Source organism: Citrus sinensis, chromosome 5 (assembly GCF_022201045.2).
Source record: "Citrus sinensis cultivar Valencia sweet orange chromosome 5, DVS_A1.0, whole genome shotgun sequence".
In the NCBI taxonomy this organism is placed as follows: Eukaryota; Viridiplantae; Streptophyta; class Magnoliopsida; order Sapindales; family Rutaceae; genus Citrus; species Citrus sinensis.
In genome coordinates, this window is record NC_068560.1 from 30,328,047 (window position 1) to 30,464,953 (window position 136,907).

The window sequence follows — 136,907 nt, forward strand, 5'->3', positions numbered from 1 at the left end:
CGGAATATTATGAAAGCTGTTTTTAGTCTTCTCGGTAAAAAAAAAAAAAAAGCCAAGAAATTCAAAAAACAAAAGAAAAGACGAAATCTGATACATGGATAAAATTTGTTTTCTGATTTTAGTCTTATGCTCATTATGTAGTTAAAAGGATGACGGGGATTAACAATGAAACATGTCTGTTTTGTTGAAAGGAAGACAGACCATGAAAATTTAATTAAGGGGTTTATTTTTTATTATATGTAAAATATTGTCAACTACCAAGAGTCAAAAGATGTGATACAAGTGAAAAATACGTTGAAAATTTACACTGAAAGTGAAAGGACACGAGTAGTGGCAGCCCCATTCTAGTAGAAAGATCAAAGCTGAAGATAACTACTGTTACCATACCAATTTCTACTGTTTCCTTTCTCTTTCTCACGCTCACACAGCCACACAAAGCCAACTGGCAATTTTGGTTGATCCACTGAGTTAAAAAATAAGATGGAGCAAAGGAAAAAACTAGTCTAGGATTTGAGTGTGATGTCATTTGGTTTATTTTTATTTTCTCTTGCTCTTCTACTTAAATAGACAAAGAACTTGAATGAGAGCGTGGGTGTTTGCACTTTCATTTTCTTTAAAAAGGCATTGGTTGAAGAGAGTGTCTTAAGTGTATTAGTAATAATGAATCTATCCGCTTCACAATGTAAATGTAGTAGCAGTGGCAGTGGGTGTGAGTCTGGGTGGACTTCGTACTTGGATCAAGCATCTCTTTCAAGAAACAGATACCAATGCTATAGTCTTGGTGATGGACATAATGAAGAAGAAGAAGAAGATGACTTGTCCATGGTGTCTGATGCATCTTCAGGGCCTCCTCATTATTGCGAACACGATGAAGATTGCTTTGATGAAAAGGGTTCTTTTTATTCTCCTCATTTGCCTTCCGAATTGGCCCCGGCAAAGAGCAAAAACAAAAAAAAGATCAAACAACAACAGCATAATTCATATCTCGATGACACTGCTAGCTCCCCTGTCAAGGCAAGTTTCAATGACATTGCTAATTGTTCATAAATTTGTAGTCTTGGGAAACAAATTTTAGCTAATGGGTTCCTGAAACTTCCTTATTTGTACAGAAAAATATCAGTTTCTCCAAGAATGAAGCTTCAGTGGAGCAGGTTTTGGGGTATTCACAAGGCTTCTCTACAACACATTTAAGGGTACTGTGGTCGCTATTCTCTCTACCACTAGTATATAAAATGTCCGTCTTCTTATATCCTGCCAATTCTCTTGCAGGGAAAATCAACTTTCAAAAAGCATTTTGATTTCTTGCCATCCTCTCTGGCTGGAAAAAAATGTTAGCTTGCTCATTCTTACTTGTTCAAGACCTGAATTTAAAATTAAATGATTCCTTTTATTCCCAGAACTAATTTGTTGTGTATCGTCTCTGGGCTGCAGGTGGTTTCAAGGAGGAAAGTGGGAATGACAAATGGCGATTGTAATATGTTTTTCTCCACAGCAAAGTTGCTCAGGATAGAGAATTGGGATTTGGGAGGCATGTAAAAAACATAAAATCATGCATTTAGATCTCCCTAGGGGTCTTGTTAATTTGTTTTCACTTTTGTTTTATTTTGTTTTTTTTTCCCCTCCCCTATTCTACTCCTTTTAATATGTTCCTGTCAAAGCTGCGGGAAACAAGCTGAGACCAATAAAAGTTAACTGTCTTTCCTGTCTACATATTTACTTTTGCCACCAATGCTAGTAACCGATTAGTTATATATCTTCTGTGCATACAAAATAAACCTATAACAAAGCAAAGCCAATATTTTATTACATGAATCACAAAACCAACCACAGTGCTCCTTCTGATGTCATGGAAGAAAGATTAAGAAGAGCGGATTGAATATCTGAAGAAAAAAAGCTGGAAACTGAAGGGTGGAAAAAAACAAGAAAAATTTTTAATGCTATGATAAGAGTTGTGGTCCATTGAAGAACAGGGTGTCTTAGCATATTTCATTGATAAGAGAGAAGGCAAGTAGGCAACCGCACAGGACACATAGGATATGAGAGAAATCAAATGAACATCCAAAATCCAGAGGCCAATAGATGATATGAGATGACCCACCAGTTTCCACATCAGTAATTTAATTTGCCAGCCTAGCTTCCTTCACACTAACTAGGTAGGGTTGGTGAATTTGATAATCCACGGCCGGCCTAATAGCACTCGGAACAAGACAATTTTCCACATGGATGTAACCAAAAGTTAAGCTTCATTTTCAACCAAAAGCGGCACCCCCCCCACCTCTTTCTGATAGCTACCCACTAAAAATGTGATCCATACACACAATACTGCTACATAATTATTAAATTTGTTTTGGCCTTTTTGCCTTCCTTTCATAATCTTTATTTGATGATTTGATCCTCAAAATTAGTACCCATATCCTGGAAAAAGACTTTAGATTTTACGAACGGGACAAGATCACTACCTCTTGTCTTCCTCCAATCAAACGTTCTTCCTTTCTTCTCCCTCTCAGAAGGCAAACTTAGCTACTCATGGCAACTAAGCAAGTAGCGGGTGAAGAAAGCACCCATCATCCAACCAACCAATCTTTGTAGTTGAATGATTTTGCATTACTTGGCAAATATTCCCATGCCTGTACCAATTCTGGCTTCAAAGCGCAGTAAGGATTAAGGATTCGTCCCGGTCCAAGAATCTCCTCCATTACATTGTGACAAAACAATACAGAATGCGCGACTATGAGAAAACTGAAAACTGGCTGGGCTTTATTAACGGATAACTCTTTAAATTAATTTATTAACCATTAAACGTAAGCTAAAAATTTGGTTAAAAAAAAGTATTTGTCAATAAATCAATGCACATACCCATCGAACATACAAATTTATGGCGTAAAAGAATCATGGAAGACAAAATTGACTAACTTAACATGTTAACAAAATTTTTCAGAGGAATACAATACACAACATGCAGCATAGCTGCAGAAACCCCTGCCTGGCCTCCCAATCTTTGTCATCTCTTTCCAAGCATTTTGTCCCCCCTCCTCCCACTTCACAGGTTTCTGATGAGGAGAAATGGGTGCTTTTATAACAGAAGCAATCTGTTGCCACATTTGAACTCTCCCCAGCTGTGTATATTAATTATGTTCCATAAATATGTCTGTGAACAGGGGCATCGAAAGTTTTAACCACTTCCAACCATGGTTTGTCAATGATCAACATGGAACTTTTGGAAAGGTGTCCAATAAATAAAACAGGATCTCTGAAAGCAAAAAATTCAAAATTTTTTCTACCATGCAGTTTATTAGACTCTGTTTGGCAGTCTCTCAACTTCCGCTTCAGCCTACCATTGATGGGTGTACTAGCTATCTTCCTCAAAGCAGACCCCTGACCACTTACCATGTCAGTCTCATCATCTGGATCCACTGGTCTCCCAAAGTCAATCACACACATTGCCCTACACCACAAACAATGTTTTAAATATTAGAATGCCACCAAAATAGATTATAGAACCCCAATAGATTATCACAATACTCTGCAGGTCTCAACATATTCTACAATTTGAAGGAACGAAGATTACTTAGTTCAAACCCAAGAGAGAAAGGTAGGGTCTGGGAGAGGCCCAGCCAATGAGACAGCATGAAAGGGACAAGTTGAATGCCAATGGGAATAAGTGAACAATATGCAGAATGCAAATATATTGCAGAGCATGCCATTTAAATTATAATGTGAAGCACAAAAGAACTGCTTTGCAAAAATGACCAAGTAAATCAATTAAAAAAAGTCTGTACAAATTTATCCAACTTCTAGTTTTCCTCTACAGAAACAAGTGCTGCAAACTGACTAATGAAATAAAGGAAGACAGAGAGGGTATACCAAACATACTTGCATTTTCTTTTTCTTAACCAAAAAACAGATTGATACCATAGTAAACTATAGACTCAAAATAAGCACCAAAATTCTAAATCAGCATGCATATGCCAAAATACAGATTGAACTATCTGCATCACCAGAGTGTTTATTTGCTTCCACTTATACTTCTAAAGTTTTATTTATACTTTGATTTAGTTAAGTGCAATCTTCAAATTGAAAGCTGCTGACAGAACACAATTCGAGTAGGAAAGAGAGAGGGGAAAAAAAAGAACAGAGAGAGAGAGAGAGAGAGAGAGAGAGAGAGAGAGAGAGAGGGAGAGAGTCGCACCTGGCACTATAAATGATAACAGATGATGAGCTAGGGGAAGGTGAGAAAGAGAGCCCAATCACCTCCCCAGGAAATTCTTGATATCTCCTCGGCAGAACAAATGTATGCTGCATTGACCATTCTCCTAGCTGTTTAGCCTCCACATCAAATACATAGACCTGGTTTGAAGAGGTGGTAATTATAAGAACATTGTTATTCTGAGGAGGAAAACCAGCAGCTGTGACAGAAGCACCTTCCAATCTTGATATGAACCAGTGTTGCCTGTTCCAACAAACCGAAATAATTATATCCAATGAGGAGCTTTGAACAGAGAATAAACAACAATAGAATTTTGCAACATCCCTCCACAGTACCCTATCATGCATATCCAATAATTTGTTCTAGAAAGTTAGGAATAGGTTTCAGATAAACTAATAAAAAAAATATGAACAAGCTGTTTCAGAAATTAATATTTCAAAAGAATAACCAAAAAATTGTAAAATGTTCACACCGAGCTATAATACGTGTTTAAAATTGTTGCAAGCCAGCTATCGGCTGTGAACCATTACACTGGAGTGACTAAAACAATAATCCACATAATAAGTATTATAAATAGGTATCTACAATCACTACGGAGTCCATCATATAACAGTTGACGTTTTAACACATTATCAGGCAACTATAGTTAATCCCTCAAATAAGCATAAATAACTTCAGTTACAGGTTAAACGCGTAATTAGGTTACACATAGACACGCATTCCTCGTAACAGAAGATTATTTTATCAATAGATCTATATATAAAACAGACACTAGTATAATTACTAAAAAGAGAGGGGCAAATATAAATACATCCACACACACCTTTGAATCTCCAGGTTGAATATATACACATCCCCAAAACAGTTCACGGCAGCCAGCCACTGCCCATCAGAACTTGTAAACATTTTTGTTATAGGAGGCTCACTAGGTTGTATTTCCCTATCATGCTCCTCACGACAAGGTGTGAAAGTATGTAGTAGCTCAGAGCTGCTGACATCCACAACCTGTAGCAGGAAAAACAACAATAAATAATAGTATCTAACTATTTTCTAGGATTTGGTATAAAGTCTTTCTTGTAGCATCATCTTATTCTCAAGGAAAATGCATTATGACAAGGCATTTCATTCAAACTTATAAGTTTATGAAGAAGACATGGTCTCAAACATTTGGAATGCAGAAATTGACAAAGCAAAATAATACAAAACGATTTTTTCATAAAATAAGTACATTAAACAAATATAAAGGAGCACATCAAAGCACACAATTCTTCTGCCAAAAAGAGAGGGAAAAAGGAAAAAACAAAAAACTCATGAGGCAACTTCATTCCCTAAAACTCAGAAACTGAGAGAAAATTAAGAGTTATAGACAACAATTGATCTATCAATTTTGATTCCAGAAGTTGACTAGAAAGACATAAAAGTACCCCACCAATCAAGCCCAAAGAAGATTTCATCTCACTTAAGCTTCTCGAATCCTCCTTGAACAGACAGGTAAATGCTACAAAGCTCTACCAATCAGAGGATATTATGGCTGCCTATTAGACACTAAAACCATTGACCCATTCCTCTATTTGGGCTAAGGATTATATATTATCCAGAGGACCAGGTGCTCCAACCATCAATACAATTTATTGTTTCCATGTAATTGTCTTACGTCCAGGTGACTTGATCCTGCTATATAGCAGACATATTAACTCATTTATATGGTAGAAGATTTGTAAATCCTCACCAATTCAGGTACATTTTCAATCATGTTTCAACTGTTAACATCAGAAAAGGATGCCTTAAGTGGATTTTACATGCTTTAAAAGTGTGTTTGACTCAAGAAATAATTTACTTTCTTAGTCAGAAATGATAATGCCCTTTCCCATGCTTGTTCACTCTTCAATAAGGGTAGGTTGCCTGTAATGTGAGACAGTATCCTGTAATACTTGGGAAGCAGTTCCTATTATAATCCCATAAGAAAATTGGACCACTTCTTTTTCCCAAATAACACCAACATCATGTAGCAAGCATTAACTCACAAAAGCAGAAAAACAAACCCCAAGTACTAAGCTCCAAATATGAATTAACTTCTAATAATTATATTTAAAACACAAATAAGTTTCCACATTAAGAATTCAAACTCATGTAAATCACTAATAAATTACGTGTCAAGCAGTTCCCTGCTATAATCCCATGAGAAAATTGGACCGCTTCCCAAATAACACCAACATCATGAAGCAAGCATAACTCACAAAAGCAGAAAAACAAACCCAAAGTGCTAAGCTCCAAATATGAATTAACTTCCAATAATTATATCTAAAACACAAAATAAGTTTCCACATTGTGAATTCAAACTCAAGTAGATCACTAATAAATTATGTGTCCACATTATGCCCACCATAAGTATTTTATCACTAAACATCATGCTTAAAACCCACAAAACAAGAATAATAGTTGAAAGTCAAAAACATATAACATTAATGATCATTTATAACCTTGTCAACCACTGGGCCAGTACAAAGTAAATAATTTAGAATGTGCAAACCCATTTTACATTGCATTTCCAGGTGAAAACTCAAGTTCTTACTGAGTAACATGGAAAGCAACAAGAAACAAGGGAGATACCAGCCACTAAAGCTAGGAAGTTTACCCAAGTCTCTTCCAAAAGCATGAACCTCATTAAATATGTAAAACAAAGAAAAAAAAATCCCAAATACATTAGGAATCAGAAAAAGAAATGAAATTCTATCAAAGAGAACATACTTACATATATCCTTCTATCATGCCCTGCTATAATCAATTGTGAAGAATCATAACTAAAAATCATGGAATGCGCAAACTGTAGTTTCCGCGGAAGTTGTCTTTTATTGATAATCCATTCACCCTGGCCAACTTTACCCTTCTTCAATTCAAAAAGGCTGGGTTTAACATGGTCTGAATATGCAAAAAGCATCCCAGAGTTAGAAATGGTGCTGCAGATAATTTTCCGGGATGCCTTACTCTTTACTTGGACCAACAAACTTGTACTTGCATGGCCCCCAGAAGAGGAGCGAGATTCTACATTATTCTCTAGACGAACAGAGAGGATATCTAACCGACAAGAATACTGAACTAAAAGTAAAGATGTATGACTGAATATCGTATTATGCACCAGGTGGATGGGTACTCTCTGGGGTGCAGGGCAGATTTCATGTGGAGAGAACTTGGTGAACTCGTTAGCACAGTAGGCAAAGAGCTTAGTGTCATCACCGGCAGAGATAAGCATGGGAACATCTAAGTGAGCCCACTTATGGTAGCTAAAATCAATGGGCTTCTCCCTACCACGACTTCTTTTTACCTTATCTTCTGGCAAAGGATCTACAAGTGAAAAAACACAGTTCAGTAACTGGAAAACAGCTAAAGACCTAAATAAATATCTTGTACACGGATGAAATCATGATTTATGTAAAGAATAATGCATAAATTAAAGTGATTTGAAATTTGAAAGAAACAAACAAAACATCAAACATCAAACAAAAACAAAATCTGACACACCTTCACGACTGATCGGCACAGCCACCGTCAAAGCCCTGACATCATGTGTATGAGCTCTTACAGAGCCAACATATATCCATTTCTTAATTACTTCAGAGGAAGACAGGCCATCATTTGGCCCAATTGACTCACATGAAGCCTTATATAGAATAACCTGCAAAGTGAAGCAACTTAATTGACATAAGATAGCTCAGGCCCAATCAAATAAAACAAGAAGCAGAATGCGACTTAACATTACAATAAATGATTTTTCCCTCGTAACAACAATACGTTGGCTAGGAGAAATAAAGAATAACTACTCTTCCTAATGTAAACACACATTTGAGGAATAAAACAATTTTTCTCAGATATCTTGATGGTAACTCTTACAAACAGCAGAAAGTATTTACTATAAATAGAAGAATAATGCAGGGACGTGACTGTCCGTCCATACCTGACCATCAGAGCCAGTAGAGAACACCCTGTTATGACTAGGAGCTGCAGCCAGAGCATTCACATCTCCTTTGTGAAAAGAATGAGCCTGCAAAAGTGTTCCATGCCGGCTGTCCCAAAACTGAACGCTGCCAGTACTGTCTGCACTAACAAGGGTCCCACACCTAAATTTGATCATGACACAATCAGCAAGGGTAAATGTCTCTACATAAACTTACATCCTACCAAAGCACTAACAATACAACAATTAATTCACAAATACACATAGAAGAACATTTATTACCTCAGGGAAAGTAATGACCATATGCAAAGTTCAGGTCCACTGCCCAAGCCTCCCAGCCCGACCGTAATCCTATATATTTCATAACCCAATTTAGCATCCCAACTTCTAATATACCTGCAAAATTTCCATTGTCGATATATTAAGCACAGTTCTAGATTGAAGGAAAAATGAAAAAGAGAATACTGTACATCTCATAAATGCATTCACATCCAATTAAGCTGTGAGCTGGTAATCATACCAAACCAAAGCTTGCACCAGAAGACAAACAATCATGTAAACTGAAGAACATTGCATGTCAGTCTTTATAACAAACTTACCCATCACTGCTCCCTGAATATAACATATTACCATCAGCACTCCAGGTCACACTTAAAACACGCCCTGCAAATAAAATATGACCACGAAACTTAAAATAAAAATAGCAACAATGACACAACAAGAATAGTCACTTGGGTGCAGATGTCTCACCACTGACCCTAGGCAATGATCTATGGTAAATCAACTCATCTGAATCAGTGATCCTGTATATCCTCACACAACCATCATCACAAGCAAGGGCTACACGTCTGTCCTCAACAACAGATTGCTCATGTAGCTCATCTGAGTCAGAATCATTTTCACTCTCACTGGTTTCGTGATCATCACTATCATTAGATTTATCATTTAAATATCCATTTCCAATATGGTCTGAGTTAGTCACTGCATGCATTAGCGAACTATTAGAGGGTGCAACAGCCATCTGCCAGATTGAGAAATCAATTGACTGCAGTACAATCTGCAGATGCACATTGAGGAAGACATGTTATACAAATTCAGAGAATAAAAAACATAATAACTAGTCTTAATCACGTAAAAGTTGCAATAAATGAGTAGATCATTTAATGAGCCCAAAACAGGAAAATTCAATAAATATATAAACCAACCATAACAAAATGTGCTACAGGCAAGGTTATTTGTTTCACTTCCTTCATTGCTTATTAGAGTAAATATTACCAATACCACACCTTCCTTGATAGTGCAGCCTAAACTCCATCTAGACTTGTATGATTGGTAAATTGATTTGTGATTCCAAAATCATTTCCAGGTTAAACCCGGCATCCATCAAACAAAGGGAAGTTCAAAATAATAAGAATACCTACAAATGAGTTAGTCCATGTGACCAAAAAAAGAAAAGGTCATCATCAAGAATACATTTTACTAGTAACACAACTAGGATTCATTGCAAGTCCGGTGGGCACAGTTTCACTCGTCTAAAGCTCAAGCACGCAACACAATACTCTGTAATTAATAATGCAAGAGCAAAGAAAAGCATTCACCTTCTGTTTCAAATCATAAAGATCCCACTCTGAAACCGACCCATCAATACTAGAAGAGAACAACCGTCCACCAGGCAACCCCATTTTACCAGCATGACACCAAACAAGCGATGAAATTCTTGACTTAGGATCTCCATGAACGGTCTAAACAAACATGAAAACACAAAATTAAACAAATAAATGAAGCACAGGTCAAGCTTGAACCAATAATTAACCGAAGTGAATAAAATAAATCAGTGTTAATAATATTACTATTACCAGCTGACAGTGCCAGCCGGAGGTGCCTGGAGATACTAGCCAAATCTCAAGTGAGCCGTCTTCGCGAGCCGCGGCTACCTGTGAATCGTCGGCGCTGGTGGCTAGGGCTACTACCGGAGACGGCTTCCAGTCGATTGAGCTGTTCCGGTAAATGGGCATTTCAACAACTAAGCGTGAAGTGCGATTAGAATCGGGAGGTTACAAGTAATGTTTTGTGATAGCCTGTGAGAGGATTTAGGGGTAGATTGAGAGAGCATGTGAGAAAGAAAGAAAGAAAGAAAGAAGGCGACTCCTAGGTTTTTGAGGGTTTAAGCGCGGCTAATGATACTCGAGTGTGCCTTTATATCTGAACCGGAACGGTGTGGGTTCGATTGGTACGGTTTGCGAACCGTTTGATGGACCGCGAGCGACAAGGGAATGCAAGTTGTTGTTGAACCTTGCGGTGTTTGATATTGGAAGGATTTGGAGGCCGTGAGGTTTATTTGTGAATCATTTGGGTGGACAAAAACAACCACAATCCATACCTGAACCCAAGACATTCAACCCAAATCAAATTTCAAAATCTGGGTTGGATTTCTATTTACCCATTTAAAAATTTGGGTTGTGTTGGGTTAAGCCTACAAAACCGAATTCAACTCATATAAATATATACAACCTGTATATATACGCTGGAAAGTATTCAAATACTATTTTGTTTACTCTATGAAATAGTAAAAAATAGTATAAAAAAAAATGCTTGAAATTAAACACCGCAACCTGCCGCTTCTAAGCCATATGATAAAAGGGATATTTTTGTCAACCGCTTACATTTTAATTCAACTTTAAATTTTCCGTTCTATATATTTTAACATTAAGCAACGTTAAAAATGTAAATAGCTTGCAAAACTTGAAGAAAACTACAATAATTTTACTGTGACGTAAATAAGAAATTTTAAAATTTAAAGATGCAAACAGTTCATAAAAAAATTTACTTTGTCATCATCGATGACGGACTGCATTGGTCAAGTGGGTGTGTTTTCCTCTATTGTTCTTAACTTCTTATATTCGTTAAAATAAATTAAAAATATTATGTTGCCATGATAATGAAAATATTATTAATTTAATTTAATATATGATTGAAAATTTTACAGGCCCAGTCCAAAATATTGTCTTCTAGTCAATCAAATTTTCCAGTAAACCCCAAAGTACAGGCCAGTCCACGAGTCACTTTTACACTGTCTCCCGTGCAAAGTGTGCCGTCAAGGCAATTGAGCGTTTAAGAGTTATGAACTGAACTGCAGCCTAAGCCCCCAACTTAACTTTCTTTAGTGCATGTTTCATACGATTTTTTTTAATTATTATAAGTATTTATTTAATTTTATAAATTTTTATCAAAATTTATTTTATTTAATTATTTTTTAATAAAAATTTTAAAATTTAAATAAATTATTGTATCTCTATTAATAAAAATTAAAATTTTAAAAATAAAGTTTTTTTTTAAAAAAAATATTAAAATATTTTTTATATATTTAATAATTTTATTTATTTATAATATAATTTTAAAAAATTTACATATTAAAATAATTTTATAATTTTTAATAAATTTTTTTATTAATAATTATATAACTAAATTTTTTTAATAAAAACTTTATTGATAAAAAAATTTATTAATAAAAATTCTGCTTAAATAAACGCAACTTTTTTAAAAACTATACAAACGCAGCCAACATACAAGGTAGATCTCAAGAGTTCGCGAAGGAAGGAAAAAAAGATGAAAAATAGACACAACTGATCAGTGTTACATGATAATCGAATAGGATGTTAAACTAACTAGTCTCTTGGTAGCTTCTTGTTCTCCGATTCAAAGATTTTCATTTCTCAATGGAAGACGCGTACGCCAGATCTGTTGTTGAGGTAATTCACTTCTCTCCACAAATTTGCACTTAAAAAGTCGATCAAAATTTAATTTAACGATACACTTGAAGCAAGCTAATTGATCGTTTCGTTTCATCAGGTATTGGATTTTTTCGGAGTGGACCCTACCAAAGGTCTCACTGATTCACAGGTATTCATTCTTATTATCATAATTATTTGTTTTGAGCTCTGAAGTTGAATTGGCTGCATGTTATTGATTTTTATTGAAACTTATTGTGGAATAATTCACTTCGGTATATGTTGTTTGCAGGTGGCGCGGCACGTTAGAATTTACGGTAAAAACGGTATGTTTTCCCATGGGATTCTGTCTTTGGCAGAATTTTTCGTGAATGCAAGATAATATTACTTGGTTGTAAGCATTGTTACACTGGCAGGGAGTGTCTGTAATAGTTCTAATTTCTTTGCTCGACCCGACTCTAAATGTTACTATTGAGAAAGTTAACTGAACCAATACAGAATCAAGCACTGCATTATATGCTGCTACTCTCAATTGTCAGTGATTCGATTAAGTACCAAAATTTTATCCCACCAGATGGTGTATGTGTATCTTAAGTTACATTTTCTTGTTTTCTCATACACATTTGTGTTTTTCTTTCTGGGTCCGTAGAAAATTTAATATAAGTGTATATTTTAATCCATCTGCTTCTGTTTGTGCGATGCCAAAAATACATGATGTATCCTTCATCCTATCATGAGTCAGTTTTCTTGCAATTGCTTAATTGGAAAACAGTATGGTGTATGACAAACATTTAGTTTTCCTTCCAATTTATTTTTCTTCTAATTTGCTTTTCTTCTTGTCTTGCATGCATCTTTTCCGGTCCACAGTTCTGCCTCAAGAAAAGAGTAAGCATATGGCACATACTTTGCTAATCTCTTTCTGAATATTTTCTTCATTGCTTTGACAATAATATTCATTCATAAGAACTCTTGATTTCCTTTCAATGTAATTAAAAACTTACATGCATATATTTTTCAAAATATTCTGTCCTGTTAAATACACTTTATGGTGCTAAATCTTATGTATTTTTCTTATTTAACTGAATTCAGGAACTGCATTCTGGAAGTTGGTTTTAAAGCAATTTGATGATTTGCTTGTGAAGATTTTAATTGCTGCTGCTGTCATTTCTTTCTTTTTGGCTCTGATTAATGGAGAGACTGGCTTAACAGCGTTTCTTGAGCCTTCTGTAAGATATTTGGCTGCTTGCTTGTGCTTTTTTCCTTATAGTCTACAGTAATAAGTATTTTTTTAATAAGAAATTAACTAACATAAAAATGAATGTTTTATACTTCAGATGTATTTGTTTACAAGTGTTTTAACATGCAAGTTTTGATATTTGCTCTTGGCTTTTCATGCTGTTCCTTTTTGCTGCTTACTTGGGTTACACTTACACCTTCTATCTTTATGATTGTGTTTAACTTGGAGATTAGGGTTTAATTTTCAAAAAGCATCTCAGCGCTGAAATTGGCAAAATTTTGATTATTGTCTCTTGCTTTATTGGTGCCTAATTGCTTTTTTTTTTCCATAGTTAATTTCTGTTATGTGATGAATTTGATATATTTATCCTGTTCGGGAAGGTGGAAAAGGGTGCATGATACTTTAATTTCTCAGATGAAGACTCTGACGAAAAACAAGTAGGCCAGGCTTGAAATTGCTACTTATTATTGAATTATTTTCATCTGATGCATGATCTTTTCTTCCTTCATGATACACAAAAAACAAGCTGATATGATTGGATATGTGCTGGTGTTTGTAGGGACTTTTGGCATGCCTGTTCTGCATGTGCCTGACCGGCATAGATGTGACTTATATATGAATTTAACTGTTACCTAAGTTCATGTCTACATGCTGGTCTCCACTCTATGTTCTATATTTTTCCTTACTGATTTTGTCATTATTTCTACAGGTTATCCTCCTCATATTGGCTGCCAATGCAGCAGTTGGGGTAATTACAGAAACAAATGCCGAAAAGGCCCTTGAGGTTAGTTCTGAAGTAGAAAGTTCCAAACTAACAATGAATTACTATTTTCTTTTTAAATGTACCATTGAACATAAAGATAGATTACCATAGCAGCTTTCTTTTTTAACTTAACTTAGATTTTAGTTCTGTTACTTTTATTATTTGTATTGGAAATTTCTATGTTCCCAATTTTAATCTTCTTTAGTTTGGTGTGGAAATTGTATCCTCCTTCTCATTTTGTAGGAACTGCGTGCTTATCAAGCTGATATTGCAACTGTCCTGCGAAATGGTAAACCCATATTTATAGAAATAAGTCAATGATTCTTCAAGCACTATGATGATGTTGTTACTTAATGCTTTGAATTGTTGTTATTGCTGTTCTTCAACACCCTCTCCCCCCCCACCCCGGTAAACAAAAAGTTTAGTTGAATGGTGATTAGGAACTCTTCATCTGGTGTTGTCTGCTTCCTTCAGTCTGCTTGAATCTGTTGCTGTTGCATGCTTCTGATCTAGTTTAAACTTTAAGTTGGTTTTGTGCAAACTGTTTCGCGGTCAACTCACCCTTTTTAGTTAGTTCTCTCTTTTGCCTTATAATCAATGGAAAGGTGCCTCGCAGTTATGATATCTTTGGAAGTGCTTTCATATATGTCTTATTTTATATGTTTAAATTTTGAGGTAAAATCACAAGTTGTACACTATCTTGCATGCATTCTAAAGAGCATTCCTCAACTCTGTCATTTTTTATCTTTCACAAACATATCCAACATTGGTTTCATGGATTTATCAGTTTCTTTAGTTTGTTGTCATATTATTTGTGATCTTTATCATGTTTCCTTACATTTATATGTACTTTTTTGGTTTTTCTCTCTAGGTTTTGGACGATATGTGACACCTATTTCTTCATCATTTAATACACTTTTTGGATCTTTTTTTTTTTAAAAAAAAAGAAAGGGAAAAAAACAACCCACACTTCTGTCATTTTTCTGTCAATCACAGTCTAAATTGCAAACTATTGTTGCAGGTTGTTTTTCCATTCTTCCAGCAGCAGAGCTGGTACCAGGGGATATCGTAGAAGTTAATGGTAAGTAGATCATGTGCAATTAATTTGACTTATATTTGTAAGAAGTTCAGAAGATGGTAACAGGACCTTTATGGCTATTTTTTATTCTCTCGAATCAAATAGTGGGATGCAAGATTCCAGCTGATATGAGAATGATTGAGATGCTGAGTAATCAGTTGCGGGTTGATCAAGCAATTCTTACGGGTATGTCTTTTGTATATTTAATCTTGTAATTGAACTCGATTGCCAATGCTGCCTAATACTATGACACTAATCATCCTAAAAGAAGGTGATTGATCCAATATTCATACTTTGACATTTTTGATTAATTTTAGGTGAAAAATGTTTTGTGCATAATTATTACTTGCAAGCATGATAACCTCTTTACTGTTTCACTTTTATTTTTAAGTACTTCTTTTATTCTGAAATTAAAGTGAGTGCAAAATAATTGGCACATGAAAATTCTTGTTCATCTCATGATCATGGTTCAATAATGGTAGGTGAGAGCTGTTCTGTGGAAAAAGAACTTGATTCCATCATAGCGACAAATGCTGTATACCAGGACAAGACAAATATTCTTTTCTCGGTAAAAGTTTTGTTATCCCGTTGCTGTGAATATTCAGATACAGTTGCTATGCTTATGTTCCTAGGAGTTAACAGGATATTTGTTTCAACCAACGGATATGATTCACTGTTTTTGGACAGAAGGGATGCTAAGAATCCCTTTAGAAATGGGTTTAATTGGGGATATTTGTTTCACTGTTTAGAAATGGGAATTTTCAGAAATGAGTCTAAAATATTTTGACTGCCAGGGTACGGTAGTGGTTGCGGGCAGGGCAAGAGCCGTTGTAGTTGGAGTTGGGGCAAACACTGCCATGGGCAGCATACGTGATTCAATGTTGCAGACAGAAGATGTAAGCAATGTGGATTTCACTCTTTGTTAGTATTTCATTTGCAGGAAGTATCCTTTTAAAATTTCCTTCGCATTTGGTTGTTCCTTTATGTTAATATTCTGTACTATTTGATTGCAACTCCGAAACTTGCTTCAAAGGTTTTGTATTTGTTCTCATATCAAGGGATCTTTGAAATTTATATGGTAACTGGTATGGATGTTGTAGAAATCTATTTGTGTCAGATAGATAGGCTTTTCTGATGGGATATGTCTTGGCTGTATACAGTGTTGACTTAGGCATTGGTGTGTGAATCATTTATTGTCTGTTCGGGAGAGGCCTGAATTGTATGTCATGATAGCATAAGATACAATGGCTAGGACAACCATCTTTTCCTCTTCATGGGGTCTTTCATGATTTTCTAGAATTCCATCAGAAAGGGGAAGTGTAATAAAAAAATTGTTTTTTATATATCTATTCTAATAATTAATATCTACTGTTGTTGCAGGAAGTGACACCCTTAAAAAAGAAACTGGATGAATTTGGCACTTTTTTGGCTAAGGTGATTGCAGAATATCTGCCCTAGTGCTTGTTTTCTAATTATAAATGATAGGGAGATTATGGCTGTTGTAAATTAGACCAGCATACTCAGGGATTGCTTTCTATTCCATTGGATTTGAACTGTTGTGAATTTGATTGCCAGCAACAGATAAAAGATCTGTTGCATTTAGTACTTATTCATGCCTTCAGCCTGGATAAGTTGACTTGTACACTATGAGTTTGAAGGAAACTCCATTTTTTGCTACGCCCTTCTTTAACAGCTTTAGTTTGGGGTTACTCAACACTGTAATAGAGTCAGTTTGACCTAGAGATCTTGTCTTTACATCCTCGGTTCTGCTAATAAAATGTGTGTTCGGATCCACACGTGTGTTTGGATCCACATGACAAGTCCATGTTAATCTAATTCAGTCATGCAGTCATTTTCTATTAGCTTAAGCTTTTGTATCAATGCTAATTCAACAATATTGGACTTCAATATAACTATACCGCTCTTTGCTCTTTGCTCTGTCTGTTGCTAGTTTGTTTTTAAACTTCTTTGACCTATTTGGCATTTCCTGAGTATTCTTGCCTATTACAATATTCTGTAATAAGAAATTGGAAGACTTTTCTTTGTCATTTCTATCACTCATTTATCCTTCCTTTTCTTTTTCCTCTTTTTTTTATTTATTTTTTTATTTTTGGGGTTTAATCCATTAGTACAATATTCAGATTGCTAAACTTAAGCATGTGACAGATTTTCTTCCTTCACTGACTTCTCAGCGTGTTCAGAATGTTCGAGGTTTACTTTATATAGGCAAATGCTTATATTTTCTATTACTTCTGTGTTATGCATTTATGAACATTTGCTGTGTTTCTAGGTCATTGCAGGGATTTGTGTATTGGTATGGATTGTAAACATTGGTCACTTCCGCGATCCTTCTCATGGTGGGTTCTTGCGTGGTGCAATTCATTACTTCAAGGTAGTTCTCAGTGGATGAGGTCTTATTATTTTCTTCTCCATCACATAATAATAACAGTCTACTATTCCCAAATCCTCTTTATCCACTGTAATGTTTTCTGGATAGATATTTGTTTGCATCTTACTGAATGTTTCAATATTGTTGCGTTTGTCTAATATATTTGCTGGTATGTCCATGATTTTTGACGATTTCAAGTGCAATAGGTAGGTGTTTACATTGTTTTGATACCTGGATGGTTGGTTTAAAGATGTTTGGCACAAAGTTATGTTCAAAGTTTGAAGTTGTCTAATATTCGATGATTACTGCATGGGCCTTTGTCTTCAATTGGATGATTAACATTTTCTTTTTCTTATTGTGCTGAAATGTCTACTTTTGAGGGTAGTTTTTGGAACTTGGTCAAACTTGAAGAGCCATATGTTGATTCTCTAGCAGGCCTAGGTTTTGAACTTTGTTTTTGATGAGCAAAGTTGATGATTTGAATGTGCCAGAGGCCTTAATTGTGCATCACTCACTGGATGCACAGATAAAATAAAATTATACAAGGCCAAGTCTATTCTTAACATCCCAGGAAAGTCCTGTCTATTCTGAGTGGACATCATGTTAAAGAATGCATTTACAATTACCTATGAATATTCCCAAGAATCATTTCGTTGAGGCTGCCTTTAGCGCTGAAGTGTTTGTTCTTATCATTGGGAAATTAAATTATCAATATTCTCAATGGGAATTGCATTGGCTCAAATTTTTGTCCCTGAGATATAAGCAGAATGTAAATCAATCATGCCGTATTTCATATTCTTGGCAATAATTTCAAATTTGCATCTGATCTTGTTATGTTATATAGTTTTTGTATTAAATCTTCTTCATCTAGTTTTTTATATCATAACTTGACAAATTGTGCTTTATCTTCCTTAGATTGCAGTTGCTCTTGCAGTTGCAGCAATCCCTGAAGGGCTTCCAGCTGTTGTTACAACGTTAGTGCTCTAAGTTTTATACGATAAATTATGTAACAAAAACAATTAACTTAAATATATGTAGCAAAATAGACATAATTGCTGGTGGCATAAGTGCAGGTGTTTGGCCCTTGGAACAAAGCGAATGGCTCGGTTGAATGCTATTGTCCGGTCCTTGCCATCAGTAGAGACACTAGGCTGCACTACAGTAATTTGCAGTGATAAGACTGGAACTCTGACAACTAATATGATGTCTGTTGCAAAGGTGATAACCTTAAAATATTTATGAACTATATGCCACTGGGTTATGTCTTCTTTCTTCAGATCTGCTATTCAAATTGTGATTTTAGCTGGTAGTTGCCATGCATTGTGGAATATCCTCATGGACACTTGTTTTCTTTAATTCTTGTTTCTTAGTGCTTGAATAATTTAGAAATGTGTTGTTGAAGTTTTTCTTCTATTAACTTTTTCCAAAACTCAAAAGATTAATGGTATTTACTAATTGCAATTAACCGTATGATTTTGTTTAACATTTCTGCTACTTTGGCTTCCCAGATATGTGTGGTTCATTCTGTACAGCAAGGTCCTATTATTGCTGAATATGGTGTGACTGGAACAACGTATGCACCAGAGGGCGTTGTTTTCGACAGCAGTGGAATCCAGGTATTTATTTTTTGATGATCTGTTATTTCCATATGCTGCTTGCAGCCTTGCCTCTCGAGTAAATTGGCTTAGTTGAAGAAAGTTGGAAAAGAGTCGTATCCATCCTTCTGTCTCTCACTGTTCCTTCATCAGTGTGACATTGATCGTTTTGCAGCTTGAATTTCCTGCTCAGTTGCCTTGTCTTCTTCACATAGCTAGGTGTTCAGCTCTTTGCAATGAGTCTGTGCTACAATATAATCCAGACAAGGGGAACTATGAAAAAATTGGGGAGGCTACTGAGGTGGCTCTCCGCGTTCTGGCAGAAAAGGTAGGTCTTCTACTGTCGATTGTGAAAAACTGCAAATCTTACCACTGTTATTTATTCTTTCTCTTCATTTCATCTTCCTCCTATCCTTATTTTCCCTTTTTCCTGGACACTTGTTTTTCCCCTCTTCCCCCCCCCCCCCCCCACCAACCCCCACCCTTCTATTACCTTTTTTGGTATCGCAATTGCTCATTTTAGGGTGCAGTCATATTGGTGTTACTGTGTTTACAGGTTGGCCTTCCTGGTTTTGATTCCATGCCTTCTGCTTTGAACATGCTTAGCAAGCATGAGCGTGCATCATACTGTAATCATCATTGGGAGATTGAATTTAAAAAGGTTTGCTTTTGTAAATTAATTGATGCTTGTTTTATTTTTATCATTACATTTGTTGTGTTCAATGGATCCCGATATATTTTGTGTTCAATAGAGAATGGTTAAAAGGGTTTCTGGATTTGTGTTTCCAGACCTTTTGTCGCTAAGGGATCTGATGAAATCCCTTTTGAATTCATGACTGAACCAGAGCTTTTCATAGCAAATGGTATCTTCTGTTTCGGCAGTTTTTTTTTTTAAATTTTATTGGCACTAATCCTCTTAACCCAAGGAGTGGGTTAATTAGTGTCATATTTGGCTTTTAACCATGAGTCTTAGGTTCAAAGCACGTAGGACCAAGTACATGCTTGAGTTTCATTTGAAAGAAATTGGTTGAACATGAAAAGTGATCATAGATTGAACCTTCTAAATATGGTGTCATAGATTGAACTTTGAAACTAAATCAGCATGGCTATCATTATATTCTTTTTCACTAGATTAGCTTGCTAGTCATACAAGTTCTAGAAATTTGATGATTTTCATGCTTCTCTTTTGGAATTCTCTTGTAATTGCTAAATTAATTTTGATGGCTTGCAGGTCTCTATTTTGGAATTCTCTCGCGACCGCAAAATGATGAGTGTCCTTTGCAGTCATAAGCAGATGTGTGTTATGTTTTCAAAAGGTGCTCCAGAGAGTGTCTTATCTCGTTGTACAAATATCCTCTGCAATGACAATGGCTTCATTGTACCAATGACTGCTAATATTCGAGCAGAGCTGGAATCAAGATTGAACAGGTTAGATAATTCCATATTGTATTCTTAAGCATCTCGTGTCACTTCTCTTTGTTTTTCCTTTCATTTAAAAGCATGCATGAGATGCCTGGTGGCAGTATAACTGCCTTTATAAACCTTTCTTCATTCCTAACAGGGTTGAATGGCAGGTGGGGGCTCTTGCTCTGCACGGCTTGGAAACTATTAAAAATATATGTTTTTGATTATTTCCTCTCTATATATATAGATTGTTGAGAGAACAAAAAACAATACTTTTTCCTTTATTCATTCCTGCCCCTAAATCTTTATGTTCAACTGCATCTGTGCATAATTTCATGCCAACTTAATGAGTTCTAAAGTTTGGTGGTTTAAGGTACAGTTATTTGATTTTTATTTTTTGTCATGTGAACACATGTTTGTGCATCAGTCTTGCAGGAAAAGAAGCATTGAGATGCCTGGCTTTAGCCTTGAAACAGATGCCCATAAATCGACAAACTCTCTCTTATGATGATGAAAAAGACCTTACATTTATTGGGTTGGTATGCTTTCTTTTCAAAATGGAACACTTAATTTATGAAGTTTTATCAAATGCTTGTCATCGCACATAATGCAACAAAATTTTATGTACATGCTTCCTTATTTGTGGGCCTGGCAAAAGTTCGTACAACAAGAAACTATATGATTAAAAATGTTGTTGGGTTCCTTTGGTGGGGGAAAAAAATAAATAAAAAAGGGTTGTTGTGTCTAACCTTTTCGAGACTGGGCGATCTGTTAAAACCCATTTGGTAATTGATCATATTCAGGTTTGGTCTTTGAAAGTGTTTCACTGTTAACATTAATGCATTTTAATAATTTAATTGTTGGAAGATTTTTTTTTTTAAAAGGAAAAAAAAGCAACTTTAAATTGGCTACTCATGTTCTGTGTTTATATTTACTGAAAAAGTCCTGAAGTATTTATGCTAAGACTTGTGTCATTGTAGTGTTTTTATTTAAATGATTATATCCGTAAACTAATGGATTGGGTAAGGGTGAGCATAATTTAACACAATACAATATAATACAAAATAACAACTAGATGCTAAGTAAACAATGTTGTTGAGAGTATCGTGAGTTTCAAAAGCTAAAATGTATATGTTTGGCAAATTTATTATTATAGTGTTGTGACATTTTATATTAACTATAATATACATGAACTTAAATTGTCCACACACATTTTGTTTTGTTTTATTTTTAATAACACTCAAATTTACACCAAGTGAGTATTTTGTATTCATCCTTGTTTTTGTGGATTTGTAGTCCAATCAAACCTTGTACATCTCTCATAGTGTAATATATAATATTTTGCTTCTTAGCCCCCAAAAAAAAATTCGGATAAAGTCCGTAATCCATATAAAATATGATAATGGTTATATATTTGGGTTATGATTGATATGTTGCTTTTGGCTTTCGACCTGCTTTTAAAAACTGTCTCCGCAATGGAGAAAATGTGAAACAAGCAATATAAAAAACTTTTACCGAGAACCTTTTTTTTGAAAGAAATTAGTTAATTTGTAACTTTTCAACAGCAATCTCATAAGGCCTTAATACTTAAAAGGAATATATGGTTCTTTAGTTATTTCTATTATTCCAAGTTATTCCTCAGTCTTTTTTTCCCCCCTTCTCTTTTTCTTTTCATTGACAAAGGTGGGAATGCTTGATCCACCAAGAGAGGAAGTTAAAAATGCTATGCTTTCATGCATGACTGCTGGCATACGTGTTATAGTTGTCACTGGGGATAACAAGGTAATCCATCATCACTGATGTAATTTCTGGCTCTTTTGAGCCCCATTTTTTCCCTTTACTCTTGCGTTTCTAATATGAGACATGACTTCAGTCCACAGCTGAATCGATTTGTCACAAGATAGGCGCCTTTGATCACTTGGTAGATTTCGTTGGTCGCTCTTATACAGCTTCTGAGTTTGAAGAACTTCCAGCAATGCAGCAAACTGTGGCATTGCAGCATATGGCACTTTTCACCAGGTATGTTGAATGATAAGGAATCTTGAGTTCTTTTATTTCATTGCTTCTCTTTGTTGAAATTTTCCATTTTTGATACTTATATGAGTTAAATTTGACGTGTTCTTTTCCTTTCAATGATTTTCTAGGGTTGAACCTTCTCATAAAAGAATGCTTGTTGAGGCCTTACAAAACCAGAACGAAGTGGTACTGTTGTACTTATAATTCGTAATGTTTGCATCATTTCACATTTTTAATGTAACCCCCTTTTTAAGTTGATCAAATTTAATAACCATGAATGATTATTTGAATTTTAACAACCCATAAATACCTCTTTACAGATGTGTCTATAAATACAGAAATTTATTCTGGAAAATAGCAACTATGTGTTTTTGAGATGCATTTATGTTATTTTGCACTGGTACTAGTTTTTATTTTTGTATATCATATTATAAATGTTATTGTAAATTTTATACCAACAATTTAAAATATTAGACGAGTACACCTTGTCAGTCATCACATTTTTTATTCTGTTACTGTCTTCAAAAATGTAAATATTATTTATAATATATAGAAGAAGCTATCTCTAGAATGTAAAATCTGACTGGTCAAACAGGATTGCATACATCTGAGCCCGAATTATTTGGATGGAGTTGTTTAAATTTGAGTTTTTATGCTCTATAGTTCTTTGAAATTATATTTTATGCACGAAGGATTTTGTCTTGTGATTGTCATTTCCATTGTTCTAAACTTTCTCACTGTGCTTTATTTGTCCCCAACATTGTTAAACACACAAAATAAATTTTATAGGTTGCAATGACTGGTGATGGTGTCAATGACGCACCTGCACTAAAGAAAGCAGATATAGGAATTGCCATGGGATCTGGAACAGCAGTTGCAAAGGTAAGATGACTGGTTCCAGGAAGCACTTTAATTTCGTTTTTATTCACAGCAGAGCATCATGGACAGTAATCTGTTTTCATTTGACAGGCATCATATTATATAAACAAAATACAGAACTTAAGTGAATATCTCTTATTTCCCTGAATGGACGCATTTGTGGTGTTGGTTTATTATGGAATTTGTGCGGTCAATCGAATGTTGTGTTCCTCTTATTGTCATTCTCTTTCTCTACCGTTAGTTGTGTTGGTTTCTTAAATATTCCTGGCAAATTAATGTAATGTTTGGCTTTGGTGCTATAATTACTAAACTCTTTTCCCATGCTTTATTTCTGTGTGGTATCAGTTTACTTTAATTTCTAAATACTTTCAGTTAAAGGTCACTGAAGATCAATTGTGCATTTTTTAGACTTCAACTTACAAGCAGCATAACAAGATTTCGATGCCATGCGGCAAAGTTCTGTAGTTGACTTAGCTTTTGCCTAGTACATATAAATTTATTGTTGTCGTATCATTTTTCATATTATCTTTATTGTCGGAGTTGCAGAGTGCTTCAGATATGGTTTTAGCTGACGACAATTTTGCTACAATTGTTGCGGTACGCCATTTTGCCCATATCCTTATCAAAGGAGCTTCATTTGCTCTCTTTTGTTGAAGTTTTGGTGTGCGCGCACACAACACACACACACACACACACACACAGAGTGCAGGACGTTCCCTTCCTCTCAATATACATGGCATTCAACTTCAACTGCTTGAACCCTTTGATCCTGTGCAGGCTGTTGCAGAAGGAAGGGCTATATACAATAACACAAAGCAGTTTATCAGATACATGATTTCTTCAAATATTGGTGAAGTAGTTTGTATTTTTGTGGCAGCTGTGCTTGGAATACCTGATACTCTTGCCCCTGTGAGTTTAATTAGTGTGAATATTTGAGTTTCTTTTTACTCCATTTTATCACAAAAATTGAAGGAACATTAACATTCTGTCAATATGTCATTAAAATATATACCATTTTTAGTATGCATATTTGCATATGCCTAAAAGGTGAATACAATTCAACTCAAGTTTAAATGCTTTGCATAAGTAACATCATCGATGCTGTACAGTCATTGGTGATAAGGCAAGAATTTGATCTGTTATGTTGTACACAAAAAAGTAATAGTTTATCCTTCTGGGGTAATTGTTAATATTTGTCCAATTTTCTACATCTTTATTGAGGTCCCAATTTGCAGGAGTAAAGATATTTCTGGTCTGATGATCTGCCAACAACCCCCCCCCCCCCCCAAAAAAAAACTTTCTTTATTTATCACCAAAAAAATGATCTTTGTGATTTTAGGTCCAGCTGCTGTGGGTCAACTTGGTAACGGATGGATTGCCTGCCACGGCCATTGGTTTTAATAAGCAAGACTCTGATGTCATGAAGGCCAAACCCCGTAAGGTATTACTTGATACATAGGCTAGTGGTAAGCTTGGAAAAGTTTTGATTATTTTATTTGTTTCATACCCTCTTTCTTCAACTATGTTTAACCCTCCATCTGGTTGCTGAGATGAAAGGAGGAAAGCAATTTTGAATTTCATGTAACTGAGCCTGAAATGCATTCTTTTCTATGGTTTGTCTATGGGTACGTAATAAAGCTTAAACTTGATACTTTTTGCTTCATCATACATTGGTTTCTGACGCAAGTGTTCTCTCGGTTTTTCCTCATGGTGGGCTGAGTTCTTGTCATACAGATCCTTCTGGCATTAAAAGCCTACATATTTTTCAAATTCTTACAGCTCGATCTGAAATTTATTTACCATCTACATAATCAAATTTTAATTTTTAATTAGATTTTTTTCTTGGATGAGCAAAATGAAAGTTTATAGTTTCTCATGTTATGCACTTCTTCACACCTTGAAAATGCAGGTTAGCGAAGCAGTAGTCACTGGATGGTTGTTCTTTCGTTATTTGGTAATTGGAGGTAGCTACAATACCATCAGAGCGTTCGATACTTTATCTTTGTGAATTATCTGGATTTTTTTTTCCCCTCTTTCAACTGATTAGAGGTTTTCTGATGACTTTCTTAAGTTGAAATATTATTGTTTATCGCATGATGATTTTTATCTTCTGGAGACCTCATAATGGATTAAGGCAGATTTTTTTTTATTTTAGATTTATCCTTTGCGTTATTGACTTGTGTTAGCTGCGCTGGTCTACCTTTATGCTGACTCCTTATTAATATTGTGTTCTGCTTAATGTCAATGAAAGTGGACTTTTTATCCCGGTAAATTGCTCACTGTTCACAGTTTTCATCTTTGGATTTTAGAAAGTTGAGAAATTGTGTAAAAGTGTCTTTCCTTTTTTTTTTTTTAACTTTTTGAATTTTTCTGTCATCCCATTAAATGTGCTTTTCATTGGGTATTGACTTAACATGTTTGCATAATCAGACAATTGTGACAAGCATGCGGCATTGTTCTATTTATATTGTTTAGTTATCAGTTTTTCCGAGTAAAATATTCTACTTTAAATCTAGGTTAATGACCTTATTTTTTATTTTTTATTTTTTATTTTTTAATGCAGCTTATGTAGGAGTCGCCACTGTTGCAGGATTCATATGGTGGTATGTTTATTCCAATGAAGGTCCCAAGCTACCATATTCTGAACTGGTGAGTTTTTTCACTTTTTCTTTGAATAACTATTTTAATATTAAAGTTGTGCTCGGTACAGAACTAGACTGCTGAGTTTCTCAGATCAAACTCTTAATGTGTCTGTGGATATTGCTTTCAGAATTCTGATTACCACATATACTGCAGATGAATTTCGACTCCTGCTCAACAAGGGAAACAACTCACCCATGTAGTATATTTGAGGATCGGCATCCCTCAACAGTGTCAATGACTGTCCTTGTTGTTGTTGAGATGTTTAACGCTCTGAATAACCTGAGTGAAAATCAATCGCTGTTGTAAGTATGCAGCACTTTCTCTTTTCGTGATAAAGAAAGTGTATTGACACTGACCTTTCTTATCTTTCAGGGTTATCCCTCCTTGGAGTAATTTATGGCTTGTTGCATCAATTATCCTGACAATGTTCCTTCACATACTAATATTATATGTGCCTCCATTATCCGTTCTTTTCTCAGTAAGAGTTTCCTTTTTGCCTTCAGTTTGATCAAATTCAAAACTATTTTTCTCTGTTTCCATTAGGAGTTGATTGGTGTGCTATTTGCACTGCAGGTAACACCTTTATCTTGGGCTGATTGGACTGCTGTCTTCTATCTTTCATTTCCTGTATGTATTATCGCAAGCATATTTACTACACAAGAAAATTTGGTGTTGACTCTGGCAACTTTCCATACGCGGATCTCTTTTGATATCTGCTTTTATAATGAGCTTAAAATAAAATTAACATACAGTCTACATTCAGATCTTAGAATATAGTCACAACACTAAGCTAAGAATGTCTTGTCATATATGTGGGTTGGATGCCTATGCATTTAAAAAACAGTGGGAACCTGAGATAAAACCTGAGATGCGTGTGCTAGTTGATTCAATTAATAAGGTCACCTCAGGTGGTATAAGAAGTCGGAGTTCAAAATTGGATCGCACAAGGTTAGGAAAAGAGATGAATTCATTGGTTATAACTTAGTTCAACCCCGTTTTTTTCTGTTTATGTTGAGTGAAACTGGTAGTATACTAACCCTACTGATTTTTCTTGAATTACTTGTGAATTCATTAAAAGGGAGGAAAGTAACTCAATTCCTTGATCTGCCTGATGGCCTGGAATTGAATTTAACTGAAGATGGCTTAAACCATCTTCTACTAATGTTCTCTTGATAACTGTCGTAGGGGGAATTTGTATATTTATCATGAGATTCCATTGTAAACGAGTCTCACAAACGTTTTATTAATCATCTTCCTGGTGCTATAAATTAGGAATTTATTTATAGTCAGATCTTTATCCTTTTTATGTGTTTTGGTGTGAATTCTAAATTTGAACTGACTACCTGACGCAGGTTATAATCATTGACGAGGTGCTGAAGTTCTTCTCGAGAAAGTCCAGTGGTACTTTTCATTATTTTTGCTTGTACCATAAGTTTCCTTGTATTTGGCTTTTATAGATAGTTTACCAATTGTTGGCACCACATAAAATCAATCATCCATTTGCATTGAAACAAAATGCGTCAACAGAATTTTCTTCCTAAAGTGCCTCAATCAACGTTTATTTAGGCTAATATCAAGGTCAAGCAATATGGATATCATTCAAGTGAATGGAAGGACCTTTCCTTTCTGTGTATTTTGGAAAGAATGAAGTGGTTCAAACTTCAATGTTGGTAGTTCAAATAGTTCATATATGTTCTTTTTGTTGCAGGCATGAGATTCAAGTTCTGGTTTAGGAGGCATGACATACTTCCCAAAAAGGAATTTCATGAGAAGTAAAAAAAGAAAAGGAACTTATGCCATCTAGTACCTTATCCACAAACTGAGTTACACAAGATGGTGGTTTCTCTAACACTTAGTGTCATACTTGAACAGATACCAAGGATCCTCCACAATTTTGTTCTCTTCTGTTTGTCTCCATTGCAGTGATGTAGATATACAGGAGGCGCCCTACAGAATTTCCTAGTATACTAACTTTGGCCTTGCTTTCATTTGTAAGTGTTCTTGTCTGATATGAGGGTTGTACTGAAGAGCAAGATTTGGGGCTCATTGATTAGGCGGATTTGCCAAGTGAGCTTCCTTAGTGTTTTAAAAATCTGCATTATTCTGGCGTTGTAAACTTATTGTTGCTTTGTATCCACGATGCTTTTCACTACCAAGCAATTAAATTAATTAAAAATGAATAAAGAACTGTAATTGTTATAGAATGGTTCCGCCCCACAGCTTCTTGTGAGAACCAAAATTTGAAGTTTGTGCATGGTTATGCTCACCATTTCAGCTCACTTGAGAATACATCGCATGCATCTTTATTGAGCATCTTCATAATAGTTAATGGCATAGTAGTAGTATGTAGGTGCTCGAATGACTATTTCTATGTTTTCAGAACAGAAATTGACTATTCGGTTTCGTTTTTTTCCCCTTTGTTAAAGGCTTGTTATTATGAATGTGTCATTTATGGAAGTTCTGTTTATTATGAACATTGATACAGAGATTGTAGGTGACTACAATGGATCGTGATTTATCCATCTTTGAAACATAGCATAACATTCTGCAGGCCTGTACTCGGGAGCGATGTGTCCTCCTCCCTACAAAATAATCCAAACAATAGATCACTAGAAAATTAGATTTCGTTTAGTTAATATTATAACTTCATTATTGTTAAAAATAAAAAATCTTAAGAGGCAGCAAGAGTTGCATATACTTCTTGCCTTTACACTGGCATATGTCATCCGATTGGAGTAAGTCCGTGTAAATCTGTGCAGGCAGTTATCAAAATATACTCAGTCGAGCTTCTTTAATAGGCTTAATATCAAGAATACGACTATAAATTTCATAAGCAAAATGAACACCCGGAAATAAATCAGGGTTTACCCTGCAACTTGGCTGTGGAGAATCCATGGCCTCCAGTCATCAATAATGGAGTAATTCAGAGTTTTTATCCAAGCTTCTGTTCCCAAGAATGGTACGACCATGTCATGATCCCCGCTGTTACACAGTAAACCAGAGGGGAAAAAAATGAATTTTAGTATACATCAAGTATTTGAAGCTGATGATAGTTGGTGCAAACCGGTCAGTTCATCTGGTAAATACTCTACGGTCCGAGGTGTATATTTTGACAGCGGTAGGGTTAATATTGGTAAAAAAACAAGAAACCTTAAAGCATAAATGTAAGTGATCTTACCTATAAATTAAAGAGCGATAGCCTTTAGTACTGAGGCTTACATGATATGAAAAGCTGCTGCCAATTTCTTCTGTATAAGGTAAATCATAATTGCACCGCTGCCATTTCCCTTTGCTTCCCTGTGCTAAGTAAGAGTCATGCATGATTTCATGTATTGATACCAAATGTATGTATTTAGATTCCGTAGACTTTATATTGTAATAAATGTAAATTGTAACCAATTTTTTTGGTGGGGGGAGTATTGATCTCATACCTGCCTTATCTGTAGTGCTTTACGGACATTATAGTCATTCTCCCAATTTTGAGAGAGCATATATCCGAAAGACTGCAGAGAAAAAAGGCTTACGTAACACAAAGTTTCAATTGGATCTAATCAATTTTTTATGTATTATGTATTCAAGACCATTTAGAGTGTATTTGTGTGTGCTTTTAATTATGTTAAAAGTTGAGATTATTCAAACACCAAGAAAGATACAGTATGGTTCTGCTTTGTAGCCTCGGTAATTTCGATAGTAAAAGCTGTTTGTTTTTTTTTTAATGAAAATTAATGGAGCACTTTAAAGGGAAAAAAAGAAAAAGAAAAAAAAAAGGCACTTGGTAAATGCGTTTTAGAAGATGCTTTTACTCAAATCCTTTTTTTCATCTTTAACAAAAGTATTTCTGAGCACACCCCCTGCTAAAGGACATCTCATCAATCATATACGATAATATTTCTCCATGTCATGTATCAAGAGTTGCTTTATAATGCCTACTCTAAAGAAAAATGAAGTTCAGTGATTTTAACCATAGGCACTCTTAAAAAAGGCAGTTGAAGAGGCAAATCAACATATGATTCTTTGAAGAGGCTCATGCTAATAGTTGCTATGAATTAAAAAATCATATTGTCTCTTTGCAAAACATTCATAAATCTAATCTCATCAAAAGTATGTACCAAGCCTATTTGAAACTTAGAAGGAAGAGAATAAGGAGTTACTCGACAGCCAATTGAAGGAAGTGCCGGTTCAGGATCAAGGAACTCTTGAGATTTCTCATTGTCATTAAGAGATCTCCTTTTACCATTTGAATCTCGTGGCTTTGGAGAGAAAAAAGGACAACGGGGTTCCAATATATGATTTTGATCTAGTCCTGAAATCAACTGAACAAGCCAATTGTCAAGCACATATCAGCATAGATGAAGAATAGGCCAATGAGACACTGAAGATCAACAGTAACAATAGATGAGGATGAAAAACTGAAAGGTTCCATAAATATATTATGTTGGTAGCTTACCTCAGAGAAAGCCTGATTATCATTCAAACAATCTACATTGCTGGGATCTATATTTGCATAGTCCCCTCCACAAGTTATCTTCAGTGACTGCAAAAAAGTTATTTGGAATAATGACACTCCAAACTTCTGGTTATTTCATATTTTCCCTTTCTCTCTTCTCATTTGTGACTTTCAATAGGGTAGTCGATGAGGAAAATTGAGTTACCTCGTAGAGTTCATTTGAAATAAGCCCCATTCCATGAGCAAACGGGATTTGTGAGTTCTTATCCACAATCTTGTCTGTTTTGGGGTTCCCTAGTATGTATCCCTGAAACAATATCAGAACAACTATTTGATTAGCAACAAATTGAAAGAGTGAAAAATAGTTCTTCAGTAAGTGTGCTCTGGATTGTTTTTTTCATTTTTTATTATGCACATTCTAGGATCTTTTTCTGTTTCAGATGTCTATTCAGCTCCTTAATTTATCCTGATTCACACCCTTAGCAGTATGCATGAGTTATGTTTTTAATAAAAGGAGACCAATCACAAACCTGTAGATTTATCAGCGGTTTGATACCTTCTTCATTTTCTGCATGACCATAACCAAATGACTATGAAGTAAGGAAATAAAAAGGGACAGTAATATGAATTAAACTTTATATGCCACTATTGAGGCACTAAATGTTTCAAATTTCAGCAGCCTCCTTCATGGTTTTAATCTCTTGGAGTTGCAAATAGGTTTGTGCTGCAAAGTGAGGCTCACAATTCTACACAGAGAAGGATTAATATGTGAAGTGCATAAAACTTAGAAAGTTAGAGGAGTCCTTCAACCTTGACTAATGATCTGCGATTGTGAAAGGGTCAAGAAATTTAATATCCATGAAATAACAAAGAGCAGATTCCTATTTTTATCATGTACGCATTGTCATTTTAGGTAACATATTAATCAACCATTGTTGCCATACCATTTGAGATCTGTTGAACAAGTGGGGGGACTGTGATGCCAGAGTATGAATCCCCTCCAACGTAGAATGGATTTGAGAGGAACTCAGGGTGATCCATCAGCCACTATAAGATCCAACATGGAATCAGAAACAGTAAATGGTCCTTAAAAAAAGTGTATTAGTTGAGAAGTATACCTTTCTAAGAAATTGGTCAACCTGGTGAACCTGTTTAAAGTCACCAGTTTGAGAGGCAAGTGGGGTTCTTACGTAGGAAAATCCAGTGCCGACAGGCGAATCCACAAACAAGATGCTGGCTTCCTGAAAATTAATCAAAAACATCCAAATTACAGAAATAGATCGTCTAATATACTACCAAAACCTGATACAAAACACAGTTGTCACCTTTGTCCAGGAGTAGGGATTTAAGTGCAGAGTAGGCAAGCTCCCATTGTACTCCAGTATATTGAAATTTATTGGACCTAGCAACCAACCGGCCAATCACGACAAATGCTCCAAAACTTTTTTAAGCAAACAACTGAAAGAATGTATGATGGCATCTGAGTATTTACCAATTTCATAAACAAGAGCTGAGAAGGCAGAGCAGCCTGGGCCACCAGTAAGCCAAAGCAAGAGAGGGTCCTCTTTTGGATTTTTTTCCGACTTAACAAAGTAATAGAAGAGCTGTGCATCCTCTGACTCGCCTACACCTACATACCTGATCAAATAAATACGTATAAATTCAGAATAAATGTTAACTGATCACTGGTGCTATTTGCTATCACGCATATTACGAACGAACCCAGTTTCAAGTTCAAAGGGGAGGGGCCCCTGGAATCCTGGAAGAAACTTGGCTGTTGAGCGAGAATCTATAAGCTGCATGCAAAGCTGTAACTGCAAAAGAAGAAGAAGAGAAAAACAGAGCTTGGCCATTTGAATTTGTCCTTTCCTAGCTTCTAACTGACAGTTTTTTTTTTCAGAAACAAAACTAGTCAAACAATCTCCAATTTCATTAGATGGCGCTGCAAAGGATTAGATAACAATCAGTCTCTAAGTGGTTGGTTGATGGTGAGAATGGACGAATTACAGACATTACCAAATAGACTTGTTTAGCTGTATCACCACTAATTTTACCAAATTAATTTTTTAATCATTTTCGTATTAAGTCAAAAAGTGAGAAATTTCTTCAAAAATAATAATATATTTTATTGATTGCTTCATCATTTTGGCTTCTGTGAGATGTCTGCAGCGATATCTCTGAGATGCCTGCAGCGTCATCATGCATATTTGTTGCGGCAGGTCTATATATCTATCTATCAATTTCATCGCCTGACGTGTTCGGCCCCACTCAACTTTCGTTCTCATGGCAAAGAAAGAAAGTTTCCATTGTTAGATTGTTCAGCGTTTGATGTCACCTTTCAAACTGGTAAGAGGTTACTGTGAGTCGAGCCGTTAACACCAGAAATCTTTATAACACTTCTTCGAGATTTTATTTTTTATTTTTTTAATTTACATTCATATATTAAAATTAATTATTTTCTCATAAAAAATTATTCTTAAAAAATAATATTTTTTAATTTTTATTTATAAAAGATATAGAACCTAAAATTTTAAATTATTTTATACGAATAATTTATAACTCCACAACCCTAAACTCGTATAATCTTTTCAAGAATATCTTTAATTAAAATTCAAAATAAAATATAAATATGAAATGGGGTGAATATAAAAAGTTTATTAAAAAATATTTTATTTAAATATTTGATGCAATTGTCATCCAAAACAAGAAATGAATCAATTTATCTATCATTATTGCAATAATTTCAATTAAAAATGAATTTTGTAAGGGATTTTGAGGGGTGTCAAACCTACTCAAACTGTATTTAAATAATTTCAATTACAAATTTGAATTTCAGCAGTTTTGTAGAGAGTGATGAGATTTAATAAGATTTTGTTGACACAAATATTTGGAAGGTTAATTAAGCAATTAAATAAATGTTATTTTTTCGAATGCACATATGTTACCATGAAAGTTCTATTGTTATCTGTAATAAAAAATATATATATATTGGGACTACTCTTATGTGTTATGTATAGTTTGAATATTTTTTCTCATCTATTATTAGTGTGATATTTATTTCACCCATATTAATCGGGGAGAAATTTATTCTTACCCAATTAAATAGAGGTCATTTTAAAAAATGGGTTTCACAAGCACGTTTGATGGGTGCCAATATCCAACTCGAACTGAAACTTTAAGACTAAATTTTCCCAGTAATATATCCACGACCATTTGGCATACAATCATTATCTACTATCTACCCAGCCAAAAGGCTGGAAAGACGATGCAGAGAGGAAAATAATTTGATGATGGCAACTTCACATCACGCTCTCCAACATTTGAAACCAGGGATTTGTACATGGAATACATGTGAATTTTGGATCAAAAAACATTGTTAAATGATTCTACAGAAATTTTTGCGAGGCACCAACGGCCCCAGCACTTTTCTTAGTGTATTTATTCATTGGCCTTCTTGGTTTTATCAGGGATCATTTACCTACGCATTTCCTCAACATATACTTCAGAGGAATCAATAACCGCTCCATGGTCAGGAGAGGAGCTGAATATTATCAAGATCTAGATATCAAAAGGAAAGAAGAGAAGAAAAGCAAGACATACTTTAGAACCATGCAATGCAAGATTAGATAAGTGACACCTACAGTGTATCATACGTGAAAGGATCCTCCCATCATTTTGTTCTCTTTTTTATGTCTTCATTGCAGCGTTAATGGAGAGTTACAGGAGGCACCCTACAAAACTTCCAAGTACGCTAACCTTAGCATTGCTTTCCTTTGCTCTGAAGAGCAAGATTTCATTATGGTTGATTAGGCAGCGTTGCCAAATCAGCTCAATTTGTGTTTTACAAATCCGCATTCTTCTGGCTTTGTAAACAAACTGTTGTTTTGTCTCCTAAATACTTTTGTGCCAAGTAATTAAATTAACTAGACCAGAAGGGGGGGCTGTTATAGAATGGTTTCCACCCCAAGGATTCTTGTCAGGACCAAACTTACGGTGTTTGTGTACATGCAAGCCATTTCAGCTTGATTGTCCAGCATGCAGATGCTTGAATGATAAGACTATTTCTAATGTTTCAGAACATAAATTGACTACTTTCATTTGGTGAAATAGCTTTGAAATAGTATGAACATTATTTTTTCTAGTTTGGAATTTCTGTTTATTATCAAAATTGATACCTGACATGAAGAAGCATAACATACTTACTGATACAGAGTACTTACTGATACAGAGTACTTTAGACCAGATAATAGCTAGAAATTGTAGGCAACTACAACGGATCATGATTTATCCATCTTTGAAACATAGCATAACATTCTGCAGGCCTGTACTCGGGAGCAGTGTGCCCTCCTCCCTGCAAAATAATCCAAACAATAACACTTGAGAAAATTAGTTTTTCTCTAGTTAATATGATTATGTCGTTGCTGTAAAAATCATAAGAGGCAGCAAAGGTTACGGAAATTTCTTGCCTTTACGGTGGCATATGTCATTCGGTTGGAGTAAGTCCTCGTATATCTATACAGCCAAATACCAAATATCTTCAGTCTAGCTTCTTTAATATGCTCAATCTTAAGAATAAAACCATACATTTTATAAGAAAAAATGAACACCCCAAAATATTTTCAGGGCTTACCCTGCTACTTGGCTGTGGAGGATCCATGGCCTCCAGTCATCAGCAATGGAGTAATTGAGGGATTTTATCCAAGCTTCTGTTCCTAGGAATGGTACCATCATGTCATGATCGCCGCTGTTACACAGTAAAAAAGAAAGGAGAAAAAACTAATCGAATTTTAGTAACATTAAGATAAACAAAACTTCAAGCACCCATGGTTGGTGCTAGTTTGTTCAACTGGTAAATCCTCTTAGATATTTTCTGCTAGGGAAGGGTTTAAAATATAAAAAAACCTCAATGCATGAATGGGACTGATCTTACCTATAAATCAAAGAGCGGTAGCCTTTAGTACTGAGGCTTACATGATATGAAAAACTGCTGTGAATTTCACGTGCATAAGGCAAACCAAAATTGCACCGCTGCCATTCCCCTTTGCTTCCCTGTGCACAGTGCAAGTCATGCTTGATTTTCTCACGGTTACTGGTTTAATCTTTTATTTCAGGTATTGATCTCATACCAGTCTTATACGAAGTGCTTTACGAACATTATAGTCATTATTCCAATAGTAAGAGAGCAAATATCCGTAAGTCTGCAGGAGAAAAAATAGTTTCCATAACACAGTTTCAGTAGAATCTAATCCATTTGTTGTGCTATTCAAGAGCATTTACAGTATATAGAGTGCTTTTGATTCTGTAAAATATGAGATCACTCACATCCCAAAATGCCACATCTGTGGTTCTACTTTGAAACCATTGTATTTTAGATAATAAAAGCAATTGTTTTGGATCAGAAAAATCACTGGAGCACTTTCTTAAAGAACACTTATCAGTGAATTTCAGAATTCTTGTACTCAAACTTGATTGTCACAAAAACGTTTCCAAAAGCACCCTCTAACGCCTAGTTAACGAAAGAATGAAGTTCAATTATTTTCAAAAAAAGGTAGTTAATGGAGTAAATCAATGTCAAAGTCTTTGAATCGGCCGAGGTTAATAGTTGTTATTAAGCCAAAATCCACATATTCTCTCTGCAACAAGTTTATATTTATGTAAACGTTCCAAGCCTATTAGCAGGAAGAGAATTAGGGGATACTCGACAGCCTATTGTAGGTAGTGGCGGTTCAGGAACAAGGAACTCTTGAGATTGCTCATTGACGTTGAGAGATCTTCTTTTACGAGATGACTCTCTTGGTTTTGGAGAGGAAAATGGACAACGGGGTTCCAAAATATGCGCACCTTCAATTTCCGAAGTCAGCTGAATATGCCAATAGTTAAGCACATAACAAATTAGATGAAATGCATAGCCCAACAATATCAAATAATAATAACTATAAATGATGACAAAAAGCTGAAAGGTTCAATAAATATACACAGTGGCACTCTTTTTGTACATTATCATTTTAACTGCAGGAACTAACAAGCACATAGCTTACCTTAGAGAAAGCCTGAATATCATTCAAACAAACTTCATTTTTGGGATCTACATTTACATACTCCCCTCCACAACCCATCTTCAATGACTGCAAAAGAGATATTTGGACTAATTACACTCCCATATTCTGGTTATTTCATACTTTGCCTCCTCTCTTTTCTCACTTATGACATTTAATTGGGGAACTGATATGGAAGATTGAGTTACCTCATAGAGTTCATTTGAAATAAGCCCCATTCCATGAGCAAAAGGGATTTTTGAGTTCTCTTCTACAGTCGGCTCTGTTGCGGCATTCCCTAGTATATATCCCTGAAACAATATCAGAATCATTACCCGATTAGCAGCAAATTGAAAGAATGACAATAGTTCTTCATTATTTGTCCTCTGGTTCTTTTATTATGCACATGATTGAACCATTTTCAGATGTCTATTAAGCTCCATAAATTTTCCCTGATTTTAATCCAACCCAAACAGTAAGTGTTGGTTATGTTCCTAAAAGAAGGAAGCAGATTACATACCTGGAGATTTATTAGTGGTTTGATATCCTCTTCATTTTCTGCATGACCATAATCAAATGACTATGAAGAAAGGAAATGAATAAAGAAGTAATGCGCCTTAAAACTTTTTATGCCACTACAGATGCAGTAAAATGTTTCACATTTTTGCAGTCATTTGTGAAGTACATAAAAAATTAGTGGAGCTCTTCAGCCCTGCCTTACAAGGTACAATTGTGGAAGGGTCAAGAAATCTAATACCCACGAAGCCAGAGTATCGATAACAAAGAGTCCTAATATTGATATCGCATTTAAAGATTTGCATTTGAAGTAAACTATATTAAACAACCACTATTGCCGTACCATTTGAGATCTGTTGCACAAGTGCTGGGACAACGAGGCCAGAGTATGAATCCCCTCCAATGTAGACTGGATTTGAGAGGAGCTCAGGGTGATCCAATAGCCACTATAAGATTCAACATTGAATCAGAAACAATATATGCTCCTCAAATAAGACTTTTTAACTTGATATTGCACAAAAATGTATTAGTTGAGAAGTATACCTTTCGAAGAAATTGGTCAACCTGCTGAACTTGTTTGAAGTCACCGGCTTGAGAGGCAAGTGGGGTTTTTGCGTAGGAATATCCAGTGCCAACAGGCGAATCCACAAATAATATGCTGGCTTCCTGAAAATTAATCACCAAGGTTAAAATTACAGAAATCACTACCTCATCTTGATATTATCAATCTGGTACAAATCATAGTCATCACCTTTGTCCATGAGTAGGGATTCAAGTGCAAAGTAGGCAAGCTCCCGTTGTACTCCACTACGTTGAAATTTATTGGACCTACAAAACAAGCCGCAGTCATGAGATATTCTGCTCTCTTTTTAAGCAAACAACTGAAATATGTGAGATGGTATTCAATCACTTACCAATTTCATAAGCAAGACCTGAGAAGGCAGAGCAGCCAGGGCCACCAGTAAGCCAAAGCAAGAGAGGGTCCTCTCTTGGATTTTTCTCCGACTTCACAAAGTAATAGAAGAGCTGTGCGTCCCCCGACTCACCTACTCCTACATACCTGTTGAAAATAATATCATATGTATAAATTCAGAATAAACACTAATTGATCATTAAAGCTACCAGCTATCATATTATGAACTAACCCAGTTTCAAGTTCAAAGGGGAGGGGGCCCTGGAATCCCGGAAGAAATTTAACAGTTGAGTAAGAAGCTGCAAGCTGCATGCAAAGCTGTACAAGAAGAAGAAGAAGAAGAAGAGGAAAACAAAGCTTGTCCATTGGCGTTTGTTTTCGGCTTTTCCAGCCTCTTAAGTCTTAACCAACCAGTTTCTTTGAGAAACAACTAGCGAACAATCTTCAGTTTTACTGGATTGGATAACAACAATTAGAAACTAAACGGTGGGTTGACTTTTTTCGTATTAAGTTAGGAAGTGAGAAATTTCTTCTTTTGCACAGGGTAATTTATGGTCTTCCGTAGCGTACATCCCGTATAAAAAGGGTGACTGGTCCACGTGGGCCCACCTCCAGTTACCCTTTTTTGGTTGGATCTATGAGATGTCTTGAAGCGATAATCATGGATGTACTGTAGTCCAAAAAGTCTATCTATCGTTATCGCATGACGCATTTGACCTACTCAGCTTTCAGTGAGACAAAACCCAATTTGTTTTCACCGCAAAGATTGAAAGGTGCCCTTTTTGATTGTTAAACGTTGGATGTCTCCGTTCAAAATGACGTAAAAGAAGATACACGAAGTAGAATGATTGCATGATGGCAATTTCACACGTGCCGACATTTCTTACCATGGATTTGTACATGGAATCCATATATGCTTTATGCGTGTGTTGGGGAAAGAACTTACTAAAATGATTCTGTAATACTTTTAGTGAGGCAACAACGGCCACGGCTGTCTTGTTGATGCATCGATTGACTCGTCGCCTCTTCTCGCTTTTACGGGCGGACCTCACAGTAAATCTTTAAGGCGAAATTGCTCTAACAGAGTATGATGAGATTGTGTCATTGTGTGGATGCTGTATTGAGAAGCTAACATGATAGATAAAAAAATTTGAGATAAAGGGTCCATTTAAAATTGAGGTTAAAATTTAATAATTTGTATATTTTATAATTTGTAATAAAAATAGTGTTTGATAAATTTTATAAAAATTATTTATTTTATAATTTTATCTATTTGGATAGTAGTTTTTAAACTTGTTAAAGAATTACTTTTCATAAGTAGTTTATTAAATAAATTACTATACCTTTTTAAAGTTACTATTGTTGGGTCCATCTCATTTAAGGGCCTAAAAGCCCATAGTCCAAAATTCTTGCTTGATGTATAATTATTATTAGACTTTGGATTTGAATGAAATTAACTAAAAGAATATATTATAAAAGCAAGTGAAAACGACAGCCTAGACAACATAATCACAAAAAGACTAGTGAAGAAAAGACGAGAGAGAACAGTAGCGTGATATTAAATTTAGTGGCTAGTATTTTAATATTTAATTGGACGATCGAAAGATGATTTTAATTTTATTTTCTCTCAAATTTAAAAGATAAATTTCTCGCGTTGTTGTCTATAATTTTATTAGTTTTGATTTTTATTTTACACTCTCGTTAGTTATTATTTAAGATATCTATTTGTTTGAGAGAGACAAATATTCTTAAGTTTTTCATGTAAAAATTTATGTCTCTTTTGGTTGGTTTTTATTATTTTGGATTGTGTTAGATTATTTTCTGCCTATTTATGTGTGGTACACATTTTATTTTAATCACACAAAAAGAGAAAGTGTTTTATTTCTATTTAATTTATAGTTGTTTATGTGAATCCATTTCCCAACAAAGTGGTATTAAAGCGTCAGGTTTTGTGTTTTATTTTTATTTGTGTAGTTGAGATAGAGGAGTTTTCAGCATGCAGATTAAATTAAAGTCGTGAAATTATGGCATTTGGAAGTCTAAAACGTAAGATTTGTTGTGCATGAAAGACTTATATGAACCCATTAAGGGCAAAGAAGTTAGACCCACCGATTTAGATAATAAAAAAACAAGCTCAATTAAACCAGAAGGTCGTTGGTACTATTAGATCATAGACTTGAAATACAAGGAGGGGCGCAATATAATTAAACACATTAGTGAGTTTTAGGTCTTAGTTGATTAGTTGACTACTATGAAAACTATTTTAGATGATGAGTTACAAGCATTGTTGTTACTTAATTCTTTTCGTAATAGTTAGAAGACATTAGTGGTTTCAGTGAATAATTCAGCACCAAACATGAAATTAACCTTGGATATGGTTACAGATATACTACAGAATGAAGAATCTAAAAGAAATACTATTGAAGCAGTTTTCTCTAAGTTAGTTGCACTTGTTTCAGAAAAGAAAGAAATGTGGGGGAGAAGGCGAAGCACAAATTTCCGCCAACAGAACAATCATAACCCCATAGAAAGATCTAAGTCCTAAAGGAGAAACATGAAGTGCTTTCATTTTCAGAAAATGAGTCACGTTAAAAGGGAGTATAGATTGTGGAAAAGAGAACATGCAAAAGAAAAAAGTGATGCTCAGAAAAATGATGAAGATAACATTGTAGCCATAGTTGATGGTGATATGAGTATTGTTTATTATGAGAGTTATGTAAATCTCACTTACCATACTAGTGATTAGATTATTGGTACAAGTGCTTTGTTTCATGTTACTGCACATTACAATTACTTTACATCATATGTTAATGGTGATTATGGCTATGTTCGGATGGGAACTGAGGGGGCATCCAAGATTGTAGGCATATAGAATATTTACTTCGAAACCAACATTGGTTGTAAGTTATTACTTAAATATGTCAGACATGTACTAGATATTCGTCTTAATTTGATTTGTACAGGCAAGTTTGATGATGATGGTTATACTAACCAATTTGATGAAGGAAAATGAAAGCTCGTCAAAAGTTCCCTAATGTTAGATAAGTAAACACTCTTTATATGATAAAAGTCAAGATCAAGAAAGAAGACATGAATGTAGCTGTAAAAGATTCTGACATTGAAATATAACATAAAAAGCTTGGTCACATTGGTGAGAAATGGTTAGAAACTTTTGCTAGAAAATGATTTTTACCTAGTTTCACAAGTATGTCCATCAAGACTTATATTTATTGCTTAGTTGGAAAGACACACAGAGTAACTTTTAAAAGCTTTCTTTATCTACAAATTCACAAATTCTTGATTTGATTCACATTGATATTTGCATGATACAAAATAGATCAATAGGAGGTGCACTTTATTTGTGACTTTTATTGATGACTGTTCTAGAAAAATGTGGACTTTTGTTATAAAATTTAAAGACCATATGCTTAATACGTTTAAGTTCTTCCATGTTTATATTGAGAGAAAGACATGAAGAAAACTAAAATGTGTTAGGGCAGACAATGGTAGTGAGCACAAAGGGTCATTTTAGTAGTATTGCAGACTCCATGGAATCAGACTTGCGAAGACTATACCAAAAATCATACATCAAAATGGTGTTACAAAAAGGATGAACAGAACAATTGAAGAAAGGATCAGACGTATATTTTCTGATGCCAAGCTTCCTAAATATTTTTGGGCAAAGGTTATGCGTATTATAATTGATTTGATTAACCTTTCCTTTTCAGCTCTATTAGATGGCGTTGTACCTAAGAGAGTTTGGACAAGAAATTTTTTTTTTTTTATAAATATTTGAGAGTGTTTGGTTGCAGAGCATATGTTCAAATCCTTAAAGATGAAAGATCGAAGCTTGATGATAAAGCCAAGAAATGCATTTCTTAAGCTATGGATATGAAGAATTTGGGTACAGGTTATGTGATCCAGTGGTAATAAAATTTATCAGAAGTATAGATATTGTGTTTCTTGAAAATCAGATAATTGGTGATATAGAAAAGAGTGGTGAGCCTTGGTCATTTTTAAAGATTCTTATTATCCTAACTTCAGTTTCTCCAATTGGAGTTCATGATGACTGTAAGGGAGCTGGAGAAGATAATGATAATGGTCCAATAGAACCAATTGAGCAAGCACCTCTAGAATTACTTGCACCACCAGTTAAGCCAAAATTGAGAATATCTATTAGAGAATGACAACCTTTCATTAGATATCATCTATATGAGTATGTGATGCTTACAGATGAAAGAGAGCTAGAATGTTTGAAGATGTTATGTCTCACAAGCATAAAAATGAGTAGGTTAAAGCCATGCAAGGGGAGATGAAATCCTTAAATGAAAACTACACTTATAACTTAGTAAAGCTTCCTAAAGAAAACATAATACTAAAGAACAAATTTGTTTACAAGTTGAAGACTGAAAATAACTCACAATAGCAGTGCAAAATTAGATTTGTTATTAAGGGTTTCAGTCAGAAGAAATGTGTTGATTTAAAAAAAATATTTTCTCATATGGTTAAGATGTATGTTATTTAAGTTGTTTCGGGATTAACAGTTAGCTTAAATTTGGAGATTAAACAACTTAATGTAACGACAACTTTCTTTCCAGGTGACTTAAAAGAAGAAATATATATGAAACAATATAGTTCAGTGTCAAAGGCAAAGAAGAACTTGTATGTAAGTTAAAGAAAAATATATATGAGCTAAAACAGGCACCAAGATAGTGGTACAAGAAGTTTAATTATTGTATAAAGAATCATGGTTTCAACAAGAATATGTATGACCATTGTATTTTGTGAAGAGGTTTGGTGATGATGATTTTATTATGTTTTTGCTTTAGGTCGATGACATGTCGATTGTTGGCCAGGATACTAGTAAGATTGATAGTCTGAAGAAAGAACTTAGCAAGTCTTTTGTAATGAAAGACTTGGGACTAACAAAACAAATTCTTGGGATGAAGATTTTCAGTGATAGAAAATTTGTAAAATTATGGTTATTTGAAGAAGCATATATTGAAAGGATTCTTGAAAAATTCAACACAAGCAAGGCAAAATTTATTTGTTCTCCACTTGCAGGCCATTTTAAGCTTAGCTCCGAACATTATCCTACAAGTGAGAAAGAAAAGTAAGAGATGAGAGGAGTTCCTTGTACTTTAGCAGTTGAGAGTTTGATGTATGTCATGGTTTGTACAAGACAAAAAATTGCTCATGCAGTTAGTATAGTCAATCGGTTTCTCTCCAATCCGGGCAAAGAACACTAGAAAATAGTGAAGTAGATTCTTAGATATCTCAAAAACACTTCTAGGGCATGTTTATATTTTGATGGTAACAAACTTATGTTACAAGTGTACACGGATGTGTCTATGGCAGGAAATATTGATTCTAGAAAATCTTTATTAGGATATTTGCTCACATTTGTCAGGAGAGTAGTCTCACGTTAGTCCAGACTTTAACAATGTGTTGCTTTGTCCACTACTGAAGCAAAGTATATTACAATTACTGAAGGTTGCAAAGAAGCCTTGTGGATAAGAAATTTCCTACAAGAGATAGGTGTGAAATAAGATATCTATATTGTGTACTGCAATAATTAGAGTGTCATTCACTTTACAAAGAATTCGACATACCATTCAAATTCCAGACATATTGATGTGAGGTATTAGGGGTGGGCAAAATCGGGTTCGGGTCGGGTTCGGGTCAACCCGATTGGGTTTCGAGTTGTTCGGGTTAGACAAGGAACAATCCGAACATAACCCGAATTAATGACCCGACCCGAACCGACCCGAACTATATTCGGGTCGGTTGGGGTCGGGTCATTAATTCGGGTTATGTTCGGGTTGGATCGGGTTGGATTTAAAATGGGTAGAATTGAGTTCGGGTCAATTTGGGTTAGTTCGGGTCAATTCGGGTTAATACGGGTCAGTTCGGGTTGGTTGAAATCAGGTCAATTCGGGTCAATACGTTTTTTTTTTTTTAAGAACCCGATCGGGTATTCGGATCGGGTCGGGTTTGACCCGAACCGATCACAACCCGATCGGGTTTGTAAATTTCAAACCGATCGGGTTTCGATCCCGACCCGATCCGACCCGAACCTGAAATTTATCGAGTCGGGTCGGGTCGGATCGGGTCGGGTTGGGTAAAATGCCCACCCTTATGAGGTATCATTAGATACGAGATATATTTGTTACAGCTTAAAAAGATTTACACAACATAAAATTGGTCAAATATAATGACAAAGTCGTTGCTCAATGTGAAGTTGAAAAGTTGTGTGCAAAAAGCAGGCTTGGTGGTGCCCCCCATATGATTTGGAGGGAGAAATTTGTTGGGTCCATTTCATTTTGGGGCCCAAAAGCCCATAGTCCAAAACTCTTGCTTGATGTTTAATTATTATTAGACTTTGGACTTGAATTAAATTAACCAAAAGAATATATTATAAAAGCAAGTGAAAGCTGCAGCCGTAGACAACATAATTACAAAAGACAAGTGAAGAAAAGATGAGACAGAACAGTGACGTGATATTAAATTTGCGGGTTAGGATTTCAATTTTTAATTAGACTATTAGAAGCGATTTTAACTTTGTTTTCTCTCAAATTTTAAGGGTAAGTTTTTAAGATCACCTTATATAATTATACTAGTCTTGATTTTTATTTTATTCTCTCATTGGCTGTTATTTGAAATGTTCATTTGTTTGAGAGAGACATATATTAAATTGTTATTATAAGTTAAGATTATTGAGACTCTTAATGTTATTCGCCTCTGGTATTATTTAAAGAATAATTTGTCCTGTAATCTCATTAATATAGTAGAAGATTATATCGAATTACAGTCTCATGATTTTTCCTATTTTGGGTTTTCCACGTGAAAATTTGTCTCTTGTGGTTGGTTTGTTGTTTTGGATTGTGTTATATTATTTTCTGCTTATTTATTTGTGGTACACATTCTGTTTTAAACACACAAAGAGGAAAAAAATTTTATTTCCATTTAATTTGCAACTACTTGCGTGAATCCCTTTCCCAATAACTATTATAACTTTAATATATATATAATTATCATGTTTTATTTTTCCATAAACTCTAATATATAAGTCATTAGATATCATATTACCATTACAATCAAATTACAACCACAACTACTGTACCATCTCTCCAATATCAAAGTTTTGATCTAGTAAATTAATATTTTTTGTATTTTACATTTATGTTCTATTATAAGATTCAATAAAGCTCGTGTATGATTACGTCAATTTTTTTAAACTATGAATAATTTCACATGAAAGTTAACCATAACTTTTAAAATCATTTTCATAACTACGACTTTTAACATTCAATCTATTTATATATATATTATAGTCATCATGCTTATTACAACAAGTTTAATGTGAATGTAGCACATATTACGTTTTTATTTTATTTAAATTATGTATTAATATAAATTTTTATCATATTTTACGTAACGAATTATAAAGTTCATTAGATTTTATTTAATTGAGTTTTTTTACTTTATGTAATTTTATGTGTTTTGAAAAGAAAATGCATGTCTAAACATTATTAAACATACTCCAAAAAATAAAAAGTGGTTTAATTTTATGTCTATTTTAGTCATTATATAATAAAACAACACATTTGTAATAAAATTTACTAAACGCATGTACACTGTTTTTCAAATTCATGACAACGGTAACAACACAGTTTACCAAATATCAAGCTACTTTTTCAATCAGTAGCTCATTGCATCCACACATGAAAAACAATTTATTTAATAAGCAACCACAATCCCAAACTGACCTTAAATTATATAGTGAAGACTACTGTAAGTATTAATAAACAAAAAATAACAAATAAAAAAATACAAACATCAAGACTCATGTTGTATTAACATCTGATTTTTAAAATATTGGGAATTGGTTGTTCACTTTTTATTTCATTATTATTATTTTTCTATTGCTATTTATTGACATTTTAACTTTATTTCAAATTAACGGTAGTGAAAAATATAAAAATCACATTTTTCTCTTATGTATAAAGATTATATATCAAGATTGCGGGGGTTGGATTAGTATTTTTAACTTAATTTTCTATATTTTGAGAAACTCCAAAACATTTTCAGGCGCCATAGCCCTCTAGCCTTGGCGGGCTTTGGGGGAGGAAAAAAAAAGAAATAATAACAGAAAGGCAGGACCGAGAAAAAAAATATTATAAAATTCAAGACACACTTTGGAACCCTGCAATGCTAGAGGAGATAAATGGCACCTATAATTTGTCATTCTTGAAAGGATCCTCCGTCAATTTGTTCTCTTACTTTTGTCTTCATTGCAGCAATAGAGCCTTGCTTTCATTTGTAAGCAATCTTGTCCAGCGAGGGAGCTGTACTGAAGAGCAAGATTTAATTAATAATCGTTAATTAGGCAGCTTTGCCAAATCTGCATTCCTCTGGCAATAAAAAGGACCTGTTATTTTGTATCCTCAATGCTTTTTGCTGACAAGTGACATAAATTACTTAGACAAAAAGGAGAAAACAAAAGAACCGTCATTTCTTCAAACAAAAACAAATTGGGTGTTTCCGCGTGTGCAAGCCATTTCAGCTTAATTGTCAAGAATGGATAGAATATTTCTAATGTTTCAGAGCAGAAATTGACTACTTTCATTTGGTAAAATTAGCTTCCATTTATTATGAATGTGTGCTTTTCATGAATGTCTGTTTATTGTCAACACTGATACCTAACATGAGGAAACATGATCATACATGATCAATTATTGATATAGATTACTTTGGACCAAATACTAGCTAGAAATTGCAGGCAACTACAATGGATCATGATTTATCCATCTTTGAAACATAGCATAACATTCCGCAGGCCTGTACTCAGGAGCAGTGTGCCCTCCTCCCTGCAAAATAATACAAACAATAACACTCAAGAAACTAGTTTTTCTCTAGTTAATATGATTATGTCGTTACTGAAAAAATCATAAGAGGCAGCAAAGGTTACAGGAATTTCTTGCCTTTACAGTGGCATACGTCATCTGATTGGAGTAAGTCCTCGTATACCTATCCGGCCAAATAAGTGAATAACAAATATCTTCAGTCTAGCTACTTTATTATGCTCGATCTCAAGAATAAGACTATTTAATTCATAAACAAAATGAACACCCAAAAGTAATTCACGGCTTACCCTGCAACTTGGCTGTGGAGAATCCACGGCCTCCAGTCATCAACAATGGAGTAATTGAGAGATTTTATCCACGCCTCTGTTCCCAGGAATGGTATGATCATGTCATGGTCCCCACTGTTACACAGTAAAACCGGGGGGGGGGGGTGGGGAATTAATATACATCAAATATCTATAGCTGATAATAGTTGGTGCAATGCAGTTAGTTCAACTGGTAATCCTCTAGGGTCTAAGGTGTCTATTTTGATAGTGGTAGGGTTAATATTGATAGAAACTAGAAACCTCAATGCATAAATGTAACTGATCTTACCTATATATTAAAGAGCGGTAGCCTTTTGTACTGAGGCTTACATGATAGGAAAAACTATTGCCAATTTCATGCGTATAAGGTAAATCATAATTGCAGCGTATCCATTCACCTTTGCTTCCCTGTGCTAAGCAAGAGTCATGCTTGATTTTCTCGCAGTTCGATTGCACTTTTAGTAGTTTAATGAATCTGCTATTTCAAGTATTGATCTCATACCTGTCTTATATGAAGTGCCTTACGGACATTATGGTCATTATCCCAATAGCGAGCGAGCAAATATCCATAAGACTGCAAGAGAAAAAAGGGTTTTATATAAGAAAAAGTTCATAGATTCTAATCAATTTGTTGTGTATCCAAGAACATTTAGAATGTATCTGAGATCATCAAAATTATTGGAGCACTTTCGGAAAAAACACTTGATAAGTACATTCCAGAAAATGCTTTAATGCAAACACACCCTCTGAAAAAATACATCTCATTGATCATGGATGATCACATTTCTCCACGTCAGGTAACAAACTTAGCATTCTGATGCCTAGTCAAAGGAAGAATGAAGTTCAAGACTCTTTTAAGGCAGTAAATGGGGCACACCGACGTATGATTCTTCAAATTGGCTGAGGATGATAGTTGGTATATAAGCCAAAATCATTCTCTATGCAACAATTTGATATTTATGTACCTTATGTCATAGAAAATGTATGAAGCATATTAGAGGAAACAGAAAAAAGGAGTTACTCGACAGCCAATCGGAGGAAATGTTGGTTCAGGATTAAGGAATTCTTGAGATTGCTCATTGACATTGAGAGATCTTCTGTTATGAGATGACGCTCGTGGCTTCGGAGAGAAAAATTGACAATGAGGTTCCAATATATGCGACTTTTCAACTCCAGAAGTCAACTGAAAATGCCGATCGTTAAGCATGTACCAACTTAGATGAAAAAATAGTCCAAGATACTACAAAAATAATAACACAAAAAGATGATGATGGAAAACTGAAAGTTTCAACAAATATATTGCTTCGTACATAGCTTACCTTAGAGAAAGTCTGAATATCATTCAAACAATCTTTGTTGTTGGGATCTACGTTTACATACTCTCCTCCACAAGTTATCTTCAGTGACTGCAAAAGTGTTTCTGGACTAATTACACTCCAAACTTCTGGTTATTTCGCATTTTTCCTTCTCTTTTTTTTCTCAATTATGACATGAATTGGGGAACTTATGTGGAAAATTGAGTTACCTCATAGAGTTCATTCGAAATAAGCCCCATTCCATGAGCAAATGGGATCTGTGAGTTTTGTTCAACAACCATGTCTGTTCTGGGGTTCCCTAGTATGTATCCCTGAAACAGTAGCAGAATTGAGAGAGTGATAAATAGTCCTTCAGTACTTCTGCTCTGGTTTGTCTATTATGCACAATCTTGGACCTTTTTTCAGATGTCTGTTTAGCTCCTTAATTTATCCTAATTCACACTCCGAGCAGTATGCATGAGTTGTGTTTCTAATAAAAGGAAACAGATTACAAACCTGGAGATTTATCAGCGGTTTGATATCTTCTTCATTTTCTGCATGACCATAACCAAATGACTATGAACAAAGGAAATACAATAAAATAGTAATATGCCTTAAACTTTTATGCCACTACTGAGGCACTAAAATGTTTCAAATTTCTGCAGCCAGCTTCATGGTTTTAATCTCTTGGAGATGCAAGTAGTTTTGTGCTGCAAAGTGAGGTTTCACAATAGTACATAGAGAAGGATTAATATGTGAAGTACAAAATAAGTAAAAAGATAGTGTAGGCTTTCAGCCCTGGCTGATGAGCTACAATTACGAAAGGGTTAAGAAATTTAATATCATGAAGTTGAGTATTGACGACAAAGAGCAGATTCCTAGTTTATCCTGTACACATTGTCATTTTAGGTAACATATTAATCAACCGTTATAGGCATACCATTTGAGATCCGTTGAACAAGTGCCGGGACCGTAATGCCAGAGTACGAATCCCCTCCAACATAAAATGGATTTGAGATGAACTCAGGGTGATCCATCAGCCACTATAAGATCCAACATGGAATCAGAAACAGTAAATGGTCCTTAAAAATTGTGTTAGTTGAGAAGTATACCTTTCTAAGAAATTGGTCAAGGTGGTGAACTTGTTTAAAGTCACCAGTTTGAGAGGCATGTGGGGTTCTTGCGTAGGAAAATCCAGTGCCGACAGGCGAATCCACAAACAAGATGCTGGCTTCCTGATAATTAACCTCCAAAGTTAAAATTACAGAAATCACCATATCATCTAATCTAATATCAATCTGAAACAAAACACAGTTGTCACCTTTGTCCACGAGTAGGGATTTAAGCGCAAAGTGGGCAAGCTCCCATTGTACTCCACTGTGTTGAAATTTACTGGACCTGGCAACCAACTGGCAATCACGAGAAATTCTCCTAAACTTTTTTAAGCGACCAACTGAAAAATGTATGATTGCATTTGATCACTTACCAATTTCGTAAGCAAGACCTGAGAAGGCAGAGCAGCCAGGGCCACCAGTAAGCCAAAGCAAGAGAGGGTCCTCTTTTGGATTTTTGTCCGACTTAACAAAGTAATAGAAGAGCTGTGCTTCCTCTGACTCACCTACACCTACATACCTGATCAAACAAATATGTATAAATTCAGAATAAGTACTAATTGATCATTAGAGCTATTTGCTGTCATATTATGAACTAACCCAGTTTCAAGTTCAAAGGGGAGAGGCCCCTGGAATCCTGGAAGAAACTTGACTGTTGAGTGAGAAGCTGCAGGCTGCATGCAAAGCTGTAAAAGCAGAAGAAGAGAAAAACAGAGCTTTGCCATTTGCATTGTTCTTTGCCTTTTTCCTGTCTCTAGATGATAGTTTCTTTGCAGAAACAAGAGCTAGTGAACAATCTTCAGGTTCGTTGGATAAGAACCTAATTATCTAAAACGCTTGGTTGACAGTGTTATTGTCACAACGTAACTTTTTTTTTTTAGACTGATTAATCATCAGATTACTATATTACACAGATATTTATAACAATTGCTTATTATAACAGAGGTATTACACTGATATTTATAATTAGATATACATAATTGGGACTTACATTATTACAATGAATTCTATGAAATACATGCCCAATACAAATAACCCCTCACAACGTCACAACGTAACTAAGACAAAGAGACTGGAGTTATTAGCATAGTGAATTTTGATACGACACGGGTCAAATTAACAGTTTTGTTAGGCTTGGGGAGGCATTCGACAGGCGGCACGCAATAGAAGAAAATAGAGAAAAATTTGTTGAAAAATGTTTTTCATTTTTTTGTTTTCCTTTTTTAAGCAATGCATTGTCGTTTTGGCTTCTATTGAGACGTCTGCACTCTGCGGCGATGTCATAAACGTGACTACGTGAGTCCACGTTGCTGTGCCCTACACAACCGTTGCAAATCAATCAATCATTATCAAGTTACGTATTGAACCACTCAACTTTGAACTTTAGTTCTGCTTTTTGTGGCAATGATACAATTTGCGATTAACGGTTAAACATATTTCGTTGAATGTCAAATTGCGTATGCCACAGATTTCCTTGGAAAATACGCTGGCCGGTGGTTTCTGTATTTGAGTTGCCTACGTTGCGTGTCAATTTATTTTTCACCATAAAACTCCAATACTTCATCCGAACAAAAACTTAAGACTAAGGTAATGTTTGAAATTAAGATGATAAACTTCTAGATTACAACTGTTCTAAAAAAAAATTATAAAATATAAGTTAACAACATATAATAAATATGGGTTTTAGATTATAATTTTGACAAAAATAATAAATTATTATAATATTTTTTATCATACACGTAACAAATCAAATTAATTAAACTTTTAAATCACAACTAAAGATTATTAAACACTTGGAGTGAAAATACTGAATAGCAAAAATCTTTAAGATGGAAGTATAGATTGAAAGTAGATGTTTATTTAGACTAGAATAAGAGTGTAAACTATCAATCATAATCTCAATTATATATTTACTTTATTTTGAATTGAGAATTAATTATTATAAATTATAATTTTACCTTTCTATAAAGAGTATGTAACTTTTAGTTAGAAAATGGATAACAAAATATGTTTATACAAAACCTATTTATTTTATTATTAATTTTTATTATGCAAACTAATAATATTTATTAATATTTTTCGTGATGTAAATTAAAAATATTTATAAATTTTACTTTAATTATTTAAAACTAAAAATTATTGATAATATTCACCTGTAAACTTTTTTATTAGCTTTGAGCATTTTTAGAGATCAAAGGAGTGAAAGTAGGATTCCCACCTCTCCATAAAAGTGGAAATCACAATCCTCACTTCAAAAGTAAATCCAACAAAATAAAATTTTTATACTTATCCTTAAATAAATATGTAAATACTGGAGTAAAAAGACTTTACACTCTCCATTCTTACTCTTGTATGTAAACACATAAGTTACTTAAAGGGTGAGGCTATTTGAACCCATATTTATACTCTTTACACCTATTTTATAATAAAATTTTATATCACAAAGATATCCTCATATATAATTACGAAACCATCCTCTTTTAATTTCATATCTCTCTTGCATCCGCCTTTGTGTATATTTTCTCATTAAATTGATTTTGGTTAAGGTTGAAAAATGTTATTCCATGAAATTATATAATTTATTAATAGCTAATTCAATTATAGATGCCATCGAAATTAAAAATAATCTCTTGGTTACCATAAGAAAATTGATTTTTTCCATAAAGCAATTATGAACTACCGTTCCTTTTCGGTCCAAAATATTTGCAGGTGAACCAATATTTTTCAAGGCACCAGTTTCATATTTTTAAAACGTTTGCAATTGATCAATTCATTAACTTTCCTGTTGGGGTGAAAAAAAAAATGTATCAAAATAGTTACCATTATAACTTCTATCCATTCTTGTATTAGGGAAGATATTTGCTATATTCATTATTTTTTGGGTTAGATTGGGGAGATAATTTTTTGATATATGTATCAACGCTCCCTCTCCCTGTGCAGTCTCCCACATTTTGTTTCATGTGCAGTCTCCCACCAATTGCTGGTTGCTGCAATTTCAGATTTCGTTTATACTCGTGTGGAAGCATTTTTTGGAAGCAAATGTATAAGAGAAGAAGATGAATGAAGAAGGATTAGTTTTGGAACATGAGAGGGTTTGTTGAGTAAAAATAGATGTTTTCAATTGTAGTGATGTGTGTATAAAGAAGAATAGTTTAAAGAGTAAAAAATTGGGTTCAAATAGCCTCACCCTTACTTAAATTATAATTGTTCGATCTCTATATCAATCAAGACCTAAATTAATGACTTAATTACGTCAAAACCAAAAATTTACTGACGCATGTCTTACCGTGAATTTTATACATGGAATCCATGATTATGATCAATAATGCATATAGAACTTTGTAAAATAATTCTGTATATGATACATTTAGGGAGGCAGTATCGGCCCCCGAGGCCGGAACTTTTCTCGGTGGATTGATTCGTTGCTCCTCTTGGTTTTATCAGGGATCATCAACTATACATATTTTCTAAACATATATTTAGCATGAATCAACAACCACTCCGTCTTTAGGAGGAGCTGAGCTATCAACTTCCTTTTCTGTTTCCATCGCCACGGCCACTTCCCGCCTCTTCTCCTCCTCTGATTTCTCTACCTTCAGCTTCTGCAATAACACTCAAGAATTTGGAGATGAAAGTTCAGATAGATAATCTTGATTGTGGGGATCAATTAGTTGTTGATAGCCACCACATTTTCACAAAATTCCTTTAGATATCACCGTGGGAATATAATAAAGATCAAGATCCAGAAAACCAGGAGGAAAGAAGAAGACAAAATCAAGATGCTCTTCAGAATCATGCATTGCAAGATGACGTAAATGTAAAATAACCCACCTTGGTAGCCACAGATGAGTCCTTAGTCACATGCGCAAACATGTTCGCATAGAACTTTGCATCTCTCTTGTTGCTCTCAGCTTGAAGTTGTTTCAATGATTTCTGCAGCAACGTCACCTCCCTGGATAGAGAAGCATGTCATCTCAAGTGGCAAAAGAAGTTTGGTCTGAATAAAAATCGCCATTACCTGTTCTGGGGGTCAGCCTCAATAGCTTTCTTGATGTCCAATTCAGCCAAGATCAGATCTGCAATCTCCATATAGGCTTGTGCTCTCCTGTAAAGAGCTTTTACATTGTGACAATCACAATCTAATACCTGTAAGAGAAAAAGAAAAATTAGAAAAAAAGATGCATTGTGACTCATATTACACCCCTCTGGCTGCTTCTCTTTCAACAATCACCTTCGAACACAACTCAATTGCACCTTGGTAGTCCTTCAGTTTGAGACAACAAGCTGCACTGTTCAACCAGCATGAAACTCTTAATGACTTAACTAACTTCTGCTCATCATCAACAAAGGACCCATCTTCACTCACACAGTCTGCAGCCTGATAATACAGGAGAAGTAAATGTATATAGTCAAAAATCTATAAACTTGAAACCTAGGAATTTGAGTTTGTCTAAACCAGCGCATTGAGCCACCTTATTATATTTTTTGCCAGCTCGTTCATACTTCCCATTTTTGAATAGCAAATTGCCTTCTTCTTTCTTTCTCCCAGCAGCCTCAATTTTCTCCTGATTATTCATTTCCCATGGCACTTTCTCCTTTTAACAAAAGAAGCAGTGGGCAAACAATTCCCCAATTAGAAAATCCAGGAATATTGGAGCCCAAATACTTCTAGTGAAAAAAAAAAAAAAAATTAAGCAAAAGCAATTTTGTAATGATGGTAGGGTAAAATCTAAATCAATCTCAATAATTGTGTATATTGGGGTAAATAACTAAGTTTATACCAATACCATTTCTTCTTCGGGTAATAAGTATCAAAAATCACACATTCTTCTTAAAACTGCTTCAAGAATATTCTAACTATTACTAACAAAAATTTGAGAAAACCAGATCAATGCATAAGAAACATATCCTAAACTTTCTTGTTTTAATCAGAGATGCGATTTGTAATCTTCGCATTTGAGGAGAAAAACTAGCAGTATTTAGTTTGCTCATGACTGATTCACCGGTCCCTAAATTATATATAGAGATTTGAAAGACAAATTGAACAAAAATGCAAATATCAATGATTATTCCTTTGCCTATGGAAAAGAAAATGTAAGGAAAGGAAGAGAAATAAAAGGTATTCAAAGAGTTATCATACTCTATATATTCATAAGCACAGAGCTACAATGTCTCATCTTCAATATTACCAAATAATTACCAGTCACAAGTCATTACCTTGATAAAATCCATCATTTCAACTTCATAATATAACTTCGCACATGAAGGGACTGTTGCAAGATCCCGCTTTGCTTCAACATTTCCAAAGCCATATTCATGATTTATTGTTACTATTGCCCATTCCTCCTTCTTCATCGTTGCCGCCACTCGGTCTAAACCAGCAATTCCTTGTTCTGCATACAGCAACTTGCAGCCATAGTTAAAAGTCTGGAACTTTATCATTTGAAAAATCCGTACCATTGTCGAATAGCTCCAACAAAGAGTGACAGACCTTTAAGTAGATTCAAATAGATTTTTTTAATAAATTCTAGAGGAATATGATGTACACATGACAGAAAAGCTAGTGAACTAAAATGACAATACAGAAGCAGCAATGAATTACCTTCATCTGTGATAAATTCCAAAGGCTGCTCCCCATCATATCCCTTTTTCTCAAATACAGTGCCATCTTCTAGCCTAGCAATGTAGCTGACTGCAAAGAATCGAAGAATATAAGACAGTATGATCTAATTTGATTAAAGGAATCACGACATGTCAAGGTTCATACAGCATATTGCAACGTAATTTCATAAAATACACTTCTTCTGTATTGATAATTTTGCTTTACAAGAGACATGGTGCAGAGATAGTATAGTTGTGTACTTTACTGCTTCTGAAAGTAGACATACACATAGTATTTCAACACCTGAAAGCTTGAAAGAAAGAAAGTCTCCCCATGATGATATATGAATCATATGAGAATATCTAATCTCCATCAGAGTTTTTAATTATCATTTCATATGCATTCAGTCAAAATTGGCTTGATTTTATATCCAGCCTAGATCCCAAACTTTTAAACTTCAATTCACCATTATATTGAATTCTCAAACCTAGTACATACATTAGGTCACTTATTGGTTACAGTAGCACCATGATGATTCAATAAAACCAATTAAGTCCAAAGATTCCATGAGTAAGAACTCTTGGATCATCATTTATTCAAGTTTGTGCTTTGAGTAAAATAAAAGCAGAAATGGGGCATTACAAAGAAGAAAATCACTTACTTGTTACAGTAGCACCTTCATCCGCAGAAGTGCCTTCCCCCTCTTTTAAGATCTTCTTGACTACTTTGGAGTCTCCAGTAACATCAACAACATGCTTGAAAGATAGCAACTCTAGATTGAAATCCAATGCGGAATTTCGGGGGATTGTACCGAATCCATCACAAGCATCCCTTCTCTGCTCTCCAAAAGCATCTGCAAACTTTTGTGTTAGATAGTAAAGAACAATAACCAAATCACAGTGAGATTACAGCATCATTTTCAGCAAAAGAATCATGCTATCACCACCTTGAGTCAAAAATCAAAATCAGTAGTATATAAGCTCCAGATTTATAAGATACTGCTTAAGAACCATTGAACTTAGCCATTCTACAAATGCCTGTGTGTATGTAGCTAGCACTTCTTCACTAGTAAACAGCGAGGTGCGAGATCAAGGAACTGTGATTTAGTAAAATGTATAGTTATCTTCAAACAGCAAGTGTATCCTTCATCTGGAAATTAACCAATACCGGAAGAACTTGAGACAATAAAATAGAAAAATGGCAATCCTGTCATAGTAAGATGTGAGAAGACTTACATTGTGGCTGAATGACTAATTTGACCTTCTCTCCCTTTTTCATGGTTAAAATTGCTTTAGACAACACAGGGCAAAAATGCCCTGAAGAGATCAAAACAGTCAATAATAAAAATCCAGCTTAGTAAGAAATAATTATGTACATTCATAAGTACTATAGAGCCCTATCTCTCAACTCTAAATTACCATCTTTCAAATAAAATTCAACTCCTTCTTCCGGAGTTTTTGCCACCATGGTACCATCACCAAGCATCACTTGATACTTCACTGCAGTAACAGATAACACCTTGTTAGCAATGACCATACCAGCATAGTCATATCCATTAACAATCTACTTGCAATAATGAACATAAAAATGGAAACAAAAATTTCAGTAATAAGCCGCATTAAAAGTACCAAGAACTTCATCCAAGTCACCGGGGGACGCATCCCTCTCCCCCTTCTCCAAAATCTTCTTAACAATCCCACCATCTTTACTCAAGTCCACCACTGTGATCCATGAGACTAGTTCAACTTCAAACTGAACAACTGAATTTGGTGGCAGACTATCACGACCTTCAACTCCAAATCTTAGCTCAGAAGGCAACGTGAATGTGAACACTGCACATTCCCTCTTTTTCATAGTAATTATCCCATTATCCAAACCTGTTGCCACTTGACCTGGCAATAACCATGTTAACAGGTAACCAAAGTTTTACTCTAAACCAAAAATGAGGGGGAAAAAAAAGGTCAAATAAAAAATAAAGAACTCACTCACCGGTACCAAGCTTAAAGGTCAAAGGATCATATCTATCTCTTGTAGAATCAAACTTGGTTCCGTCAAGCAAAGTACCCACATAGTGAACTGCACTCAATTAAAGATAACAAAAATAAATAAATAAATAAACTGTTGTAATATAGTGACTTCAAATTTAACCTGCATACAAACTTCATTGATGATAACTTATCAAACTTAAAAATTCCAATACTATTAAGAAAGTCTTAACTTGGGTCCCAATTTCAAGTGAAAAACAATAATAATAGTAATAATGAAATATAAAAGACAAAGTGAGAACTAACTTGTGACTTCGTCACCGAATTCAGGGGTGTCCCAGTCGACGCCGTTTTTGAGAAGCTTCTTTTTGATACCAGAATTACCAAGCCCTCTTTCCTCACCCACCTTAAGAGGTGCTGCTGATTCGATCACCTCCCCCGGTTCCTCCTCTTCGCCATCGATATCTGATAAGTTTGCACCTTTCTCTAACGTCATCACGGATTCGCAGGCCATAGTAAATTTGAATCTCTAATTTTATTTCGAATTGTTAAATTTAAAAATGTACAGTGTTTGGTCACATGAAGATGCTCGGAGAGTGAGACTGTGATAGGGTTATGTAACTATGCTAACGAATGTGTAACTCAGTGGCAGTTTTTTGGTATTTTATTTCCCCTTCTGGATTGTTCATATCAAAAGTTTTACGAGACTTTTCTAAATCTACGATAACAACAGCTCAAAATGAGGAACCGCCTCAAGTAAGCTTGCGATTGTGACGGACACAATCAAAGTGATAGGTTGGGTGAATAATATTTTTTTTTTATAAAATTTAAATGAATTAATTATATTATTTCATTAGGTGATTGATTAATGATATATTGTTTAAATAGATTTTTAAGATAAAAACTTGGTATGCGTAGAATTATTAGTATATATAGACATAACTCACAACTTTTAATTATAAAATGAATAAGGAAATGGAATAATATAAAATGTGTACTTACAAAGAAAAAATTATTTCAACAAAAATCATTGATTTTTATCCAATCCAATATTAATTGATCCACAGTTCCACAAAATTATAGATCAATAATGGCTGCTTAAACTTACATAATATTTGCGATTTACTTTTCACAAGCTCGCATAGGAAATGAAGCTTTTATCTTCTAAAGTTTCACTGTGTTTAATTTTACAGTGATAGAGATTAATAGTAAATATTTTTTTCTTCAAAAAAAAAATAATAAGAGACTATTGATTTTTTAAGCATTTTGCAAATTTTTCTACTTTTCTATGCAACAAGCTTTTGTTATACTGTGAAACCGTAGAGAAGATGACAAAGAGAGATTAAAGAAAATGAATTAAGGAATGAGTAAATTGGAGAGAAAATCCATGGCTAAAAATCTACATTATTAATTATTTATAAATACGGTCAATATAATTAATTACATCTTATCCTAACCATTGATTAATCGTTTATCCAAGGGTAAAAAAAATTGTGTAAAAATAAGTGTAATTTTAAAGAGCCATTGATCCTTCCCCTAAGAAAATATATTTATACAATAACTTATTTATTTTATTTTTAATTTAAGTATATAAAACAATTATTCTTATTAATATTTTCAACGATATAAATTAAAATCTTTGATTAATTTTATTTTAATTTTTTAAACTATAATTTTTTTACCTATTTTATTTATGGTAAAATTATAATTTTTAAAAATTTTTAAGGATATTTTCGAAACTAAAACGAGTGGGAGTGCATCTCTCAAGTCCCACCTTCCCCTTCATGGGAAAGTGGCAGAGCTAGGCACTTATATTAGGGGAACCTTAGTTTAAAAATTTTTAATTTAATTAAGGGTATTTTTTTTAATGTTCGCAATGGGATTCAACATTTAAAATAAATAATTTATTACTATTTTTTTTTTCGAAGAGAAAACAATGCAATTTGAATTTTTGAGAACCAAATATTTAAAGAAATAAAATTATATGGCTATTGAGATTTGAACCCAAGTCTCTAAAGCCACTAAAAAAAAACTCTTGTCACAAGTTGCAAATATTTTATTATAAAAAAAAGAGCTCAAACTCTCTTTATTTTACTTTTTTAAAAGAGACTCAAAATACATTTAAAAGAAAAAATAATGGCCTAGAAGGGGCTGGCCCTCCTCCTAGGCCTTAACTAACTCCGTTCAGTAAAAATCTCCCTCTCAACTTAAAAAATAAATAAGGCTCACATAGTCACATAGTGAAACTCCCATTCTGCCTACTACGAAGCGAAATAAATAATTGATTTTGAAAACTTCGCACTTTAAAATCTGAATCTAAAATGTAAACACAACAATAATTCCTTAGTGTGCTTTTTTAACTTCTTCAACTGAATTAAACGTTCCATTAAGGCAAGTAACGGCAGCCTCAAATCTTAATATGTAAGATCGTAGATGTAGGGTATGTGGAAGTTAACATTGCCGAAGTTTGAGACAAAGATGGCAAAGGAGGCATGTCTGTGTCCTTTAATTATGAAAACCTTATTCTAATAAGGGATTAATTAATCAATCACTTATTAGTTTAGTGGTTGACATTTTATCAGCTCATCTCTAAGCGACATAGTGAAAATTTGTTGTCAAATACTTTGCAAAATGTTTCCGTACTATATTAGACCTTTACCTTTTGAATACACATGGTAGATGCTCAAGCCAATTCAACTTTAAGGTTTTGGAAGTGCCTTGCCTTCGTATTTGATTATTGGCGGTGGTCACAAGTCAAGTTTTCTAATGGTTAATGGCTCCTATATAATTAGTCAAAGATAAACTACGGCCCACGCCCATTGAATTGTCTTAGAGCCTTGAAGGGTTCCATTTTAGCCATTGATAATTTGATATAATGCAAAACACGTGTCTGCTCTTGCTTTCCGAATTACTCGCTTTAGTATTGTGTTAATGACAAAAGTCCTCCTTTTCTATTTATTGTCATTGGAAAGTTTGGAGATAATTTAATGAGCGGAGAAATTTGGACCAGGTTGAAATTTTCCATTTAAATTGACTTTTTCTAACAAACTGTGTATTTAATTTCTAAACCTCACCTACGACTACATTTTTTATTATTACTCCTGACAAGATTATTTGAGGTCATTTCCGAAGAAAGTGGAAGAAAAGGCTGAAATAATGTTTTACATTTTTTCGAATTTATTACCGTACATATGCAGTATCACCTCTACAAAATATTATTGTTAGGACTAAGAAAAAATATTATTTTTAACAAAGTTATTTATTTATGAATAAATGAACAATCGATTAATTTTTTTAATAATTAATATTTATTAATTTAGAAAGAGTCTCTTCTTTTTTTTCTTTTTTTTTTTTGTTATAAGAAGCATTTTGTTGGTACATGTACCTATTTACCTATAAAATAGCACAAATGGTGATTCCTCAAGTCAACAATATCTCCTCCAACCACTACTATCCATAATAGTATAACAAACTTGTAATTATACAATATCTATCTTTCTTTATTTTCCGTATATGTACTTATATATTATTATTGTATAAGCCTTTGATATTAAGGACATAGGTGAGCTCAGTCTATAAACAAATAACTTTATATGCATATATTGCAAAATGTGAATTTAGATAATTGAAGTTATGAAGGGAAAAAAAAAAACTCCTTAATATTATGAATTTTATATTTTATTTATTATTAATTTCGTGTTTGATTAATTATTAATGTATGTTTACATTGGGCCTAAAGGATTCAATAAAAAAAAATTATTTTCTTGAACATTACCGAAATATTAATTTACTACCCTATCCCAAGTTGGGACTAGAAAATTTTATTATTTAAGTAAAATTATTAATTTATTGAAAATTTATTTATCGAGATTTTACTGTATTACTATTTGAGATTTAGTCAGGGAATGAATTCTAAGTTATTTTAAATATAAATCAAAAAGTCAGAATTCTTCTCAATTTTTTAACAGTAACAATCCATTTTTTTTAGTTGTTTTTTAAGCCTATAAGACCATCCCAACACTTAATTCAGAATTATGTTTTAACGAGTAATCGAAATGGTCTTGAGTAACCCACCTTGAATTATTCAATGCTCGTAAAGATTTCGTATCTTTGAACTAGATTTATGAAAAGTTACTACACTTGCATGTTTAGATGCTGTTTCAGAATTCTGTTTTGACAGGATTTGAGTCGTTTATACTTTATATGCCACATGCTCGGTCGTAATTTCAGGATTATATCAAGTTTCGAATGACAGAATTAAGTGATTTTAAGTCGACTGCAGGCCCAATGGTTGGAAAATTGATATATATTTTGGATTTTCAGAGCCACTTTGGGTACATCTTGCTGAGCCTTCATTAATTTTGTTGCTGATGACCAATTCCAGCAAGTTTTTAGCATGCATATTCTTAAAACCCATTTAATTTGTTCATGACTATGTTAAAAATATGGGACGTTATCGGCTAGCGGTACGATTAGATAATTGTACAATTATTTTTCGCTTAGGAAGTATTGTCAACGAAAAAGGAATTGGTCGTACATTTGACTTGATGCCCATTTTAAAACTGAAAAGCAGGATTGTTCGCGATCCGTTATGGAACAGTGATTGTGCGTTGGCTTTGTCTAGCCTGTGCTGCTTGGTGTATTGACCCTATCTGTTAATGGAAAGTTAGATTGTTTTTTTTTTTAATATTGGTTACGCACTAAATTACTGTATTGCATAAATATTTATAATTGTTATAATAGTAGACATTACACTGATATTTACAATCAAATATACATTATTGAGATTTATATTATTGTATTAAATTTTATGAAGTACATGCCCAGACGAAATAACTCTCACAAAGGAGAGATGTTCCTACTCCCCTTGCATTTTGCAAGGGAGAAGAGTTTATAAACGTTGAAGTGATTTGACATTGAATGATGATCGCAGGTTGTTAATTGATATAATTGTTGTTGAGCTTCATACATGTACTTTTTATTGTTTATGTGTTTGGAAGTTTTTTTTTCTTTTTTAATATCTTGAACTGAATATCTGCTATTGTATTAATGTTATTAAAACCTTAATAGCTCGTATCTGGCCGTTGGGCATTAGTTCACTCCTATTTTTTAGGTCTTGAGGATGTTAACAGCATGGAGTGAAAGTGAGTTGGTTTTTTTTTTTTTTAATTCGGTAGCTGAGATAATATATGGGACTGAATTATAATCGCATCACCGATCAATTTGTGTAAAACACAAATGAACCCCATCGTCCCATGCTAATATGCGGTCTTTAAACCTCGACAAGCTAAAATGAAGGTGATTTACTTTAGATGGTGTTATTCTTTTCCCAGATATGTGGAGAGTGGCAATTTGATGACTTATTGGATATCCTTGGTGCCAAATGTGAGTTGACCATATTTGATTTGTTAGTTAGTCATATCTAAAATCCTAAATACTAATTTTACTTTGGCAGCAGTTATGTTGGAGCAGCCTCCAGAACCGTTGGATGCACGTTATTTCAATTGTTTCAAATTCAACTATAGACATCCAACGGTTCTAGAGACTGCTCTATCTTAGTGCTGGTCTAAGGTAGCTGAACCCTTTTACTTTTTATTAGTCATGTCTCCCAACTAACATAACAACTTTGAACCCAAAACTGCATGATTATTTTCTCAAATTGATAACGAAAAAGTAAATTTAATGTTATATAATGTAAGAAGAAATTAATCTAAAAAAAACAATGAAGAAATTAATCCCAAAAAAAGTAATAAAGAAATTAAAATTTGGAGACTAAGGTCCTACTTTCATTTGTTAATGGACAATTTTACCATTTATCAAGACTAAAGTTTTGAGTTCGAGACTCATGTAGTAAGCATGTATTTTACTTCTACTATAAAAAAAAAATAAATAAAAAAAACCTCAAATTTTGTAGGGGTTTTAGATTTTTTTAAAGGGTTAAATTATTTAAATATCATTTATTTATTTTACAAATTTTTCATAATTTTCATAACAAAATTAAAAAAATTACCTATTAAAATAATTATATAACTTTTAATAAAAACTCTAATCCATAAGTGGGAATCAAACAACTAAATATTTTACTACAAATACTAGTTAAAGAAACACTATTTCAAAGATTACCTACTCGGCATAAAATTTGGTTGAATAGTTCATGCTGTTTCCTTCTTTACGTTTTAAAACGTAATTAAATGATTTTTATAATTTTTTTGTATTAATTATGTTAGAATATTACTCTAAGTACCTTCTCTATCTTCAACTTTTAATTTAAAATATATACATAACCAACTAGATATTGTCAACAAGAAAGAAATGTATGCGTTTGTAATGACCCGCCACCACCCAACTAAACAAATGTTTCTTTTGTATGCCCTTCTCTCTCTTTGACCTTGAAGAAAATAATGCTTAATTAATAGCTTATATTTAATTGACACGTTCAATCTTTCCCAATAGAAATGATCATTCTGTTTTTGTTTAATTTTAAATCATCTTCCAGCTAACTAACTCTTCTGCTACTGCTTCACGTTTTCGTCTCCACCTAATCTGAAGAGCCAATGATTTTACATCAGCTAGCATCAAGGTCCCTGAAGAAACCGAAATTGTTCACGGGCCACAATGAAAATTGATCCAGCTAGGAGAAATTTAGATGGAAATTAACAGTTTCACTGATTCGCAACTAATCATCAATGCTACCCTTGATTGAAAAATCAATTGGGTTTTCTACAATCATTTGAAATGAAAACAAGAAGATTTAAAAAGAATCACATATCTCCGAATATGATCAGAAGGCAACAGCCACGCTTCTGCTTCTTGGATACACAGAATCTGATGACTTAGTCTTAGTATGAACACTGCCGTCTTCCCCAAGGTCACCGGGCTTTTCCTCTTCGATCCTTCCCATGAATCCCGCCATCCCAACACTGCAACTCTTGGGGAACCTCGCCTTCCCGTTGGATCCCAGTTGCTGCTGCGGCAGTTGTTGTGACGATGATCTCATCTGCATGTGTTGTTTCAACAACATGTCGATTTCGTTCAAGTGGCCCATGCTCCTCACCGAAGCAGCTCTAACGAGCTCACCATAGTCGTCGCTCTCGCTAGACAATGCTGATCTAGCACTGAAGCTCTTCGGCAGCGTGCCCCCCATGGGCTGCCCGTAAGTCCTCCCTTCCGCACAATTAATCATGCTCCGCACGTAAAAATCCCTCGCTTTCCCCAACGCCCTTATGGGTAACATCACGAACCGCACGAACCTGTTGTGGCTGTGCTTGCTTTTCATCATAGTAGTACCAACGTTATCGTAATTTGAAGATGGCTTTTCAATCTGCAAGATGGCAACTGACTGAATTCAATTTCTTGGCGACTTGTGTTATCCACTGGGCGGGTTTGAACCGAGAGGTTTGGTTTTATAGAGATGGTGGTTGCGTATGAATTGTGAGGATCGATACTTGATTAAAGAAAGAAAGTGGGTTTGAACTTTCCAATGGCACGCTGAGTTGGACGAAGCTGTAACGTGATGAAACACGTCGGTTCGAATGTCGTACGAATCGCATCATTAAAAGTATAAGGAAGTATTAAGTTAGGCTGACATTTCGGACTGGATAAGAGTTGAGTTGACAGAACTGAGTCTGAAATATGAAACCGTCTTAAAATAATTGACTAAATTCCTTGTGACGATTTTTTTGACTTTATTATTATCGTACGTACGCCGAGTCATCAGATGGCTTCTGCCTTCTTGTCTATTTTTCAATCAATGTATATCTCCACGATGGAATCTTGAGAGCCACTCATTATACAGCCCATGGTAATAAGTAAATACGAGCGAAGCAGCAGCGGTTTTTTATGCTGCGGAAACTGGAACCCGCGGTTTAACCCAATGGATCAGGGGATTAGTCATCACGTGAGCTAATTAGCCATATAACCGTGTCTGTGATTGGCCCGAATTGTGAATCTCAAAATTAATTCAAATAATTTTTTATTATTATTCATAGAAAGTCATCAATTCAGCCTGAGAATAGATCAACCAGATGGTAAACGATAGTTAATCAAGTAGTGAAGAAAGTTGAACGGATAATAATCAACTTGATTAAACAGATAATCATATAATATATTTCTCCACTGACCATTAGGATCCAACTAAAATGTTATCTGCTTAAAAGAAATTTAGCTCCTTTCAGCTTTAATTACGTTTATTGAGTGTGTTTAAAAAAAAAAGAAATATTATTATTTTACCCCTAAAATTTTTTGATAATTGTTTTTCTCACTTAATAATTCAGTTTTTATCATTTTATAATTAAACCGTTTACTCCAGTAATAAATTTTATGATGCCACAAGAGTATTTTAAATTTTCACAAGGTATCTAAAATAATCAAGTGATAAAAGCGTTATTTATTTGTATTTAATTAATTTGGAGAGTCAAATTATATGCACACTGTTTAAGGGTAAAAATAAATTTTTGCTATAATTTTTGTTAGAAAATCTGTTAGCTTTAACACTTTGGCAGTAAAATAATAAAAATTAAAATATTAAGTGAGAAAATTAATTACAAAAAAAATTAGTAATAAAACTGATATATTGTAAAATAATTAGTAATAAAATAATAATATCCTTAAAAAAATATTACATTACTGATTATTGTTTGTCTTCTACTGAGTGAGAGAAATTAAATGAGGGAGATTGCCGCTTATTGACGAAATGACATGAATCCGCCGGCTTCGACGCCCCATGATCATCATGTCCCACGTGGCATCGATCACCTATATTCAATGAATGCACTATTGAGTAAAACAATCAACCCCCACGACTCATGGGCCTCTCTAATCTCCATTTTTTAAATGAAATTATATATATATATATATATTAAAAGACAAGAAATGTGCTGCGGCGAATTGAAACATTGACATTGAAAAGAAAGAAAAATTATACGTTTTTGAAAAGTTTAAAATTTAATTAATGAAAATTTGAATAACAAAATGAGGGTTTCTGCACTCATTTATATTAAATCTAAACATTATAAATTTATTAAAATAGACAATTTCGAAATATCATTATACAATTAAATTCTCCTAACTGAAATAAAAATAAAATAAACAACATTTACATGTAATATGTAGAAAAAAAAAGAGAAAAAATCTGAAAATAATAAAAAAATTCCTAAAATTACAAAAACGATTATAGGAAAAGAAAATTTTCGATCGAACCACAAGATTCATACTACATAGCGTATTGGATTAAATTCATCTTGTCAAGAATTTCAAAATAATATATTTATACACTCACTACAACTCAGGTTATCACCTAAAGAAACATCATACTCATCCTACACATTTATCGTTTAATATTCTGGAGAAGAGTCGTACCAGTGGGATTATTATATATGACGATTCTCCTAATTTACACGTGAGAAAATCAGTTTTGTAGGACTATCCCACTTAGCCATCTAGAATAATCCTTCTAGAACCATTTTTTTTTTTTTTTTGTAATCTTCCATGTCTCCATCACGTCTGGGACCGTATGGCGGTATTCTTGAGTGGGGTAATTTTTAAAAACCTCCCCTGAGGTTTGAGCTTGTTGCAAGTAGATGGCGAGAATTGATTTATTTGTAAAAAACTCCCTACCGTCAGTTAAGTTTAACATTGACCGTTAGTTGACCATGCAAAGACAATATTACCCTTAACAATAATTTGTAAACGAAAATAACTAAAAAAAAACCAAAATTATTGGTGCAAAAAGCACAAACCCTATTTTTTGACAATTTTATCCTTGTCAATTCTAAAAATTTACAATATCATAGGTAAAGATTATGACTATTTCATTTTTAAATTTTTAATTTTATCTTTCTTGTAGGAATTTTAAGGAAATATCAATAATTTAAAGAGGATTTTTTAATTTTTTAATTTTAACTTTTTTATAGGAACTTTAAGAAAATATCAATAATTTAAAAAGGGTAAAATAACTAATAATTTTGGTTTTTTTTTAGTTATTTTCGTTTATAAACTATTGTTAAGGGTAATATTGTCTTTGCACGGTCAACTAACGGTCAATGTTAAACTTAACTGACGGTAGGGAGTTTTTTACAAATAAATCAATTCTCGCCATCTACTTGCAACAAGCCCAAACCTCAAGGGAGGTTTTTAAAAATTACCCTCTTGAGTGATATTGCGATAAGGGTAATTTTGGAAATTAATGGCTACACACAGATATTCACTTAGTTAACGTATATATGTTTTATTTGTGATTTGTGAATAAAATATTTTTCATATTTATACACAAAAAAAAAATTATGAGCGAAATATTTTTTTACTTTTTATGATAAATTAAAAGTTACATTTTCATTCAATAGAGTTTAAATTCAATTATAATATTAATAGTTCAAATAAAATTCGATGTAATTTGCTTCACTACAGTTCAAATAATATTGTTGTGTTATAATTGAATTGGTAATTGTGAAATTAAATATTTAAATATATAGTTGCAAATTTATGATAAACTGATAATAAAATGTTAATTGTTCTCTTAATAATTAATAAAAATTATTATTATTATTATTATTATTAGTAGTAGTAGTAGTAGTAGTAGTAGTAGTAGTAGTAGTAGTAGTAGTAGTAGTAGTAGTAGTAGTAGTAGTAGGTGTTTAATTATTAGTATTGTTCTCTAAATTGTGTACATTATTTTATTTTTGTTAATTTATTTGTTTTTAGTTGTAAATAGAAATGAAAATTATCTTTACTAGAAAAATAAAAAATAAAAATCCATGGGTATCCATGGATATCTATATCCGAATGGATCAACTCCACATTCAGCCTCCAAGGATGGATATAAATAAAGTAATGATACAGCCACAAACTCTTGTACAAACTTATTTTGTACAAACTGACTTGCATTAATTCATTAGTTGAATGAAAATATAAATTAATAAAAACAAATCATGTGGGCCAAGTGATATTTAATTCAACCAATCTTATCATGCCACATCAGTTTGTACAAAATAAGTTTGTACAAGAGTCTGTGGCTGTATCATTACTCATATAAATATAAATATCATGGATAAAAATAGATTTGTATATGCATAGACAATGTCCACATATATATGGATATTTACCATCCCTCTTTTTTGGCTCGCCTCTAAATTCATGATCAAACTACCTCCTCCCGCCTCCTCTTTTCTTTCCATTAAAAGTACTTGAATAATCAAAGACATATTAATTCATTTCTTAGTCTTAACGGAAATTCAATTAAACACTTTAATATTTTTTTAATAAACTTTTTATACCCACCCCATTTCATAATTTTTAAAATTTAATTGAAAAATATTTTCTTTTGAGAAACTTATAAGAATTTATAGTTATGAAGATAGAGAGCATGTAATAAGAATAATATAATTAAGATTTTTGAATTTATATATATTTTATAAATGAAACCATAAACTAAATATGATTTTTTAGGAGAAAGTATTATGGCCAAACGGTTGATTTTAGATTAAGGATATGTATTTTACAATTTAAATTGAAGATATTTTAGGAAATAAAGTTTTGCTGGGGTGTTATAAGGATTTAGAGGGGTGCTAAAAGCTCGGTCGCATTTTGTGTGCCCAAAAAATCCATTGTTATTGGGCCTGTGCGATGGTCAAATGCTTGCATGGCTCCTCTCAATCTCTGGGTAATTATGTGATTGCCAACCGAACACATCCTCGAAACTCAACCACACAAATTGGCAAAACTGGTACTAAGGATTGAGGAGTAGGGACGCTGTACAACTTTTCTGTTTCCCCGTATATGGCTATCCCCTCCCTCGGTGCATCAAGAGATAAAAGCGAAAAAAGGAAAGAGATGAAAGGATTGCGTTTCATAGTAGCAATGTCGTTGTTTTGCACGTGTCAAGCAATCAGTCGCGGTCTCCACCCTCTGATCTTGGTACCCGGCAACGGCGGAAACCAGCTAGAAGCGCGGCTGACCAGTGATTACAAGCCCTCGAGCCTGCTGTGCAACCGTTGGTACCCAATTGTGAAGGACAGTGAAGGGTGGTTCAGGCTGTGGTTCGACCCCAGTGTTTTGTTACCTCCGTTTACTAAGTGCTTTGCCGACCGCATGATGCTTTACTATGATCCTGATTTGGATGATTTTCACAATTCCCCTGGCGTCGAAACTAGAGTCCCTCACTTTGGTTCCACTCAGTCCCTTCTCTACCTCGACCCCAATTTTATTTGGAAGTAAGTGCTGTGCTTGTGAAATTTATTTTTGTTCACTTTGATTTTGTCACATTAACTTAAATGTATGTACAGGGAAATTACAGGGTACATGGCATCTTTAGTGGAGTCTCTAGAACGAGTTGGCTATGTCACTGGTGAAACTCTCTTCGGAGCTCCATACGATTTCCGATACGGATTGGCAGCAGGAGGTCATCCGTCCCGCGTTGGCTCCAAGTTTTTGCAGGACCTGAAGGATTTGATAGAAAAAGCAAGCAATTCCAATGGTGGGAAGCCAGTTATACTTGTTTCACACAGCTTGGGAGGGCTTTGCGTCCTACAACTTCTTAACCGAAACCCTTTACCCTGGCGCAAGAAATTTATCAAACACTTTGTCGCTCTGTCTGCTCCGTGGGGTGGCACCGTCGAAGAAATGCTCACTTTTGCTTCAGGCAGTACGCTAGGAGTTCCATTCGTTGATCCATTGGATGTGAGACAAGAGCAGAGGAGCTCTGAAAGCAATCTATGGCTCATGCCTAATCCCAAAGTGTTTGGGAGGCAAAAACCGTTGGTTATAACCCCGAATGCTACTTATTCAGCGAATGATATCACTGAATTCCTCGATGCCATCGGGTTCCCTCAAGGGGTTCACCCTTATACCACGCGGATTTTGCCCTTGTTGGAGCAATTAAGTGAGCCTGAGGTGCCCGTCACGTGCATTATCGGAACAGGTGTGAAGACACCGGAGACATTGGTATACGGAGAAAATGGTTTTGATGAGCAACCGAATGTTATTTATGGGGATGGAGATGGGACTGTGAACATGGTTAGCCTGTTGGCACTTGAATCGCTATGGGCCGATAACAAAAATCAGGCACTCAAGGTGATTACGGTTAGTGACGTTTCGCATACATCAATACTCAAAAATGATGCTGCCCTTGATGAAATTATAGGTGAAATTTCTGACATCAATTCTCTTGTAAGTGGGAGAAATTTTGTATAGAGCCAATTACATTTCACGACACAGCAACATTGAAGCAAATTATATTTTGTTTGTTTATTGTCTGTCAAAGATTTTGCTTGATTTTAATTTGCAGCCGGACAGTTAAGTTTTAATTTGTATGAAAATGTCAGCGATTTAACATTCAGTTGAAGAAAAAGCACATTAGCAGAATGTGAGAAAAGTATTATACAACAACCCGAAAGAGAGTGGACGAATTGGTTTTTATTAACCTCAGAAAATTGTTATGAACGTATATTGATTACGTTGTTGTAAACTTACAGGGACTCTCCATCGATTTATTGGTATTGAGTTGTGGGTAGCTTAAAACATACAGCTGTTGTGTAAAAAATGTTAAAAGCTCGTTTAGTCCCTATATTTTGAAGTTAGTGCCCGTTTAGTCCCTATATTTTTAAAAATACCTCAAACCATCCCTACCATTAAATTATTGACACTTTTGCCATTATCTTTTGTTCCTTTTAACTTATTTTTATCATATTGCCATATTATAATAATTTTTAGACATTATTAAAAAGAAAAAAATAACCCTATTATAATAATTTTTTTAGACATTATTAAAAAGAAAAAAATAAATTACCAGTTTAACACCAAAAAATAAAATAAAATAAAATAAAATAAAATATATTAATTTTTGTGGAACACACTCTTGAGTTAAAATATTAATTTTTCTAAAAAAATTGATAATTTAATTTTTTACGATATTAATTTTTTAGACATACGTGACCTTTCACAAAAATTAATATATACATTTTTTGTTTTTATTTTATTTTTGAGTTTAATTTGATAATTTGATTTTTTATTAATATCCACAAAAGAAACATTATTGTAAAAATGTAATATTGTAAAAGTAAGTTAAAATAAAAAAAATAATGGCATAAGTGTCAATATTTAGTAGCAGGGACGTTTTGAGGTGTTTTTAAAAATACAGAGACTAAATGGACACTAACTTCATAATATAGGGACTAAACAAGCTTTTACCCTGTAAAAAAATATAACAATAAAATAAAAGTTACTAATATCTATTAAGTATGATTTTTAAATAAAATTTCGGATAAAAATAATAAAAGATATTTTAAATTTTTTATCTTACAATTGGTAGATTAAAATAACTTAACTTTCAAAATATAATAATTAATGTTTATCAAATATTTTAATTCTCTCAATATCGAATGGGGCCAAAATCAGGTGAGAAGTAATTTAATCAATTTTTAACTGCTCAATAAAATCTATGAGTGATAATTAACAATTAATACTGGAGTAGGTGCCATAATTTGTATCGAAGGATTCCAATTTTCCTCCAAGAATCTCACTATATAAACAACAACTTGGAAAAAGGAGATATTCATTGATTCTCTAGGATTTGATTGACAGGTTCATTCTCTCGTGCAAATTGAAGAGAGCCACAAGCTCTGTGGAGGAGCATCCTGGAGTTGCTCAAATATAGTTCCTACTTTATTTCCACTTTCTCATGAATCAAATGCTAAGCCGAACGTCGAAGTGTCTTTGACAAATGCCAAACAACCACTTGGAGCTTTGAGAGTTTGAAGATGAAGAACAAACTGAACACTTTATGTATTAAAGGGTTTTGTCACCATCAAAGATCAATGGCGAAATGAATCGATACCAAAAGGAATATATTGCTAATATTGACATTTGAGAAGTTAATTTTTAGCACAATTACTTTTAGTGATGCTCACACATGGACATTCACACGAAATTAAAATGCGTGCATAGTTAAAAGATAAAAAAACTATAGATTTCAACGTATTGTTTTTTTCTCGTTTAATTTATTAAAGTTTGTGATTTTTTATCTTTTAACTCTGTCAGCATGAAATTTTTATGCATATATTTGTACCTGAACATGATTGTATTATACTCTAATTCACAAATTATTAAGATAAAATATGCTATTATAAGGATAGTGCAATTTATGAAAGTGAAATGAAGAAGCATTGCAATCATAATAGACATATGATCAGTGCACCTTTTTAAGTTTTTAAAGAGGCCAGTGAGTGTGAATATCATTGTATTCTCATCTTGCTATGGGTTTTCAATCCACTTTCTTACACGGTTACACCGCCTTCCACAAAACTTATTTTTATACACTACTTTGAGTTTTTTTTATCGGTAACATATTTTCACCGGCGTAGAAATAGTGCCTCACCACAAAACTTATTTTTGTGTACGAGTTTTTATCGGTGGGTTGAAGGCGACAAATCCACCCACCACCACCACCCAGCTTGTGAATATTTTATTCTTAGAAATTTCTGTCACAATGACTAAAACTCCGCGTAGTATCTGGCGTGTCCCACCTTTTCTTCATAATTCATGTACTTGCTTCAGTTCATTTACTCTCTTAAGGTTTTTGTGTTATTGAGTTATTGTAATTTTTAAGTTATAATTATTATAAAAAAATTATAATTATTTAAAAAAATTGTAATTATTAAATATAAATTAATAATATATAATAAATATAAATTTTAAATAATAATTTTAATAAAATTATTAAAGATATAATAAAATTTTCATTATATAAGTGAAAAATCATATTAACATAATTTACAAGCTACAATGGCTAGTGTTTACTAAACATTTTAATTCTGTGACTTTTAAGTTACAACTGCCCAACATCAATCACAAACGCATCCTAATTATATTTTGTTGGTGGTATCTACTTGTAGGGAATGACAAATGTAGAGAATTGCAATAATAATGGTAGAATTTTATTGTGTAAAGTAATATATTTACAATTCTGTATGTAAGAAGAAAATAATAATAATAGGTAAACTGTAGAAAAATAATGTGTATTTCAAGGCACGTTACAAATGTCGCTTTCCTTAAGATGTTATTTTCCTCCACCAATTGAATGATGCACAGTTAAGCAAATACGCCTCCATGATACAATGAAACACTTGTTTGTATGCTTGCGTTGTGCATCGACGAAAGCAAACTATAATACTCTTAAATGTTATAAGGCTACCAAGAAATAATATATTGTTCCTGTAGAAAACAATATATTAGATATATAATGAACAAAAATAAGTGTTATATGATGAAATTCGTTTTAGAAAAAAATGGATGAGAAAAGAGTGATGTGGGATCAATATTTTCATTTCTAAATAGTCTAAACATGACCTCTATTTATAGATATACTTATGCCATTTCATTTGAGTTGTCATCTTTCATAATATCCCTTCATTCATAGCCATTGGATCAAGAATTAATTTTAATACATGGTCCAAATTAAATCATCACCATTTCAAATGAAATGTCACAATGAAATTATGTGTTTTCAAATGAAATGGCACAATGAAATTATATATCATTAAGTGAAAAGATACATCTTCTATAAGGCACAAATAAATAGATATATTTTAACAACAAAACACCATTTATTTTGAAAAATGTTCCAACATATTTCCTCATCATTGATTATACTTTTATTTTTTGTTCTAACAAAGTTCTACCCTCAAATTCTTTTTATAAAAAAATATAAATAAATGAATAAAAGTACTTGCCATACTAAGAAACAAAAATAATAGCAAAATCATTATGCTTTTCAAGTGTGACCCCTTCTAAATAATTTGTAATGACAAATTTTTTCCAACTTGTGAAACATAATAATGGTTCATTTCACATGCGCCAAAACAAAACAGACGAGATCAACGGTCTACAATAGCTCGATTAAAACTTTGCTTTCATGGCATCATCCAATAAGATACACATTTTGAACAAGATGGTTCACAAAACAGCTGATTCCGCCACTCACACAGCGGCAACAATTTTTAAACCCCAAGCTTTGAACCAATCACTTTCTAGCCCCCAAGAAGAAAAGGAAAAATGAAAAAGAAAAAATAAAAATAAAAATTTGAAAAAAAAAATGTCATGGCTGGCTCGCTCGATCGCAAACTCTCTCCATCTCGACGACGATGACGATGGAGCAGAAGAAAACGACGTCGTGCCGGACCGAAGCAACCTCGACACTTCACCCACCAATCATTATCAAATCCCCCCACCAAAGGATGATCGAACTCAATCTCCACCAGAACAGTTAGAGGAAAATGAATTCCAATCGCGTGGCGTTAAAGAAGACTTGACGGAATTCAAGCAAACCCTAACTCGCCAATTCTGGGGAGTCGCGTCGTTTCTGGCTCCACCCCCGACAACACACGATAATCAACAAGGCTCGAGCAATAATTTGGACGAATCAGGGGCGCCGGATCAGTCCGACGAAGAAGATCCGCTAGATTCGGGGATCGGAGTGTCGGAGATGTCGAGGATGGGTTCGAATTATTATCCGCTTGGATCGGAGGAAAATGAGGGAGAAAATGGGAATGGAGACTACGGAGAGGAAGAGGAAGAAGAGGAGGGATTAAGTGCGGTCGGGATCACGGACGAGGTGTTAGCTTTTGCGAGTAACATTGCGCATCATCCTGAAACATGGCTTGATTTTCCTCTAGACGAGGAAGAGGATTTGGATGGTATGGTTCTTATTGGATTATTTATGCTAGTAATATAATAGCTGAATTCAAATTGACTATAAAGTCACTTGATCACATGATCATGGAATTTTCTATTACTTGATGGTTGCTTTTGTCATATTGCAAATGCATTACCCCTTATGATTTTACTGAAGTGTTTACTTTGATATTCTGATTTCACTTTCTAAATCATCTGTGTACTGATAGTAGTAAATATTGAAACACAAGGACTTAGTGATTCTGGTTATACAAAACAATGGTCGAGTTTTAGTTTCTTGTCCCGGTCTTTTATTTATAGGTTAAGCTTTGGAGTTTTCTTTTTTTCTATTTGAGACCTCCTTCTACGTGCTGTCCAGTCCTTGAAGACTTGTGTGAGGATGTAGCGTTTGGAGAACCTGGGTATGTACAAGATCGGGTAGCTGTCTATTTAGTTGTTCTAGTTTCTCTGATCCCACTTCTCCTAGTAGGGACATTCCAAAACCGTAGCATGAACCGAAAAACAAACTCTTCCTCCTGGGAATGAGCTAGCATAGTTGGTGGTTCTGATTTATTGAATGTATTTCTTATTTTTACCCACATTGCTTCATAACTGTGCACTTTCAAGACTTTACATGGTATTTATATGCCTGCCTCTTTTTTCAGATTTTGACATGTCTGATGCTCAAAAGGAGCATGCTTTGGCTATTCAACATTTTGCTCCTAGATTAGCTGCTCTGAGAATTGAACTTTGCCCTTTTCATATGAGTGAGAATTACTTTTGGAAAATTTATTTTGTTCTGCTGCATTCCAGGCTCAACAAACTTGACGCAGACATTTTGTCTACACCCCAAGTAAGTTGAAACTTTGCAAGTATGTGTGTCTATATATATGTGTGTGTAAAGTTAAAGAGAGTCTAGCTACATCTCTTACAAATTTTGCAAACTGCTTTCATGAATTTGATTCTTGTAGGTGTTAGGCAACTAGTAATTATACAACATTCACTCCATACATTCATGTGTGCTAAAGGGATGATTGATGAGTTATTATTCTTCAACCCATTGTTTGCAGGTAATGGAAGCAAGAGCAATGTGGATGCAAGAGCTGCATAAGCAAAGAAAGCCAGAAAGTAACTGGTTTGAAAGAAGCACTTCCTACATGAACGATCATGAAAATGTATTGCAGGAAGACCTTGTTCCTACCTCATCTTGCCGTACACCTGAAATCATGTCTCCCAGGATGTATGCCGCTGAGCCAACCACTTCCACCATGACCACTGATTGTGAAACTGAGAAGCACCCAATTGAAAGCACAGAGGTTCAATTTATTGATAAGGCTGTCATTGTGGAAAAACAGGTAGTGACTGAGGATAAGAATTTATTGGTTGGCCGGTCCTCTAAAATACAAATTCCAAATTATGAAGACGACTATGATGACTGGCCGGATGAAGATTCAGATTTAGGCAGACAGAATGAAACTGCAATTTGTGTGGGGAATGAAGATGACATTTCTTTCAGTGATCTTGAGGATGATGATAGTGTGCCCATGAAACCAAAGGTTGTTTGAAAATGAAACCAAAGTCGATTGAAAATGCTATGAATTTATTAGAATGCCATGCTCATTAAGCTCCAGTGCAGCGTAAGCTTTGCTGATCGGAAAAGAAACGGATGGAGATTTGATTTGATATGAAATCGACACTAGAGATTTGCTTAAGCCGTAAGAGTCTAGGGTTTGTTGCACATTTTCGTAACCAAGTCTGTACATGATGATGATCAAGTGTTCATACAGTGATGGCGTGTTCCCTTCCCAAGATCATTGAGCTTTTATTTATTTATTAAACAAATATGTTTATGTGTCTTAATAACTAATATTCGTAGTTACTTAAAAAAAGAATTATTATTATTATTTGGAAATCAAACTCCTTATCCGCCCACTTCCACTCGTGCCCCAAACCTCTATTAATTAGACTTTGTATTACGAGATTCAATTAAATGAGTTAAACTTCAAGTTCGAAAATAATAATAATAATAATAAATAAAGAAATAAAACTTTCTTATTGTAGAATCAACCAACCAAACTTTCCCACCACTGCGCATTGAAGTCTTTAATAATCGAAATTATTTTCTGTTAAAAAAATTGAAATTGAAGCTCCTAAAGGTTGCCCATGCCATAATGAAGCATTGAGTTGAAACTATTGTTGTTTTTGTTTTGTCAAAACAAAATATTATTTTTGTTGACTCAAAATTAACACTATCTGTATCTAGCATAACGGTCAATAAGATGTTTACTTATGTATATTTGAGTAAATTTCCAATCATTATTTTTTGGTTTATATTATGGGTCGTGATGTGGAAGGTAAAATTGAGTGTCAGTAATGTCTAAATTGTGTAGAATTCATAACAAAACTCAGTTAAAAATCATGGTTATAAATAGTGTTAAAGTAATTTGGGTAGAACAAAGTCCAAATCACCAAGACAATGAAAACATGGTGCTAAACTTGAATTGCTTAAGGATGGTAATGGGTACCGTCCGCGATAGATTTGTCATTATTAAATCTAAATACGCCTAAAATCTAAATTATCAAATCCATCCGTAACCTATTGTAGGTTTTAATTTTTTAAATAAAATTCACCAATTGCAAATTTTGACAACTATCAAATCCGCAATGGTACGAGGTAGATTTTTTGTTGATTTCCACATTCAAAATCACAAATGTTTAATATGTAAATTTATAATAATTGCCTAAAATTCCACACAGCATACTCAATTCTAAATTTAACCAATGTAAATGAAAAATTAAAATCTCAATATCCATCCAACACAAATTCTCAAATTTAAGTATAAAATACACAAATCTATAAAAAAAAAAAACCACAAGTTAGTATCAAGAAATAACAATTATCATTTTATATTATCATTCAACACAAGTTCTAAGAAAAGTCTTCATTGTGTTCACCACCAATAGTACCCTTCTAACACGATTCCTACAATAATATTTTCTAAAGATTAATACTTTTTTTTTAAAATACTAATCCGAAAAACAAAATTTTAATAATGAAATAATTCATGCACTGAGTTAAAGAATGATAGTCCATATAAAATTATAATAAGTATATAATAATTCATGCATTAAGTTAATTGCAACTTGCAGACACATTTGCACTTTGCATTATTTACTTTATATATTTTTAGATTTAAATATTTTCAATTAAAATTAAATTAAAAATATATTAAAAGGCTGCGGGTTGGCGGATACACATGCTGGTATCTATCGAATATTTGGTTAATACCAAACATACTTGCAACCTAATGCGGGTTTCAATTTATAATACCAAACTTGCATGCAACCCACAAAATTACCCGCATAGGTGGATTTAGGAGGTTTGTAGATACAATTAACATCTATAGAACTACCCCCAACTAATAAATAGAAAAAAAAAATTTTACCCGAAATTTATTATTATTATTATTATTATTATTATTATTATTTGTTTTTATCCCCCCAAAAGATTTAGAAATTATATATTTGAGTTTTGCTATTTGCCCCGGGTCAAACCCCGAAAGTAATAAAGGAACAACGTCGTTTCAATCTTTTTTTTTTCCTCATTCAAGTTAAACGACGTCGTTTTGGCAAAATTGTTACAGTCCAAATTGGTTGCTCTCTGTCTTCGTCTCACAGCCCCTTTCCCCTTCATTCTTGGTTGAGGCAAAATCAATAACAGCCTCAAATTGCTTTCTCTTTCCCTTCGTCTCATAGCTTCTTTCTCCTTTTATTTCTCTATTTCGCTTCACCTTCGTTTCACAGCCACCATCACGCACCCACCACACCGACAGCCATCAGCGTGGCAGCCACCATCACGCAGGGTTCCATCACAAATACCCAGCCATCAGGGCAAAAGTGACCTTCTACCTACTAATTTGACGAAAACTAATTCAGAAAGGGCAAATATGAGACCATGGAGTGCAGATCCTAGGATATCCCAAACAAAACCCATGATTTATTATCTGTCAGTAATGTCGCCGTATCTATCAGAATCTAAATCCAGTGCAATTATAGTCATAGCAGCTGTTATTATCACGACAACATTTATCATTGCAGCATTCAGTTTATTCTTCACTAGAAAATAATCAAATAGGGTGGAAAAAACTAACGATGATGATGCCAAAAGAGTAGCAGTTGATGCCGAAAGATAGGCTTAGGCATATGCATACATGCGACTATCTGCAGCACTTAGAAAACCCAGAACAATAAAAGCTAGGGTGAGTTTTAAATCAAGAGGAGTGGGAAAGGTTTTAAATACGAAATATGCAGGCCACAAGATCAAAGCAGTCAAAGGCCACCCAGCAACTGCAACAATTTTACCAAAACGACGTCGTTTTAGAACTTGGTTAAGGAAAAAAATAGAGGGATTGAAACGACGTCGTTTATTACTTTCAGAATTTGACCCGAGATTTGACTTGCGATACCTAGCATTTTCCTATATATTTATATAAACCACGGACAACACGGGCGGCTTCAGCCCACACGTGCTTAATACTGACAGTCCTCAAGTCCTTAACGGCAGGCCGTTTCGAAGTTTAATGCACAACGCCCAATCATATTTCCGCGCGCTTCTTAAAAATAATGATAAAAAATCTGCAGCCTCGAAAGTTTCCAAGGTCTGGGCTCTTCAGCCAATCAGCATTAGTTATATGCCCATGTGGACATAAAACATAAAAAGATTCGTCAGCTCCGTTCAACTCGGCAAATTCTCTCTCCTCCTCCTCCTCCTCCTCTGCAACTGCAGCCACCAGGTTCGTCGTCTCCCTCTCATTCACTTGTTTCCTCATAATTGCATACACAATTTCACTCGCGCATCCAACTAAAAATATTGATGTAAAACCGTTATATCCGCTCATCAATTTCAACCCCACTGACACATCAATTTATTTGGAAAAAAAAAAGAAAAAAATAAACCCTAGATTTCTCGATCCTTTAAATAAAAGAAAAGCCATCTTTACCTTAATCTTCTAGCAAGTTCCATCTTTTTACATTTAGAAAACCACCCTTTGCTGCTCTAGGGGTGGTTTTTAATGGAACTTCAATTGGTGAAAAACGCGTTGAATTTCTCTCGGAGAAGAAAGAAGTGGTTGATTTTGTTAGCTCTGCTTGGGGTCTCTAGTTATGGGGCTTACAAGGTTTATAATTTACCTTCTGTGGCAAAGAAGAGGGCGAGACTAATCAATCTGTTAACAGCTTTGGGGAATGTAGTTGAACTGGTTTCTGATTCTTCGGAGATGATGAGTGTTGTCTGTAAAGATTTAAAGGATTTTTTGCAGTCTGATTCTGACCAAATTCCCAATAGTTTAAAGCAAATTTCTAAGATTGCTAGATCCGAGGAGTTCTCTCAGTCTTTGATTAGGCTTTCTGAGGCTGTCACAGTAGGGATTTTGCGTGGGTACAAGATAAACTCAATAAATGAGAATGATACGGGAATTGGTTCTGTAAGTTCGAGTTTTAGTGATAGGGTAATGGATAGGGTTTTCTCTACTGCTGGTACTGGCTTTGTTTCGGTTGTGGTAGGTAGTTTTGCCAGGAACTTGGTTTTGGGATTTTACTCAACTGGTGCTGCGGTCGGTGGATTGGGCATGAGTGATCAGGCAAATGTAGTGCGTTGTGGGGAGGGGTCATCAGATGTGCCCAAATGGGTAAATGTGGTTTGTGACGACAAGTGTAAGGAACTGATAGCTGATTGCATACAGAAGTTTGTGAGCACAGCTATTGCAGTTTATCTTGACAAAACGATGGATATCAATGTTTATGAAGAGCTTTTCACTGGTTTGACCAATCCCAAGCATCAAAACAACGTGAGGGATATTTTGGTTTCTGTCTGTAATGGTGCCATGGAAACACTTGTGAAAACTTCTCACCAGGTTTTGACTAGTTCTACATCTAATTCTACGCATCCGAGTGTTGAACATACTGATGGGGGATATGAAACTAAAGATCATTGTTTTGAGCAAGAAGAGGTTTTGAAACCATTGAATGGGGGAAGCTCATATGATGGGATCCAGAGTAGCGGATGGGTCAGGCAGGTTTCTTCTACCTTGGCTGTCCCCAGCAATAGAAAATTTGTGCTTGATGTGACTGGAAGAGTGACGTTTGAAACCATAAGATCCATTGTGGAGTTCTTGTTTTGGAAGATAGCTGATGTTCTTAAAAGAAGTTCTCATGTAGTTCGTGAGGAGGTAGTGGACAGGGGATTGGAAGTTATCAGATATGTTGGTGCAAAGTCTTCAGTTATAATTACCATATGTCTGGCTTTGTATTTACATGTCCTGAGTGGTACTAGAGTTCTCTTGCCTGCTTAATTTTCTCAAAAGAAATCTTCATCAAGCAGACATGAAGACTTAATATTGTAGCTTCATCGGGGAAAGCTTTGTATGTATATATTTTGTTGTCTCACTCAATGGAATTTTAAAACTGATGCCATCAATTTCACTTTGATGGATGATCTACCTACAGGAAATTCTTAGCTTCATTATGTTTGGAATGTCTTCGTTCTTTTATGTAGATGGGCAAACATAAAACTTTACTGGATCAATAATGTATAGTGTTTAGTTAGGTTATACTAGCTACAGGAAATGCTTAGCTTCCACATTTAATTAGTATGTGTCATTATCTTCATTATGTTTTAATTTTTTTTTGTTGATTTGTTCTTTTATATAGATGGGGAAATGTATAACTTTACTGGGATTTAATAATGTGCAGTGTTTAGAAAATCTATACTCTACTATTGTTAATGACTTCGAAAGAGAAAAAAATGTAGTAGTCTAAACTCTCTTTCAGCTCTTGATATTTATGATCCTTGTCAATTCCGTGGCCACAATTAAGACTGGATAGAAATTGTGAAGTAGAAATACATATTTGATGAAACATAAAAATTGGAACTGACTGCGGGCTATAGCCGAGGTGAGATTTTTTTTTTTTTAACCAAACCAACAAAAAAAAAAAAATGTAGTTGAGAAGTAACAAGAGCCAGTGGCCCTTGGGTTCAACAGCTCTCTCCCTTGAAAAGGCAGGAGGTCATGGGTTGGGATGAGGATGGGGTCTCTGTATTTACAATTTTAAATGCAAATATGCAATTGTTGTTGCAATACATTTGTGAATATTTCTATTTTTCTTTGTTCATTTGTAAAGTGGCAACAGACTCCTTGGACTGTGATAGGGTCATGGTTTTTCGAGTTCGAAGGCTCTGTGGGTGTGTTGTGGCTGAATATTCAGAAGTGGGACAACTGTCGCTTTAGTTCTAAATTTTCTGTTAAGGTGATTCTTCCTGTTTTGTTTCATTTGGGAGGAGGAATGTGGATTGACTGTTGCTTAAAACTATATCGTCTTGATCCAAATGCATTTGTTCAAATCTGAAATATAAACTTTCAATCAGTAAAAAATTCTAAAACACAACTGCTGATGAATTCTTGAGGATTGCAAGTGGGTGTTGATTCTGCAGAATTAGAGAGGATGGGCGGATGATTTCTGGTTTAGCATTGAGTAAACTTTCATGATCTTCGATGCGGATGGCACAATCATATCATATAAAAGTGAATATTTCTTTCAAAGGAGCTAGTAACTTAGGACTCACCTTTACTTATTAGCCAATGGATTTTATTGAAACAAACACTTGCAATTGCCTGTATAGGAATGGCTTTATGTGGTGAGGTGGTTCTTATAAGAAATGGCTTTCGGCATCTTATAGTTTTCGATCTATAGATCCTTTAAGTTTTGGTGATGGAAGAAAGGAAGCTCAAAACTGCTAAGAGTAGTTAGAATTGAAAGATGGCTTTGAATTGTGCAATCATTGTGGATTCCTGGTGGAAGAATTTTGACTGGTTTGAAGCTTTAGGGGTAATGCAATTGGTCAGTCACTGTTAGTTAGTATTACCAGTTTACCACTACCCAATTTGTTACTTTTTCTCTGTTTTTTTGGATGGCTACAATCCACAAACATATCATGGCTCTTTTTGAAATTAAAGTTCGATAAAATGTTTGCTAAATACTATTTATTGTATCTTAAAAGTTCAGTTAATTTAATTATATCATTGTATGATGAAAATTTTATTATATTTTTATTAATTATGTTAAAATTATTATTTAAATTTTATATTTACTATGTACTATTAATTTTTATTTTATAATTAAATTTTTTTTCAAAAATAATTGTAACTTACCTTAATACCAAACAGACTCGTATTTCTTTTGATGAAAGGGGGAAAGAGCAGGTTCAAACTCAATATTATTAGGACTTAGGAGCACCGACCCATTCCTGGACTACAAGTGCGAGGCCCCAAAGCACTAATACCACTACTTGAACAAGCTCCGAGAGTTTAATAATCGAATTTTATCAAGAATAAAAACATGAGGACATCCGATCAGAGGGATTGAAACTGCTGATGCTTAAAAAGATCTATTAAATGGCACCAAATCCGAACCAGCGACCACGTGATAGATCTGTACATATATTTATTATATTTATCAGTATTATCACCAACCAATCGGCACCCATCGATACCACTCAGTCAAGTAATAAATGTCATTAGTCTTCATTCATTTTATTATAAATGGATGCAGATACAGAGAGAGGAGGATCATGGGCTGTGGTCCTGAGTATAGATATAATCCACATGAGCAGCTAGAGTCCTTCTAATCAAGCATCCATCTCCATCTTTTCCCACTCCTTCACAGCTCTCTTCTACCTGAAGAATAATAAAAATAACGATATGATAATATATATATAATTATCATGGGTCTTAAATTAGATCAGGTCCACCGTGAAGCACTGATAATAACTCCACGATCATAAAGACAAATGGTAAATATATACGTATTGTTATGATTAGATGGTTGTCATTAGTGCACCACCGTAGAACTGATCCAACTTAGCCACTACCTATGGGAAGTAATCTAAAATAAAAAAAATGGACGTACCATTCCGAGTTGAGTTTTAAGAGAGTGACCAGGGACAGCCAGAGTGGTGTCCGGACGAGCGGCGGCATAGTTTATTAACATGAAGCAGCAGACGAGGGCTATGGCGATAACTAGGCTCCTAAATTTATTCATGTTGTTTTTGTTCTTCTTCTAATTAATCAAATTTCTGTGTCTTGTTCGGTTGTGTCTGTATCAACTCATTTTTATACATACAGTTTCAGTGGGAATCTACAGAGCCAACTGATTTTCATTGTTGGTTACCTTAAACAATGTGTACAAAATTTTTACCCGGTCCCAATAAATTAATTGCTCATTGGCATAATAGGAAATGGCAAACGGGCCATCGTTAATGATTCAGTCGCAGACAGCTCTCCATTTTACCAAATAGACTATATAATAACTCTTACTTTCCATATTCCCATTGTTTCCAATACGTATTATTTTGTTTCATCATCCGAATCACACAGCATATGCCACGTAATTCAATTTCAACCATGTTATTAATAATCCCTGGAATTAACGTTACATGTAGTTGTTGGATATTTGTAGCACGTTATTTATTATTTGAATGTGGACGTTTTCCCCGGGAGATGACCCGCCTTTGTAAAGAGAATACAGCAAAATCAGATCTTTCTCAGAAGTTCATAGAAATTTTGTCCACACGGTAAAAGGGTTATCAACGATCTAATCGGCCTGGGTTTGATGCACAGAAGCCCAAGCGGGGAAAGCGATCCAAAAGAACTTGTTTCTGTGCAAGCAGCTCTAAAAGTTCTTACATGGATTGGCCAATCAAAGAAATTACATAACTTTAATCTCCCTGTTACTAATATAAGAAAAATTTAATCAAGTATGTCTAGCATGCTCTAGATTTATAGGTACTATGTATATAATTTATATAAAAATTAATCATGAGATCACCCAAGTGGGTAAACTTATGATGACAAGCACTTTCATCTTGGGTCTCATCATTCTCTTCAATTTCTTATTAGTCTTTAATTATATATATATATATATATATATATACATACACTTTCGTCTCCATTATCCTTAATCCTTATTGCCTATCATATTTCATATATGATTAATTTTCTCGTGTATCTATAAAGCAAGCCACGCGCGGACCATATTATCATTTCACCATATTTTCTGAGGGATACATAAAGGCCATATGCGCGATTAATTATTGACGCCTCTATAATTTGATATATTTGTCCTTTACCATATTCTTTATTTGCATGAGGGTTTCGCCCAATAATATTTTAATTGATATGAATCTTAGTTTATAATATGACTTTTTGCTAAGAAATTAACTATTTAATTTTGTGAAATGGAGGATGTTTCCCAAATAATTAATTATTATATAGTAGTATTACACTTACCAAATAAAGAACCAAATTTTATTTTACTGCTATTCAGTATTACGTAATATAATATAAATTAGGAATGTTATCATATGTCATTTCACTATCAAAGTTTTCTAGACAATTAGTTTTACCCACTTATTATTTTAGTTTTTATCATTTTACCATTAAATCATTAAAGTCAACAGAATTTTTAACAAAAATTATATTAAAAGTCTATTACACTCTTAAACTATACAAGTGTAATCTAACCCTCTAAATTATAAAAATATAAAATTACTTATAACAAATAAATAATACTTTTATCAATTGATTATTTTATACATCTAAAATAATTAATGGATAAAATTGTAAATATTATACCCTGTGAAATTCGTAAAATACTTAATATACTTTTTAAAAAAATATCCTTACGACATAAGCTAATTTATTAATGGAGTTAATGATTTGGTGGTAAGATAATAGAGATTAAAACATTAAGTGAGAAAACGTAATTGCCAAAAAATTTTAAAAATAAATTGATATGTCTAAAAATATTAAGTTATAAAATGATAATATTCTTATAAATTACAAATATTTATTCGCTATTAAATAGATCTATCATTTACTTTTATAGCAAGTTAGCAATCAATGATCGATTTTGACAATGGGACGGTGTGATGGCGATGCATCATTTGCCCTGTGTATCCCTCACGTTTTCCGTTGTTGTTGGTAACAATTTTTACATTACATAATTAATTTATATATGGGTTCCTCTATGATGCTGTAAATATTTTTACAGCATCAATAATGTATTAATTCTGAACCATTAGATCTAATTAATGGTATACAATATTTGTACTAAAAAAATAATTTAAAAATAATGGTAACCGTTCAAGTGGATATATAATTTTTGTAAAATAATTGTGACCACCCTTCGAATTTGAAACAATTTCACTTAAATAGTATATTTTATTTAAAATTACTTTTCAGCCCTCCTTTAAATTTGTAATATGATAATTTTTTTTAAATAAATCTTCCAAAATCAGTTACCATTAAGTATAAAATATAATATCAAGTATGTTATTTAACACAAAGTCTTGCAATAATTTGTATTGTATGAATTTAATTACAAACCACTAATACCTAAACAATAATGATAATAGAAAGCATTGCAATAAACGATTTTATATGTGTTTTATTAATAATACTATATGAGTCACAACAAATGAGAAATATTTTATTCACCAATTATTATTGAAAAATATATATGTCTATATAACTATAGAGTGAGAAATATTTTGATTTAAATTTTTATCAAAAATTAAACTATTTATTTCATGCAATTTAATGGTGGAGGATATAATATTATGAAATGGTGCTTTGACTTTCAATATCAACCATTAGACTATGAGATATTAGTGGCTCAAATATTGTACCAAAATTTTAAGTTAAAGTATCACAAACCATATCTTTATAATGGAAATATAAAAACATACAATGATTTTTTTCCTCATTTTGTCCATTAAATATTATTTGATGTAATATTTATTTATTGTCACTATTAATTATCATAATAAAAGTAATGACTCTTCGTAGCATATAAATTTTATAATTACTATCAAATAATAACAATAAAATAATCTTTCATGATTCATAAACTAAAGTTAATTAGGAATATGTGTTAGATTTAACTTTTATGAAATTAACAAAGTGAAATTTGAAAATAAAATGAAAACAAGCTTGTGAAAGTTAAATTTTATAAGGCTGAGATAATTTCCTACTATGTCAATAAAAATCTAAAAATATAAATGATTTTCTTTCACTTTTGTTCCCATGTAAATATTATTGAAGGCAATATTTTATTTATTGTCACTATTAACTATCATAACGTTGAGAAAATATGTTACGTGCAACGAAAACATTGCTAACATTAACACAAAACTTGTTACAAGCAACGCAAAATTAGTGCCCTTCAACAACATACCGTATGAATCACAAACTTAACAAATAACAAAATACGTAGTAGAAGTGACGACGCGAAAGAAAGAACTTGATTGCACGGGTCCCAGAACACACAGCCATCCCATGCACGATCATGATCAATGGCTGTCTTGTGGGGTAGCTGATAATAATTACGACGTGCATATGTTACTTAATATGTCCTCGACATTAACTTTATTTTGTATATATATATATATATATATATATATATATATAAGACGATATTAATTATATCTATGCGGAAAAGCTAATCAATAATATACATGTCATACTCAATAAGATGATAGCAATAGCGCAGCTCCGTTGAGTCCAGCCTCAGGGGCAGGCACTTAATAATTTGTTCAAAATAAACTTCTTTAAGTCCCATAAGAACGAACGTATTTACTAAGAGCAGCAGCAGCAGCAGCCAGCAGGAGGTGCTTTGATTGATTTCTGGTCCGTCCTCTCTCGATGGCAGCGGCTACCTCCTCCAGTGGCACTTGTGGGGGCTTATTCAGCTATAGGTCAAGTTCGGAGGACCCCAAAATTCGAGGCTCGTCGGGCCACGGCCACGGCGGCTCGCCCGGGGCCGGTTGCGTGGCCATGTGGTTCGTCAACGGTGTGGCGTCGGCTTTCTTTGCTTCTTTAGAGCGCTGTTCTTGCATCCGCATAGCCACCGCCGAAGACGACGTGGATCAGGAAAACGACGTGCCGTTGATTCACAACGATGGGAATGTAATCGTGAGGCCGCATGATATTGATGGCGGCACCCGCAGGAGAAGGGCGACTGCAAAAGGAAAAGGCAAGAACAAGGGATAAAGCTCAATTAATATTATACTGTTATTTATTAGGTACGTGAAAATTTTATATATGGGTAATGGGTTCTCTCTCTCTTTTTTTTTTTTTCCTTTTTTTCAAAATTAATATGTCATTATTGTCATGTTCATGTGGTTCCTCTGGCCTTGTGGGATAATTTAAATACGTGTTAATTGAATATGATCAAAGTGAATGAAATAAACAATTATTTTCATCATCTATTTAACATATATGAGTGTGAGTGTGAGTGTGTGTTTTCATTTATAAAAGTTATATTCCATAATTACGTAGTGCTATATATACGTGTCATTTCTGGGGATCGATTTTTAACTTGCTTATCATTTTATTAACTAATTAATTTTGTGGATTAATTAGGTGATTATTTTGGGATTGAATATTACAGTTTAATCACAGAGATGAGATCCTTCTGTCAATCAAAGTCTACTATACAAAAAAATCTAATTAAGAAGAAACATACGGTATAGATATACATTTTTTTTTTTTTTTTGCAGAATCTCTTTGTCCCTGGGGGTCAGTCTGAAGGATGAAAATGCAATCCACCATGCATTGATTTATCGTTTCCTGGATTCGAAAGATTCAAACGTTTTCTTTCTTATTACATATTCGAAATTAAAGAGGAAGGTGCGGATTTGACTGCCATTATATTAAATTTAAAAAATAAAAAAAAAATAATTTTTCTATAATCCCACCACTAGTGAGAGTTTATTAGTGTTGGTTATCAAGTTGCTATTATTGGTTCAAGCTAGTTTCATTTTTTCACCTTGTTATCATAATAGGGTTGGTGGGAAAGCAACTGAAAATGAAATCTCCCTCGACAATTATTAACCATCAACAAAAATTAGTGTTAATTATAAAGTTCATTAATTGTTTTTAACTCTAAATTTTAGCTATTAAGAAAAAAATATATTGGGCTTCTTTTTTTTTTTTTAATGTTTTGTGCTGTTATTGTGTTTAACATTGAAGCGTTGGGAGAATTCTAGCGAATATTTTTGGTGCGTAGTCTCTTTTGGTTTCAGACAGCTGGTAGTCTAAGCCTATACCGTCACAATGCATGCACATGTCCCCTTTAAGTTTTAATTTAACGTTACCAATACTGAGGGTAAATTAAAGAATTATAAAAAATAAAAAAAAGAAAAGAAAAGGCAAAGCATGAACACGAAAGTCTAAAAGCTGATTTAAAAGTAAATTCAAAACTGCTTTTGGGCTTTTGGCTACGATGTTGAATGATGTCGCCACACTCAATTGTCATACACATCAGTTACCTTCACGATCATATCGATCGTTTGTTGGCCAAAGTCTCCTTTTACTTTTGTTTTTATCTTTTCTCCTTTATAGACATCAAGATCAAGGCTGAGGGAATCCAAAGATAAGTTGTCGTCCTTAAGACGAACTGAGTATTTGCTGTTTTTTTTTTTTTTTATTTATTTTTAACTATAGTAGATTTCACCAACTCAATTAAATGACACCCACAAAAGTTAATATGAATAACTTTCCTAATTAAATATTCAAAGAGATTGATCTCGCGCAAACTCTTCATTTCACCTAGAAGATCACTTCGCGAAAGTACTCAAATCTACTTTTTTTAAAGTTTTTTTATTTCTCAGTGATGTTGAATGTTTGAGTGAACTCAACTAAGGTTTAATTGTTTAGTTAGTGAAAACAAAGCCCAAAATCTAGCTTACCATGGCATCATGTGATAGTGTTATTCTCTTAAAACAAATTTTTACTTTTACTTATAAAAAAAAAAGGGAAAAAAAAAGTGCCAAAATGTAATTGGATCTAAAGTCATCGAATCCGAACGCCTTTGAAAGAACATGTTTTAATATACATTCAGTTGAAATTTCCTCATCAATACAAATTTGAACTACTACAACAAATACAATTCAAAGTTGATTATATATTTTGTAACCTCACAAATAAATTACACTAGTAAATAATATAAAATTGATTTAATTGCAAATGCAATTCATAGGATACATATTAAACTTTACAAAAGATTTTAGTTCTCTCTTTCTTATTTTTATTATATGTTCAAATGTTTAAGTCCTCTAACTAAGTAATTTTCAAATATTTTTATTTGATTAATCACCCAAATTTAAATCTTAAGAACGTTAAGAGATAAAATTAATCACACAACTGTTTTAAACTTCATCATAACTAACCGGTAGAAAATAAAAAAATACATAAAAATAAAACAGACATCACAGGCGGGCCAACGCGACAGGCCGGGCGGCCCGGTTATAGCTAATGATTGTTCTAAACGCTAATCACTGCCATTAGATAAGGCCCACAAATCCAGCTGGCTAATGATTGTTCTAGACGCTAAGCAAATTAGAGAGCATAGAAGATTCCAGATCAGTAGAGGTTTTAGAAGGAAGATTAAATTGGCAAAACCAACTGTGTATCTATCATTGCGGATTTCATTTTAAATTGAATAAAATAGACCGACCATAAATTTCCAACCGTCAAATTAAAAAATTATATATCAAAATTGAAAATTTAAAGAAACTTGAAAAAGGAAAAAATAAATAAAATTACTATGGGACCCGCAGACCACTGCCTTCGCAAATTTGGTTTCTTTCAACAGCCATGGGAAGCAACTGATTGGAGATCCTCTTATCAGCATGCCTTTTTTATTCCAATCACAGTAATGGCCTTTCCCTTGTGTTACATACGTGTCGTGTTTTCATATAATTAAGGAAAACAACGTAAAATTTTTTAGATCCACACAAATATAGTTGGAGATTGTTGGGGGCCCTTATCAATCCCCTCGAACGAAACTACTGTCAGACTCTGATCCTTTCGTCCTAAATATCTAAATTATTTCATTATCACATTTTATCTATTAGGGTCTAGTTTTAATACCACTTGTTGGGAGACTTAGGATAAAATTTATAAGTATCTAACACAAAAGATTAGTCTTTTAGATGGAATAACCGATCTCCTTATGAACCCAAGTATCTTCCATTTATTAGTCAATGTAGGACACAACTCAACAGAGATACAGACGTGAAAGAATTGAGTTACTTGCGTGCTAGTACCATAAACGAAAAAGAAGATAACGGAACATTAATGTTAAGTCATTTATTTAGCAATTTGCTTAAGCAAAACTGATCATTAAATTAAATTGATTAATTTTATGATTAACTGTGGGTGAACCGGCGGTATTGTTTTCACAATGGAATAACAAAACGAAGCCAAACAAAAACAACAGAAAAAAGATTAAGGTGGTGGTCGATGACATTCTCAGAAAAAGGCAGCAGGAATCTTAATTGAATTGTTTTTACATGAGCGGCCGCATGCACATGCACATTAAGCCAACTTCACTTCGTGAGTAAAACAGGGTGAGATTTAATTAATTAGATGTCAATTAATGTCTAACTATATATATATATAACTGTAGAACGTGAGCATGCTGCATGCATGCATGTTAGCCTCCACTATACGAACCTTTTAGCCAAAAACCTAACATGCCCCATCCAAACTAACTGCACGCCCACATTAAGAATTAAAACTCCTATACATCCCGTTACCCCTTTTTTATAGCGACCTCGTATCGAAAACATTATTTTATTTTTACGGACGAGAAAATTTATCCATTAAATATCAACCTTTTTGATATTCGGATGGCTGCAAATATAAAAACATAAATGCACATTCAAACTCAACTTAAATACGAAAGCTTGGTGTATGGAATCTTAATCTTATACTATTCTAACATATTCGTGCATGGAGTATATATGATCGATCATGCATGCTTAGGCCATCAAATAAAACAATAACACAGCCCTTTTTTTTTTATTTTTTATTTTATATAGCATTTCTGACCTCACTCGCGTATCCCATACGACATTGTGGCTACCTGTCCGATAAACATAGCAGTCATCCCTAGTCTTTATTTTATTTTTAAGTATATTGTTTTGTTTGATTCTTCGTGATTAAGCTAGCCCTAGCTAGCTTAACTCTTCTACTGATGGCCCCCCACCTGACGATAAAGCAAATTAACAATAGCACCCCCACCACCTCACAACTTACATGTTATGGGTTTTACTTTTTAATGCTCTTTTACAAAAGTGCCCCCACTCTCCAAAGTCTTTGCTTAATTGGACCCACATCCACCTTTTCTACCTCTATAAATACTCATCTCTTACATTTGCTTCTTCCCTTTTCCCCTCCTTTCCTTTCATCTCCCTCCTGTTCATTAATTCATTCTTGATTAATTAGTTCCTGTCTCGCTATATCAATAATGTTCTTAGGTGAAGAAGCAGCGGCTCAGTTCCAGTTACCGGTTCTTGAAACCAGGTTCACCGCCGATGATATCCAAGAATGGTTATCTGATCTCTTCCAGTCAAACTCCGGTTCTTCGGAGGGGTCAACTCGGGCGGTTTACTCCGATGATGAGAGGAAGAAGAGGCGCATGATATCGAACCGGGAGTCAGCCCGGCGGTCCCGCTGGCGAAAGAAGAAGCAATTAGAAGATCTCACCGAGGAACTGAACCGGTCGGCAGTAGAGAACCAGGTGCTGAAGAACGAGTTGAACATTGTATTAAACCAGTGTTACCTACTATGGAGAGAGAACGAGCAGTTAACATCTGAGTACGTTGCTTTGCGGACAAGACTCTCCAATCTTTATCGGATCTTAGGCTCCATGCAGACGCCGTCACAATAGTTATCCAACGTTCAACATAATTTGACCAACTCACTATTTATATAAGCTCATAAAAAAATAAAGCTCAAATATTATAATATGACGCTAAAATATATATATATATATTATTAGAGCTCTCGCCTCTGTGCACGCATGCATGTTGGATTTAAAATTGGCTTTTTTGACTGAAACCCCCACGTGTTTTACCGTGTAAAGAATCTGTGGTCTGCCTTTTTTGGTTGTCTTTTTTTTAAAGCAGCTATGTTCATTTTTACGTGTCTTGTTGTTAGTGGCAGCGAGGCAATCAGTGCATGTGCGGGAATTTAATTAATTTTGTAGTTTCGGCAGCTGCTGATGATCAAGTTTGGTCCATCGATGTAAATAATCCTTTTTGCGTTCCAATTATTGAATGCGATGTTTTGTTGCGTTTGTTTTGTCTTTGTACAAATTGCTTTCTCGCTTGGGCGATCATTCATATAATGATGCTAAAAAATTATCTACTTTTACCCGTCCAAACAGAGATCAACAGACGGAATTGGAAACACGAATACTTTGAGAGAGCGTGGGGTCTACCTTTTTATGCCCTGGCCTACAAAATCATTCTAAGATCCATGTGATAAAAAGTTGATGGGACTGGAATTCCTTGAGGTTAAAAGTGAATTAAACGATAACCGAATTTTGCCGAATATGTATATTATTCATCCAACGGTGCAGAAACAATGTGTTCGCGGTGAGCCATGCATTACATTCAACACGTTGCACTCCCAATAAATTGTACCTTTAAGAAAAATAGAAATTAAACCAACGACAGCCAAGACACGTGTTTACATCAAAACCCTATTAAAGGCCTATCATTTGGGCAGACTTACCATTATGAGGTGGAATTCATAATTTTTTATTTATTTTAAATAATATGAATTCTATATATAATTTAATTAGTGATCCTATTGATATTCCTATTGATATACCCCCCATGGTTAACAGCGAAAGTTTTAGTTCGACATGGTAAGGTGGTGTGTTCTTTAAAAAAAAAGAAAAAAAAAAAGCCATCACAAGCGTAGGGCCTGTCTTCTTATCTTAAGTTACGTGGGTATTGTTTTCTTTCTATTTTTAATACACAAAGGAATGGCAATCTAATGCACCACGGCATCAGTTTGTGAACCAAAAAAACAAAGAACGTATGAGTAGGCAATCGAATGACAGGTCATCAGTTTGTGAGTCACTGGGCTTTTCTTAAAGCACGTGATCTTGGACTGAACTAATCAGGTCGTGGCAGGCTGACTAAGCTTTCCGCTTCGTCAACAACGCCGTGAAAAACTGAAAATCCTCTTGGATCTTTTTTTTTTTTTCTTTTTTCTTCTTCTTCTTCTTCTTCTTCTTCTTCTTTTATAAAGTAATACAATCAAAACGTTTACTAATATTAATTAATAAAAAAATTTATTAAGACTATTTTATCAAATCTATTATGATACAGTTTAAAATTCTACATTTATTATTATTGAAAAACATTTATTTCACTCACGTTAACGGGACCAAGTATCAAACTCTACCAAATTATATAATTAGAAAAACAATAATGAGTTTCTAATAAAGGTTTTGAATCGTAGCCCTCACACTATATTCTCTCATTTATATTTAACAATATGTTCCATCTGGAAATATTACCAAATGCATAATAATTGGCCTCATAAACTAATTGATTCTTGTTGTTGGTTTGATTGGTACACTCGAAGCCAATTAGTGAGTGTAATGTTTTATTAGCACTTGAAAAAGTTGCGTCGGCCTTGGACTGTGTCCAATATTGGTAGTGTGGAATCTTCCAGCCATTGCTTGAAGCGTAGAGACTTGGTTCCTGAACCATCTAGAGTTCGCTTTATGGTTTATTCTTGCATAATCTTGTATTTGCTTTCTCTAATATGATTTTATGGTTTATATTGGTTATTGGCGACTATTCATTTTATTTATTGCACTGAATTGTAAATAATAAGAAAGCAACTCGGTGGTTTTAGGGACAAGTTGGTAATATTGTAGTTTCTAAAATAATTACTGCTAACTATATTATAGAAATAATAAGTTGTGAAAATAATCATAAATGTTTGGTTAATTTATTTTTAATCGTGTTATGAGCTTAAAAACAATTGTATATATTTGGTAACTTTCACTTATAAAATACTGTAAGAAGGTCTTAGTCTTACTTAGGATCGTGGCATTCGTTATTTGATTGCAAATGTGGATAGTCAATGTGTCTTCCAACTTATTTCCTCCACTAGTATGATGCCTAATGGACACTTTTCTCTCATAATTGCCATCAAGGGACTGATGAACAAACAATGGCTCATTACCATAAAATATATATATCGTGAAGCCAATTTTGCTGCAAATTCCATGGCAAAACATCCTTACCTTGGTCTTCATGTCTTTGAAACTTCCCATGAGGGGTTTGGTTATTAGTTATGTAATGATATGTATGGGACCTCTGCTTCTCATTCTATTTTGGCTTAGTTTTTCCTAGGCTCCAATGTATTAAAAAAAATACTATAAGAATTTAAATGACTTAAATAGACATAATATTCAATAAAATTTATTTACTCATGCATTTATAAATATGTGTATATAATAATATTTTATTTGTATGTATAATAATTGATAACTAAAATAAATATTTTTATTTTATTATTTTTTTGTTCGATATATAATTGGTAATAATAATTATCTCTTTAAATGTAATGATTTTATTTCCTAATTGAATGATGATAATTTTATATTTTTATAATATATGTTAGGATATATATTGGATTGTATTAAGTATGATATTGATTCACAAAATCAAATTTTTAAAAATTATTCTTTCCCTACTTTTCAAAATCTATTATAAGAATGATGACTTTACCAAAAGTGATTTAAAAAAAATGACCAAACACCAAAATTAACTTTTTACTTTTCAAAACCGCTTGTAAACCTCTCAAAAACAATTTCAAACCGACCCTTAGAGTGTTCAACGATATTTTTAAATCACTTACTCTAATTGTCATTGCTTTGTTAAGTGCTATAAAATTAATTAATTGAATGGGTTAATTTGATTTAATAACTCATAGATGAGGTGATTAGATTTTTAATCACGTTGATTCGTTTGGTTTAAAGTTGGTCATTGAAATAATTTTAAACTTGGTATAACTACTTCAAAAGTACTAAAATCTACTATAACTCAATTCATCTCCTCTTAGGTTGTCGTATGTAATTCACAAAAATATAACTTCATGCATGCACTTGCCTATCAAATTAATGTTAAAAAAAAGGATCCAGGTGGCAGGAAAAAAAGAGTTTTAAACTTATAGTTAAAGTTTTTTTTTGAATTACATGAGACTAATACTCAGATTACAACTTATATTATATGAGATTTATAATTGATATTTACAATCAGACAATTACTGGGACTAGTTTACATTAATTATTATATAACACTGCCCATATTTTACCCTCTCAAATATTTGAGAGATGTCTACTTCACTCACATTTCGAAATAGAGAATAATGCCTTCACTTAATTATATATCATAATTAAGGAATAAAATAAGCTTCTACATGCGTCGTGGGGGCTCGAACCACTGCTCTCACAGATGTAAGTTTAATTTGAAAAATAACCCTATCGCTCGCTCATTAGACCACTGGATTTGATTTTGAGTATTAAAGCCTATAGATACTCCACTAACCAAAGTTAGGTGCTTTCTAAAAGAAGTAACATGTTATTTGATATTCAATGAATTTTATCAACATTTTCTCAATTAATCCCATTAAAAATTTTTATTTTAAAGCAATGTGTTACTTTGTTTTTAAAATGTCATATCATTGTCACTCGGCCTTTGGTCGGGTGGTCAAGACTGCTGCGTTCAAACCTACACAAACGCATATTAGTGAAGATTAAAACTCTTAACAGTACTTCATAAAAATTACTTTATAAAAATTGACGTAAACTACTCATAGTAATAGTCTGATTTGTATCAATTATAAAAATACCATATTATTATTACGGTGAAATAGAAAGGGATTTTTTTTAACTGTAATAATAACAATAAAAAAAAGTTAATAATAATAAAAAAAAAAACAGATGAATACTAGTAACAGGCTATCAGGTATCAGCGAAACAACAGCGACCGCAAATTATACATTCATTCTCGCCACAAAATAAAATAAAGTTGGGGGTTTGGGGGATATTGCTGTCTATTCATCAACGTTAGAGAGACAGACAAGCAAGTATTTGGGTTCGGCAACGCAAAAGAAACGATGCTGCTTAGCCTAAGCCAAGCTGCAGTACCAACAGCAAGAAATTGCTCCATCAACCTGAAACTCAGCAGCTCGAATCCTCCTCTCACATCAGATTCTCATAAAAAATCAAAGTTCATCGTCAAAACAATACACCCAAGAAGAAGAGCTCTTAGCCTAACCCTCGCAAAAGCCGATGGAAGCGTTGATTCTAATAACTCTGCCGCCGCAACTTCAAATTCAACTTCTCGTTCTTTTCAAGACGAAACAGTTTCTGTGGGTCAAGGGAATGTTCCTTTAGAAGGTGTTATCCAGTTCGAGAAACCCGATTTTTCTTCTCGTATAAACAAATGGGGGTATGGATATGGATGTTCACATTATTAATATATTTTTTTTATATTAGCTGATTATTTCTTGTTAATATTAGCTGGTATGGTGATATTTCAGTCGCGTGGCTTTGCTTGCTGGCGGGGATGTGTTGGCGTTGCTTTTGTTCTCTGCAATTGGAAGGTTTAATCATGGCTTCTCAGTCTTTGACTTTGATACTCTGCGTACTGCTGATCCTTTTATTGCTGGTATTCTTATGTTTCTCTGTCTATTATTTTTAAATTCCATGGACTGTGCTGAAAGCTTTGGCATTGTTTTGAGAATGTGTGTTGAGCTTGAATTGAACATGGACCACTTATTAATCAACCCTGTGGAACATTGAAGTGGCTGACGTGCAGGTCGTTGTTAAAGGAATTAATTTTTCCTTGGATTCCCAGTGATAAGTAGCCTCCAGTTCTCTGGGAAATACCCCTAAATTTTAATTTCCTAGAGTAGGAAAATTCTAATGTGATGTGTTTGGTTGTTCGATAGGGTGGTTCTTAAGTGCTTACTTTCTTGGGGGTTATGCGGATGACGGCCGTGGAATGAATGGTCTCTCAAAGGCCGTTGTTGCTGCCACTAAATCATGGGCTGCTGGGGTTCCAGTAAGTTTAACACCACTAACCAACCCACCTCTACACACACCCCCCCCCCTCCCCCCCAACCCAAAACTTTTGGTCTTCTCTCTATGTCATGGTGTGTACATACAAGTATCTGCATTTGTGCTAGTAAGTTATGCTGCTTTTGATTCTTTGTCACTACAATTGTTGATGTCAATTATGTACCTTTAATGATTCATTTATAGTAAATTGAATTGATAGTTCTCTTTCTGCTTGCTATAAGATACACGTTAACGCTCAAACTCACTAAGCAGACTTTTCGATTGCTTGATCCCAGTCTCTGGGTATGGATGTAGTCACATTGATGCAACCATTTTGGATCATTTTTTGCAGATCAATAAGGGAATGAAGTATCAGGAACATTTTGAATGTTCAAATTTGTGCTTTATGTGTTACTAAAATGACTATTCTCTCTTGCTTCCGTGGACAAAGGCTATATTTCCTAACGATGTTGAAACCTCACATTCTTTATCTTGTGTGTTTCCTGTTTGATTAAATATTAATATAATATAAACTATAACCATTTGGTGGTTATTGTCATTGATTCTGCATTCACGCACAACAAGTTTGCCCTGTCACTCTTTGAACTCCTCCTCCCCCCCCCCCCCCCCCCCCCCCCAACCAAAAAAAACAATTCAAACGCTTTATTATTCTCTATTGGGTTTGCATTTTTGTTGTCTCACAGTTGTTTCACTTTTCTAATTTGTGGGCTGCATTTTCTGAAAGACAGTTATTATCAAAGCTCATTTCACTTTGCTTTCAGCGTAAATGCTGTTTGGTTGGTCAGCATGTTTCAATTACTGGATACTTTGTAGCTACATTTTCTCTGGTTGCATTTTCATATACTGTAGCAGAAAGATGCTTGCTCAAATTCCATTTGTTTCCTTTTCTTTTTGGCAGCTAGGGTTAATTATAAGGGCAGTAACATCTGGCCATCTTCCACCATATACCTTCATCTTAGTAACAATGGGAACAACTGCTGTCTTACTCATTGGATGGAGAGCATTATTGTTCAGCTTTCTTCCAGATGATAAGAGCAAGAAAAATGATGTGTACCGTCGCGGCAACCCATTTGAGTTATTTGAGGTATGGGCCTTTTCCTGCTTAACACATGCAGTAAGATTTGAATAAATTTTTTGTTTGATTGTGTGGACATCAAAATTTTGATCATGTAGCTGCCCCAATTAAATCGATTAATTTGTGAGATTATAATTTTTTGTTCTCCATTCAAGTAATTAATGGTGCAGTAAAATGATAAAGAAAAAAGTGACACAGTTTGTTTAACATTTGTATGTTTAAGATTTGTTCTATGTTGAAAGATTTAAGAATATGATCATTTAGGTTTCCAAGCCATTTTATTCTTTTGCTTGAGTACGGCTTAAGTGTCCTATAAAAAAAAAGAAAAAAAGTTTATATGTATCAAAGTAAACTCAAGTAGCTTGTCCCTAGTACACCCTTATCAAATACATTAAGACTATAATTTCTAACAGCACAGAATGTTGTTGCAGTTGCTCACATCACTGGTTCGAAGGTGGTAATATGTCTCAAGATGAACAGTTTTCTGCCTTAATCTTGTTTTTGTTCATAGTCCCATGCTTATCAGCTTTAGTTATATCAGGTAAGAAGAACCTCAGGCAGATACAAATCCTATATTATGTTTGACATTTTGAATTCCAATATCATAGCACTTGCTGGGACTCTTGACTCTTTCTCTATTAACAGTATGTTGTTTTGCCATTAGTCCACTGTTTATGTAGGCAAGTTAGATCCTTGTGAGCAAATCAGAACTAAATAACAATAAGGGAGAAAGTATGTGAATTGTATTGGTAGCATTATCAGGGTATCTCCGTATCTGTCTATTTTCCCAAAGTTTAGTGGGTTATATATATGTCATGAACAAAAAGGCCTTGGACCGGCATGTTTTTTTCATGAAACTTCAAGTGTATATTCCAACTGTGTTGTTTGTCATTGATTACAAAATTCACGAATATTTTTGTAATTTTTTTTTTAAAAGAAACGACAGTTCTGTAAAAGTTACCTGCAAGTGAAAATATTTTCTTACAAATATATTTAGAAGAACAATAAGCTCCAATTATAACTTTTTTGCTTCCACCTAATTTAAAATTGTAAATTTGTAATAGGTAATGTATTTGATAAATAAGGCATGTTACAGGAAAACCCAGGCCAAATAAAGTATATCATTCACAAACGGATCCTTAGACATGGTTTATTTTAACAGGTGAATCTTAGATATCCCCTGCCGATAGCTCAAATTCAAAGAGAGGAGTTTTATTGGGAGCGGGGGTGCATGGTACCTAACAAAAATTGGCATTGTAGATGAATTTTTCTTTAAAAATAATAATAAGCTGTGTGGGTGTCCTACTGTGTCTGTTCCCCAACAAAATCATCATAAATCATTCAAATGCCCTATTGTGGTTTAATTATTATAGTTTAAAAGCTACCGAATTAAAATTTTTAATAATCACTTATTGTCGTAGTTTAAAAGTTAAATTAATTTTATTCATAATAAAAATTGTATAATATATTTATTATTTTTATTAAAATTATTATTAAAACTTCATATATATCACACAATATCAATTTTTATTTTATAATTACAATTTTTATCTAAACAGTTATGATTTTTAAGCCACAAGATCTCAATGTTGAACAAAACCTCCGTCATTCAATAAAAAATTTTCAATCCCTTCACGTGATTCTTGGTAGTGAAGTATCACTCAGTGGAGTGCCAGGCATGTAATTACATCACCGAATGCAGGCAGTAATTAGTAGCAGCCCATCAACAAAGGTTCATATGTTTGTGGGCAGACCTTTGAACCGACCTTTTTATGCAGAATGAAGCAAATATATTTCAGGGCAAAAGAAAAATTCTATTGTGTTATATCAAATTGCGAAACAAATTGTCAGAAAAGAAGGCAGCTAATGGGATACTGTCTTGGTGTGACTTTTATTTCCTCTTGAACACTTGCAAATGCGCGTACAGGCAATGATCAGAATCTTGATTTTGAGGCCAAAATGTTTTAGATAAAGTTGGGGTTGCAGTCACAATAATGGAAACGTAGCCAGACCTGTACTGCAAGATTCGATTCCCATGAATGATGTGAATAATGCCTTTCCCTGGAGTGGTTGGCAGCAAAAGATCTTCTATGTTTATTGTTGGTCTATATTTTATACAAGCTTCCCAAGATAACGTACCTGAATTGTTCGGCTTCCAAACTCATCAAATCATCATATTCTTTTATCTTTTCTGTTTTGAGCCATTGCTCATCATTATGCCGAATACACATATTCTGATTTTGCTCTTATGAGTTTTACTGTGCATTTGCGCGGCACATTATTATAATAGATCATAAGTTACACGTAATATCTTGTATCACTGACAAGTGAGTTCTTGAACTGATTTATAAGTTATAAACTCTCATAACTTAAGTTAACACATTTTAAATTGCAAAGCTCAATAACAAAACCGTTGATGAACCTTGTACCCCTTGATTGTTGGGCCTAGATTGTTTCATACATACCTAGTAAACAGGAAAAACTTATTATATACAAATTAAACATGCTTAGTAATTACTTATGTTTTGAAGTAGGGTAGAACTTTTTATGAGAAAAATTCATGTGGGTAATTGATGGTTAATAGATGAAAGTGTAAGAGTAATTCACGTGGGTAATTGGTGGTTAATAAGTAAAAGTGTAAATAATTGTTAAATCTCAACTATGTACTATCAGCCACAAACATCTATAACACCATATTATTAAAAGCTGAAGAGAGCAGATCATTAGGGGAGATGACTCCAATTCTTATCGAACACTTTAGCAGCTTTGCTTTAAAAGCACACATGCTACACAACTATACCAAGATCGGAGCCTAAGCAATGCTGCCCGAAACTTGTTTGCAAAGAAGTGGGAACATCAAAGACTCAGAATGATTGTATGATCTTATCAGACCGAGCCGTCACGGAATTTCGATAAGTAAGCATCATTGTTTTGAGCTTTCCTAAACAGCAACCTTTCTGCTAAAAATTTAAATGGAACATACATGATGATCGATGATTACTTCTCTTCTGCGCATGCTTCCATTCCATCAGTCTCATTGGACGAATATGGGGCTTTAAGATTCTTTGCATGTGATTTAATTTGTGTAACATCCATCGTGGACAAAATTTTGTACTAATCATGCACTTTATTAGTAAATTTAAATCTTATATACTTGAGCTGTACTACACATGTTTTAATTAATTTCATCGTCAACCGCCCATCAATTTTTTACATCAAGTGATTGATTATTGAGTTTTCATCAACTTGCAAGTAAAGCTTTGTATAATTTTGTGTAAAAAGCGATTGATTGTGGTAACTTTATGTAAAGCAGAGAAGCAAAAGCTCCTTTAAAAGCATAAGAGAGGCAGCAGCAAGCATTTTATATGCAGAGAGAAAACTGTTTGTGCTGAGAAAATTTGGAGTGACAAAATCTCAAGAGATTCTTCTTCTCATAGGTATCATCCTCATCATTGCTAATGAGGCAGGACCACATATATCTTTAGTCAAGTTCCAAGCATGCCTCACGCGTGATAGGTGGATCCATTTTGTTTTCCTTGAGATCTCATTTATTAAATTAAATTGTATTAAAGTTTTCATAGATAAATTAAAAAAAAAACAAAAAATTGTTGATATACATCGAGGATTTATAACACATGCAACCATATTACCTAGGATCTTACCTGTCCGCCAATATTTGAGATTTGGGGGGCCAATTATTCAAGTTTTGCTGCTTGATTATATCATGTGTACTACTTCAATTATTGATTGAATCATAATTAAATGGTGATTAATTAATTGGGGAAGTTAAGAAACTAAGATGGTTAAATTTGATGGGCTGGTGCCATAACATTGATGCAATGTTATCATCGTTTTTTTAACACATGTTATGTCATACTGATAATATTAGTTTCTTACCCTCCCGACATATTATGTTAGCATTAATGGATAACTTCAACAATTTTATTATGTCGCTTCAGTTTGTATAAAATTTATAGTTCATTAACAAAATTATAAAATAATATAAAATTGCAATGTCGCTTGCATGACTTTGTGTGATGTTAGTTTATATAATATAGATTTTTTTAATGAAAAAAAACTCCAAATTTGATTAAACCTAAAAAAAAATACCCTTTTTCCTTGACGTTATGAATTTATTAAATGAATGAAAAATGTCTAAATTACACTTAACGTAATGGGTGTGAATCAAATGGGTAAATTTCCAATGTGAATCACTGAATCTAAAGGTGAAAGGTGAAATAAGTAGTAGCCCTTAAAACTTCTCATTATATGCGTACCAGTCTAGTCCCAGGTTGCTTAGAAGGCCTCCGCAATGTACCAAATGTTAGACCCGATGGGTCCGCAACTGGTCTCATGTTAAAAGCACAAGGGTCAACTCAGCGTGAGCTGTCATACTGGGAGTTGGCTTCAAATTTCAACAAGCAAAGCAAACAACAATTCACATCCGGAGAAGAAGATACTCAAAATTGCGGGAGACTTTCACTGACGGCCCCACGCCTCTTCCCCCATCGGCCCTCTTCTTCCCATAAAAATGATTTCGGTGAGTACCCGCATTGATAATAAGTTTGGTGTACCATCTCAATCATCAAATCAACAACGCTATTTTCTTTTTACTACTATGAGTCCGGCCAGCGGGTCCCATATTCCCATTACAGGACGCCAAAACCAAATCCAAATCACATCAGCCTGCGTCTCACACGCGCCCTCACAGTAGCGTGAGGTGCCTGCCCTACACCACTTCATCATGAATTTAGGGGGTGCCAATTAGGCGTTAATTCCGCAGTAATTGCATTTCATTATTCCGCCAGCAAGACCACAACAACCAGACATTTTGTTGACCAGATTATATTTGGTTTGACCAGGCTATGGCTCTGTCTACTGTCTGGTGTCTATAGGGCTACAGCTGGAAATCGTACCAGGACAAGAAGGTAAAATTGATGATTAGATTCCATTATTCCTTGTGTCCCTTCTCCTCATAAGCCCCAAAGCAAAGTAAAAGGAGAAAAAGGATTGCTGCAGCAGGTTTATTAAACTAAATAAATACTAACCCCATCGTTAAACAAATGATAGCCTGCACTGTGCTTCACAGTACAGTATCTTTTCTGAGTTGTCCAATCAGGGAGTTACACTTGTCATAGAAGTGGCATCTCTCTGCTTGTGGGTCATACGTCAATCCCACAATTGTTACTGACAACACACAAAAGTAGAACTTACAAAAATTATTACCGGAAATAAACAAGAGAAGAGTCGAGTGTAAAGAAGGGAGATTTGGTGGGGTCCCCGTGCGGGTAAACCTTGATCTTGACGAGTGGTGAGCGTTCATGGCGAGTGATGGAGCTTAGGTACAGCATAATGAGTATGATTCTCTCAAAAGAAAAGAAATGAAGAGGGAGGGTTAGTTGACAGCTCAGCAAAAATGAGTGTGTAACAGCAAAGAGAGGTCTGTTAGAATGGTTGGCAATATGTGTCAGTTTTTTTTTTTTTTTTTAAATAATAATAATGACAAAGTATGTTAAAGAAGGAAGCAAGCAAGCTTGGGTTTCAAGAAGAGAACCTCTCCAATCTCTTGTAAGATAAAAAGATTAAAAAAATTCAAGGAAAAAAGAGAGAAATATGTCTTTTATATATATATATATATTTAATAATAATTAAAAAATTACAAAGGGTAAAGAGCTAAGAAGTAGGAAAACTGGAAAAGACATTAGGTTCTGTAATAATTTAGCAAACAAGGGCAGTTGGCAGAGTGGTTAGTTTGTCTTTTAAAATCACACATGTCACCTGTTAGCTTGGGCAGGTAAGCAAAGGCATTCTCTCTCTCTTTCTCTCTCTCTCACTCACTCACTCACTCACTCTCACTCACACTCTTCTTAACCCTCTATGTAATAGAGTGCTCTGTCTTTGTGGCCTTATAGCTCTTTATACTTCCATGTGATCAATAAAAGTTGGAATTTGATGCCTTCTTTGTTGTTTGTGCAAGTTACCAATTAGTGAATTTGGGTCTTCTTGTCAAATTTATGCAAGCATTTGATGCTCTTTGAGGTACTATCATACACCCACTTTAGGGGACTGTGAAATGAAACTCTGTCCATTTCAGTTTTTGCATAATTCAAGTAGAATTTGATTCTTTTTGGCCTTTTTAGGTACTTATCTCAGAATATCTCTAAAGGGGTTACTGCAGTTTCCCCTTTTATTGGTTCTTGGGGTTGCTGGATTTTGATTCAAAACTTGAGAACTAGTTTTTGTTTTTTTTTCTTCTGTGTGTGTGTTCTTTTTCCACTCACTTGTGCTTCTCGAAACACTGCTTTCAATTTGATATCCATCTTTTGAAGCTTGAGTTGATCCATCTCAATTGGGTTCTCAAGTTGAAAAGATTCAAGCCTGCTAACACCAATCAATCACATTGGCGATATCATTGTGTGGGAGAATGTGAAAAATTAGTTCTTGTTAAGCAAAAGAGAAAAAGGGAATCTGCTTTCTTTTTTGTCAAGTGTTGTGAGCTGTTACTTGGCTAATGCTTCGCTTGTATATGTCTACTTTATGCCCTGAAAGGTTCACTTTTCTTGTCTGTGTGAAGCATTTTCCTCTTTTAACTTGCATGATAGACTAGACCTGATCCTAGGGTTTTCGAGGGATGAGGTAAGTAGCTGGTGATTCTTAGATATTATGCCTGATAGATTGGATTTCCACTTTTACTTTTGAAAGTCTACAGGATGCTGCAATGAGGGTTTTCTTTTACTTTAACATCCTATCAGTTCTATAAAGCTGCCGAGGATTCTTGTTCCTTGTTGAGTCCTGCAAGATATCACCAGCTGATTTTGGTCAAACTCCACTTTGCCTTTAAATTTATAGTGGTTCCTTCAGTTTAATACCTATTTTTAGTCCTGGTCTGGGCCAACTGTTCACTAGGGGTTTCATTTCACTCATAGCTACGTGACTTCCTTGGAGTTTTAGCATTTGAGACAAAAATATGGGTGCTGGTGACAATGATGATATGGGGTTTCAGCCTAGAAATGAGAGTGCTATGAATTGTTCTTCAGGGATGATACCTCAAAAACTTCCAGGGATGCAAATGAACTCGGTGCCAATGTACAAGTCTGTGAGTGGGCCAGACCATTTCTATGGTTCTGGGTGGGAACCAATTGTTTCATTGAATCAGGGTGAAAGTTTTGGAGTCTCTTCAATGGTTTCTCACAATGAATTTGCCCCTTCTTACCCTGTTGCACTGGAAAACCAGGGAATGAGTAGCACGTCCAACTTAGATCAATATTCATCTGATCCAAGTTTTGTTGAGCTGGTGCCAAAGATTCCAGGCTTCGGAAGTGGGAATTTCTCAGAAATGGTTAGTTCTTTCGGCCTACCTGAAAATGCTCAGATTGCTAGTAGTGGGTGTCCTCCAAATTATGTTCCTCATAAGGAGGGATGCTATGAAAGGAATTCAAGGAATGTTTCACAATCTTATGAAGACCATCAAATCTGTGAAGAAGCAGCTATAGGAGTTGCAACCAATGGGAAGACCAGAAAACGAGCACCTGAGTCTAATTCTCTCCTCAATACAGATAAGGTAAATTGACTAGCATATCATCTTCATACCATTAAGAAATTTAAGGATTCGTCTTCCACTTTAAGGTATCTAGTAACCCACTTGAGTGTATTGCTTTTGTATACTTTGTAGAATGTTGAAGTGGAGCTTCAAAAGGATCCTTCTGGAGACAGCTCTGGCATTTTGAAAGAACAAGATGAGAAGAAACAAAAAATTGAGCAGAACACTGGTGCAAATATGCGTGGTAAACAAGCTGCCAAGCCAACCAAAGACAGTTCTCTAAGTGGAGAGGCTCCTAAAGAGTATATTCATATGAGAGCCAAAAGGGGTCAAGCTACTAATAGTCACAGCCTTGCAGAAAGGGTACATCCTTTGATTAAATAGTAAAATATAAAATGTTGGAGATTTCTTTCTGTTAAACTTAGTGGCTTGCTTTCAGGTGAGAAGGGAAAAGATTAGTGAGCGGATGAGATTGCTTCAAGAACTTGTTCCTGGGTGCAATAAGGTAATTGGAGGAGGCCTAGCTCATCGATTAAGCCCTGTTTCTAATCTATGAAGACCAATACTCATTTGTGGTATTATACTTTGTTTTAGATCACTGGTAAGGCAGTAATGCTTGATGAAATTATCAACTATGTGCAATCACTGCAACAGCAGGTCGAGGTATGCTATTTTATGGCTGTAAAATGGAGGCATTTTAATCTTCAGTTTACTTGTTTAGTTCTCTATTAAAAATTGTCAAGGAATTACTTTTGCTTGAAAAATATATCATCTGGCACTTTTGAGGAGCCAATTTTAACATTTGCTATCTCACGTTGCAGAAGATAAGGAATTTATTGAAAACAAAATTTAATGGCCATGTCATCAGCCTTCTGACTGTTTCTGGAACATTGCTAATCATCTTTTTGATGTGTATCTTCACTGTCAGATTCTTAAATGGACCATAACATGTTAACAGAAGTTTTCCCTGGTCCAATGGACAGAATTAGTAGGAGATCTTGTCCAGACAAATGGTTCTTTTTGATATCTTCCAATGGTTCTAAATTAAAAGAACAATCTTTTAGTTCATAGTTAGTCTGTATTACTAGTGACGTTCTGTTGCTTGGTTTTGCATGTTTTACATATTTTGACCAAGTTTGTACTTGTTTTGCTGTTCCAGTTTTTGTCAATGAAACTTGCCACAGTCAACCCAGAACTGAACCTTGATATAGAAAGGATTCTATCAAAAGATGTAAGTTAGTAGTGCAGATAGTGCTCATATTTTGAGGGATTCATCTGCTTTTTCATCTAACTCTTTTAAATTTTTAGGGTTCAATATGAATTATTAGTTATTTTCTATGTAGATTCTCCATGCACGCAGTGGTAGTGCAGCTACTATCGGATTTAGTTCTGGAATGAATTCCTCTCGACCTTACCCACCTGGAATTTTTCAAGGAACCATGCCAAGTATCCCTGGTGCTAATCCACAGTTTCCTCCCTTGCCCCAGGTATTATGAAGATCTTCATATCATACTTCTCTCACACTTTGCTCATTAAGAGTACTTATACAAGACATTTCTTCCACACACAGTCTGTCTTAGACCATGAGTTTCAAAGTCTTTTTCAAATGGGATATGATTCCACTTCAGCTGTTGACAGTTTGGGACCAAATGGTAAGTGGCAAGTAACTACTACCTAGTGTTCAATGTGTAAGCTTTTCTCTCAACCTATTCTAACTTTGAAGTTCAATTGATTTGAGCAGGGCGCTTGAAGTCGGAGCTTTAAAATTTGGAAAGATCAGAACGTTTCAAGTTGGAAAGATCAAGATGTTTCAGGTCCTGCTAACAGAGAATCTGGAAGTTCCAAAGCCGAAAGTAACTCATTTAGAAAAGAAAGCAAAGGAAAGAAGTAGAGAGAAATGAAATAAAAAATCAGTTGTATAGGTTCTGAGCTCCTAACTGTTTGTTCTTCGAACTTTTAGCAGAAGAAGACAACTTGGTAGAATCACAATCCATGTATATTCAGACAGCAAAATGGGAATTTGATTATTCATGATTGTTTTCGATTGGTATTGTAGATTAGAGGAAGTATGTGTGAAACTCATCAATGTTTTCAAGAAACAATTCTTAAAGAAAATTTCTTGTAGATTGAGTTGAGACACTTTATTGGTGAGCTAAAGTTTTAATTTCATGAAGCCATTCCATCTTGGGCACTATTTTCATGCAATGAAGTTTTTTTTTGTGTTTCTCCAGGAGGAGGTTTCACGTTTTATAAGTGCTAAGAGTGTAGATGGTTGTTTAACCATTTTACGCGAGAAAGCAGACAGATCTTCCTTCTTGTAAATTGGCAATAAGGGGCTGATATTATAATGTCCTCCCCCCCCCCCCCCCCCCCTCCTCCTCGAAGATTGAGTAGTATTCTTATTTCTAAAATTTAGCACAACTGGTAATTAAATGGTATTATTATATTTAAAATATAGCACAAATGTTAAATAAATTCCTTCCCTACTTATGTCACCTAAGCAAGTTGAGTAAATTATTAGTATTGCTAACAACTGGTAATTAAATTCCTTTTCTTCTCAGGTGACTAATGATTCGTTTGAATTGTTTTTTGAAGGTTCAAAAATGGTTTTGAAAAGTTAAATACTAAATTTTGGTGTTTAGAAAAAAATTTTAAATTATTTTTGGCAAAATCATTCCATCCTACAGTATATTTTTAAAAGAAGTAAATTTATAAATCTAGTTTAGAGAATTAATTTTATACTTATATATATATATATTCATACATATTATAAGAATCCAGAATTATCATTATCAATTAAGAAATAAAATAGGTCATTATTATTTTACTAATTATATTGAGATAAAAAATAAAATTAATATTATAAAAATATTTATTTTAGTTATCAATTATTATATTTATACAATAAAATATATTTTATAAACATGTTTATAAATGTGTATATCTATTGTTCTATATATAGATATGACTGCATTTAACATTCATAAAAATTTTAAAAATAAATTTTACTAAATATTTAACTAATTTTTTTCACAACTAATTATTTTTACTACACAACTATAACAATTTAAAGATACAATATTACCAAATTGACCCTAACCAAGTTGACTAAATTATTATTATTGGATTGCTACACATTTCTTTTAATTAAAAAAAGCAATAATAATAATAATATACTATTTAAAAATAATACACGAACATCTTGTATTAAAAGAAGTTAACTAGTAATAATATAAGTGGATAAGTTTTGTGCTATATTTATAAGTTTTTGTTTTGTTTACTAGTAATATATCAATTTACTAATTTCATATTAGTTTACTTGTTTTATTTTTCATTTACACGTGTTATGTTTTATTTCTAAAATTCATGTTTTATTTTATAGTTATTGTTGATTTATTAGTTTATATTATATTTATAAGTTTTTGTTTTGTTTACTAGGAATACATCAATTTACCAATTTTATGTAGTTTACTTATTTTACTTTCTATTTACAAGTCTTATGTTCCATTTTTAAAATTTATATTTTATTTTACACTTAATGTTGATTTACTAGTTTTATATTATACTTTTAAGTTTTTGCTTTATTTACTAACAATACATTAATTTAATAGTTTTATATTAATTTACTTATTTTACCTTCCATTTATAAGTTTTATATTCCATTTTCTAAAATTTATGTTTTATTTTGCACTTAATTTTAATCTACTAATTTTATGTTATGTTTACAAGTTTTTATTTTGTCTACTAGTTTTATATTAATTTACTTAATTTACCATATATTTACAAGTCCTAATCCTATGTTCCATACCCAAACTTTATGTTATATATTGCAATTAATGTTGATTTACTAGTTTTATATTATATTTATAAATTTTTATTTTGTTTATTAGTAATACATCAATTTAATAATTTTTATATTAATTTAATTGTTTTACCTTCCATTTACAAGTTTTATATTATATTTTTAAAATTTATATTTTATTTTGTACTTAATGTTTATTTGCTAATTCTATATTATATTTGTAATTTTTTATTTTGTTTACTAGTAATATCAATTTACTTTTTTTTATTAATTTATTTACTTTACCTTTCATTTTTTAAGTCTTATGTTTTATTTTCAAAATTTATATTTTATTTTACTAATATTAATTTATAAGTTTTAAATTAAATTTTATAAATTTAAAATATTGATTCAAAATATTCACTTATTATTATCAATTAAGTTCTTCGTTGGATTAGGAGGAGGCACTAAATCCCAAGAATGATTTGCAAGTGAACAATTGGATTCACAGTCACGCCATAATGGATCCTTTTGAGGCTTATGTACATACAAAACAATTAACAAAGGGTCCCGCGGTCTTACATGACGCGAGATATTGAGCTTTCTTTTCACATAAATCAAAACATTTGTAAGCCTTTTCTTGATTACAATAGCCTAAGAATAATGTTTCAGAGAAAAAAAAATTATATACCATAATTTCAGGCTACTGTTTATTAACATCCTAAAGAAACAAAAATCCATAAATACAAAACAAAACAACAAAAAAAATGTAGTACCGCACATCAATTCTTCTAGGCATTGGCCTCCCTCAAGAATTGAACAAAGGGAGGCAGATACCAGTGCAGCCTAGCTTGTCTCGACGGATGTTAATTCGTACTACTTCAATTTTCTGCAAACTCAGATTTCAGTTACTAGGTGGAGCTTGGTAATAATATGCAGGAACAGTTGCAGGGAAGAACATTTGTCGCAACCCTTCTGCCTTCATAATAGGGAAGATGATTCCCGATGCACTCTGCAACAGAGTCAATTAACATTTGAAGTAATTAGAAACAGCATAATCATAATAAGAAAATCTGATTGTCAAGCATAGCAGGTAGGATACACACCGTAATTATTCTAGCTCCAATCCAGAAGCGATAAGGTGAAGGAAATGGCAGTAAAATTCGACCAACACCATATATTGCAACGGCAAAGAAATGGAAAACCAAGATTAATGGACGGGGATTTAAGCCTGAGAGCAGAGAGACTGGTCCTGACGAGAAGATACCTCCAAGACTTAGATAATCAAAGCAAGCCTGGCGCATTTCCTTCCTTGCTTCATCAGGAGATGCAGAAAATACCTGGTACAAGGCACCGGCCAAGGTATTGATGGTGGATGCCACTGGCTGCAATCCCGAACATCAGAGGAACCGAGTTTACTAAAGTTATATAGACTTCTATCATTAGTGAAGGGAAATTGAAGAATGTTATTTGAATATATTTTAATAAAATCTAAAGAACCCATGAGGTTGGTAGGTGAATAACTTTCCATGTGCAAGCAGCATAATCATGGAAAAGAAGATGCCAAAAAGACAGATGAAACAGTACTTTTACAGCTAATTTTACAAGTTACCTTACGCAAGGTGTAAAAGGATTCAAGGTAATTGCAGAGAGCTGGTGCATCATTAAGGTTGCTTAAATGCCTGAGAAGGTTACGTAATATAACAATATCAGACAGTGCCACAGTCATTCCTCCCCCAGTCAAGGGATGGCGCATGTTGAATGCATCCCCCATCAAAAGAGCTCCAGGAGTGGGATAGGGAGCAGCTGGCATGCTTCTATTTGGCATTGTTTTAATATTTCCTCCGTCAACGGCAGCAACAAAGGAATGAAAGATTTCACGTGGAATCTGCATCATACATAAAAAATGACTGCATAAGGATACTTAGAAACTAAAGAGAAAACTTACCAGCACAAGAAAGAAAACTCAACCAAAATCATATACCTGAGGCGCAACTACTGTCTTCAAATAGTTTGCCATTTCACCATTTGAAATGGAAGGGACCTTCTGACCAGGTATATCAACCAGACATCGAACTTCGTTGCTACTAATTGGATAAAACAAAATTGGGGAAGGGTCTGCTAGTACAACATGCCCATGATTTTCAAATGGAAGATTACAGTTCTCAAGGACCAAGCCAACAAAACAGGAAGGAACATCTACCTGCAGAAGAATATAAAGACATGATTTAATTTTTTGGAATTATCAGGTCTTTGTGAAAGTTTATGCCAATATTGACAAGGTAAAACCTATAGACAAGCTGAATCGTTAACGGCAGTGAAATTTTGATACAAATACTCTCTCACCTTAGGATTGCAAAGTGAGCGACGCAAATTCGAAAAACAGCCATCACATACAATTGTCAAAGGAGCATACGCTGTCAGTTCTTCACCAGCCTTAGTCTTGTATTGCACGCCTTTAATTGTCCCTTTTTCTTCTAGCAGGGAAGTGACTGTTCCTTGCTCCAATCGTACACTAGCACCAATTAAAGAAGGCATAACTATCAATGAACAGTTTTGATGTGAATCACCCTTAGAAAATACATCAGAAACTAATCAATATTCTATATCCATCCCACAAAAAAAAATTCAGATAATTCCTGGACACTGTCTGTATTGCTAAAAGACTTTCAACCAAATCATAATATAAAAGCACCATAAGAGCATATCTGACAAGATCTGCTGTTCCAACTATGACATGCAGCGTTTTGGTTATATTTCACAATCGCTTCTTACTTATGTCCAATGCAGCACTAAATCAAGCCATCCAATTGTGCCTGTGTCATGTTTCAAATATAAATTATCTGATAAGCATGTAAATCATTTTGAACTACTCAAACTTTTGCGAGTGTGTCATTGTTCAAAATGGAAAATGCAATAATTAAATATAAGTAGCATGATGAACCAAACAATTGATAAACATCTAAAATTTTGGAGACTATATGTACTTTGGAAGGGAAGCAGCTTTCTCCCGCAGCCTCTGTACGAAACGTCCATTGTGAAATCCTCTACCTGCAACATCTGAGTGAAACTTTTCCAAGGGATAAGATATTTGGGTCCTATTTCCATCCTTGAAAAGGGCATAACCAAAAACGCGCTGAGCATCAATTTGCTCCACACAATCTGCAGTTACAAAAATTTAAAAAAAGAAAAAAAGAAAAAATTGTTAAGCAAAATGCTGAAAGATATAAATTGCTTAATGCCAATAACTATCATCAAATACAAATAGTAAGATTAAAGACTTTTCTATATAATTAAAGTTTAAATTTCACCCACCTTCAAGTCCTAACTCAATTAATTTGAGGTAGCCCCCGGGTTGCAGCAATTCACCAACAATTCGGTCAGGCTCCGACAAATCCCTTTCAATCACATGCACTCGACGACCATCCTGCACTTGGAGTTGCATAATCAATTATCTATGAAATTAACACACACTTAAAAACATTCTATGCAGATGAAGTAACTAAACCAGACATTACGTTAATTGATGCAAAAAACAGTTGACACTCATTTTAGAATTGTTTAAGATATGAGCATGAAGTTAAATACAGATATAGTAGAAAAAAAAATTCCAATAAATATTCAAAATCCATGGATGCTAAATTGGAAAATATTAAGTGTTAGTATCCATCAAAAATCATAAAATCAAGTTCAATCCCTAATTAAATGGGTATTAGATGTCCAATATAAAAAGTTTGCATCATAGAAGAAGTCACTAGAGAAATTAACCGGATGTTAATTTTGTTACAACCCAACATAACGGTGGTGAGGAAATATCTGGTTGTTGAAACAAAATTTCATCCAAAAGCAGACAATAAAATTTCCAAAACACCTTGTCTTGGCCAAGAATTATTCTTTGCTCCTAGAAATAAACACGTAAAAGAAAAGGACAACAACAGTAAAATAATAGCTTCATTTCCACAAAATTTTATCCATAAAGAATATATATGTGGTTGGTTATTAGCAATAGCAAACAGATTTCTTTTAGTTTAGTGATAAGGACATATTTTCCCAATCAAGCAAACGTCACAATCTCTAGTCCTCTGTAAGATCTTAATAAATTTATTAAAAGGGATACTAATCAAAATTCAAAAGGTAGAATTACCATAGACTATTAGGCTTACATCCATTCGAGTTCAACCTATACTATTTTAGTCAGCTACTTGGGAACAGGACTAGAGTTCGAATGTGACAACCCAGTCACACATGCAAAAAGCAAAAGGATAATAAAAAAACAAACAAACTGTGAGATAAATTGTATCAAGTGACTGAAATATCACATCAAAATGAAATTCGTGGATGGATAGGTATTAAATAAACGATCATAGGGCCTATCTATTTAGGATATTCCCTAGCAATTATACTTTGATCGTCTAAGCTTCAAAAATTGAAATCAGAATTTAGAAATCAGCTAAAGCACGCCGGAACAAAAAAAAAAAAAACTAAAATTTGAAGAAAAGGAAGAGCGTGAGAGTTACAAATACAATAGTTTCCAGCACAAAGACCAAGAACCTCAAAGGCAAGCTTTTCGCTTTTCGCTTTTCGACAAGGGAAAAAAAAACGTGTAAATGAATAAAAATGTGAGAGTGTTGTCATCCAGGTTGACCATTTTTCAGTTGGATTCAAAATTTCTAATAAATTAATCGAAAAACAAAAATACTCGTGCAGTTCCCGACAATAAGATTCGGTTTAAGCCTCAAAATTTGAAAAAAGAGAAAAAGAAAAATGACCTTGGCAAGAGTGTTAGCGAGAGCAGCGCCAGCGACGCCGGCGCCGACGACGATGACGTCAGCATCGAAGGGGCATTCGCCATTTAGAGCCGTAGTTGGAGTCTTGCGTAAGGAATCTGCACCGTTGTCCTCGCTCTTGCTCCTCATGACAAGATTATACAAAGCAAGAAGGCCCAGGTTATAAACGGCCACCAGCCCCAATACAGCGCCCAAGATCAATCCCCACGTGTACTGATCCGCCATTTCTTTTCTTTTCCACCGGTCCGGACAGAAACCGAAACCGAAACCAGACGACGTCTCTCTCTCTCTCTCTCTCTCTCTCTCTCTTTTGTTTTAGTTTTTTTCTTCCGTTTCTGTTGCCTCGCTGGCTAAGCCGTGATTACTGATTATACACGACACGAGAAGTGTGGAGTTTGGCAAAAGCGTCTTTAACCTTTATAGATGTTTGGCGCGTCCGCAAAAAAAGCAAATTACAAGATACAAGTCACACAGTACACACCACCGTTACCGTTAGTTTTACTTTTAATGCTAACTTGTACATATATTTTTAACATTTTTTATTCACCTTAAGCTACGCCTCCTTGGACTGTCTCTGCTTTTATTATTCCTTTTTTTTTTTCCCCGTTCTTTTCTTTCTGGTTTATTTCCACCGGCTATTTGATGGTTTTGGTAAACGCCATATTTTAAGAATCTAAATTTTATCTTATTTATATCATTATTTTGAAGCATCATTATATTTATAAAGTTAAAATATAAATTTTGTAAACAACCTAATGCGACATTCATATTCATGTAAAGTTCTATATATTAATATGATACTAATTGGAACACAAATTTTGTAAACATCATATTATTGTCTTTTCATATCTTTTTAACATCATTTTACTTTATATTTTACAAAATTCATCGATTATTTTATCTTTAGAAGATCTTTTTTAAAAAAAGAAAAATAGATATACATTTCATTTCATCACATATTTAGTAGATCGACAATACAAAAATAGTCAAGATTGTTATACATTTAATATATTACAATTGAATAATAAGCAATGGCAATCTTGTTGACAACCAAAGAAGATATCCCTATATTATGTAGAAAGATATTTTTATATAATGTATGGCTTTTTTTTTTAAATTCGAGTTGTTTTTATAACTTAATCTTCATCGTCATGGTAGCCTCCACCAATTGATGCCATGACGGTTCTTCTGCATAGACCAATTTATAACACAATTTTTTACATTTGTTATTTACTCTCCAACGTATCACAATGAGGCTCAAATCCGTACCCAGAGGCACAAAACTACACTTGTAATTATTCAATTACCAAACTTCAAGAATGAGTAACGATGGTGAAGAGACTTGTAAGTATGTTACGAATAGCGTGATATGCAAGTATTAAACGGACGCCGAAGACAAAAACGTCATAACTTTAGTTGGCCACCGTGCACTTTACCCTTTTAGTCAAGCACGTACTACATTATTATTATTTAAAAAAAAAAAATAGCATCGTCTGTTATATAGTAAAAGAATTTCTCAATGAAATTACATTTAAAAATACAAGAAAGGGGGAAAAAAAATGAAAAAGAAGGAAAAGAGGGTTCCATGTCTCCATGAAGTTTGAATGGACGAGGAAGTGGCAGTCGACCAACCTTCGCCTTCTCGTGCGGGCGTGCTCCACATTTTTCTTCGCGCAGAGTCCACAATTATTAATTTCAAACGAATGATGAAAGACAGTCCACAATGTTTTTGGGTTCACATTGATCAATACCTACAGTAATTTATTATTGTGCTAACAGATCAATCTCGCTCGTAAATGCTTTTAGTATTACAAAACTGAACGTTATCAGTGGTTGGAGATTATGGATTATGCACGGTTAACGAAATAACAGATACCGTTACATACTTTCATTGTGTTCATGGCAAAACAAACCGGATAAGAGCTGGGGGTGAAAATGATACAACTCAATTGAAATATTTTTTCTCTTTTTAAAAGTCATTGTTGGCTGGCGATTTTATATATTTTCTACGCCAATAATGTGTATAACAAACTTTATCAACTCACGAGTTAATTAAAAGAAAAAGAAAAAAAAAAAGGAAAAGGAAACGTTTATTATGATCAACACACACACACCTGCAACCTTTGCTGAGACTTCCAAAAAGATAATTGATCATATGTGGGATCAGATGTTTGTACTGGTTCACAAAATCACAATATCATGCGAAAATTAAAAAAAAAAAGAGCTCAAAACAACGTCGTTTTGTATTGATTTTTATATTTACACGTTATTATTATGTCCATTCTCAGTCTGTATTTCTTATATTATTCATACGTCAAACTAAAATCTTATTCCCCCAAGTAGAGCACGATTTAATCTACATTTTCATATATATATAAAAAAAATTTAAAACACTATTTATGTCTTATTATTACTATTTAATTTTCAATGGTTGGCACTTTTGTTTAGTAGTAACGAGGGTTAATTCTCTGTAAGAGCCAAAAGGGCCATGAAAAGTCCAGCCCAAGCTTGAAGCGAACGGCCCAATGGTCCATATAACAGCAGGAGGAAACCGATGATTCAGGCAGGCGGGAGGAAAACGGCGACTATGGAGTTGGAATTCGAGTGTTCAAATGTGAACAAGTGGAAAGAGGCGCTCGCGTCTTACGAAGCCCGTGTCGAATCACTCAACAAACCGAACCTTATTTCACTTGACGATTATTACCGTAAAGAACTTCCCTCTCTAATTCACCAACGTAACCCTAACCCTCACATCAACACCACAGAGCTCTCTAAGCTCGTGCGGTGGAAACTCACTCGTGGCAAATGGAGGCCGCGTTTGTTGGACTTCGTTTCGTCGTTGGATGATTCTTCGGTGAAATCGGCTTCCGAAAAGGCTTTTAAGTCGCTTCCCGATTTAACCAAAGCTGTGTCCGAGCTCACCGTTTTGAAAGGCGTGGGTCCCGCCACCGCGTCTGCCGTTCTGGCTGCTTATGCCCCTGGTGTGGCGCCGTTCATGTCTGATGAGGTGTGTTTTTGTTCGTTTTCTTTTAAATTTACTCTGTTATGCAGTTTATTTATTTATTTTTATTTAACCTTTGTTAATGGAATGGAAGGCTATGGGGGCAGCACTTGGTCACTCTAAAGACTATTCATTGAGGCAGTACTTGTTGTTTGCTGATAAACTACAGGCCAAAGCTAAGGTCAGTGACATTTTTTTTTTTAAATGTTTGTGTACATTTCAGTTTGTAGTATGTTTAATTGTATTGCATCACTTGCTTTTGCAACTTGATTTGGATATCAAATGACTTCGTTTCTGTATAAATGTTCGCTGATTGTGTTATATGTCTTATTCTAAGTTAAACTATTTACATTGTGGCTATCAAGATTATACGATGCGATTGTCATTCCTGAAGGAACTTTTCTTCTAATTGATGGAATATTTTGGGTAAAATTGTTAGGAATCATTGAGTTGTGTCTTCACTTCAAGTGTTGGACATTGATATGAGCTCTTTTATTATTTCTGTCACTGCTGCTGTAATGTTTAATATAATGCATGTCCTTGATTGATGTGAAATATACAATACTTAAGGTCACTGATTGAAGAATGGGAACCTATTCAGATGGTCCATGGGAAATGCTGTTTTCATAGCTGTCCAACTAACGTCCTGTCAGTCACTAGTGGGGGAACAAATTCCAGGGACCATTTTTATTTTAAGTTGATGGCACGTCTGAGCGATTTCAATATTATTTCCAGATGCCGAAAGTGATTTTCCTGAACATCTTCTCAAAGAGTATTTTGTGTTTTACATATTTTTGTTTTACATGTTTTAACTTTCATTTGTTTATCAAATGCTTAAATGTTGTTGGTAGGAAACATCCTCTCTTTGCCGTTTGTGTCACTCTAAACAGTCTTTCTTGCAATTTTATTTTTCTCTTTTTGAAGTCTATGGGAGTGCACATACTCGTCAATTTGAGAAGAGTGCCAATTCTATGCTGCAATTATTATTTCATGCTTACTACCCAACAAGCATCTTTGCCTTATCATATGACAACTTCTTGACTTTTTATTGACTTGTCTTTTCTGAAACATAATGGATGCTGGACAGTCTCTTCTTTATTAGTAAAGGGTTTGTTGGGATTAATTAGTAAGTCAAAACCTCTGATGTCATTGGAGCTATGTTATGCATTGTTATTGATTAGTGTCTTGAGTAATTTATAAGCGTACTGCATAAATTGTCAGAGCTTTTTGTTGAATAGAAGATGATTTTAAGTATGAGATGACATATTTCAGTCAATTTCTTACCCATGAAAAAGAAATATTGAGACTGTACGACAGTGGAAATTAATTCAATATCAAGTTTCTGTCGGATAATGGCAGAGAATATAGTTTGATGTATCTGGTCGTCATATTCTGAATTTTTTTCCCCTTAGCATATTTCTCTTTAAAGGCCAACGGGATGGGCAAAGCCCAAATGAATTTTCTAGCCCCTACCTTCCCCAAGATCATACTTAGATGATCATTAAAAGAAAGCCTCTTGAAATTGAGCCCCTGGGGGCATATTGTGACCAGATGATAATGCTACAATTCAATTATTCATTTACATAATTTTCTCTCAATTATCTTTATGCTCAGACAGAGCATAGTACTGGTAGTTTATTTTATTTTCATTATATGGGTATTCAGTAATATTATGTGTGTGTGTGTGTGTGTGTATATCTGCTCAGAAAAATGATAATAAATTATTGGATGATGTTGCATCACTTTGAAGGTATTGTTGTTGGATATACATGGACTGTCCTACATTGGAGTACAGAATTAGAAAAATCCCCCCCCCCCCTATCAAGAAATGGACTAGAAGTATACTTTCGGGACAGTATCCTTCTTTTTCCATTCCAAGAAGTAATGTAGCATTCATCCATTAGATGGTCAATTTGTACCTCAAAGTTACTTAATCACTCCATTTCAACATCCATTTGATGAATGTTACCTCACTTAGGATAAAAAATAGTTGGGATACTACTCGGGAAGTGTAGTATTATTCTAACAAATATGTGTTAAATATGATGGTAAGTTTGCTCTGCTGGTACTTTGATTCTAATTCAGTTCACCAGTGGTGGATTACTGTTAATCTCCTTATCAACCCAATCTCTGGTTGCCAAGTCTTCCAGTTGAGTCTCTATATTGTATATCCGGCTATGCCTGATGTTGACTAGTCTTGGAGAGATGCTGTGGGATATTATTAAAATGCCCAACTTGGAGATTTACAGTAGCCCTTGGAGATTATGGTTCTATAATTCTAGACTAGTGTATTTCAATGTTTAAAGGAGGTTCAGCGGTGAGAGCATATCATAAATGGAAGGCCAAGATAACTTAATGACTGGAAATATTTAACAATAACGTATAATCAAGAAATCATGTATTACTTAAACATCAATCAATGCCGCTTTCGCTTAGAATCTAGCGAGCCTGGAGTATGAGTGTGTTAAATGTCTGTGATCAAATACTTGCACTTATTGCTCGAATGGGTGCCAGCAAAGTATTAGTCCAAATTTTAAGTTTCATACTGTATTCCTTTTCATCTGGTGATCTGCTGCAGGAACTAGTTTCTGAAGAAAATTCCTTCACACCATCCGATGTGGAAAGGGCACTGTGGAGTTCTGCCATAGGGTTAAAGTTGAAAGCATCAAAATCAAATCAAGACTCTGAGATTAAGACAACAAAAAACTCGAAAAGAAAGCGAAAGCATTGATTTGATAATGAGCAATTGGCATGTTTCTGAGCGGTAACTTTGTTCATATGTCAACTATTATTATCTGATCAGCTAGTCATCTTCATTCTACTTACAGGAAAACTCCATCAAATGTAGTTGCTATTCTTGGGAACAATGCCTTGTGATGCAGTAGTTTTTAAACATCTGCTGACTAATCCAAGAACATGTCATGCTAACTGAAATAGATGAATTTTGCTTCCTGGTAACTTGAAAATCCTTGCTCTCGAAAGGTTTCAGGAATACTCTTCTGGGGAAAGTGTCTGGAAAAAGTTTCGGTACGCGTAAATTCATGTAAGGAGCTTAGTTTTAGCTAGGGTACTTGCTTAGGAGCCAAGCCATGTTTATTACCAAGTGTAGTTGTAAAATTAAATAATTATAAGATAGCAGGAGCTTGAATGCATCTCCAATTGGTACAACGGGAATTATTTCTTACCTTTCCTGATGTTTGAATAATTATCGCTTGGCATGTTGTATTCAATTCCCAACTGTGAATCAAATGCTTTAAGCCTTTGACGGATTAATCTGAAAGATACTCATTCGAGGACAAGTTGGTGTTAAGATTAGGTATATTATTAAAATATTTGATAAATATTTATTATTGTGATTTGAAAATTAAATTAATTTAATTTTACACTTTAAAAATGTACGATGAAAAATTTATAAAATACTCTTAAAATTATTATTTAAAAGTCAGATTTATTAAAAGATATTAATTTTATTTTTATTTTTATTTTTATAGATATATATTTTGTTTACAGTAACTATAATTTAAAAATTAAAGTATGGTGACACTTCCATACTAAAGAGGACGCCGAGTTAATTTTGTAGCCAGCTCCACACGTCTGTCGTTTGGCATTTTCAGACATTCAACTAGAACTTTTGAAGTGAACACCCAAGAAAAAGAATGTGTGTCAGCGAATTCCAAACATGCGTATGTGAAGTGAAAGATTTCCATTTTAAAGCTTCGTAAAGCTTCGTGGAGTCCGGGGTTGGAGAAACCTTCTTTGTTGTGCACCGTGCTATGGTTACTTACAAAAGGCAACGGTAACGGCTGATAGCCGTTGCGACTCAGAAGGCAACCTAGCAGGCGCCCACCTTCACGATGGCACTTTAAAAAACAACGAACCAGCAAGTTCCACCTGTAAATCACCCAGGACAGGTTGCCGGTTGGTGACTTTGTGGGCGTCTCGTCTCGTCCATTTTGGCATTTTATCTTTGCACTTTCCGTAACGGTGCGGTCCCTTGAAGAGAATATTTTTCCCATTTCAACCCCTTTTCCAGCGAACGAAGTCGTCAAAAGTTGGAGAGTCAGAGACCAAGCCAAAAACACAACAATCTTCGAAAAGAGACAGGACTCCAACTAAACCTTCTCTATTAGAAATTCAGACGTGGCAAAACATTATTGGTGTATAACAGTTGAAGTGTTGGTCGTCCACGTTGTTTCCCGCGTCAAGACTTCTTGATAGATACAAAACCCTTGTCCGATCCGCGTTTTCAAATCGAGGCTGAATTTTGGAATTTAGACCACGGCTTCGTTTCAACTTTCAACTTCAAGGGTCAAACTCTTGTAAAATGACGATTCAGTCCTCAGTGGAGCGGAAGTATCGAAAGAGTCCTAGAGCCCCTCTCCTCCCGCAAGCACAATCGCAAAAGCACGATAATTTGGAGGCTCACGAGGCTGGCATTGATGGCGCGTCGTTCTCAGGCGCCGTCTTTAATTTATCAACTACAATTGTTGGAGCCGGAATCATGGCATTACCGGCGACGGTGATGGAATTGGGATTGATTCCTGGTCTAATTATGATCGTATTGGTTGGTTGGCTAACGGAATCTTCGATAGACATGATAATGAGATTCAGTCGAGCTTCCAAGTCGGCCACTTACTCCGGTGTCGTCGCCGACGCTTTTGGTGGGGCCGGTAGGGCCTTATTGCAGGTCTGCATTGTTGTCAACAACTTGGGCATGCTCGTCGTTTACATGATTATCATCGGTAATATTTCATTTTTTTTTATTGCATACTTAGTGAACTACGAATTGAAATCACAGCTTTATTTGTGATTTGTGGACTTCGGTGGCAGGTGACGTGTTATCGGGGGCGTGGTTGAACGGGGTCCACCATTCTGGTGTGACCGAAGAATGGTTTGGTCAACATTGGTGGACCACGCGCTTTACATTGCTTCTCCTCACCACGCTCTTCGTCTTCCTTCCTCTCATTTCATTCAGGCGCGTTGGTAAACTCTCCTATTGGTTATCCTAATTTTTGCTGGAATAATTTAAATTTTGAAAAAGACCCTCAACCCCGCGCCCCCCCCCCCCCCGGGCCTTTTTTTTTTTTAAATGATATCCAACCCTGAATGTCCATTTCTGGAACAGTGAAGATCTAGTGGTCAATTGTGGAAGACCATTGGCGCAAACTTTGGAGGTCTTCATTGTCATCTTTCTATTTGAATAACCTTGAGTGCACGGGATCAAGTCCCAGCTATTCTCCTCTCTAAAGTAGAGGTTTATCGGTCTCATCACATTTGGAGTACAATAACTTTTCTTTCAATATTAAAGTGAAGGCCTCTAATATTAAATGAGGATCAACCTTCGAACTATGCCATAATAAGATTATTAAGAAAAGTCCTGAGCGATTTTTGATTGTACATATTAGTGTATATATATTAAAAAAAAAAAACAGAGTACATGATAGAATTGTGTTCCACATTTAGCTATTAAAAAGGAGTCGCTTGGGGTTTATAAATAAGATAAGTCCCTTCATTCAATAGTTAGTCTTTTAGATTAAATATTTAAATAATTATCAATGAAAAATATAACTCTATATGCTTAATTTAATTTTTTTAAAAGATATATTCTTAATTTATTGACTTAGCTCTACTATATTTTTTGTTTTTTGATTGATTGTAAAGCCATCTTTTTACTGATTTTAGTTTCTATACGAGGTTGTATAGTGATGTTGAGCAACAGTGATTGATGTCTGTACTTTTATTGTGCTAGATTCATTGAGGTACACATCGGCATTGTCAGTCGGTTTGGCCATTGTATTCGTGGTGATAACAGCGGGAGTTGCTGTTGTGAAAACAATTGATGGAAGCATTTCCATGCCGCGTCTGTTGCCTGAAATTTCCAACCAGGCATCTTTTTGGAAACTTTTCACCACTTTCCCAGTTCTAGTCACTGCTTATATCTGCCACCACAATAGTACGTTCCTTTTAAATCAATATTCTGACTTATTTACTTCATCACAGCACATGAATGAATTAGTTTGTGGCTATGTTCAGCCTAATGTATTGATGGGCTGTTTGGGGCAGCTGCGCTGCCACTGTGCAGCTGATCTAACCCCTTCATTTTAAAAGAATCCTCCTAACCCCTTCATTGTAAAAGAATCCTCCTAAAATAAAGGAGGTTGAGCACAGCGCAGCTGCCCCAAACGTGCTTTAATTGTTTTCAAGTATCTTAGGTTTTGCTAAACTTCATTATCACTGTATTCTACTTCACTGTCACAGTTTGAACACCATATTTTATGTGAATAGAGAAATACACAACTGAATTAGGACAATATTTTTTTTAAATTAGTGGTTTTCCATGTTTTTTAAATTCGACAAGTGTTCTAGTTCTAAGTCAGTCGAAATGGAAATTTCTCTTGATGGAAATCCAGATGCCCTATTACCTTCAATGTGCTATTTGATGATGCTATCGTGAAATGTGTTTTATTAGCAATGTATAAAATGTAGTTGTATTTTTTATTCTTTTAGATGATTGGTTGAAACCAACTTTATTTTTGGAGTATTCAGTTATTCCTATTTGACTGCAAGAAGAAAGTAAGAACAATGAATCAACACATCGAATTACATCCCTAGCTTAATTACACCTTAAGAGTGCTAAATGGTTATTGTAGTACAATTTTGGAAGATCTAAAGATTTCTCTTATTCATAAAAAATGTGATGTGTACCACCATAGATATGTATGTTTTTCTAATAGTCACTGAAATTACTTTTAATTGGTTTCTTTGGCCTGTAACTATTTTGCTGTTTACTTGTACACAATATTGCAGTTCACCCTATAGAGAATGAACTGAAAGACCCTACCCAGATTAAGTCGATTGTTCGGACATCAATCACATTGTGTTCAACTGTCTACATTACTACAAGCTTCTTTGGACTCTTACTCTTTGGGGATCGCACTTTGGATGATGTACTTGCCAATTTTGATGGTGACCTTGGAATTCCATATAGCTCATTGCTTGATGATGTGGTTAGAGTTAGCTATGGAATCCACTTGATGCTTGTTTTCCCAATTGTGTTTTTCTCCCTTCGGCTCAACCTAGATGGTCTTCTCTTTCCCTATGCCATTCCCATTGCATTTGACAACCGGAGATTTTTTGCAGTGACTGCAGCTCTGATGGGATTTATCTTTGTTGGAGCCAATTTTGTGCCAAGTATCTGGGATGCCTTCCAGTTTACTGGTGCAACAGCTGCTGTCTCCGTTGGGTTTATCTTTCCAGCTGCAATCGCCCTTAGGTAAGTAATGGTGATGTGAAGTAGAATTATTTGTGACTTTAATCTCAGCCGTGGTGGTCTAAGAACCGTCAAAATGTTCAGTTGCCTGTCAGATTACATACTCTCATAGTTGTGATTGCATTATCAAGTCGATCACATTGAAGGTTGAGAAAACACTCAGCCTTTTGAACCTACAAACATTTCATTCTAAATTTTTGGTAATTGTTTAATCACAAAGTGGGTGAAATTAATACCAAGCATCAAGACAAGCTTTTTAGAGCATGTTTAACTTCCATTGGTTTATATATTGCTTGACATGAAGAAAGCTGTCCTTTATCCGCTAAAATGGTAAGTATTTCCTATACGTGTGTGTTCAGGGATACCCATGGAATTGCAACGAAGAACGACAGACTAGCATCATGGTTGATGATATCTTTGGCCGTCTCATCGAGCACAGTGGCAGTCTCTAGTGACATTTACAGCATTTTCAATGGAGTTGGAGGCTGACCTTAAAAGTTAAAAGTGCGAGTGCAACCCTCTGGTTGCTCTTTTAATCCAGTTGCCGGTCATCCAGATATGATGCACTTGGAGCCTACTGGGATTGTGCACCTGCGGCTGAACGAAAGATCTAAGCTCCAGTTCAGCATACAATTTTGGTACAGTCATTTAAATATTTCATGTTGCGTATATTTTTAAAGTCAATTATGGAACATTGATTATTTGCTTATTTATGGCTATCTACAAATTGATTGGCAGTTTGATTAGTTTGTCATTGTTAAAGAGTTGGTTATCACTGCTAACAGATGGATTTTAGATAGTTTATGATTGAATTTTTTTGTATATATGGATTGAAAGCTTACTGACAGGACGGACTTATTATTTTTGACAATATTAACATTTTGGAGAGCCTAATGATAACTTAAAGACACACAGTCAGGATCTGATTTTGACAATCTGCTTACCACCATTTATATTTGGTCGTGTTGACCGTGAACGTAACATCATCTTTTCTAAAGGCCAATGCAAGGCATTTATCCTGTTGCTTTCCAAGACTAGAATATATACTCTTTAGTCATAGCCACTAGATTTCCCCAAGTGTTCCAAGGATCTCTCCAGTAGCTAAGCCTGAGCCTGAGGCATCATCAATCTTTTTACTGTATCCTAATGTTAGAATAATTATCAAGTATCCACTAGATTTGATGTTGACCGGTTTGATCTTTGCGAAAATAAACTTGCTTTAAATGCTTACTTCAGTAACATTAATACGATCATTCACGGTTCAAGCCAACAGGGGGGAAAAGAATGCAATCATTTGAAAAGATAAAAAATGAGATTTTGATCCCTCTTATAAATTAATTTGACCACTTGAGTCTTTTATATATTTTTAATATCTCATTTTATTCTTGTGTTGAATGAATAATAATGATAGATTAGAGTTGCAAACTACTTGTACCAACTATTCTGTAAAAATTAATGAGGGTTAACAGCTTTAGTTGGATGAAAACATAAAAAAATGAAAAAATTATGAAGTTATGTGGAGCTTTCATCCAAGCAATATTAAGATGTCATATTAGCTGTTATGAGAAGTTTGTGGCTCTACCATTGTAATTAAATAAATAAAAAAAAAAGAACAAATTATTGAGGGTAATTGTGACCTTTTAATCCTTACAAAATTAATAAATTTTAATATTTAGAAAGGTGAGGTTATTTGAACCTGTAAAAATACTCTCTGAACTCATTTTTCAATAAACCCATCATTGCATTTTAAAAATCACATTTTTACTTTTAACCATTAAATCTTAAATGTAATTCCAATTTACTCATTTATTCATATTTCTTCTTTCTTCTCAAACTCATGAGCGAAATGTTTTTTTTTTTTCTTACTAATTTAGGAATAACAATAGAACCCACAAATTCACCCAAATCCACCTACCAAAATCCGTATGTTGTAGGTAATTTTACGGGGATTGTGGGCGGGTTTGATATCACAAATGAAAACCTACATATGATATTTGTTCGCCAAACCTGCACTTTTTTGCAAATACTTTTTAAAATTTTAATTAAAAAATATGTAGACCTAAAAACACATAAAGTGTGTAAACTTGTGTGTAGCTGCAACGTGTAAGCCCTAAAGTCTATCTACATTTTCAGTCGATCTCTCATCTAAAGTAAACTGAAGGAGATTGATCTGTCATCTACCTTCAGTCGTGACCGTGAGTCGCACACCTTGCCTGCTGCCCAACTCCCTTCTTAATCCAAACAATCAACATCCAACTCCCTTCTTTGCCGACAATCGTGTCGTGCTATTGTAGTTGTTGTAGGGGCCGCTAATTCTGTAGCTACCGTCACCGCCATTAATTCTACAGCTACTGTTGCAATTGCTGCCTCCATCATTGAGTCTGCAACTACTGCTACCGTTGATTCTGTAGTCGTTGTTGCTGCTTCCATCGTTGTTACTTTTGGATGCTAGTTTGTGTTTTTTAAAATTAATTTTAAGCACTTTTGAGTTTTAATGGACTTGTACATTTCATACTTAAACTTGCCGATTCCCATTATTTTTCTTTGAAGAGTGAAAAAAGTTTTAAAAAAATTGTTTGTCGAGTTGCACAGTAATAAGATATGAACATGAAACGAGAATGATATAACTACTGATGAAAAAAAAATCATTTGTTTATCAAACAATGCTTAAATTTTGGAACTTTAAAAGTACGAAAAATCAAAGGACTTTATTTGCGTAGCCTTTCTTCTACATATGTATCTTTACATCAAATATACACTTAGGGACACTGATTATCGGTAACTAATTACCATAAACACAATGATTATATTTTGAATACATGATTAATTAGTAAGTTTAATACTATAAAACTTTATCTCTTACTTTGAATAAAAAATTATGAAAAGAAAATTGGTAGAGTTATAAGTCAGGCTAGGTGTATATATTATTTTAATTTATTTTGTCCTTTTAACTTTTTAATTATTTCACTCAAAGACATTAAAGTAATAAAAAAAATTATGAAAACATGGGCAAGGGCGAAGATAAGAGGAGGCTAACCGGGGCTGCCGCCCAATGAACTTTTTGGAAAAAAAAAAAAAGTTAATTATAATTCGTCCTTATTAAAACTTGCAATAAAAAATAGAAGGTGCGAGTGAATCACTACATCTTTACATTTTATATTTATTAAATAAAGTTGTAGGGTTGAGTGATTTATTTTGTCTAACATTACAAGTGAAATCTCAAGACATTTTAAATGTTGTACACTTAACCTCAACTGAAAAAAAAAAAAAAAGATTCAAAGGCTGGAAGACAATAGTTGAGAAATTTTTATTAAGATTGGAGTTTTATTCAAAGAAAAAAGTGAGATAGATATGCCCGATTTGAGAACTCACCATATGAGAATATTTTCTTCTGTAAAATTGATTAAGATAATACATCAAAACAAGATGGAGAACGAATTTCTTTAAAATTGTATGATTGTTTACATTAAAAGAGAAATTGCGAACAATATAAAATCAAATGCGATGATAGATGAGTTCGCTTTTTATAAAGAATAGCATGATATAACTTCGTTGATAATGCTTTTATGATTTATATTGTCCTTTTATTATTATTATTATTATTTGTTTATGTAGTGTATTTTAATAATTTCATTTGTATAGAACAATTTTTTTGAGAAATAAATTTAATTTGAAAAAAATAGCACCTCCCTAAGAGATGGTGCTAGCTTCGCCACTTAACATGGGTGCCAAGAGTACTATTGTGTGTTTAAATAATCCCACCCTTTTTAGTTTTTTAGAAATCTATAGTCATTCATTTATATGTGGAAGTCATTTTTAGCCAATAACCCTATAATTTTTCCACTATTATTTTAATACGAAGGATAAAATAAAATATTAAAAACATTTTCAAGGACTCGAGTTGTAAAAAAAAAAAATCTAAAAAGTATATGAAAGTGTTGTTCTCCCTTTAAATAGTAAAGGTCTTTTAAATACAACAAAAGAGAGAGAAGAGGAAGAGAAAGTACCAGTCCGACTGCCCTTTAACTAGTTGATAATAGGAGCAAAATGCATGGGTATGAAACTTCCTTCAGAGAATGAGAGACAGAGAGAGTACTTTTAATTGCGTAATTATAGCTTAGTTATGTACAGTTAATCCACAGCTGTGCATGGGTAATAAAGCATTAAGTGCACGCAAACAGATATTAATTAATCAAGTTGTTAAAGCATCAAGCAGATAGCCTTTGAGTCGAGCCTTGACCTTCCCCCGTGCGTCCACCGTCATTGCACTGCTAATTACGCGGAAACTTATCATATTAGCCGCGTATTCACTTTGTTTATATTTTTGTTTAAACGGAGTTCAGATCACAAGAGAGACTAAGATTGAATCATTAAGATAAGTTAATAGTGCATTACAAATGAACTTAGACATCTACAGAAGTCAAAATGAAGAAATAATAATAATAATAGAAGGGAGGAGGAGGTAGTAAACATGGAAACCATATTATTGGTAAAGAGATGCACGTTTTGCATGTATTTTTTAGGTCATGATTCGGGGATACAAAGCTCCAAAAATAACGAATGATTGGAAGCTTTTTGGACTGCAAAATTGACTCATAATATAAAAATATACGATCGAGTTGAACACCAACACAAACTCCAAATTCAAATTATATACACATAAAACTAATGTGCCCATAATACATAACTTATGTTAATAATAGTGGCGTCAAAGTTCCAAAAGTGTAGTGTCGGTAGTGTCATTGGCCTTCCCCACATGGGATGGGACCTTATATCACATTTGTTTTGTGTCACCCATTGTTGTCCAGTTAATTTAATTTTACAAAATTCAATCGGCCGTCCACCTGTATAAGCAATAATATGAATGAACATACAAAACGGGGTGAGACTAATGTCGTTTTTATGCACACCTAAGCCTTTTTGATTAATTAAACAATTAATTCGCGAGAGCACCGACCCTACATGTTTTGGAACTTTTTCTTCCTCTTTTTCGATTATGTTATTACTCACGTCTTGTGTAATTCTCTCGAGGTCGAGGGGAAATTTTGTTTTCAAAAAGCAATCATATGTAGTAAGTAGAGCTGTCATCCATGAATTATCCGAATGAATAATGATGTGATCATATTTAATATCATACGAGAGAATGTTATATTATCCAAGGTTGAAAAGAGATTCTCGTTGTTATTATTATTTTTATTATTTTTTTGAGCAGGACTATTGGCACCCCTCTAAACATATCTTAATATTTTTATTTTTTTAATTAATTTCATTAAAATATTTTCTAATTCTTATTATTAAACCTCATTTCAACAAATGAGCTTCTTTCATTCAAAAGAATATATATATATAAATATATGAGTTTTCATTCTCTTTATTGTAACCACTAATGATAAATTTCTCACCTGAAAATGAGAGAAAAAAGTAATTTTTTTAATTTAAAAAATGTTAGATTTTTTAAGAGAAAAAGATATTTGATTTTTGAGTGGTGTTTAATTAGAAATCATCTATTATGTAATTGTACATAATAAGTAATGATACAGTCACAAATTTTTATATAAATTTATTTTAAATAAATTAATTTAACATCAATTTATTAGTTAAATAAAAATATAATATAATAAAAATAAATAATATATATTAAGAGATATTTAATTCAATTAATTATATTATATTATATTATATTAATTTATAAAAAAAAATTATACAAAAATTTATAACTATATTATTATTCTTTCATCAAAAGTGGCTGACCAGCGGAGATTGCGCACAAATACCTGGAGGCACGACATGCACCGCCGGCTTCTCTTCCCCAGGGGGACCACCGCTCGTGAAATGTGTCGCCCTCTGCGCTCTTATGCTCTTAACTCATTTTCACAATCGTCACGTGCGGTCTTTGATCTCCTCCAATAATTACACGTATCATAAATCAACGGCCCATCTGACACCTCCTGGGAACCCCCTTGCGAAAACCCAAGTTTACCCCCTATCCGTCCCGCAAATTGTTTCTCAATAAATTAATAAATTAAAATCTCTACAGTCTGGACGCAGTAGAGTGGCCACTCATTTTTCATCACACTGTACTTCGAAATTTTGAAACTTCCCATCTCCTCTCTTCTCCTCTCGTGTCATCCTGATTCACGTGACGACAGCTAAAAACTCATTAAAACAGAATTTTGTTAGCATACAAGCGCAACCACATTGCCTTCAGTGCTCCCTACGCATTGGTTGGCGGACAAGTCACCATCACGAAAATTAATGAAACTAAGTACCCACCGTAACACCGCGGTACGCATCATTATTGTCGCTTCAGCCCCCACCTGTATGTCAACCCAATTGCCAACTTTACCCTTGTGAGACATTCGCAGTTTCTGACCGAAACTGTCGGTGGGCTATTCCAAGGACCGAGGCTATTTAAGACCATTCATGTCCTCGCCAAAATCCCAAGGAGCTCCAACAGTGCAACCGCATTTTCGGCGCGTGTCCGCACTTTCAAGTGAAATGGATCCAAGAAAAACTGAATATTCAAAATCGTGCGCCTAGATTTTCTAGTAATTTCATTTTAAGGAAGGAATTTTCAATCAATGAAATTCTTATGATAATTATTAGATTAGTATATTTAAACTACATGAGGAAACTCATCAAAAGAAAGTATGAAAATGGAATTAGTAATACAAGTGACCTAGGGAAATATAGGATTCATTTCCTTAAACAATATACCAAAATAATTAAAACTACTGAATTTTATTCTACTATATATAAAAATAAAATGGTTCCAATGTAGCCTCTAGTTAACTTCTAGTAACGATATAAAATGTACCGGATCTCATCAAAACGAGTGACCTCTTAAGAAGTCTTTTTGTTGCACGCCATTCTTTAAAAAAGGAAAATTTCAATTAACTGGGACTACTCTGGTTTAACTCTTTACTGGGAGCCAGAATGGGGTGGACTTTGTCTTCGTCTCTACTCCTCTCCTCACATCCAATTACAATGGGCGGTCTAGATTTCATTTGACTTTCTTCTTCTTCTTCTTCTTTTTCGGTTTTTTAAACAAAGAGAGAATTTTGAAATTTGCTTTTCAAATTACTGAAAAGCCCCCAACAGAAACGCCTAAACAGGAATATTCTTTCTTTTTTTTTTTTTTTAGGAAAGAAAAAAAGAAAAGGGATTGGGCCCTGCCCCCATGAGCACGCTACGCGTTGGGGGTTGTTGAACTTGAAATGGTTTTGGTCGTTTTGGTTCTTCTGTTTGAATTTTCTCGAGTTTTGTTCGCGTTTCATTTACAAACATTGTTACATTTACCAAACCAAACCACAAGTTATCGGATCCAACCTCCCAAGCGATTCACCCGCGCAAAAAGTTACCACGGTTAAAATAATAATTAAAGAAAAAAACGGATTTTTATTACAGTGAGTTTATTACACAGACAGACAGACACAGTGGATGGTTTAACGGAATCACGAATTTAGAATTGGCCTTTTTATTTGGTAGTTGCTAAAAATTAAATAAAGTTTAAAACAAGTAAGGTGGAGTGAGAGATTCGAAAGGGGGTTGATCCAACAACATTGCCTCATTATAATTTAACCTCGTGCTCCTAGTGGGGGGGGGTAGAAGAAGACCAATCAAAACTTCAATTTCTCGGAAGCCTTGTTTGATTGAGATGTTAGCATACAACGTGCTGCGTGTGTCTCTTTCGTTGGCTTGGAGATTGGTTTATTAAAATTCATATATATATATATATATATATTGTTTTTGGGGGAAAGAGCAAAAGTATTTTCTGTGGGGACTGGGGGGAGACCGGAGAAGGAAGGTGAAAGGAATCAAAATCAAAGACGTGTTGAGCTGTTACCATCCTTTTTCATAAATCCAAAAAAATTTTATTTTGTTTGCTTTTTCACTCTCTTTTTTCGTTTCTTCTTTAATAACAAATTAACAAATAAGGGAAATAATAATAATAATAAGAGGCAGGAGGCTTGGTGCTAGCTGTAATCGAACGAGAGAGAGAGGCGTTTTTGTTTTTTGTACTAGTAGTAGAGTATTAAGTAGAGCTTGCCTGCCTGCCTGCCTGCCTCCCGAGTCTGAGAGTCTCCTCGTCCTTCTTCCACGCGTCTCCTCCTTTCTTCTTCATTACAATGAGATCGGAGTTGTAGGGAGTTTTCTTAAACTCGGTTGTCTTGTAAGAAGAGTGCGTTCTTCGGTTTAGTTTGTTTGGAAGTGAATCAGATGGCTCCTCCTTCTTCGACGGCGTCGTTCGGTTGGTGGAAGAAGAAGAGCCACGCTCACAGGGGTGGCGGCACTCCCGTCGTCATCAAAATGGAGAACCCCAACTGGTCTATGGTCGAACTCGAAGCTCCTTCCGAAGAAGATTTCCTTAGAGCCGAACACCACACCGCCGCCGCCAACAAAACTCGCAACAGAAACGCCAAGCAGCTCACGTGGGTTCTCTTGTTGAAGGCCCACAAGGCCGCCGGCTGTCTCACCTCCATTGCCTCCGCATTCTTCTCCCTCGGCTCCCTCGTTCGACGCCGCGTCGCCGCTGGCCGCACCGACCAGCCACCGACCTCCGCCGACACCCACGAAATCCAGAAACTCCGCACCAGGTTCTTCTACTCGTGCATCAAGCTCTTCCTCTGGCTGTCAGTCGTCTTGTTCGCCTTTGAACTCTGTGCCTATTTTAAAGGCTGGCATTTTGCCACTCCCAATCTGCAACTCCAGTACATATTTCAGAGCCCATTAGCTATCAAGGGTGCCTTTGATTTGCTTTATTCCAGCTGGGTTTTGGTTCGCGTTCACTATTTGGCTCCTCCGCTTCAGTTCCTAGCCAATGCTTGTATTGTGCTCTTCCTAATTCAGAGCCTCGACCGGCTTATTCTCTGCTTGGGTTGTTTCTGGATCCGTTTCAAGAGAATTAAGCCCGTCCCCAAACACGATGACACTTCAGATCTTGAATCCGGCCAAAAAGGATTTTTCCCGATGGTGCTTGTTCAGATCCCTATGTGTAATGAGAAAGAGGTAACCTTTTTCTTATCTCTCTCGCTTTTTTTTTTTCTTTTTTTTTTGGTTTGTTATTACATTTGACAAATTTTGGAATCTAGTTCGGTCTGTGTTAAATTAAAATTTAATTTGTTTGTTCTGGATTGGTCGGTGTAGGTGTATCAGCAGTCTATTGCCGCGGTGTGTAATTTGGACTGGCCTAAATCAAAGATTTTGATTCAAGTGCTTGACGATTCCGATGATCCAACGGCGCAGACCTTGATTAAAGAGGAGGTGCTCAAGTGGCAGGAAGCGGGTGCCAACATTGTCTATAGGCATCGCATTCTCAGAGATGGTTACAAGGCCGGTAATCTCAAGTCCGCTATGAATTGCAGCTACGTCAAAGACTATGAATTTGTGGCCATCTTCGATGCGGATTTTCAACCCAATCCTGATTTTCTCAGAAGAACTGTCCCTCATTTTAAGGTAACTAAACTAATTGGCTTTTTCTTGTTTGAATCCCTGATGCGGTGATTGAATGAAAAAGTTTTAAAGCTTGAGATGATAATTTAACACAGGATAATGAGGAGCTGGGGTTGGTTCAGGCAAGATGGTCTTTTGTGAATAAGGATGAGAATTTGTTAACAAGGCTGCAGGACATAAACCTGTCGTTTCATTTTGAAGTAGAGCAGCAAGTAAATGGTGTATTTATAAATTTCTTTGGGTTCAATGGCACTGCTGGTGTGTGGAGAATTAAGGCTTTGGAGGATTCTGGTGGGTGGATGGAGAGGACTACCGTTGAGGATATGGACATTGCTGTTCGTGCTCATCTTCGGGGCTGGAAATTCATTTTCCTCAATGATGTTGAGGTATGTCTCGGCCTCAGAATATTTTGGTAAATTATACACCAGTGCTTATACTTCTTTTGAGATTAGTTTTTAATGTTATGGTTTGGTCCGTTTCTATGTGTTCAGTGCCAGTGTGAATTGCCAGAATCTTATGAAGCTTATAGGAAACAACAGCACAGATGGCATTCTGGACCAATGCAGTTGTTTCGCTTGTGCTTGCCTGACATCATAAGAGCCAAGGTATATATTCTCTCAAACACTAGTTGTTTATGAGGATTCTTTACCAAAATTTACACATCCAAGACTCTCATTACTGACTGGTACTATTCTGTTATTTAATTTGGTTTTGCAGATAAGCATGGGGAAGAAATTTAATTTGATCTTTCTTTTCTTTCTGCTCAGAAAACTTATCCTACCATTTTATTCTTTCACCCTCTTTTGTATAATTCTTCCCATGACAATGTTTATCCCAGAGGCTGAGCTCCCTGCTTGGGTCGTCTGTTACATACCGGCCACCATGTCATTTCTCAACATTCTCCCTGCTCCAAAATCCTTCCCATTTATTGTCCCTTACCTTCTTTTTGAAAACACAATGTCAGTGACCAAGTTCAATGCCATGATATCTGGCCTCTTCCAGCTCGGAAGTGCGTATGAGTGGGTCGTTACCAAGAAATCCGGCCGCTCCTCTGAGGGTGATCTTGTTTCATTGGTTGAGAAAGAGTCAAAACATAATAAGGGGTCCTCTGTACCCAACCTCAGTGAAGTGAAGATGGAAACTAAACAAGAGAAAATGGTTTCCAAGAAGAAGAAGAAGAAGAAGCATAATAGGATATACATGAAGGAATTGACACTGGCCTTCCTTCTATTAACAGCTTCAGCTAGGAGCCTCCTGTCTGCTCAAGGGATCCATTTCTACTTCTTACTCTTTCAGGGGGTATCATTCCTGCTCGTTGGTCTAGACTTGATTGGTGAGCAGCTTGATTGAAGGCAAACAATAGGCATTGTAGGATAAGATATGGATAATTTCAGGCATACATGAAATGGGTGGACATCAGATAGTTAATTATCACTGAAACAAACCATCTGCGGGGGGGACTTTAGAGGGCCGTGACTGCTCTGCTTGCTTGTTCTCCATCCACCCTCAAAATCTCGAACCCATTTCCACCCAATACGAGAAGATATTGTGTTTATATGGACGGATGAATGGCTTCTCCTTGGATTCGGAGAGAGTGGTATATGTAAGATTTCATTTCATTTCTTTTTTTTGCCCCTCTCTTTTGCTTCTTCTTGTTTTTTTGATTCTTTTGTTTTTGGTTCAATTCTTTTGTAAGAAGAAATTGTTGTTGAAACGTCAAACAGGAATTTTAGTTACAGTTTGAGGTAGTTAAACAATTTTCCTTTTGATGCTTTTCTTCTTTCTAGTTCAGTTGATGTGATAATGGAAATGTTGATTTAATTGTAGATAATTTCTGCTCCGGCAGTAAAAAAGGAATAAGTAAAGTTTTCCAGTGGATGTTTAGATCTTACGGATTCTAAATGTAAATAATAAAATATTGGTCCTTAAAGTGAATAGATTTTCTTTTCTGATGGTATTATTGGTCATTGCATTTATGGACTGCTTATTCATCGTTTTTATTCTAAATTGAGAAGTAGTTGCTACTAACTAGTGTAAAAATCCTTTAGGAATTAATTAATTACTTCATTATTTCAACTGCTTCCCGATAGAACCACTTTTGGCGATCACTTGATTAGGATTATCCTCAAAGTTTAATTTTTAAATGGATATAGAAAAGTTGAAAGGCAAAAGTAAGTTAATGGTAAGTAGCTATCAAAGCACCATTGTCATCAGCAGCTAACCAGCGGGGCAGCACATGGGCGCTCGTATTGTCCAATTTTAATGCCGTGGGCGTGGGCCATTTTTCGAAGCTGGCTCCCCGAATTTATTGTTGTGAAGCAGCTGTATCACACAGACAGTTTGATTACGACC

General features: G+C 34.3%; 18 protein-coding genes and 2 long non-coding RNA genes across 39 annotated transcripts; 12 read left to right on the forward strand and 8 right to left on the reverse strand.

Annotated features, from left to right (window-relative positions):
- The first annotated feature begins 382 nt into the window (after positions 1–382).
- Positions 383–2,090, forward strand: LOC107176338 (protein SOB FIVE-LIKE 5). Of its 2 annotated transcripts, XM_015528642.3 has the most exons (4): positions 386–1,014; positions 1,110–1,193; positions 1,270–1,330; positions 1,432–2,089. In XM_015528642.3, the coding sequence occupies exons 1-4, from the start codon at positions 661–663 to the stop codon at positions 1,473–1,475; spliced, it is 543 nt and encodes a 180-aa protein (XP_015384128.2). In that variant the 5' UTR covers positions 386–660; the 3' UTR covers positions 1,476–2,089. The 2 variants fall into 2 exon arrangements, with proteins under 2 accessions (XP_015384127.2, XP_015384128.2); XM_015528641.3 differs by lacking the exon at positions 1,270–1,330 and having other exon boundaries at positions 383–1,014; positions 1,432–2,090.
- A 723-nt stretch (positions 2,091–2,813) lies between these two features.
- LOC102629361 (WD repeat-containing protein PCN) lies at positions 2,814–10,438 on the reverse strand. The gene is made up of 11 exons (XM_006472251.4): positions 10,016–10,438; positions 9,758–9,901; positions 8,910–9,216; positions 8,759–8,822; positions 8,442–8,555; positions 8,160–8,322; positions 7,727–7,880; positions 6,960–7,549; positions 5,031–5,212; positions 4,190–4,450; positions 2,814–3,445 (listed from the first exon to the last, which is right to left on the reverse strand). Exons 1-11 carry the CDS (start codon positions 10,172–10,174, stop codon positions 3,130–3,132), a joined length of 2,454 nt encoding a protein of 817 aa, XP_006472314.2. The 5' UTR covers positions 10,175–10,438; the 3' UTR covers positions 2,814–3,129.
- Positions 10,439–11,694: 1,256 nt separating this feature from the next.
- LOC102630320 (calcium-transporting ATPase 3, endoplasmic reticulum-type) lies at positions 11,695–28,095 on the forward strand. Of its 3 annotated transcripts, none has more exons than XM_006472255.4 (34): positions 11,695–11,908; positions 12,009–12,059; positions 12,180–12,213; positions 12,755–12,772; positions 12,977–13,113; positions 13,834–13,908; positions 14,131–14,176; positions 14,909–14,968; positions 15,071–15,151; positions 15,448–15,533; positions 15,760–15,861; positions 16,346–16,399; positions 17,256–17,357; positions 18,270–18,328; positions 18,428–18,572; positions 18,863–18,970; positions 19,125–19,277; positions 19,506–19,610; positions 20,181–20,377; positions 20,781–20,892; positions 22,037–22,135; positions 22,227–22,372; positions 22,498–22,555; positions 23,159–23,251; positions 23,795–23,845; positions 24,026–24,157; positions 24,588–24,689; positions 25,158–25,212; positions 25,812–25,897; positions 26,045–26,193; positions 26,264–26,369; positions 26,465–26,518; positions 27,244–27,292; positions 27,600–28,095. In XM_006472255.4, exons 1-34 carry the CDS (start codon positions 11,876–11,878, stop codon positions 27,665–27,667), a joined length of 3,006 nt encoding a protein of 1,001 aa, XP_006472318.2. In that variant the 5' UTR covers positions 11,695–11,875; the 3' UTR covers positions 27,668–28,095. The 3 variants fall into 3 exon arrangements, with proteins under 3 accessions (XP_006472318.2, XP_024952176.2, XP_024952178.2); XM_025096408.2 differs by having other exon boundaries at positions 25,839–25,897; XM_025096410.2 differs by lacking the exons at positions 25,158–25,212; positions 26,264–26,369; positions 26,465–26,518; positions 27,244–27,292; positions 27,600–28,095 and having other exon boundaries at positions 25,839–25,897; positions 26,045–26,181.
- Positions 28,096–28,140: 45 nt separating this feature from the next.
- On the reverse strand, positions 28,141–32,754 carry LOC102629647 (serine carboxypeptidase-like 17). Of its 2 annotated transcripts, none has more exons than XM_006472252.4 (14): positions 32,061–32,754; positions 31,831–31,976; positions 31,664–31,740; positions 31,457–31,579; positions 31,283–31,385; positions 30,869–30,906; positions 30,544–30,645; positions 30,339–30,425; positions 30,043–30,204; positions 29,323–29,394; positions 29,070–29,188; positions 28,760–28,873; positions 28,590–28,642; positions 28,141–28,473 (listed from the first exon to the last, which is right to left on the reverse strand). In XM_006472252.4, the coding sequence occupies exons 1-14, from the start codon at positions 32,189–32,191 to the stop codon at positions 28,337–28,339; spliced, it is 1,464 nt and encodes a 487-aa protein (XP_006472315.2). In that variant the 5' UTR covers positions 32,192–32,754; the 3' UTR covers positions 28,141–28,336. The 2 variants fall into 2 exon arrangements, with proteins under 2 accessions (XP_006472315.2, XP_006472316.2); XM_006472253.4 differs by having other exon boundaries at positions 28,142–28,473; positions 28,597–28,642; positions 32,061–32,752.
- A 1,652-nt stretch (positions 32,755–34,406) lies between these two features.
- On the reverse strand, positions 34,407–38,372 carry LOC127898573 (serine carboxypeptidase-like 7). 3 transcript variants are annotated; one of them, XM_006472259.4, is made up of 14 exons: positions 38,035–38,364; positions 37,804–37,949; positions 37,641–37,717; positions 37,433–37,555; positions 37,233–37,335; positions 36,894–36,931; positions 36,583–36,684; positions 36,377–36,463; positions 36,037–36,198; positions 35,465–35,536; positions 35,269–35,387; positions 34,969–35,082; positions 34,805–34,850; positions 34,407–34,689 (listed from the first exon to the last, which is right to left on the reverse strand). In XM_006472259.4, the coding sequence occupies exons 1-14, from the start codon at positions 38,166–38,168 to the stop codon at positions 34,606–34,608; spliced, it is 1,407 nt and encodes a 468-aa protein (XP_006472322.2). In that variant the 5' UTR covers positions 38,169–38,364; the 3' UTR covers positions 34,407–34,605. The 3 variants fall into 3 exon arrangements, 2 of the variants coding, with proteins under 2 accessions (XP_006472322.2, XP_052297673.1); XM_052441713.1 differs by lacking the exon at positions 35,465–35,536 and having other exon boundaries at positions 38,035–38,372; XR_008054852.1 differs by lacking the exon at positions 34,407–34,689 and having other exon boundaries at positions 34,969–35,114; positions 38,035–38,368.
- An 8,053-nt stretch (positions 38,373–46,425) lies between these two features.
- LOC102630827 (serine carboxypeptidase-like 2) lies at positions 46,426–50,249 on the reverse strand. The gene is made up of 14 exons (XM_052441714.1): positions 49,982–50,249; positions 49,756–49,901; positions 49,591–49,667; positions 49,382–49,504; positions 49,210–49,312; positions 48,786–48,823; positions 48,500–48,601; positions 48,294–48,380; positions 47,996–48,157; positions 47,477–47,548; positions 47,264–47,382; positions 46,957–47,070; positions 46,787–46,832; positions 46,426–46,672 (listed from the first exon to the last, which is right to left on the reverse strand). Exons 1-14 carry the CDS (start codon positions 50,110–50,112, stop codon positions 46,589–46,591), a joined length of 1,404 nt encoding a protein of 467 aa, XP_052297674.1. The 5' UTR covers positions 50,113–50,249; the 3' UTR covers positions 46,426–46,588.
- Positions 50,250–52,629: 2,380 nt separating this feature from the next.
- Positions 52,630–57,747, reverse strand: LOC102607039 (70 kDa peptidyl-prolyl isomerase). Of its 7 annotated transcripts, none has more exons than XM_052441709.1 (13): positions 57,275–57,744; positions 56,973–57,059; positions 56,612–56,875; positions 56,402–56,482; positions 56,219–56,299; positions 55,645–55,836; positions 54,984–55,073; positions 54,599–54,774; positions 53,854–53,976; positions 53,613–53,759; positions 53,400–53,527; positions 53,213–53,333; positions 52,630–52,983 (listed from the first exon to the last, which is right to left on the reverse strand). In XM_052441709.1, exons 1-13 carry the CDS (start codon positions 57,480–57,482, stop codon positions 52,861–52,863), a joined length of 1,821 nt encoding a protein of 606 aa, XP_052297669.1. In that variant the 5' UTR covers positions 57,483–57,744; the 3' UTR covers positions 52,630–52,860. The 7 variants fall into 7 exon arrangements, 4 of the variants coding, with proteins under 4 accessions (XP_052297669.1, XP_052297670.1, XP_052297672.1 ...); XR_008054848.1 differs by having other exon boundaries at positions 52,965–52,983; positions 53,213–53,314; positions 57,275–57,746; XR_008054850.1 differs by lacking the exon at positions 52,630–52,983 and having other exon boundaries at positions 53,213–53,314; positions 53,636–53,759; positions 57,275–57,747.
- A 5,862-nt stretch (positions 57,748–63,609) lies between these two features.
- Positions 63,610–64,484, reverse strand: LOC102607333 (uncharacterized). Its single transcript, XM_006472261.4, has one exon. The coding sequence runs from the start codon at positions 64,245–64,247 to the stop codon at positions 63,750–63,752; it is 498 nt and encodes a 165-aa protein (XP_006472324.2). The 5' UTR covers positions 64,248–64,484; the 3' UTR covers positions 63,610–63,749.
- Positions 64,485–68,688: 4,204 nt separating this feature from the next.
- LOC102607629 (lecithin-cholesterol acyltransferase-like 1) lies at positions 68,689–70,266 on the forward strand. The gene is made up of 2 exons (XM_006472262.4): positions 68,689–69,174; positions 69,247–70,266. The coding sequence occupies exons 1-2, from the start codon at positions 68,741–68,743 to the stop codon at positions 70,151–70,153; spliced, it is 1,341 nt and encodes a 446-aa protein (XP_006472325.2). The 5' UTR covers positions 68,689–68,740; the 3' UTR covers positions 70,154–70,266.
- A 3,705-nt stretch (positions 70,267–73,971) lies between these two features.
- On the forward strand, positions 73,972–76,438 carry LOC102607924 (uncharacterized). Its single transcript, XM_006472263.4, has 3 exons — positions 73,972–74,652; positions 75,295–75,482; positions 75,700–76,438. The coding sequence occupies exons 1-3, from the start codon at positions 74,052–74,054 to the stop codon at positions 76,192–76,194; spliced, it is 1,284 nt and encodes a 427-aa protein (XP_006472326.2). The 5' UTR covers positions 73,972–74,051; the 3' UTR covers positions 76,195–76,438.
- Positions 76,439–79,220: 2,782 nt separating this feature from the next.
- Positions 79,221–81,411, forward strand: LOC102608407 (protein PHLOEM PROTEIN 2-LIKE A10). Its single transcript, XM_006472265.4, has one exon. The coding sequence runs from the start codon at positions 79,702–79,704 to the stop codon at positions 80,977–80,979; it is 1,278 nt and encodes a 425-aa protein (XP_006472328.2). The 5' UTR covers positions 79,221–79,701; the 3' UTR covers positions 80,980–81,411.
- A 1,645-nt stretch (positions 81,412–83,056) lies between these two features.
- LOC127902501 (uncharacterized) lies at positions 83,057–83,946 on the reverse strand. The gene is made up of 2 exons (XR_008054854.1): positions 83,594–83,946; positions 83,057–83,361 (listed from the first exon to the last, which is right to left on the reverse strand). It is a non-coding gene; the product is annotated as an uncharacterized LOC127902501 (long non-coding RNA).
- A 3,214-nt stretch (positions 83,947–87,160) lies between these two features.
- LOC112497591 (uncharacterized) lies at positions 87,161–88,494 on the forward strand. The gene is made up of 2 exons (XR_008054853.1): positions 87,161–87,767; positions 88,245–88,494. It is a non-coding gene; the product is annotated as an uncharacterized LOC112497591 (long non-coding RNA).
- A 3,403-nt stretch (positions 88,495–91,897) lies between these two features.
- LOC102609272 (basic leucine zipper 4-like) lies at positions 91,898–92,831 on the forward strand. The gene has a single exon (XM_006472268.4). The coding sequence runs from the start codon at positions 92,000–92,002 to the stop codon at positions 92,420–92,422; it is 423 nt and encodes a 140-aa protein (XP_006472331.2). The 5' UTR covers positions 91,898–91,999; the 3' UTR covers positions 92,423–92,831.
- A 3,738-nt stretch (positions 92,832–96,569) lies between these two features.
- On the forward strand, positions 96,570–99,343 carry LOC102608988 (uncharacterized). 2 transcript variants are annotated; one of them, XM_052441717.1, is made up of 5 exons: positions 96,570–97,016; positions 97,108–97,235; positions 97,519–97,754; positions 98,547–98,732; positions 99,155–99,343. In XM_052441717.1, exons 1-5 carry the CDS (start codon positions 96,682–96,684, stop codon positions 99,182–99,184), a joined length of 915 nt encoding a protein of 304 aa, XP_052297677.1. In that variant the 5' UTR covers positions 96,570–96,681; the 3' UTR covers positions 99,185–99,343. The 2 variants fall into 2 exon arrangements, with proteins under 2 accessions (XP_052297677.1, XP_052297678.1); XM_052441718.1 differs by having other exon boundaries at positions 96,576–97,016; positions 97,519–97,631.
- A 4,493-nt stretch (positions 99,344–103,836) lies between these two features.
- Positions 103,837–108,436, forward strand: LOC102609550 (transcription factor bHLH74). 3 transcript variants are annotated; one of them, XM_025095803.2, is made up of 9 exons: positions 103,837–104,517; positions 105,761–106,284; positions 106,396–106,626; positions 106,703–106,768; positions 106,858–106,926; positions 107,423–107,494; positions 107,607–107,750; positions 107,834–107,915; positions 108,005–108,436. In XM_025095803.2, the coding sequence occupies exons 2-9, from the start codon at positions 105,763–105,765 to the stop codon at positions 108,025–108,027; spliced, it is 1,209 nt and encodes a 402-aa protein (XP_024951571.2). In that variant the 5' UTR covers positions 103,837–104,517; positions 105,761–105,762; the 3' UTR covers positions 108,028–108,436. The 3 variants fall into 3 exon arrangements, with proteins under 3 accessions (XP_024951571.2, XP_052297676.1, XP_024951572.2); XM_052441716.1 differs by lacking the exon at positions 103,837–104,517 and adding an exon at positions 104,524–104,762 and having other exon boundaries at positions 104,864–106,284; XM_025095804.2 differs by lacking the exon at positions 103,837–104,517 and adding an exon at positions 104,524–104,762.
- A 2,165-nt stretch (positions 108,437–110,601) lies between these two features.
- Positions 110,602–115,223, reverse strand: LOC102610049 (squalene epoxidase 1-like). 2 transcript variants are annotated; one of them, XM_006472271.4, is made up of 8 exons: positions 114,814–115,222; positions 113,360–113,471; positions 113,032–113,206; positions 112,391–112,559; positions 112,029–112,247; positions 111,657–111,932; positions 111,151–111,429; positions 110,602–111,056 (listed from the first exon to the last, which is right to left on the reverse strand). In XM_006472271.4, the coding sequence occupies exons 1-8, from the start codon at positions 115,054–115,056 to the stop codon at positions 110,949–110,951; spliced, it is 1,581 nt and encodes a 526-aa protein (XP_006472334.2). In that variant the 5' UTR covers positions 115,057–115,222; the 3' UTR covers positions 110,602–110,948. The 2 variants fall into 2 exon arrangements, with proteins under 2 accessions (XP_006472334.2, XP_024951569.2); XM_025095801.2 differs by lacking the exon at positions 110,602–111,056 and having other exon boundaries at positions 111,314–111,462; positions 114,814–115,223.
- Positions 115,224–117,279: 2,056 nt separating this feature from the next.
- LOC102610556 (uncharacterized) lies at positions 117,280–121,131 on the forward strand. 3 transcript variants are annotated; one of them, XM_025095805.2, is made up of 3 exons: positions 117,280–117,838; positions 117,927–118,013; positions 118,434–119,209. In XM_025095805.2, exons 1-3 carry the CDS (start codon positions 117,386–117,388, stop codon positions 118,578–118,580), a joined length of 687 nt encoding a protein of 228 aa, XP_024951573.2. In that variant the 5' UTR covers positions 117,280–117,385; the 3' UTR covers positions 118,581–119,209. The 3 variants fall into 3 exon arrangements, with proteins under 3 accessions (XP_024951573.2, XP_024951575.2, XP_006472336.2); XM_025095807.2 differs by lacking the exon at positions 118,434–119,209 and adding an exon at positions 119,245–120,404 and having other exon boundaries at positions 117,288–117,838; XM_006472273.4 differs by lacking the exon at positions 118,434–119,209 and adding an exon at positions 120,411–121,131 and having other exon boundaries at positions 117,296–117,838.
- Positions 121,132–121,711: 580 nt separating this feature from the next.
- On the forward strand, positions 121,712–125,848 carry LOC102611275 (amino acid transporter AVT6A-like). 2 transcript variants are annotated; one of them, XM_052441715.1, is made up of 6 exons: positions 121,712–122,574; positions 122,663–122,815; positions 123,582–123,785; positions 124,640–124,798; positions 124,973–125,105; positions 125,462–125,848. In XM_052441715.1, exons 1-6 carry the CDS (start codon positions 122,157–122,159, stop codon positions 125,589–125,591), a joined length of 1,197 nt encoding a protein of 398 aa, XP_052297675.1. In that variant the 5' UTR covers positions 121,712–122,156; the 3' UTR covers positions 125,592–125,848. The 2 variants fall into 2 exon arrangements, with proteins under 2 accessions (XP_052297675.1, XP_006472339.2); XM_006472276.4 differs by having other exon boundaries at positions 124,640–125,105.
- Positions 125,849–132,897: 7,049 nt separating this feature from the next.
- On the forward strand, positions 132,898–136,490 carry LOC102611557 (probable xyloglucan glycosyltransferase 12). The gene is made up of 5 exons (XM_006472277.4): positions 132,898–134,111; positions 134,250–134,558; positions 134,651–134,941; positions 135,047–135,160; positions 135,273–136,490. The coding sequence occupies exons 1-5, from the start codon at positions 133,323–133,325 to the stop codon at positions 135,903–135,905; spliced, it is 2,136 nt and encodes a 711-aa protein (XP_006472340.2). The 5' UTR covers positions 132,898–133,322; the 3' UTR covers positions 135,906–136,490.
- Positions 136,491–136,907: the final 417 nt, after the last annotated feature.

Bases quoted from the DNA above. Each gene is read 5' to 3' on its own strand.
- LOC107176338 (XM_015528641.3), top strand. From the start codon at position 661: ATGAATCTATCCGCTTCACAATGTAAATGTAGTAGCAGTGGCAGTGGG. The intron at 1,015-1,109 runs GCAAGTTTCAAT...TTATTTGTACAG, and splicing joins CTGCTAGCTCCCCTGTCAAG to AAAAATATCAGTTTCTCCAA. The intron at 1,194-1,431 runs GTACTGTGGTCG...TCTGGGCTGCAG, and splicing joins TCTCTACAACACATTTAAGG to GTGGTTTCAAGGAGGAAAGT.
- LOC102629361 (XM_006472251.4), bottom strand. From the start codon at position 10,174: ATGCCCATTTACCGGAACAGCTCAATCGACTGGAAGCCGTCTCCGGTA. The intron at 9,902-10,015 runs GTAATAGTAATA...ATGTTTGTTTAG, and splicing joins CCGGCTGGCACTGTCAGCTG to ACCGTTCATGGAGATCCTAA. The intron at 8,323-8,441 runs GTAATAAATGTT...GATCAAATTTAG, and splicing joins TGGTCATTACTTTCCCTGAG to GTGTGGGACCCTTGTTAGTG.
- LOC102630320 (XM_006472255.4), top strand. From the start codon at position 11,876: ATGGAAGACGCGTACGCCAGATCTGTTGTTGAG. The intron at 13,909-14,130 runs GTTAGTTCTGAA...CTCATTTTGTAG, and splicing joins ATGCCGAAAAGGCCCTTGAG to GAACTGCGTGCTTATCAAGC. The intron at 25,898-26,044 runs GTGAGTTTTTTC...CATATACTGCAG, and splicing joins AGCTACCATATTCTGAACTG to ATGAATTTCGACTCCTGCTC.
- LOC102629647 (XM_006472252.4), bottom strand. From the start codon at position 32,191: ATGGCCAAGCTCTGTTTTTCTCTTCTTCTTCTTTTGCAGTTACAGCTT. The intron at 30,646-30,868 runs GTTTGTGATTGG...ATATTGTTTCAG, and splicing joins AACCGCTGATAAATCTACAG to GGATACATACTAGGGAACCC. The intron at 28,474-28,589 runs GTATATGCAACT...ATTATTTTGTAG, and splicing joins TGCCAGTGTAAAGGCAAGAA to GGAGGAGGACACATCGCTCC.
- LOC127898573 (XM_006472259.4), bottom strand. From the start codon at position 38,168: ATGGACAAGCTTTGTTTTCCTCTTCTTCTTCTTCTTCTTCTTGTACAG. The intron at 37,718-37,803 runs GTAAGTGATTGA...CTTGTTTTGTAG, and splicing joins AGGTCTTGCTTATGAAATTG to GTCCAATAAATTTCAACGTA. The intron at 36,685-36,893 runs GTATGTAATCTG...ATATTGTTTCAG, and splicing joins AACCACTAATAAATCTCCAG to GGATATATACTAGGGAATGC.
- LOC102630827 (XM_052441714.1), bottom strand. From the start codon at position 50,112: ATGCAAATGGCAAAGCTCTGTTTTTCTCTTCTTCTGCTTTTACAGCTT. The intron at 48,158-48,293 runs GTAAGCTATGTA...CGGCATTTTCAG, and splicing joins ATATTCAGACTTTCTCTAAG to TTGACTTCTGGAGTTGAAAA. The intron at 47,071-47,263 runs GTAAGATCAGTT...ACTGTGTAACAG, and splicing joins TACCGCTCTTTAATATATAG to TGGGGACCATGACATGATCA.
- LOC102607039 (XM_052441709.1), bottom strand. From the start codon at position 57,482: ATGGCCTGCGAATCCGTGATGACGTTAGAGAAAGGTGCAAACTTATCA. The intron at 55,074-55,644 runs GTAAGTGATTTT...GATTCTTTGCAG, and splicing joins TGAAGGTGCTACTGTAACAA to TCAGCTACATTGCTAGGCTA. The intron at 52,984-53,212 runs GTGGGTTATTTT...GTGTTATTGCAG, and splicing joins ACTCATCTGTGGCTACCAAG to AAGCTGAAGGTAGAGAAATC.
- LOC102607333 (XM_006472261.4), bottom strand. From the start codon at position 64,247: ATGATGAAAAGCAAGCACAGCCACAACAGGTTCGTGCGGTTCGTGATG.
- LOC102607629 (XM_006472262.4), top strand. From the start codon at position 68,741: ATGGCTATCCCCTCCCTCGGTGCATCAAGAGATAAAAGCGAAAAAAGG. The intron at 69,175-69,246 runs GTAAGTGCTGTG...ATGTATGTACAG, and splicing joins GACCCCAATTTTATTTGGAA to GGAAATTACAGGGTACATGG.
- LOC102607924 (XM_006472263.4), top strand. From the start codon at position 74,052: ATGTCATGGCTGGCTCGCTCGATCGCAAACTCTCTCCATCTCGACGAC. The intron at 74,653-75,294 runs GTATGGTTCTTA...CTCTTTTTTCAG, and splicing joins CGAGGAAGAGGATTTGGATG to ATTTTGACATGTCTGATGCT. The intron at 75,483-75,699 runs GTAAGTTGAAAC...CATTGTTTGCAG, and splicing joins ACATTTTGTCTACACCCCAA to GTAATGGAAGCAAGAGCAAT.
- LOC102608407 (XM_006472265.4), top strand. From the start codon at position 79,702: ATGGAACTTCAATTGGTGAAAAACGCGTTGAATTTCTCTCGGAGAAGA.
- LOC102609272 (XM_006472268.4), top strand. From the start codon at position 92,000: ATGTTCTTAGGTGAAGAAGCAGCGGCTCAGTTCCAGTTACCGGTTCTT.
- LOC102608988 (XM_052441717.1), top strand. From the start codon at position 96,682: ATGCTGCTTAGCCTAAGCCAAGCTGCAGTACCAACAGCAAGAAATTGC. The intron at 97,017-97,107 runs GTATGGATATGG...GTGATATTTCAG, and splicing joins TCTCGTATAAACAAATGGGG to TCGCGTGGCTTTGCTTGCTG. The intron at 97,236-97,518 runs GTATTCTTATGT...GTTGTTCGATAG, and splicing joins TGCTGATCCTTTTATTGCTG to GGTGGTTCTTAAGTGCTTAC.
- LOC102609550 (XM_052441716.1), top strand. From the start codon at position 105,691: ATGGGTGCTGGTGACAATGATGATATGGGGTTTCAGCCTAGAAATGAG. The intron at 106,627-106,702 runs GTACATCCTTTG...GCTTGCTTTCAG, and splicing joins GTCACAGCCTTGCAGAAAGG to GTGAGAAGGGAAAAGATTAG. The intron at 106,769-106,857 runs GTAATTGGAGGA...ACTTTGTTTTAG, and splicing joins TTGTTCCTGGGTGCAATAAG to ATCACTGGTAAGGCAGTAAT.
- LOC102610049 (XM_006472271.4), bottom strand. From the start codon at position 115,056: ATGGCGGATCAGTACACGTGGGGATTGATCTTGGGCGCTGTATTGGGG. The intron at 112,248-112,390 runs GTGAGAGAGTAT...ATTCTTCTGCAG, and splicing joins GCTCACTTTGCAATCCTAAG to GTAGATGTTCCTTCCTGTTT. The intron at 111,430-111,656 runs GTAACTTGTAAA...TCGGGATTGCAG, and splicing joins CCTTTTACACCTTGCGTAAG to CCAGTGGCATCCACCATCAA.
- LOC102610556 (XM_006472273.4), top strand. From the start codon at position 117,386: ATGATTCAGGCAGGCGGGAGGAAAACGGCGACTATGGAGTTGGAATTC. The intron at 117,839-117,926 runs GTGTGTTTTTGT...ATGGAATGGAAG, and splicing joins CGCCGTTCATGTCTGATGAG to GCTATGGGGGCAGCACTTGG. The intron at 118,014-120,410 runs GTCAGTGACATT...GATCTGCTGCAG, and splicing joins AACTACAGGCCAAAGCTAAG to GAACTAGTTTCTGAAGAAAA.
- LOC102611275 (XM_006472276.4), top strand. From the start codon at position 122,157: ATGACGATTCAGTCCTCAGTGGAGCGGAAGTATCGAAAGAGTCCTAGA. The intron at 122,575-122,662 runs GTAATATTTCAT...CTTCGGTGGCAG, and splicing joins CGTTTACATGATTATCATCG to GTGACGTGTTATCGGGGGCG. The intron at 122,816-123,581 runs GTAAACTCTCCT...TTATTGTGCTAG, and splicing joins CATTTCATTCAGGCGCGTTG to ATTCATTGAGGTACACATCG.
- LOC102611557 (XM_006472277.4), top strand. From the start codon at position 133,323: ATGGCTCCTCCTTCTTCGACGGCGTCGTTCGGTTGGTGGAAGAAGAAG. The intron at 134,112-134,249 runs GTAACCTTTTTC...TGGTCGGTGTAG, and splicing joins CTATGTGTAATGAGAAAGAG to GTGTATCAGCAGTCTATTGC. The intron at 134,942-135,046 runs GTATGTCTCGGC...CTATGTGTTCAG, and splicing joins TTTTCCTCAATGATGTTGAG to TGCCAGTGTGAATTGCCAGA.